The sequence below is a fragment of the Anastrepha obliqua genome, chromosome 1 (genome assembly GCF_027943255.1).
Source record: "Anastrepha obliqua isolate idAnaObli1 chromosome 1, idAnaObli1_1.0, whole genome shotgun sequence".
Classification (NCBI taxonomy): Eukaryota; Metazoa; Arthropoda; class Insecta; order Diptera; family Tephritidae; genus Anastrepha; species Anastrepha obliqua.
Window position 1 is genome coordinate 76,105,931 of NC_072892.1, and position 106,099 is coordinate 76,212,029.

At 36.1% G+C, this 106,099-nt stretch overlaps 5 protein-coding genes across 6 annotated transcripts; 2 read left to right on the plus strand and 3 right to left on the minus strand.

Moving 5' to 3' along the window:
• The first annotated feature begins 26,417 nt into the window (after nucleotides 1–26,417).
• On the plus strand, nucleotides 26,418–27,038 carry LOC129235438 (uncharacterized). Its single transcript, XM_054869275.1, has 3 exons — nucleotides 26,418–26,575; nucleotides 26,653–26,830; nucleotides 26,889–27,038. Coding segments are annotated over exons 1-3 (330 nt in total). The 5' UTR covers nucleotides 26,418–26,573.
• A 2,512-nt stretch (nucleotides 27,039–29,550) lies between these two features.
• On the minus strand, nucleotides 29,551–34,973 carry LOC129235447 (coiled-coil domain-containing protein lobo-like). The gene is made up of 3 exons (XM_054869287.1): nucleotides 34,466–34,973; nucleotides 34,272–34,400; nucleotides 29,551–29,604 (listed from the first exon to the last, which is right to left on the minus strand). The coding sequence occupies exons 1-3, from the start codon at nucleotides 34,892–34,894 to the stop codon at nucleotides 29,551–29,553; spliced, it is 612 nt and encodes a 203-aa protein (XP_054725262.1). The 5' UTR covers nucleotides 34,895–34,973.
• A 6,794-nt stretch (nucleotides 34,974–41,767) lies between these two features.
• Nucleotides 41,768–60,794, plus strand: LOC129248862 (protein O-mannosyl-transferase 2). Of its 2 annotated transcripts, none has more exons than XM_054888476.1 (13): nucleotides 41,768–41,989; nucleotides 45,500–45,583; nucleotides 45,653–45,737; nucleotides 52,720–52,824; nucleotides 52,882–52,990; nucleotides 53,060–53,334; nucleotides 53,424–53,723; nucleotides 54,981–55,181; nucleotides 55,314–55,554; nucleotides 55,888–56,036; nucleotides 58,197–58,395; nucleotides 59,581–59,730; nucleotides 60,550–60,794. In XM_054888476.1, exons 1-13 carry the CDS (start codon nucleotides 41,892–41,894, stop codon nucleotides 60,741–60,743), a joined length of 2,190 nt encoding a protein of 729 aa, XP_054744451.1. In that variant the 5' UTR covers nucleotides 41,768–41,891; the 3' UTR covers nucleotides 60,744–60,794. The 2 variants fall into 2 exon arrangements, with proteins under 2 accessions (XP_054744451.1, XP_054744455.1); XM_054888480.1 differs by having other exon boundaries at nucleotides 41,768–41,962.
• Nucleotides 60,795–64,917: 4,123 nt separating this feature from the next.
• LOC129252411 (uncharacterized) lies at nucleotides 64,918–67,006 on the minus strand (the record flags this gene model as incomplete). Its single annotated transcript, XM_054890925.1, has 3 exons — nucleotides 64,918–65,708; nucleotides 65,815–65,910; nucleotides 66,946–67,006. Coding segments are annotated over 3 exons (636 nt in total), but the record flags the coding sequence as incomplete, so codon positions are not given.
• A 6,312-nt stretch (nucleotides 67,007–73,318) lies between these two features.
• On the minus strand, nucleotides 73,319–105,102 carry LOC129249853 (methanethiol oxidase). The gene is made up of 6 exons (XM_054889525.1): nucleotides 105,037–105,102; nucleotides 98,941–99,104; nucleotides 91,752–92,224; nucleotides 80,279–80,771; nucleotides 76,591–76,716; nucleotides 73,319–73,828 (listed from the first exon to the last, which is right to left on the minus strand). Exons 1-6 carry the CDS (start codon nucleotides 105,047–105,049, stop codon nucleotides 73,631–73,633), a joined length of 1,467 nt encoding a protein of 488 aa, XP_054745500.1. The 5' UTR covers nucleotides 105,050–105,102; the 3' UTR covers nucleotides 73,319–73,630.
• Nucleotides 105,103–106,099: the final 997 nt, after the last annotated feature.

Here is a 106,099-nt window from a genome sequence, read left to right on the forward strand (position 1 = left end):
TGTTATTGATCAATATAAGTAACACGGTTATGAAATTACTTGGAAATATCGCTACGATCAGAGTAAGAGTCGAATTGAATGGATTTTAATTTATAATGTCAATAAAAAAGCTGTTAAATAAACAATACATTAGCTTCAAGATAATTTTTATTCCTACTAACACATAAGTATATATTTCCCAACATCCTAACCACTATTAATTCGTACGCCTACGATTTTTTTTCTCAAATACATAAATATTATATTTCAAACTCATTGTGAGCCTCTTTATAAATATTTTATATTCCTGAGAATGTATACTACATAGTTGAAAGGTCAGTCAATTTTCGCGCGTTACTACTTTAAAAACCTCTACACAGAAAGCCATTAAAGCCATTATTCATTCATAGGACTGACATAAACTTAATTACTTCAAATTCGATTAATGGTTTCCTTTTCTACCGTTTTCAGACTCATATGCAAATTTTATGTTATTTTTGGTTATATTTTGCTTTGCATATATGTATAGAGTTCGCATCGACAATGGTACGTGGTAAGCCTACTAGTATAAGTACTCGCAATATAATGGTAAAAAAATGTAATTCCGGTAAAACACACTCAGAAATTGTGTTGGGATTATGTTTATTAAAATTAGCAATATCATATGTTATTAAAAGTTGAGGGATGGCTTTCCATAGCTACCACGATAAATTTGCTTATATGGCTAAGTGCGATGACTGAATTTGAAAATTATGACACGAATGTAGTGACTAAATATATTATATAAGATTTTTGATTCCTAGTATTTTTTATAAATTATTATTAAGAATTAATAGCAACATTTAACGTTAAAAATGCTTCTGTTTTGCATAAGTTGGAAAAAATTCAGACGCTTATTTTACTTAAATGCAAACACAGAAAAGTAACAATATTTACTTATAAAACCCTCTATTAACGCAAGTTTTGAGTTAAAGCTATTTTTACTCAATAATACTACGAATTTTAAACGTTTGTAATACCGTGCAAAATAAATGTGCGGGACGAAATGTCAAAGGAACGATAGTGAGAAAAGAATAAAGCGAAACGAAAAAATCCAGTCAACCAACAACGAGCTTCGATAGAACTTTGTGGTTTTTAAAAGAGTTAAATTAACCTTTGGCCTTCGATATATCATTATTTTCGAAAATAGTGAAAATTCGGACTAAAAAATCGCAATAAAATAATATTTTCATATTATCACGCGATTTTCATTCCAAATTTTAGCCTGTGGCGCATTTTTAATTAAAAATTTTTATATATAATATACATGTTACACAAACCAAAAAAATATTTTTACAAATACTGAAAATTTGAAATAAAAAATCTCCAAATTTTAACCTGCGGCGTTTTTTTTTTGAAAATGTACATATATACATGTTACACAATAAAAAAAATTATAAAAAGGAGCTTTTTTAATTTTAAATAATATATATATTTTTACAAATACTGAAAATTTGGAATAAAAATCGCGTGATGTTTAGTCCAAATTTTTGCATGCGGCGCTTTTTTGTTTGAAATATACATATTATACATGTTACAAAAAAAAATTTTTTTAAATGACGCTTTTTTAATTTTAAATACATATTTTTACAAGTACTGAATATTATATTTTTCGCCTGTATACATATATACGTGTTGCAAAAACAAAAAAAAATTTATAAAATAAGTGTTAATTAAAATAACAATTTTTTTTTTTATTTACGATAATACAACATTTTTATAAATAGGTAGTATGAATTATAAAACCTAAGTTAAATGCTTTCTACGAGGGCGGATCAATAAGTCCGTGACTTTTTGTATTTCTGACCTCTTTACTGAAAAAGAAATACTGCTCCTGTCAACAGACATCCGTCAGACATCCGTCAGTTGACTCCTGTCAAAATTTGAACGTGCTGCGTCAGTTAGTTTGTGTTTGTCATTTCTCTTCAACGATATTTTAGTACAAGATGTAAATACGGTCGTAAAAACCTAATTTTTAAGCTTTTCCTTAAGGTTCTATAGGGACCCCGGGTAGGTTGGAACTTTCATCGTTATAATGGTGTGACCTTGCTCTTTCTGGGCGATGCCACGCCACCTCCTCCTCCGCCCCCAATCCAAATATATCGGGGTAGTAATGGAAAGTTTAGCCTAAGTTGAAATAAGTATGGTTTCACTGAAACCAAAACGCGTAATCGTGGTCGCTCTCTTATTAAGGAGAAACGACGAAATTCAGTTAAAAATTTGTCTGACAGAACTGGAAATCAAGTGGCCCGCCAGTAGACCAGACAAAATCTATAAAAACTGTGATTGTAAGTTTTAAGTTTCACTGCATTTTTTGTTTAGGTCAAACAGAAGCCTTTAAATACGGTTTTGTCCAAAGACGAAGGTGTTAATATTGACGAAAAATATGCGAAACTAGATTTTAATGACGAATCGAAATTTTATGTTTGCACAAGTGATACCAGTTTAAGAGTCATGCGGGATAAACGAAGATTACTATAGGCACTGTATGCGGCGGAAAGTAAAATTAAAGCACAGGACAACATAAATTTGTTGGAAACTAACTTACCTCAAGCAGTGCAAATGCTTCGTATGAATGAATTTATTTTCCATGAAGACCGTGCCTAGGCCTATATTGCCAAAATCACGAAAAACTGCTTTCTGACAAATATTATTGATATTTTGGACTGGCCCTCGTCAAGTCCCGACCTTTGCCTCATCGAATCATTATGGGCACTCATAAAGAAACGGCTAATAAATCTAGGGAACTGTTTTGGAATTAAGAGCAAACATTGAAGAATTTTGGAAATCCATTGCATCAATAAAGTGCAGGGTGCAGATGCAGCTGTCTATACTAAAGGTGATGTCACTAATATAAGTTTATATTAGCCTTAGAAATTAATAATTGCCACTTTCCGTGTTGAGCTTTTTAAATAGTATCATTTAAAAATTAATAATAAAGAACCAATAAGCTATGTAAAGTTCGAATGTACCAGAAAAAAACTTTTGAAAAATAAATAAAAAATTATACCCAGGTCACGTACGCAATCAAAACTTTCTTATACATACTATACACTGTTGAACTGTTATAGAATCGATTATATTCGTACAGAAAAATCCTTTACTATAAATATTGCTATTGGCTTTTATGTAGCTATTGTGCTTGGTACAGGAACAATTTATCTTATATACATTTCTTTCTGGCATTCAATTAGTGCTGTAAAGGTTCTATTGAATACACTTATAAAGAAGATGCTTACAATGAGTTTGAAATACAAATATTGAATGAAACCGTACAGGTACGAATTAATATTGGTTAGGGCCAGTATGTTAATATATTCATTTAAACTGCTCTTTCATTGACATGATGGGAATTATATTTTATTATGTTATTTGGAATATTCGAAACCTTAAAACAAGTGATAGCGATCACTTAGGAGCGTTAATGTTTAATGTCTTTATAGATACCTTTCTTGTGAAAGATTGAAAATGCAGTACAATATAGGTATTCCTGACTTAATTTTTTAAAGCAGTGAGATTACGTGAATTTCACATTTGTATTTTTAAGGCTTATAACAAATTTAATACTACTAGTTGTACTGCAGAAAAGAATTGACTTGTGTCTTGTTAAATGGTAAATTTGAACTCAAAGCATCTGGTGAACTAAACTACACACTTATACTCTGTTTTAATTGCTGCTGGTATGGGTGGATTACTGAAAATTGAAAATGGGAAAACTTATAGAATCGGACGATTTTGTGTTGTTCATTCTTAATGTTATTTTAATAACGTCATTTAAATTTTCATAAAAAACCTGAGTAATTTTGATAACAAATTTTACGTATTCCTCTGGGCACCAAAATTAATTTTTGTTTAAATACCTGAAACTTTATGGAGAATTTTTGAAATATAAGCATTCTTTCTCTGTACATTATTCCAAATACCACGTACATATAAATGTACATATATGACACTAAAAATTAGTACTTATATATGTATACTAAAACGTAGGTTTGTATTTAGAAATATTTCTTCCACATGTATTATTACATGTATTAGAAAAATTGTATCGGATTTTACACTTATTAAATGTAATTAGTTAATCATAAATCGTATCAATTCGCATAGAAGCTTTCATTTCATCTATAAATAGGTATTCCTCTTTTGTATTTATGAATTAATGTACTAACCAGTGTTGACGCGATCGAAAAAGAGAAATTATCAAACTTTGGAAAACAGTAACCAAAAAATAACCAAATTTTCTGTCAGGAAATAGCATTTTATTTATATTCTTACATACATATATACTTATAAATATAGGGACGCAACTATTTTCAACAAAAAATAAACATTAATTTAAACATAATTACTGCGCATGTACCTTCTACTCAAATATGAACGAGACGTTATCAATAAAACGGTCCGCGGATGACATGTGGAAAAAATAAATTTTTCGTTTTTTGGTAGGACTGTTATAAGCTTACATGGCAAATTTCAGCGTGATATGTCACATAGTTTGTTTTCTGTGCTACTGTAAACAAGTCAAGCTCGAGTGTGTTCTTCGAATTTAACGATGGAAATTCAAGTTGAACAAAGAATTTGTTTGAAATTTTGTTATTCCAACAAAATTTCGGCTTCAGACACCTTAAAAATGTTGCAGACAACCTATGGGGACTCTGCTCTATCGCGTGCACGTGTTTTCCAATGGTACAAATCGTTCAAAGAGGGCCGCACATCGGTTGAAAACTTGCCTCATAAACGTCGTCCAGCAACATCAGTAAACGACGAAAACATCGGAAAAGTAAAGGAAATTGTGCTTGAAAATCGCACAAATCGCAAAATCGGTTAACGCTGAATATTATTTAGACGTTTTAAAGCGTTTGCGCGAGAACATTCGTCTTAAAAGGTAGGAATTGTGGGACAACAAGTCATGGTTCTTGCATCACGATAATGCACCAGCTCACACATCACGTCTTGTTCGCGATTATTTGAACAAAAATAATGTTAATATCGTTCCGCAAGCACCGTATTCGCCTGATATGGCTCCATGTGACTTTTTCCTGTTTCCCAAGCTCAAGTTGCCGCTCCGTGGAAAACATTTTGAGACAATTGAAGTCATAAAAGAGAATTCGAAGAACACACTCGAGCTTGACTTGTTTACAGTAGCACAGAAAACAAACTATGTGACATATCACGCTGAAATTTGCCATGTAAGCTTATAACAGTCCTACCAAAAAACGAAAAATTTATTTTTTCCACATGTCATCCGCGGACCGTTTTATTGATAACGTCTCGTTCATATTTAAGCAGAAGGTACATTAGAGCGGGCTATTTTTTTTTTACTTTGTTTAGGCGGCTTACTCTCTTCTAAACAAAACAGTCCACACAAGCATAGCTCTAAATTGGTTTTCGAGCCTGCCTATTTTTAATTTGGAAGTAATTTATTCACATATAATTTATATACATTGGTAAAAAAAAGTAGTTTAAAACGCTATTCGAAATGGAAAAATATACAAAAATTTTAATATTTTCGTATATTTTACTTATTAACACTTTATATTATTGTAAATAGCTAAATATTTATGTTAGAGCGGCAATCAATAGAACTGCAAGCGGGCCGGTTGAAACAGATTTGGTTGAAAGCATACGCTTTCCAACGGGGGGGGGTATGTATGCAGCAGGAACCGTCATAAGTCCTAGTTTTAAGTCAGGCATAAATAATTAATTTTCGCGTTGGTTTACAGCATAGTTTCCGTTTTGACTTATTTATGCCATTTAAGTTGAATTTAGACCTTTAGTGTATTATGAGATTTATAGTAGAATTTTATGGTATATAATTTATATACACTGGTAAAAGAAAATAGTAATTTAAAAGGCTATTGAAAAATTAAAAAAATTTACAAAAGTTTAAATTTTTCATATGTTTTACCTTCATGTTCGGGCATTCCTAAGGTATTTTAATTATTTTAATACATTTTATATAATTGTAAGCAGCTAAATATTATTAGAATAGACTGCAAAACATAAATAAATTTAAATTTAGGGAAAGTATTCTCTTAACCTATGAAAAATTGTTTTTTCGTCCCTGGATTCAGATTTTGAGAGAATTCAAAACTCGGAGCATGAAGTTGTTTTCTACTTTTTTAAGCCTGAGAAAATTTATAGTTTGAATTTTTCTGCCACAATGTAATATTATAGTAAAAAATATAGAGAATTATAGTAATAGTATAAGTTTTTATAACTTGAAATTAAATAATTGCAGTACATAGTTTTTGTTATTTATTTAAATGTAGGGAAGAAAGGGGTTTCTTCCTTCAAGAGTATTCGAATTAAGTAAACTTTACAATTTTCCGCTCTCTAGCGAAAGGTTTTAATAATAATTTTAATAACAAACATTAAAAAGTTGTTTTTTGTATATTGTATTGTATATTTTATATTGATTTTTAATCCGATCCAAAAATTTAACAAGAAAACCTGAAATAAATTTTATTGGGAATTAATAACTAAAATTCAAAATAAGGAGGCTCGAAATCCATTTTAGAGCTATGCTTCACTGGTGGTTTTTGTGCAGAATTGTCAGTTGAATTCAATTCAGTCGCCGAAGAACAGTAGTTTATATTTTTTAAGATCAAATTGACCCGCCCCGGGCATACATGTCTTAAATGAATTTCATCAACAATTGTTAAGTTGAAACAAGTTGCATTATTTTATGCATTTCGTAGAAAAAATTTCAATCCAAATACGAAATTATAACAAGCAACCATTTTCCATTGGTCTATATTTCACCCTTTTAGTTACTTTTTAAGAGTTCCTTTCAAGGCATTATGTTTTGAAAACTTTTTATCTCTGCAAAGTATTATAGTCTTAATATTTGTAAGAAGCGAAAGCTTTCGCTCTGCACCCATCCATTCACTTGTGACAACCATAGGATACCAAAACGAATCTATAGAAGGTAGCTTCGCTATAGTAGCAGATTTGAATTTTTTTATTGCGATTTGCTGATTTGAATATTAAAGTTTTTGTTTTTTGTTGTTGCATTATTTGTTTGTATATGTTATTGTAGAAATGTTGCCAATCAAACTACCAAATTGTAAAAACAAAATACATGTTAATGTTGTTTGGATACAAAATTTGCAATGCTGTCGATGTATATCATGAATTGTTCACAGAACAAAAATATTGAAAAAATGTGAAATGAAATCCTTGATTTCATACTCAATTACACATTTTTGTGAAGTTTCACCAAATAGTAATTTGTTTGGAATTACATGTTTGTAATCAAAAGTGCAACACTGGTACTAACTCGAAATATGCGAATTAGTAAAAAAGTACATTTCCTTATGAAAAAGAGTTGTCTCTTGTAAAGTATAAACTCAAGACAGCAGTTTTGTAATAAAAAAAAATTAAATATATATATTATATTTTAACTCAACTTCCATACAGTATTTATAAATATAAGATAAACCGAATTGATAGTTTATTATAAATTGTAAATGAAATCTATGGAATTATCTTATAAAATTATCACCATTTTGTATTACATTCATTTGGCGAACAAAAAGAAATAACACAAATTTTAAACTTAGATAACAACTTTTAAAAACCAAATAAAAACTAGAAGAAAATTAAAAAAAAATTGTTTTTATTATAAGGAAAATAAAAGAATAAAGCGTGAGATTTTACGCACAATTGTATAAAAAAATTTAAATACAAGATAAAGAGCCTTTCGCGTTTACCTTTGAAGATTATGGATGCTACATTTTACCTGTATTTCTGCAATTATGCTTACTCCTGCTTCCAATTGAAGCATTTAGTGCAATTATTTGCATTGCGTTGACACTTCGTCAATACAAATTCGGTAAACATATGTTTCATTTGAGTCCTGTGTTATCCAACTCGTTGCTAATAGTTACAAATTGAACTATTTCACTCGTGTGTAAAATAATTTCAGTATGGGTTTGTATACAAACGCAAACTTTTGTTCAAGGAAATTTGTTGTTAGATAGTAACTCTTCTTTACACTTTACTCTTTTTTTAAATCTGTGTCCCGTGAAAACCCTCGACAAAAATAATTATCATATGTATTACATACATATTTAATATGTACAGTGGTGAGAAACTCAGTTAATTTTAATCAGCTGACATATGTAATGGCGCATTGTCATAGTGAAGTTAACGTCGGCTATCAATAAGATAAAACACACTTTACTTTAGCTATAGTCAAGCTGTAGTGGACTTTTGCTTGCAAAGCCGACTTTAAACATAAAATTGCCAAAAGCCAAAACCATTAACCAAATCGATAAAATTAAATAAAATGTTTTATTTTGTACATTTTCTTGATCTGTGTTTTGTCTAGTTGACAGTTAGGCAATGTTTTATTAGACAAATTTTTCTCGGTACCATTCGATGCATTCACTGTATCCTAAACGCGGGTGATTTTAATCAATAAACAGAAATATTGAATTTCAGTACAAATATTCTGCATTAACTGTTGACTTATTCTTAATACAGAAGGGTGAATGTCACTTAAAATTTGTACTTACTGTTTGCTAACGTAAAAACAATCGTCCTTTGGAAAGTTATTAACTTATAATAAAATCATTCATTAAAATATGCTCATAAGTTGTATTAGCGCACAACTTGGATTCTTTTTTGGGAGGAGCTTTATAAAAAATCCTCTTAAAGTTCTACAATAAAATTATTAATTGACAAAAAACAAATGTCAAATGACAATGAACAAATAAATGTATGCGTGTGACAACAAAAAAGGGATAATTTTACTCATCGTTTGCTTTCAAGAAATTTTTCTAAAATTCTTTCCACCATGCCAATTTGAGTCAATACAGGGTTTGATTGAAAAGTAATGAGCCTTATTTTTTTAAACAGTTTTATTAAACCTTTTGGCTTATACAACTAATATTCTTCAGAATAGGACCCTCGAGCGTCAATACACCGCTGGTAGCGGTCCTTCCACTGCAGGAAACATTTTTTAAACTCATCCGCCGGAATCGCGTTCAATTCGGCTGTCACAGTTTTTAAGATCGCCTCGATGGGGTCGAAACGCCTCCCCTTCAGCTTTCTTTTTAGGCGCGGGAACAAGAAGAAGTCCGGAGGGGACAGGTCTAAGCTGTAGGGAGGGTTGGGAAGCACCGGAACATCCATCTTGGCCAATGCAGAGGTGCAGAAGAAGGTGTCCCTTGAACGACTTGTGCCACCGTTTTATCTGGGCACTGGACAGAGATTGGTCCCCGTAAGCCTCCTTGAGTAGCCCAATGGTTTCGGTACTCGTTTTGTTTAGCTTTACGCAAAATTTGATCGAGTAACGTTGCTCCAACGATCGCTGCATTTTCGCCACTGCAAAATCCTAACACACTTTTAAAACAGCTTTCACGCGCGGAGCGATGTTGACTGCACCGCTGTTGCCAGCGAACTGGGACCGGTTTCTAGTGGAAGGGGAAGGTTCAACGATCATTTTCCCCCACCAGCCGATTCGCTTGATCGCTTGGCAGACGCTCCGCGCGGTAAGGCTCATTACTTTTCAATCAAACCCTGTAGATGTGAAGATGGGCTGTCTAATTCAACCGCTCTTATGACTCTCGCCACTTGATTAAAGAAAATTGCTTTTGCCAATAACTTAACTATATATGTATGTTCTAAAAAACGTAATTGGTTTTATTCAATAAAATGCATGGCCAAAATTCTTTACAATTAATTAAGGAATGTGATCATAAAATGTCTGCTTTATTCGTATAAATAAATAAATGATAAAATCGTATCCCTTTTGGGAACAACATCAAGACGCACGCCACAAATAGGAGGAGGAGCTCGGCCCAACACCCAATAAGGGTGTACGCGCCAATTACATATATACGGGTGAACGATATGAACTGTTACCAACTTCACACTGCTTATATCTGTTAAACAGCTCATGACATCAACGTCAAAATTATTCTAATGGCAGTTCAATATATTGTTTATAAGCCATCAAAAGCATTTGCGTCTCAGTTTTGTTGAATTTTTTTTTCTGTGATGGAAGTCAAACGTAATAGTGTGATAGCGTTATATTTGGCTGGAAAATCACAACCAGCCATTGTTCGTGAGCTCAGGCATCTCAAAGTGAATAAAATGTTTGTGTATCGTATTATAAAACGTTACAATGATACTGGTAGCATTGGAAAACGCTGTGGAGGTGGACCAAAAAAAACCGCAACAACGCCAGAAATGGTTCGGAAGTGAAGGCTCGACTTGAACGAAATCCACGTCGAAGTGGAAGAAAAATGGTCAAAGAACTGAAAATATGGCAAGACAGCATTCGACTTATATTGAAAAATGAGCTCAAGGTCAAGGCTTACAAGTTCCAAAAAGCACACGATCTTTCACCCCAGCAAAAAAAAGGTCGGTTCGAAAGAGCAAAGGAGTTGTTGCGCTTGCACGAACGTGGCGAATTTCTTAACATTGTGTTTTCTGATGAAATAATTTCCCAATTGAGCAGTTCATAAACACTCAAAACGATCATGTTTACTTGACCGAACGCTCAGATGAGAATTTAAGCCTACGTATGGCCACTCGAAGCAGTTTCCCATCGTAAGTAATGGTTTGGGCCGCAGTGACCGCTGATGGACGCTCACTAATCGTTTTTATCGAGCCTGGTGTCAAAGTGTATGCGACTTATTATCGGGAAAATGTTTTAGAAGCTGCTTTAGAGACGTGGACACGCAAAAATTTCGGTCGTCGACCATGGACGTTCCAACAGGACTCGGCACTGTCTCATGAAGCTCGTGTGAACCAAGAATGGTTAAAAAATCATGTTCCACACTTCATTTCGTCCACACAATGGCTTTCGAATTCGCCAGTCGCAAATCCGATGGACTTTCCATCTGGTCCATTTTGGAGAGCAAGGTGAGGACTAAAAAATATGCAAGTATGGATGCGCTGAAAAAAGCGATTATACGAGAATGGGCCAAAATACCTCAAGATCACATTCGTGCAGCATGCAACTCATGTTTTGACCGTTTCAAGGCTATAGTCAAGGAGGCAAAAGGTGGTCATATCGAACTAAAGTGAATATATGTTCAAATTGTAATCATTTTTGAACAATTTTGCCTTTGAAATCAATAAAAACTAATTTAACACAAAAAAGTTATGGTGTTTTAAATAGGTAACACTTCACATCGTTCACCCTGTATATAATCGTATAAATTAATGAAATTTTATCTTAATTTTGTTTGACATTTTCATACACTTTTTCTTTCATTCTTGCAAGTTGTTGGGAAGAGCTGCTCTAATAGTTAATAATTTATATACTTTGCATGTACTTATATATTCAGCTTTGTATTTTTTGGCAGAGTTTAATGGTTTTGAAGTTTTAACTTTTTCAAAATCTCCTTAGTCATTACAATGAAAATAGTGAAATTTTTTTAAATTCAAATTATCATTAAGACTCCAGGTATTATCGGGAAAAAGATTTTCAGAGCCAAAGTTTGAGGGTGTTTTAAAAGTCTGATTTTTAGAATGCGAATAAATGAATCTAAGAATAGTATATCGATTGTATATATGATTTTATGAAAAATGACACCAAAATTTCTATGCAAGTTTTAGCCGAGTGGGTAACATTTGAAAAACCGATTGTGACAGTCTGTGCGCCAATCCTAAAACAGCTCAAGACAACATGACGTTTGGAGTCAAAACAGATTCCAGTGCTTACGCTCTAGGTGCAGTTTTACTCCAGGGCGAGAGGAATGAGGATACTGCCGCAGAACGAAATTATTCCACAACTGAACGGAACCCTTGGCTATAATATGGGCTTGTTCCAAGTTCCGGCCATATATTAAGGGAGCTGGAACTATACTAATGAAATTATACTAGCCATGAAAATGATTGATTACAATGAAGCACGATGAGCTTTGCAAATACAGCAATATAACTTCAAAGTTGATCTGACGTTGGCAAAGGCATTGATAGGCATTGGTCTACCTTCGCAGTTGTGCAGAAGTAGCGTATTGTCTGGCAATCCAGCAGCAGCTCAGGTCTGTGAAACACCCATAATCTAATCCAGTTGAATATATAAATCGAAACCTTAAAGCACAATTGGCAATTTTTGTATTTAACGACCACACTTCGTGGAGCATCTACCTTCCAGTGAACAGCACCAAATGCAAGTTTTTCTCCAACATATCTTACTTTTGGAAGAGAAATGTGCACTCTTGCCCATATTCAACATGATGGTAGTTCGATAATGGACAACGAACATTTTACTTCACAAACTCCACCTTACCCTCGAATCATCACTAATAATTTAAAGTCAGAAAATAAATTGTTAAAGTTATCAGAATAAAAGTTCCGTTCCGATAAGCACGTGATAGAGTGATAAACACGGGCATCTCCAAAACAATGCTGTGCTGAAAGTACTGGTGCAGAAGTATTGATGAAAACTGAGGTTCGTTCGAAATTGCGAAACGAGAAAACATAAAAATTTCGTTAGGCATCTATCAAGTGACTCCTATCACATTGTAAATATAAGAGTTATTAGTGCCTAAGCACGATCCGTACCCAGAGGCACGACCCGTACTCCCGATCAACAAACACAAAAGAAAAATTGCAAATAAGAGTTCTTTTGGTTCGTCTGTCTGCGAGGGTTTGCCGTCCATTTCACCACACCATAATTTTAATACAATACAATGGTTGCCATACTATCATGCATGAATATCAGTCTCTAATTTCTGCATTGAAACTTGTGCTTCTACTGTAGCTCATAAACGCCAACACTCCATTTTATATACAAAAAGTAAATAGAATTGTGTATCCACGTGAATATACAATAAAAACGGGTGTTTTAAAAACCGAACTTCTACAATTTTCATTTTCAAATACATATAGGAATTGGCAAGTATTTAGGTGAAGTTATTTTGTAAACAAAGAGCAAAATAATATCTACCTAAATCTATACCAATTTGTCGAAATCTGACTATGCTCTTCCACAAATTTACTTTCTTTTGAATTTATCTTTTCTCTGTAAATTTTAATAAATAACGTTTTTATAACCACCGTTGTGTGGTGTTTTTATGAAAAACATTAAAATCTCTTTTTAGTATTATATTAACAACCAATAAGATCGTATGGTTTTTTCGCTGGAGTCGTCGGATTAGGACTGCGGTGTTAGGCAGGAGGCTGACTTCTTCGTTAACGTGTCTCTGCTTGCGCGACGTCCAGGAAGACTGCTGAGCATATGTTTTTCTCTTCGAACGAATTCTCTATTTCATTTGTAATTCTGTGCACCTGGTCTATGGTGGAGGTTTGCAACGGAATCCAAAATAGTGTGAAGGTATCAGATTACGAGATTCAATGATTGGTTTTAAAGGATTTAGAATAAGATTTTCTAGTAGTTTTGAAATTAGTGGCAACAAGAAAATTGGCCGATATGAAAAAACAATATGTGGATCCTTTCCTGGTTTGGCAATCATAATAATCTCCGCAGACTCGGAACATATTGGAAGGTGTTGGATAGATGCTTTGCAAATGTTACTGTTTATCCTTTTCACTTCTCGCCCAGGTGTCATTTGCCTTTTTCACTGGCGAAAAGTGACGGTTTGGTCTTTTTAAATACTTTGTACATTTCCAAAGAGAGTAGTCGTTTTTTTTATCAGGTGTTAATATCGATTCATTGACTCAATTTTTAAATTATTTATTTCTCGTCTTAATTCCTGAGTAGCTTTGTTAGGAGTGGTTTTATTATAAAGGGTGTTTTTTTTAGAGGTTAGGTTTTCAAGTTGGCACTACTTTTTTCGTAGATGGTCTTTTTGACAGCTGCCACTTGATTTATGCTCAGTTTGGTTTGCCATTTCATAATGAACAGACTTACACCTGAACAACGTTTGCAAATCGTGCAAATTTATTACGAAAATAATGGTTCGCTTCGCGCGGTTCGAAAATAATGGTTTTTGTTCAGCGATGAAGCTCACTTTTGGTTGAATGGGTATGTCAATAAGCAAAATTGTCGCATTTGGAGTGAACATAATCCACAAGCCATTGCTGAGACGCCGTTACATCCGCAAAAAGTTACTGTTTGGTGTGCTCTATGGGCAGAGGGAATCATTGCTCCATATTTCTTTAAAAATGAAGCCGGCCATAATGTTACAGTCAATGGAGAGCGCTATAGAGCCATGATTAATGACTTTTTCGTGCCTGAATTGGACGATGTTGATGTGGACGACCTTTGGTTCCATACAGCCAACGCAACAATCGATTTATTGAAAGAAACTTTTGGTGAGCGCATTATCTCGCGCCGTGGACCTGTGGCGTGGCCTCCAAGATCGTGCGATAAAACACCGCTGGACTATTTCTTGTGGGGCTATTTGAAGTCGCTTGTCTACGCAGATAAGCCCGAGACGATTGACGTCTTGGAAGAGAATATTCGGCGCGTTATTGCTGACATACGGCCCCAATTGCTGCAAAAAGTGGTCGAAAATTGGACCTCTCGGCTGGAATTTATTCGAGCCAGCCGCGGCGGCCACTTGCCCGAAGTCATTTTTAAAACATAATGGCAAACCCTTATCTTTATAATAAAGCTAAATTCTTGGCCATAAAATTAAATTATATGCGTTTTATTTCATCTTAAAAACCTAACCTCTAAAAAAACACCCTTGTATTGCCTTGAATTTATAAGTTGTGTGTTTATTGTAAAGGGTTGGTGGTTGGTCTTTTTCGACAATTGCTTCGTTGATTGTTAGATATATTGGGGAATTATCTGAGTTCAGATCGAAACAGTCGATCAAGTGTGGAGTTTTGTTAACATCTGTTAGCCAATAGATTGTTCTGCTTTGGTGCTTTTTTAAACCGTCCGCAACCATTATTTAATTCTGAGACTTGATTTGTTGTTCAAGTTTACTCAACGGTTTTTGAAGATTTTTATAGAACTCCTGCTACTTATTTAATTGCCAAGTAACTGAGCTAGAATTTCATAATTACTTGATAATAAATTTAATTAGATATTTGGTTTATTGCTCTTTGTATTTTCTTTTGCTACTTTAGCGAATGATAATTTCTTTGCTTTCATAGTGTTAGCTCCATTGCTTTGGGTAACATCATTTGTAGTGTCAGTGTTTTCAGCACGGTTATTTTGTAATGTTGGTTTAAAATTCTTCTTATCGCGCATTATTGGCAATTCTTTACAACAACACATCCCCGATACTTTGCAGGGTGGTCCTGACAGCAATTGCAAAATTCTAGTTTTTGCTTTGGCGGTTTTTTGCAATGTAATGTACTATGCTTTCCGCTACACTTTTTTACACATCTTGGCTCTTTACCGCAATAGCTTTTCGTATGCACAAATGATTGGCAAATTTTATACTGTCTGATTAGGTTTGAGGATTTGACGGGCATTACCGTAGCAAGTGAGTGAAGAATTTTCTGTGTTGTATATTTTTAACGCCTTCTTTGGAATCAAATGTGACCAGAAACATATTTAATCGCTCTTCAGTATTCCATTTAAATTTTGTTAAAGGCGTTTATGGGGTCAAGTTCTTGATTCTTTAAATCAAGCGATAATTGACTTGCGGTCATAGGAATGAATAAGGTTCTTTATCATTACTTTGATTGGTCGTGTTAACGTTTTTATTACTGGCATATAGTCTTCACTTGGATTTACGTTAAATTTGTAAATTTCTTTATTTAATAAATTAACAGTAAACTGATTTAGTTTAGCTTTTGATACATTTTTGCATTTGTTATCATAATTGAAGGAGGGCGAGGTGCATATTTTTGATTATTACCTTTCGTGTTTTGTTTGGTCGTTTATTTTTTTAGAATCCAGTTGGTGTCTACCGCTAGTTTTTCTTCATCTGTCTCATAGTGTATTTTTTTGGTATCGTTTTCAACCTGTTTAGAGGCCTTTTTATTTTCTTCTTTGAGAAATTATCTCAATATCTCACAGTTACTGGAGGAGATTTTCCCAATTTAAAGGTCGTGGTCGCCAACAATGCGTATTTTATGTATTACTAAATGTCTTCTACATCATCTTCAGTTAGTCACTCGCCCTTTTTTGTAAAAATAAAACCTAAAGAAGGATCGAACATCGATTTTTAAGGATTTTGAAGAGCCCAATTAATAAACAAGCAATTGCTTTTTATTAAACCAATATTTTTATTAATAAAAAGGCAATTTATGGTAGATATGTAAGTGTCAATCACATTAACTTCAGCTCAGAACATATACTATTATTTGTAAAAATAATAAATAAAAAAATTACTTTTACATAGTAGAATAATTTTATATTGCAATGCAAAAACAATTAAATACAGTGATCGGCGTCACTGAATAATTTCCCCCTAGGCACACTCGATCAGGCCCGTAGCTACGTACGGGCGTGGACGGGCCTTGCCCGGAAAAAACCGATCTTTGAAAAAAATTTGGCATAAAAATCACTCAAAACTTTGCATATTAAATGGTTGAAGTTTTCAGTGCTAGTGATGTGATTGGATAGCATTGGAGAATCGGCACACCTGTGTTTGTTGATATTACTTTGAGTTCGAGTTATTTCTATCGATATGGAAATTTGGTATTACAATTTTGACAAATGTTCCCTAACTGCATAAGCGTGCTCCACACATTCATCAAATTCTTCGGATAATGGGAATTTCGCCTGCCCACCAATGAACGCACTTACTCAACGTTACGGATGATCAGCCATGACTGAAGATAGGCTATATCCTGTGTCTTGTTTTCGTCAATTAATTCACCCGAGAACAAGTTTTCCAAAAATTTTATTTCAAATCAATATATAAAAAAAATACTTTAATTAAGTAATCACTTTGATAATCAAATTTCTAATAATTGTAGTTATTGAATTATAATAACCCGGTGAGAGATCGGAATTGGATTTTGGCTGGGTACCATCTGGATTTTCCACTTCTTCACTTGATTCTAATAGACACCGGCCAGTCCCTAGTTCTACGATTCATGTCTACTTTAGAAAGATATTGTTAGGGATTTCCAAGCAGGCACTGACCGTGGATTCACTACCAGGACTTATTTAACAAGAAGACCTTTTTTGAATCCACGTTGAAAAACGGTCAAAAAACGGGAATTACTGGCATACTTTTTTTTAATTTCTACCCACACACTCAAAAGTTACTAGAGTGGCAGTGCTGTATAGCCATAAAGTTAGCACAACCAGGGGTTATTTAACAAAAACCAAATAGCTGTAATTTTTTCGATTGCACAATAAAAAAAACGTTAAAAAACGGAAATTGAATAGCTATATTAAATTTTGATTTTTAAAAGTGGTAGTTATAACCTGACGGAAATCTTATAAGGGTTATCGTAATTATTATAGAGAGAACCAACGCAGTATCTAGGGGAGACCGGGGATGGTTGGCTATAGGGGCAGGTAGACTAAGTAAATTTAACTCGTCATCATCACGTGATTTTCATCAACCAATCATGAGTATCGATGCCTCCCCATGACCCGCGAACTTGTGCGAAGTGAGCCGCGACAGTCGCAAGGCGTTCGTGAGTGAGATCACATGTTGTGTTTTTGTTCTCGGTAAGTAATTTTTTTAGCTCGTACAATTTTGTTCTTATGCCAAATAAAAACATAATAGTTCTACTATATATAACGCAGTATTGCTCCTATGTTAGTGCCAGAGTTTGCATATCAATCAAAATGCAAAATGGCGTCAGGGGCTGGTTGACAAATTTTGTTCGGGGCAGGTTGACTAATTAGTCAACTAACCCCAGTCGCTCCTACTTTCACGATCATCTCTCATGGAATTGCTCTATAGTCTTCTGTCACATTCTAATTTACTGTTGTATTTTTACAGACAATGAGGATTTACAAAAGAAAATCTGAATGGGGTAATTCTCCAAAAGATATCATAGAAACAGCTTGCCACGCGATTATCTTCGATAATGAAAGCATAAACGCCACGTCAAAGCAATACCAAATCCCGTACAAAACGTTGCATCGTTATGTAACTAAACTAAAAAATAAGTTAGAAAGTAATTCTAACCTCACGAGAGCTGATTTGACCCTGGACAAGGCCGAGTACATAAGAAATAGGCAGATATTTAGCGATGACGAAGAAAACAAACTGGCAGCTTATTGAAGACGGCTGCTGATATTTATTATGGATTGACACAGTATGAGACGCAAAAAAGAATAACAAAACTATGCCTGAATGTTGGAAAACAAAATTAATGGCTGGCGAAGATTGGCTTGGTAATTTTTTAAAACGTCATCCCTTGTTATCAATAAGATCGCCTCAAGCTACGAGCCTGTCTAGAGCTACGTCGTTCAACCAGAAAAACCTAAATGATTTTTTTGGTCATTTGAAAACAGTTTACGAACGATTAAATCTTATCCCAGGTGATATCTGGAATGTTGATGAGACGGGACTTACAACAGTTCACGTGCATAATAGAGTCATAACTCGCCGACGTATTAAAAACTTGGGGAAAATGACACCGGCTGAAAGAGGCACTTTAGTAACGATTGCAGTAGCTATATCAGCTCTCGGCAACATGGTTCCTCCTTTTTTTGTTTTTCCAAGGGTTCTCTTCAAGAACCATTTTCTTACTGCGGCTCCTGTAGGTTCAGAAGGTGCCGCTAACCCATCTGGCTGGATGAAAGAAGAAAATTTCATAAAAATTTGCATTTGCATGCAAAGCATTTTGTGAAACACGTCAAACCTAGTAAAGAAAAGCCTATTCTTCTTCTCTTGAATAACCACGACTCGCATTTATCTATAGAGGTGCTTGATTTTTTCAAAGACAATGGGGTTACTGTTTTGTCATTCCCCCCTCACTGTAGCCATAAGCTATAACCACTTGACAGAAGCTTTTACGGCCCTCTCAAGAAATATTTCAATAAAGCCAGCGACAACTGGCTAGCCAGTCACCCCGGAAAAACGATCACAATATACGATATTCCGGAATTGTTAAAAACTTCTCTTCCAATGGCGGCCACAATCGATAATATACAGTCTGGATTCAGGGTCACCGGAATTTCGCCGCTTAATGAAAACATATTTCCTGAGTCTGAATTTAGTGGAGCCTTTGTGACTGATAGGCCATTACCAGACGCGCAAGATGATGCAAGATCCTCAACCATTGTTAGTACGGTCACAGGCCCATCAAATTCGCAAAATAATGAAAACATTGATAGTACGACTGCTATTCCATCAACCTCCAAAACAAATTCATCGGTTACTGTACCTTCTATCCTTGATAAAGAACATAGAGCTAACCTAATAGGACTATGTTTAAGTTCGTGCGGTTTTTTTTCGAAATTTGAAACTTTATTGACGTAAAATGGTTACAATCCATCTGTTGTAAAACCGCACGAACTTATCGATAGACCTATTACGAAAACGTAAAAGCACTATATACACAGACAGTCCTGAGAAAGAAAATCTTTTAGAAAACAAAATGAAGAAATTACGAAAGAATACTTCAAAAATTATGAAAAAAGAAAAAAATTACTCTAAAACCAAAAGGAAAAAATAAGGCAACAGGCAAGGGCAAAGGTAAAGGAAAAGGGAAGAGCAAGAAAACTACGAAAGGCGATGATTATTCAGATTTAAGCGACGACTATGATGCAATTTGTTTGGAATGCACCAAATCCTATTCAGCCAGTATACCTGGTGAACAGTGGATTCAGTGCATTGCGTGTAAGTTATGGGTTCATTCTAAATGTGAAAAAGGTAATTTGCTATTTTACCCTCAACCATCCCCTGTCTCCCCTACTGTAGCAATTTTGTCAGTACACATTTTGTCGAGATTCACACCAATTTACTTAAGTTAAGCCTTGCCACGCAAAAACCTGCCGGGTATTTACGAAGAACATCCTACTTTAGACAAACATTTCAAGACCCTATTTAAGAAATTCAACTCAGGAAGTATCTATCTAGTGCCAGTGAAACGCAACCGAGATAAAGTTTGCCTGACTTGAAACTGGCTGTAGATTGATTAGCACAAGAAAGATATCCAGCTTTTGGTAAGTGAGTAAAAAATAGCAGGTAAAGTTCATGATATTTTATTTTATCTTTTTTGTTTCAACATAACTCAGTACATCGTGCAAGCTTAGTCGCTACTATTTAAAAAAATGCAAAAATGTTTTGGTAGAACTTGAGTTCTATTGAATTTCTCGAAAACAAGTGTGTGAAATATCTTGAAACTCACTATTGAAAAACTGTTTCTATGTTAAACATCGGTGGCATTGGCTGAAGTTGGTTGAAATATCTAAGCTACTTTTTTCTACAGTACATTTTTCATTAACATATTCAAATCAGAAAGTGAACGTAAGTATCATTTCGATTTTCTGTTGGGATTTTTGAAACAATTATCTTTTTCAGCTACGAGTATTATGGACATAAGGAATTATTTCGGGGGCAAACGTCCCCGTTTAGAAGAGACTTCCGACGAGCCGACGTGCAAAAGTACTATAGATGCTCAGACTAGCTCGCAATCTGAATCTCAAACAACATTAACAATATCAATAAATGAGATAAAAGATTTACCTAAAAGGGGAGAACCTATCAAGCAAATAGTTTTGACGCAGTACCCTTAAAGTAATAATCGTTCTTTTCTATCATCATATAATTCAAGAAGGACTTCAACTTGCAAATAAATTAGGACACCATTTCATCACAAATGATCCCAATGTCGAAACAGCTGCACAATTCCAACGGAATTCTTGTATGGCTCGTTACAAAGAATTATACAAAGAGGTAGCAAGAATTTGCGAACAACGGCTCATAACAGAGTTCATTGTTAAAAATGTAGATGCTGAACGATCAAGAGAAAGTCCAGTTCAAAATTATTCCAGCGATGATAGTGATTGTATACGCGTTCGAAACAAGCGAATGCGAGTAACTGATGACCAACTGACTAACCAACCTGATGATTACAGCAATAAAATTTATTTTCCTGTATTTATGATTATCACTTATTTTTTTTTTTTTTTTTTTTACCTTAAAAATTTAATAACCTATTCTTTTCGTTAACAGCTTAGCTATTAAACATAATTATTTTGAGTTTCATGCTTGGCATGGCGAGTGAAGTCGTGTTTTTTTAAATGCTTAAAAAAAGGGATCATAGGTGTGGAAAACAGCCCACTGTACTGCTAAAAGTGCATAGGTACGTTCCCAAACGCGACAAGTGAATAGCTTACAAGTTAACCTGATCACAAAAAGCTAAATATTTAGAAAACCATAGCTAAGGCTTTAAACTTTAATAACTGGTGGTGGTGGTTCAAAATAAGAAAACTACACAAACAAAAGTGCAATAAAAGTGTTGCTGAGACTGAGAGCATTGTGTTTTGTTTTCTCGTTATCCTCAGTGCAACTATGTATTGTGTGTCATCACTGTTCTCTTCTGCCAAAATACCGGGAGAATAGAGCGCTGAGACATTGTGCTATTATCCAATAGATGGCGCTCAACACACCACTTCCTGGAGGTGAAGAAAATTACGATATGAACGAAGCACTAATAAAATTTAAAGAAATGGAAAATTTATGTTTATCCCTAAAAGAAGAAAATTTTCAACTAAAAAATGAATTAACTATGCAAATAAAAATGAAAAGTAGTGACATAACTGCTGATAAACAACAAAATGAATTTTACACAGATGAAGAGGAGTTAGAAAAAGAAACTGCTTGGTTAGTCAATGGAACCAAAAAAGCCTACAAGAAAAGAAAAATTGAATCGCCTCCATAACTTGTTGTTACCGATCGGATCAAAAATAACAAAAAACACGAACTGAAACCGCCCCCAATTATACTCTCTGGCACGGAGTTATGTCAGCAAAATATCCAAACATTACTTAAAGACAGTGCAAAAGAAAATTATTCCCTACGTCTAAATGGCAAAGACCAAATAAAAGTAAATGTGTACGATACCACAGACTATAGATCAATTACAAGCAAACTCTCGCAGTCCAAACCAGCTTGGCATTAATACGAAAATAAGCAAACACGACAAATACGCGCAATAGCCAAAAACCTGTATCAGACATGCCAACCAGAAGAAATTGTTGAAGATCTTCAAAGGCAACGCCTGAAAGCTATAAGCGCATTAAAAAAATTGAAATGGAAGACTAAGCAACCGTTAAATATGTTCACTCTGTGCTTCGATGCTACAGAAGGCATAAAAAAGATTTACGAAATAAAACAAATTCTTAAAACAATCATAAAGATTGAACCGATCAAATCTTCAAAATTAATCCCACAGTGCAAAACCTGCCAAGGATACATGCACACGAAAAATTACTGCTGTAAACCGCCAAAATGCGTCAAATGCGCAGGTGACCATAGCACAATTGATTGCAGTAAAAAGGACAACGAGCTGCCTAAGTGCTGTAACTGTAGCCAAAATCACCCATCGAGCTATAGAGGTTGCCAAGTTGCTAAAGAATTGCAAAAACAACGTAACAAAAGAGTTGCCGGTAAAAAAGAGCCAGAAGTTAAAAAATTACAAAAACCAGTGCGTGATTCGCGTGTTGAGAACGGTAAAAAAGTCAACTGAACCGAAGAACAACGATATTTTGTTCCAAATATTGTTCAAACTAAACGAACAAACATCTTTTAATACACTCTTGCTTAGCCGCATTGTAAAACTTTAAAAGGCTGTAAATGTTGTATATGACGAATAAAAATCATATTAAAATTATGGCTTGGAACGCAAATGGTCTCTTGAAGCACAAATACGAGCTTGAACTTTTATTGAACAAAGATAATATTGATATATGTTTAATATCTGAAACGCACTTAACTTCCAAATCGTTTACGCTTTTTCAATACTACAGTACATACTGCTCTAATCATCCCCTTAATAATGCCAGAGGAGGTAGCGCAGTTATAATTAAGAAATTTTATATTATTATTATTATAATTAAGAAAACTATAGAACACCATGAAGAAGACAAAATCTGCTCATCAGAATTTCAAGCCTCATCAGTTTGCATCAATTTACTTGGAACGGATCTCTTTGTGACAGCGTTATAATAGCCCGCCAAGCCATAACATTCAAGTAGAAGAATACAAACAGCTTCTTAATAGACATAAGGGAAGGTTCGTCATTGGTGGCGATTTTAACGCCAAGCACATTAATTGGGGCTCGCGCTTAACAACTACCGAGGGTCGCGAACTCTGGAAAGCCGCTGAAGATCTAGGTTGTCGAGTAGTATCTACAGGTTATTATTATTATTATTAGAAGGCCATTACGCACTGCGACCAGAGTTGATCTATTGTGAAAGGCCTATTTTGTAACCCTAGAGTTTTAGGCTTTTTAGAAATTTTAGCACAGTTTTGGGTTTGTTGTTTCAAAGATTGCATGGAGATACTACGATACCACCAGGTGGTGAAGTCTTTGTCTGCCCAACGCAGGACATTCACAAAGCACATGTTCTGAGCTTTCTATGTCCATTTCGCAAAAGCGGCAGACATTGGTCTCGGATAGACCAATATTATTTAGATGGTACCTCAGGCTGCAGTGACCTGTAAGGTATCCAGTTAAAAGACGTAGATCTACTCTGTTTAGTGAGAGAAGTTTGTCAGATATTCCTTTGTTGGGACTTAGGAATAGTTTAGCTTGACGCTGACCGGCACAGTTTAGCCAGTGTGCGGCAAGTTTTCTTTCTTCCCATTTCCTAAGGAATTCATTTATGTGGCCTTTTGTTAGTCCACAGAAAGGCTCAGGACCAGTAAGTTGCATATTTGCTCCTTGTTTTGCAAGGTCATCAGCCATTTCATTTCCCACATGTCCTTCATGTCCCGGAATCCAACATAGTGTTACTGTGTTGAGGTTTCCTAACGTATTTAGAAGGTTTAGGCAATCATTTACCAATTTAGAGGTGATAGTTGTAGATAGAAGGGCTTTTAGAGCCGCTTGGCTATATGAAAGTATGTAGATGTGAGTACCTCTCATTTTCCTCCTAAGGCATTCTCTCACACATATTTCGATGGCATGTATTTCTGCCTGGAATATAGTAGGATCCCATCGGAATCGATTTTTTGAATTTGGGCCCATTGCTTCCTGCCCCTGTTCTACCATTTTCCAATTTGGACCCATCAGTAAACCATAGCTGGGAGCCAGGTTTGAAAGTGATAGAGTTAGTTCTCCAGTCTGTTCGTTCATTGATTATAACTTGGAAGTTCCTGAAGAGTATTGGTTTGGGTGATAGTATATCATCCCTATGAAGAATGGGACTGTGTAGGAAGTCTTCTAAGATCTTTAAATGTCCTTTCATATTCCCACTTTTAAGTTCAGATATACCTTTTAGTCTTAAGGCACTCGAGCGAGCTTCCCTTTCAATTAGAATTGGAAGCGGTGGTATGTTCAGGAGCACGCCCAATGCATGCGTGGGACACGTTTTCATAGCCCCTGTAATGCCAACACATAACAGGCGATGCAGTTTGCTTAATTCGTTTGCCGCCTTTCTTTGCTTGATCTTGGGCCACCATGCTAAAGATGCATAGGTGCCTATGGGTTTTACAACTGTGGTGAATATCCAGAAGGTCATTCTAGGGCTTAGTCCCCATGTCTTGCCAAAAAGCCTTGTACAGGCAAAGAATGCCCTTGTGGCTTTTGAAGTAACTCTCTCAATATGGGAGTTCCACGTAAGCGTTTTGTCAAGACTAACGCCAAGATAGTTCGCTTCTGTCGAGAGTTCAAGTGTTGTTCTATTAAGGGTCGGACATTTGAGATTTATGTTCCTTCTCCTAGTAAACGGTACAAGAGTTGTTTTGGATGGGTTGATGGAGAGCCCTTTTTCCGTGCACCATTTGTTTATTATTGTAAGGGCTTGCTGCATGCGATCCGAAATGGTTTCCTCATGCCAGCCTAATACATAAACTACTAGGTCAACAGAGTAACCCTGAGTGTGAAATCCTAGGTTATTCAGTTTGTGGAGAAGTTCATCTATGACTAGAGTCCACAGAAGAGGTGAGAGTACGCCACCTTGAGGGCCTACCTACAGGTAAACGAACATGCTGGCTAACTGATCCTGATAAATCCCCCGACCTGATCGACTTTTTTATCGTCAGACAAATTCCGAGCAATATGATATCAGTTGAAGATGGCTTGGATCTAAATTCAAATCACTCACCTATATTCATCACTATTAGTGGCGTAATAAAACAGAACGTAAAAAAATGTGAGCTTTCAAATATCTAAGTGTACGGACTGGGAGTTCTTCAAACACAAACTTGACACCTATGTAAATATAGATACATACATCAATTACCAACGCGTATGACATCGAAAAGGAAACAACAAATTTTACAATGCAAATACAGAAATCTACTTGGCTAAGCACTCCAGAATTGACCCCAAAATACATTCCCTATAAATATCCTCGCGAAATACTATGTCTTCTTAGCAAAAAGAGAAAAGTAAGAAAAAAAAATGGCAAACAACAAGATTTCCTCCTTTAAAACCTGAGCTAAAAAAACTGACCAAATTACTCAAAGACAAAATACAAGAACATAAAAATCGAGCGTTCAATACAAAAATACAAAACCTATCAGTAGTATGTAAATATTTCCCGGATTACAAGACAAGTCAAAAGTATTAAATTTTTAACTTAACTATTGCCAAAACACTATCATTTTGACAATTCTAACATCAAAATTTTAACATTTTAATATTTTTCAAATTTTAACATCGTTTTTTTAACTACGTTAACTTAAAATTTTGACGTTATTTTTATGAGTTGGATCGATTACTAATTTATATTTTTAATTTTTATATGAAATACGTCATTAAAAGAATTTTTAACATCGCCGATTTTACCGGCGATGTTAGATGCTTCAGTGAAATTTTTGATGTATAGTATAGAAGAAGTTGATGAAGAATTTAGAGTGGTCTACTGCCAATAGACCACCCTAAATATTGATTATAATAAAGATAATGCCACAATGGAAGTATTGCTGCAAATAAACGAAAAACAGCAGATGTTCTTTTCGTGAAAGCAAATATCATATTTCGTGTTGTATAAACAGGTTTTTGTTGGTTATGAAATATATTATAAAACGAATGCTTATTGACGAGAAAGAGGGTTTTAATAGAATTTATTGTAGTCGTAGACGGTGGGTGCGATGATAATTGGGATCGGGAGGCACATTTATTTTTCAGGGCAACTCGGTTAAGCCTCGCCTTTTATCGAAAATTGGCTCCATTCATTTAAATTTATTTATTTTTTATTTTCTGCATTTAATTTTATATAATAAAAAACACCATCGATAAAAATTAGCGCTACACAAAATTGTTCTTCTTTAAATAGTTGTCATTTTCGTCGCACTTATCGTACGGCAAAAGTAGAAAGTTGCCAATTTTAGTGCATTCTGGCATGGTGTACAGCACGTACGAGTATGTGGCGGCTTCGACTCATATACACATAATGGCCCCTATTATGAGTTGCATTCGATCTTCGATATTCGTTGGTTGTCGAAGATCGAAAATCGAATGTCAATTTGGTATTATGAGCGGTGCAGCCCTGTCGAAATTTTCGTTGAATACCGAATTTAGAGTCGAATGCAGTTTTGCTTTCGACTGTGTTGCGTATTGTGGGTAAACTTGTTAAAATGTAAGTTGTTTGCGATTATTTATGGTTTTATAGTAACCAAATAATAAATATATACTAATTTTGTTAATTTTATGCAGGTCGAAAGTCGTGAGTACCAAACAGCAACTAGAAAAACTAGTTGCATTAATGGAAGAGAATCCACAATTTGCAAAAGGGATTTGCAGCAAAGTACATGCAGCAAAAAAATGGGAAGAATTCACAACGGAGCTGAATTGCTTGGGACCACCAATTAGAACGGCAGTAAAATGGATTAAGGTTAATAATGGTTTTTTTTTTGTGTGATGTTTATATAAGTACATTTTTCCCTTGGCAGGTATGGGCTGACATGAAGTCAAAAGCGAAAAAAAAATGTCGCAAAACAAAGCTGAGCTCCGAGCAACAGGTGGGGGCCCTAACAAACTTCAGGGACTTTCAAATACTGAAGAAAGCATACTCGGTTTGCTGCAATTTGATGTCTGCATAAATCCGCCTGGGGTGGAATTTGCCCTGGATACAACTACCAGTGACCAGTTTACAGTTTTGTCCGCGTCAAATCCCAGCCCAGAGCTTCTGGTCCAAAACTATGAGGAAAGTGAAGCCGATTTAAATTTAAATGTTCACGAGGAGCCAGCAGGAAAAACCAGAACAAACAAAAAGTCTCAAAAAGCAGAGAGATTGAGGTTACTGGAGTTGCAGACTGATGGCCAAAAACAATTTTATGAACAAATGATATCTACATTGCACAAAATCAAGCAAAGTGCTGCAGAAACAATTAAAAGTAGCGATTTTAGAGATCAAAAAGAAATTGCTATCGAAATAATTTTTATACTTAGTGTTAAGGAAACTGAAGTGATATTTTTTGTTTTATATTAGTATAAGGAAAAGACTGTATATATTTAAAGTAGGTTAAACAAATGAATTAATGTTTTTTATTAAAGAAATGAGATTGATTTTGAACTAAATAGCAAATTGAAATACGTAGAACTGAAATACATATTTTTTTCGAATAACGAATAACTGAATAAAGAAAATTTATAACAAAAATAAAACAGAAACTGTGGCATAAAGGTTTCTATTTAATACTTTTTAGATTTTTTTATAATATTCTAAGAATTTCATTTCTTATGTTTTCTGCTTCTCCGTTATTTGACTCCACTTCAATATTTCCAGCATCATCGTTGGGTATTTACTATAAAAATGTGCTTTTCTTTGTTGCAGATCAGCCTCTGTGCTACTAAATTTTACCCATCTTTGGCAAATATAATTTTCCAGGACATCTATTATTTCTGATAGCACAACAGACACAGTGGGTTGAGCAAGTCCTATCATACCTTCATTACCAATACTCAATTGGTACGATCCCTGAGCACAAAATCGAAGAACTGTGGCTAGCTTTAAAATATTGGGAATCGATTTGGCTCGGGTGCACTGCTGCAACTGGTTTTCTGTACTGGACAGTAGGTTCATAAACGCCTCTTTAGATAATCTAAAGTTCTATAAAAATCTGTAAGGAAATTTCTGTAATATTAAGTACGTCAACACATTTTGAAAATTCTGAACTTACTCAGTGGAAGCCATTTCTAGGGGGTTGGAGGCGTCCCTCAACTGTTTTCTACTTCTAGCTAGTTCCACTAATCTTTCATCGTCCGATGAATCGTCGAACCACAACTCCGTTGTAATCATTTTCACATAAATTACTTTTTTTAACTTTTAAAAATAATGTTAGCAAAGAATTTCAACACAATCGGGTTTTCTTGGGTTTTATTTGATTTGCTGTATCAGCTGAGAAAAAATTATCTATTGTAAATGCGTCGAGCGATCGAAATTCACAATAGTCCTATTCTTCAACGAATGAGCACCATAATACCAAATGAAAATTCGTTCGATCAGCACTTTCGACTACAGTCGAAGATCGAATGTTGCTCATAATAGGGGCCAATATCTTTTGCTGTCAGTTAAATTCGTCGCCGCAAAGGATGGAACGAGCCCATTGTGACGAGCCTATTAGTTGATGCAATACAATGCAAAAAGTGTGAATCAAACGTAGTAAGCAAAATGCAACTCATTGTATTAATAAACGAAATTGTGAGTTTTATTTGACGGAGTATTACACATAAAAGGTGGATTAATACAGTGGCGACGTAATTTTCTTTTGTGCCCTTTCTCATTTCAGATCTATTACAATCCATGTCAAGGACGTCCAAAACCACCAACAACACCAGAAATCGTAAAATAAACACAGGATATTCAATTGGAAAATCATCGAGTGACTGAAAGAAATTTAGTAGAAGCCCTAGGCATCTTATCGGGCAGTGTAAGCAATATTTGGACCGAAGTATTGGGTGTTAGAAAGCTGTATGCAAAATGGGTGCCGCATTCGCTAACAATGGAACAAAAACTCATTCGAATGCGACTTTTTCAGCAACGTTTAAACCGTTTTTGAGAGGATAAAGTGCTGTTGTGCGTTGATTCATCACTACGGATGAGACTTGGGTCTATCACCATAACCTTAAATCAAAACAAGACGCTAATGAGTGGTGTGACCCTGGATTTTCGGCTCCGAAAGTAGTTCGTGTACAGAAATCGGCCAAGAAGGTCTTACTATCAGTTCGTTTGGGAAGCGTATTCACCAGATTTGACCACTAGTGACTTCCGTCTGTTTCCAGATCTATAAAAATGCATGCGTGGAAACCATTTTTCATCGAATGATGAGGTTATAACAGCTGTTGAAGTGTATTTTGCAGCTCTTCCATATTCTGACTTCAGGGATGAAATTCATAAATTGGAATCTCGCTGGAAAATAATAATGCATTGATGTTCAGGGAGACTACGTTGAATAATAAAGTGTATTTCAAACCATAAAATTTTTATATCGATCCACAAAACATATTGAACAGTCTAGGAAGTAAACGCATTTGATTGTGTATATTTATATAGACTAATACAAATAGGAATTTATGCTTTGCTGATTTCAAAGAAGATTAGTGGAGGCGAATTTAATTTTCCAACGGCTTATTATCAATTAGTGGTGACGAATTAAATTTAGTCAGCTGAAAATAGAGAAAGACATCATTATTCGATGTGAATAAAATTCACAACCATGAAGTATGAAGGGCTTGCGCATTCAAATTGGCATAAGCAACTAAATGATTACACAGGCCTGCGAAATTTAACTTTTTTCAGTTTCTAGAATGGCTGTACTTGTTTCTTGTAGTTTTTTATGCGCTGAAAACGAATCTGACCTTCAAAATGCTCCATCACGTCAGGATTTTTGGTAAATGAAGCCTAAAGGTCAAAAAATGGCCATTTTAGCCAATTTTGATAATTTTTTTTGGGATAGAAATTTTTTTTTTTCAATTTTCGACGAAAAGGTCGCATAGTACAACTCTTTAGCTTTAAAACCCATTTTTTAAAATTATTGTACGATTTTTTAAAAAAAAGTTATGACATTTTGAAATTAACAGTTTCAGTTACGTATACGTTGGGTATAACGTCTATTACAATAATTTAAAAAAAATGGGTTTTAAAGCTAAAGAGTTGTACTATACGACCTTTTCGTCGAAAATTGAAAAAAAAAATTTCTATCCCAAAAAAAATTATCAAAAATGGCTAAAATGGCCATTTTTTGACCTTTTAGGCTTCATTTACCAAAAATCCTGACGTGATGGAGCATTTTGAAAATCAGATTCGTTTTCAGCGCATAAAAAACTACAAGAAACAAGTACAGCCATTCTAGAAACTCACCCTCGCAGGACTGTGTTATTTTATCTCAGATCAAATTACTGATAGTACAAAGCTGTATAATGACAAAACACTTATACGCTCCGAGTGGGAGAAATGGTACCTATTGCTCTTTTATATCTTCAAAATGAAGACAGAGAAAGAGAAAAAAGTTGTTGCATTTGAACGGTCTACAATTACAGTTGCTAGGTAGGTAGATGTTTTTAAGGTATTGGTGGCCAAACTAAAAGAGGATTTCTCGCCAAAGCGTAATTGTACTTTTGAGAGACATCTCTTTCGGAAGTTGCCTCCTAAGTGCGGTTCAGACACCAGATGTCTAAATATGAGTTTAGCAAAACGACAATGGAAACAATTCAAGTTTGTATAAAAGACAAAATCATAGACTCATCGGATTTAGCTGATTTGAAGAAAGAAATATTGGAGAAAGCGCAAAGCCTAGAAGAGCTAGTAGGTTCACATCTGCCAGGTTCACGAGCAAGTTTGCAAGCAATCCGTGTCGATGTTTGCAAAGTCAGGTGATGAAACTGTAAACCGAATTTCAGCGAGAATGCGAGGGACAAGATAAGACGGTGGTGAGTGTAGTAGATGCGGTCAAAGAGGGCATGTAAAACCCAAAAGCGCAAACTTGTGGGGAACATATAGTTCTCCAAAAAAGGGACATTTCAGAAACATTTACATTAAGTATTTAATGTGAACAAGGCGCAAAGGTTTAAAAGCTTAATTATTTCAAAATTCTAAATAACATGATTATGGACGCAAAACTCAAATGCGGTGTTGGGAGTTATACTATACTAATGTTTATATAGGGTGGGCCATATAGCGTTTGCCTTTTGAAACACCTATTTTTTTCAGAATGTTAACACAAATGACATGTCAAATGTATTCATAACTTACTTAAAGGTTTGACATTTACGAAATGGGACGCTATACGCTTGAACAAAATTGGGAAATATTGAAAATCTATTTCCAAAGTGGTGAGTCTTCTTCTTCTTTTCTGATGAAGCTCATTTTCACATCGGTGGCTACGTCTATAAGCAAAATTGTCGGATTTGGGGCTTAGAAAATCCACACGTTACTGTAGAGAAGCAAATGCATCCACAACGAGTCACTGTTTGGTGCAGTTTTTGGTCTGGCGGCATCATCGGGCCATTTTTTTCGAAAATAAGCGAGGAGCCGCGGTTACAGTAAATGGCGAGCGTTAACGTGACATGCTCAACGAGTTGTTTCCAAAAATTGAAGAGGATGACATGGACGACATTTGGTTTCAACAGGACGGTGCAACTTGTCACACTGCCAAAGTTACACTCGAACTTTTGGCTACCGTTTTTGAAAACCGAATAATCAGCCGAAATTCCGATATCAATAGGCCGCCTCGGAGCTGTGATTTAAGCCCGTTGGATTATTTTTTGTGGGGAGCCGTTAAGGACAAATACTATGCGAACCATCCAGAGACGATTGATGCTTTAAAACACGAAATCGAAGTTGCCATTTATGAAATTGGAGCCCAAACAATCGAAAATGTGCTTAAAAATTGGCTTGATCGAATGGCCTACTGTAAAGCCAGTCGTGGCATTGATTTGAACGATATTATTTTTCATTCATAAATGACAATGTTCAATCTTCAAAATAAAAAAAAAAGTTTGAAAAAATATTGATTAGTTTTTTTTTTTTTATAGCCGATTCAAAAAGCAAACTTTACAAGGCCCACCCTATAGTTTCCTCATACCGACCAATCTCGTTGCTGCCTCAAATTGGTAAGCCATTCTCAATTGATTGACGCCAATTATCGACTCTAAAAATTTGTTACCTTCGCATCAATTTGGCTTTCGCAGTAAGCACTCAAACATCGATCAGGTGCACAGAATCAGAGCTGAAATAGAAAAGTCTTTTGAACAGAATAACGTGTGTTCAGCAATATATTGCTAGACGTAGTACAAGCTTTCGACAAGGTTTGGCATGTCGGTTTAAATAACAACTAAATACCTAACTTCCAAGTGATTTTGCGGCCTCCTAAAGTCGTGTATGAGCGAACGCTACTTTCGCGTTAAACAAGGAAACGAATACTTGAAGAAGTAAATGCTGGTGTGCCGCAAGGAAACATTCTTGGTCCGCTCTTATACCTTCTATATTCCAGAGATTTCCCGATACCCCCGAATAGCTTAATCGCCACTTTTGCCGATGACACTGCCATCCTAGCAATTGGAAAAAGTGCTGAAGAAGCTGCAGCCAAACTTCAAATTGCAACAAACGCTATGGAAGAATGGATGACTTGGCGCATAAAATTGAACAATGCCAAGTCAGTTCATGTAAACTTCACCAACCAAAAAAGTGAATCGGTATCCAATAATACTGCTAGATGCCGCAATACCACATGCATACACTGCAAAATACCTTGGCAGAACGCTCGGTGTTAAGCTTCTATGGAAGGAGCATATAAAAATTAAACGGCATGAAATCCATCTGAAGATAATAAAAATGAAATGGCTAATTGAACGAAGATCAAAGCTATCCATATATGTACATATAACAAAATATCTATACGAGTATATAAAGAAATTATAAAGCCTGTGTGGTTCACCTCTTCATTCGGTGGGTGTGGGAGCAATTCGAAGTTCAATTCATGTAGTTTCGTCATTGCTCAGAATCTACAACACGTTCTTGTTTTTGATCAACAGTGGGCAAACGCTGCCCCTAGTTACTTTGAAGAAAGCTGCCTCATAGTCAAATGTTCATGCAATATAAAACCAATACGTTCTTTTGATATCTTTACTATGTCAGTTAACTCACTCAACTTAACTTTGCGTTTAAACGATTTTGTGAATTTTTTGGATGATTTCTGGTGTTACCGTCTCATTTGAACGTCCACTGAGTTGTGCATCATCTGTGTCTCTACGACCACGTTTGAAGTCAGCTATTATATTATTGTTTCTGATAAAGCGGAGTCCCCATAACACTGTTCAAGCCATTGCTTCGCTTGAACGGTATTTTTTCCCATCAAGAAATAGGTAAAATTAAAACATGAAATTCTTTTTCATGCGTTGTTTTGAAAATAACAAAAGGAGCGTTATTCTTAGCACAACAACTTACGAACTCATATTATATCATGAGATTTTAACAGCTGCCTTTTCAAGGTTACTACTAACTGAGACTGAGGTGAATGCAATTAATAAATTAGATGGCACTAGCTATGTGCTAAGCCGGTACTTTTCAGCCCATGTGTTATATAATAGGGATATTAGGTATCAGGTAGAATAGTTTGTTTGTCTCCATGAGGACTCGATCGAATACATTGCTGGCTTGAAGATAAGAAGCCTGGTATTGGTGGAACATGTTTTAATGAGCCTACCCTCATGGGCAAATGAAGTGTCCAGAGTATGTAAATGCCAGCAGCGACATTTAGAAGCTTAGAAAATATTGAAAAGCCTTCTAGCAAACCTTTAAGAATTTTATGGTAAGTAAAATTGATCAACTACATGATTATTGAAAAAATCAAAATCATTCCCTTGCAGGTTGAGGTGTAAATGGACGCGGGCGTGAAACATCCTCAGCATCTTCTCGGACATCTTAAAAACTGTTAAACAACCAAAGACAGTTTTCCCCATACACTCTTCTCAATAAATTATAAGTTTCAGGTATGGGCTTTCCAAGTTTTATATAAACATTTTATATTAATAATGCGAACGAAGGCTACTCTGAACATACTAATTATTTTATTGAAGTGAGATGTACCGGTACTGGTATATTCCTCGTAGACATGGCACATTGACACTTAATAAATAATTAATAATCTAAACACCTTCGAAGTCATTGTTCATACTCGAATGTACAAGTAAATGTATGTACATATCATCGTAACATAAAGACGTGAATTGCATTAGATGAACTCGTACTTTGCCATTCTTAGGTCATGACGAACTATTCCGGCATGCAGGTTTCTTGAGGTAGTTATCAATTCAATAATAATACTATTACTTACGAATTTCGTTACGTCCTCAAGTGGTTCATATACAATAAAGTCAGCAACGAAACGAGCACATTCCTCTTCACTACCGATTAATGGAATATGAATAAATGCAGTTGGTCGTATAGTAGTGCAAACAAATTTCTGCAATTATATTACAAGATATGTGTACATGTATATGTACCTATATGCGTATGTATTATGATTACCTGAACGTTGCATTCATTTGGTAAGGCTAACACTAATGGCCGTCGTTTTGGATAAAATGTAGCGAATTGCTTTCTAAAATTCTCAGCATATAACAGCAAAAGTCGTTCCTTAGGAGACAATGTGTAATAGCTTGGCGGATAACATTGAGGTGAATTAGCGAACTCTGCGGCGGTTTCAGGGAAGGACAGATCTATGCGCCCTACATTAAACGCAGGCTCAATATCAGACCAGTCTTCATCTCCCTCATCTTCTTCTTCGATCATTTCTTCCTCTTCTAACAGCATTTCCTCTAACAGTTCCTGTTCAGCTAAAGCTTCTGCAATGTGTCTCTTCTCTATTTCTTTTAATTTCGCCTCATGCTTTTTTGGGTCAACACGAACAATATCAACCTTTTTCTTTCCAACGTTTCCCTTTTTTTTCGGCGGCATGGTTACGATTAATAACAAACAGACTAACAATAAAAATATATGTACGTTAGCAACTAACGACAATAACTCAAATAATGAATGCGTCATTTATCCGTTTTTTGAACTGTCAATACTAATAAATTGATATGTATGTATATTGAAACATAGCTAGCTTTTATTGAAGACAGTATAAATTGAAGGTAATATTGAATATGTTAACTGCAATTTGAAACCAGTTGAAAAGCATGTTAAGGTGCACACAATATGGGATATGTTAAACAAGTTTAGTACAGTGCGATTTACATTTTGGCGCGTTCAATCAACATAACCTCAAATTATTAGCTCTATACCTAACATAACAGCAAATAGAATTTAGGTACTAGCGTAGCGCCACCTACTGGCGGGTAGCAGAACGAATTTGTATACGAGTAGTTACAGAGGTTAAAGGTGTAACGTATCAAAGGCATTGCCACCTAGTAGTAGTTACTAAATAATAATTATTTTATAATGGTTAATATATATTTACTTGCAAGTTGACAAAATGCAACGAACTCCTACTTCAAGTAATGCACCTAAGAGAAGAGTTACCGAATTATCTCCGGATCTTTCACTGCAAGATGTAATGACAGCCATACGTGGAATTGAAACCAACCTTAATAAGCAATTAGAGCGATTAGCTTCTAAACAAGACATAAGAGATTTAACACGTTGAGTGCCATGTGAGTCCAGGTTGGTCTCACAGAGCGAAGAGACTTTCAGGCCTCGTGGTGACACTTGGTCTCACGGTATAATGTGTGAGATTTCGGTTTGTGCTGATGCAGCTGCTTCATAGAGGCTATTAGTAGTAGTGTATTCACGCCATACTAGAGCCATTGCATTGTTTATGCTGCTTGGCCTATGGGTATGAGACCAATGTGGTATCATATGGCCTACATTTTGTTGAACAATATTCTATTGTATTATGTAAAAAAAAAATCGTGGCCGGACGAACCCCATTTTTTTTTGTTTTCAGGCTGTGACGGTTCTTCGCTGTTTTCAGAAGCCTGCTGTGCCAGTTGCTATTGTCTGAGGTTCGCCTTTCGAGCCCATTCCTTTTCACGCAACATTTTTGTTATAGCTGCTGCAGCTACGCTAAAAGCAGTTCATTTTTCTGCTTTATCGCACATTTGCGCTTTGAGGTTCACTTCTCTTGGGAATTCACCGAACCCCTTGAAGAGATCATTTATTTCGTTTTCAAAATGTGGGTAAATTAATGGAAGGTGCCTTGCCGTCAGGTGCATAGGAGAGACAGGTCAAAAAGGGTCGTCTTCTAAATGAAAGTAGTGCACCGCTTTTTATTCCTAAAAGTTACATAAAAATCAGCCTATGCGTGCTTTCTACCAAATCATTTCGCAATATCCGGTATTAGATTATAGGCCAAGCGACCCTTTGTTGAATGCTCCCAGCGCTGTTGCCATTCCCTTCAGCCCTATGAAACCATCAGAAATCGTGCGGTAAGCGCTCGCGACTCTTAACGTGCCTAGTCTGGGTGTCGCTTTTATTTCCTTTATAAACGATTTTTTCACATCGGTCCATATCGGTCCTGCATACAATATAACAGACTATGGAGAGAAACTGACGTTTTTCTTCGCGTGGCCCTCCTATATTTGTAGAAGTCTTGATAGAGCACTATGTACTCTTTGCGCCTTTTCGCTAACTGCTACAAGATCATACGGGTGTCAAGGACAACTCCCAAATACTTTAAGTATTTATTTATGTGGCAATCGCCCACAGTGATGATCAACTCCTCGTGTGTCTTGCACTACGCCGTTTGTCACCTCATACTATTTAATGCCATTTTCCGTGTCGTGGATCGGGCTCCTTTTTTTAAATAGTCGCCAATAATTCGCACTAAGTAGCTAGGGACCTTAAATTCTGAGAGTCCACCCATTATGTATGCCCAGTTCGCCGAGTTAAACTCGATTTTTGTATCTACCGTTACAATCGCGCAGTATTTTTAGTAGGCTTTCGTCTCTTATTTGTGGCTTGGCGTGCGATATGTCGGACTTGTGGTTTCGCGTGCGATATCTATTGCCACGTTAATGATATCCACCGCCGACCAAGTTTTTCGTGCGTCTTCCTCGCTCACCGGTAGGATAAGTTGAGGGCCTTCTCTGATGTCACACACTCTTGAGCAGGGAATAGTGTATTGACTATAGCTTTCAAGAGCTTTGTGGTTGTGATGCCCTGGGTCCTTTGGCCGTCTTCATCACTAATCTGTATGCTTCACCCCAGGGGTCCGCGTCCGCACTGTCGCGTAGTTTTTTTGAAGCATTTCCTTCTACTTTCCTTTCCGCTGCTTTGCATATCTGGAGTTCCCGTAGCTGCGGCTCCAGGGTCAGTTGGTTGCCATCTCTATTTACCTTCCGCGCTTTCAGACATTTGACTCTAACTGCCGCTATGTCCTCATTCCATCAATATGCAGGCTCCCTTTTGATTCTGTTGTATCCGCATTTACCAACTCAGCGATTAGCTTCGTCCCATACCATGATGGATCAAACTTCAGTTTCCTCCATCCCCGTTATTGTGCCTCATGAATCGTCTCTAATAATGGCTTACTCGAGGCAATACTAAGGAGGAAGGCGTGATGACCACTATGCTTATATGCATCGCTTAGAGACCACTTTGTCCGACCTGCGTTTTCTCTATGCGCAAAAACTAACATCAAAGATTGATCTGCCTTTGCACTTTTCGTATGTGCACACCCCCAGTTCGTTAAGTGGTTTAATGGTCGAGTTCGGAAATGGAAAGCTCGTTAATGGTCAAGTGCTGCCAGACTTTCCAGTAGGACTTTTCCACCAGTTATTAGCGGCCGGAGTTTTCCGCTTGATTCTTTGACTATTACCGTCCTCAAGCGCTCAAACTCGATTACGCTCAGGTTGGGAGGGGTTTAGGAGTTGAATATGTAGATCGCGCCGTCTTTTTCTGAGGCCCGTTTCCTGCAAACATCCAAATTACTGCTTTACCAGTGTTATCTGAAGTTCAGCTATGCGCGTCCAGTTTTTTTTTTTGCTCTGATAGTAGGCTGCATCTAATTTTAATTTCGCACTTGTTTGCGAGGCCAAATCTTGGGCTTCAGCGTGTGGCCATCTTCCCCATACATTCTGCATAGTCTTGTTCTGTCTATTTCCGAGCATTGTGTGGCCATATGACTGTATTCCCACCCGATCTTAATTTTCTGCACTGCGCACGCAGCGCATAGCATACCTCAGTCCAGATTTTTAATTGCGTCGTGTACATTCAGTCTGTCCTTCCAAAACTCCAAAAGCGAGCCAATCCTGACACCTAGCTCTTTCATCTTTTCATGCAGCGCCGGTTTGTATAAGTGGGATATCGGGGTCTATGCTATGTCACCGGTGCTGCGCTGCTAGTGGTATCTTTGGCACTTGGCGTTTTGTCGGGTGATCGGGAGATTGCTGTTGCTCCTTCTAATTTTGTTTAACGGTTGTTTGTACCAACGTAGTGGAATCGAATAGATACACATATTTAATATAAGTATATACCAAAAAGCTTATGATAATAAGAGGAGTCGATTTGGTTATGTCTGTCTGTCCGTCCGCTCATCTGTACCTACAATAACTCTTGCAAATGTGGTGTTAATATATATCAAAGAATCTTGGTACCCTCATTATTCTTTGTCTATGGTAGGTACATATATAAAAAACTTGATATATTCCTTACTTAAATTGTTAGATCCGACATACATAAATTCTACTGACATCAGATAAAACCAAAACTCTGTTTCACACAGGGTGTACGATTGCTGAAATAAGACTTAGATTTAAAATTTCTCCCTAACCGCTAAACGTATGAGGGGAAGAGAAATCGCGTTATCTTCGCTATTTGTGAGTGTGGTTTACTATATGTACGATATAGTAGTGGGAGGGTAAAAATGTGTGTTCGAAATCGAAACGTATTTCAAGGCCAAGAATTCGTGTGCAATTGCTCGTCGTAAATTTTGTTCACGTTACGAATATTGTAACGTTTACGTGATGCCTCGAGTAAAGATTCAATTTGTTCATGGGTGCGAAGGTTCTGGGCAACAAGTGCGGTGGCAAACAGTCCACAGCCAGGGCCCAGCCGGACTTCGAAAACAAACGAAAATATTGAACGCGTGCCAACAAGTTTGCATTTTCGTACGGCAAACACCAGTTTTAGAGTGATGAAGCACATTTTCTTAAAGGAGGAACCCACTATTTAAAAATCAACAGCCACTTCACAGTCCCAAAGTGTCGATTTAGTGTGCACTGAGATATTTTCGAGGGCAAGCAATTTTTGCGCACAGTGCCTCTTATCGGCGCATGCTGAATGAGTATTTTCAGTACATATGAGGTGTGTGCAAAAACTAAAGTGAATTTTAACTTTTCTCAAAAAATATTTATTTATTCATCAATTTCCATTTTATCTCCTTCAAAGAAGTCCCCCTCAGTTATAATACTCTTGTGCCAGCGTTTTTCCCCAATCCTCGAAGCAGTTCTGATGTACAATTTTTGATATGCCCTTGAGCTCTCTCCCCAATTCGGTTTTTATCTCCTCAATCGTCGCAAAACGCCATCTTTTCATTCTCAATCTTCGTCTCATCAATCTTGGTAACAGGAAAAATTCGCAGGAATACGGTGGATGAGGCATGAAAATGGTGTTGTTTTTGGCCTAATAATCTCTCACAAGCAATGATGAGTGAGCAGGTGCATTATCATGATGCAAAAGCCATAAATTTTTTCTCTACAATTCCGGGCGTTTTTTCGTATTGTTTCACGCAAATGACGCATAACTTCAAGGTAATACTCCTTGTTTACCATACGACCTTGTGGTAAGAACTCCTGATGCACTACGCCATGGTAATCGAAGGAAACAGTGAGCAGAACCTTGACATTTGATCGAGCTTGGCGTGCGTTTTTTGGTCTTGGCTCTCCTGGATTTTTCCCTTGGGACGATTGGGCTTTGTTTTCGATGTTATAACCATATATCCATGATTCGTCAAATATCCACGTTTGGTCAAAATTCAGGAATTTTTTCTAGCAAAACTGATTGATGAGCCTACCGATATGCCGACATCCTCAGCATCTTCTCTAATTATGATTCGACGATTCTCCATAACAATTTTCTTCACTTTCTCAACATTTTCATCGGTTGTTGATGTGCTGGGGTGTGCAGAGCGAGCGTAGTCATTCACATCTTCTCGATCTTCTGTGAAAAGATTGTACCACTTGTAAACATTTTTTTGGCTCAGAGTACTCTCACGGAATGCTACTGTCAACATTTCAAGTGTTTTTAAGCAATTAATTCCATTTTTTTTACAAACTTTGGTGGAACTTCTTTGATCCATTTTTTGTTTCGATAACAGAAAATCGCCGAACACGCAAAACACTTGTCTCAGAAACAAACTAAATATCTTCAAGACGAGTGTATTAACATAAAAAAAATTGAAAGTCGAATGTACGTAGCCCGGGAAATTTGAAAAATCACCTTATTTGTTAAATCCACCTCGTACATATAGTTTCAACAAGATGGCACCACGCCGTACACGTCTAGAGGGCCATTGCGGTTATGTATGATTTATTCCCTAAACTATCGTATTAAGCCATTTCGGTGACATATCCTTACCACACAGGTCACCTAATTTTAGCCCTAGGGATTTTTTTCTATGGGGGTGCATCATGGGGGTGCTATGAAAAAAAAGGCAGTGAAATATCGTTCGCGAGGTTAATGACATCCTGATATCACTTCTCCAGCGAGTGGCTCGGAGAACAAAGGCCAGATTTTAAGACTGTATCCGATGTAACGGTCAACATTTAGAGGAAATAATTTTTAAAAACTAAAATCCGCACTTGTCTTCTATGTAATAGTTATTGAAATAAAGTTCTATCATTAGTAATTATTTAGTTTTTCAATTCCTACTTGTAGTTCTGCCCTCGGGCACTCCGTAAAAACTCAATAAAAGGTTAAGATATTTTTGCGAAATTCATCAAGGAACCATATTCTAATAAAAGTTGGCTTTTGTTTGAAATGGGCGAAACTGTTACTTAAAAACAAGATCATATCTCTGTTATAAAATAAGGGAAATTACTTAAATTTGGTCAAAGTTTAAAATTCTAAAAGAAAAATGGCATGAAAACTTACTAACTAAAAGGAAACTAACTCATCTGTTTGTGAATAAATTTTGTAATTTGAATGCTTACTATATATGAATATTAAAGATTTTTCTCTGCATAAAAATGAAGTCCTTAAGGTTAAAAATACAGTAAGAAGATTCATATAGAGGAAAAATTTTAATTATAGTGCATAACCGTAGAACCGCTAGATATAAGTAAGTATGTTGTAACATACGGTTAAATGTATGTTACGTTGTTACATATAAAACTTATTTTGTCATATTTAGTTTGTAAGATTGTTATTATAAATGGTACTAGCCTACGAACAGACTTTTAATAGTATCTGTAGGACTTACAGTTTATTGTAAATTATAATGTATTATTATACTAGTAATAAATAAATAAATTCAAATAAAATAAATTCAAATTAAAATTCGAGGCTGTCCGAATGTACATCTAAGTACTGCAATATGTTTTCAACAACTGTCCACAAAAAAGCTACCACGAATGCATACAACCCGAAATATTTAATTTTCATATATATTGTATATTATTATTCATCACATGTGCACGATTTGAATTTCCGAGCTGGTGCTTTTGTGCTAGTGTGGTGATTTTAAATTGTTTCTTTGATTAAGGTAGGGTGAAGAAGCCGTCTCTCTCAATTCTCTTTCATTTGTGATACTTTCTATACAACCAGTCTTCGCAGCCAGTTGTAAGTAAGCGAAGACAGTTGCTCAGAAACGAGTTGGAGTTTGAGACAAAAGGAAGCTGCTCTCCTATGACACGTATTAAATTAAAATTAATAAAGTTACTAAACAAAACGAAAGCAGTATTAGATCATTAAATATACATATTATTTAAAACAAGTGAAAATATAACCTAATATGTCTAGAATATCGGAAACAAAAGAAACCGTCGACCAAATTCAATTCAACTTAAAGAAAAGTGCTGAAAAGTCGAAAACTATAGTAAACGATCCATTGTAAGTGAGCTAGTGAGCACTGCTTTGTTTGCAAGTGTGTGTCTGTGTGTCTGTGCGCCGCTGCTACGCCAAAAAAAGAAAGAATTAGGAAACAAACTTTAATGAACTCAATTTAATGAACTTTTCAAAACTTTCTGCATTATGGCTAATGTCAAAGGTGTTAAGCAATGGAATACTTTTTGATTATTGTATAAATGTGGTTGGAATAATTTTTTGTTGGTTAAGACTAATTTCCTCAACTTTTTTTAATCACTTGCTTTAAATCATTTTATCGCAATCACAAAGTTGTTACAATCTTACAATCAGTATTTTAATGCGGTTTCGGATTGAAATCTAACTCTTCACTTACAATTTAAGCTAAAGTGCCAATTTTCGGTGTTAACAGGTTTCTAATTTATAAAACCAACATAAGCAAGAGCACAATGTATGCACGTTACTCGTACTCTGGAAGCAAAACCAAAAAACATGTCAAACAACAAAAAAAAACAATAAATAACTCACTATTTTCTAAGTGTTCATATGTTCTTCAAAAACGTTTAGCTAATGCCTGCGGTACATTAGAAGGTCTACAAAATCAAATGAATCAAATGTTTACTTGCCGGACATACATTCAATAATAATCTTTTTTTATTTCAACTGGTTCCTAAATAAGTTGTGAAAGGCATTTAGTTGCTCCTAATTTTTCGAAATTTCACCCCGGTTAAAATCCTCTTTTTTCGTTGGTGAAAATATTTTTAAGTTTTAATTTCAATTAGCTCTTGAGATAAATAACAGGTCATAGCGCATAACCTAAAAAATATTATAATAGTTATAATGAGCACATTGTGCACACTTCCTTTGATCCAACATAAATATTATTGAGGTCGGATAATAAACGCGTCCACTTCTTATATTTTAAAGCTAGATTTCCATCCATCCGACAGATATGACAAGCTATAACTCGAGAAAAGTTCATACATTTTTGCAAAACTCAGCAAGGGGCTTAATAAAGTTCGCTCAAGCTTAGTATATTGTTTACAACAGCAACAATACGTTTGGTCCTCATCAGATTTAAATCAGACATAAATTTAATTGGAATCGGAAAGATCTGATTATACTAAGGGTGTAGAAAAAATTTCATGAGAAATTTCGACTCATGAATATGGGATGGACATTAACATGGTTTTCTTGCCTGCCGGATATTTGCAAATACGAAATGAATACTATTCTATCTACCAAAGCTGTGTTGCCAATTTTTGACTTTCCAAAAACACAACCCTTTAAGAAAAAGGGCTCGAACGATCTAAAAACATGAATTATTTTTAATGCACAGGTATTTAACAAAAATAAAAAATAAACGTACTGCATAATGCATCATGCATAATTCAATAACAAAAAACTTATTCGTTTTTAACCATTCGGTAAAAAAGATTTGTCTCTACACATACATTTAAAAGCTACATTTTAAAATATTAAAATTACGACCCGTCACTGTAGAAAACCAACAATCAATTAAATGCATCTTAACCGACAAAATCAAAAACAGTACAAAGAACGCAAGTCCCGCCATAATTCGTATATATGTATACATAAGCCCCGCTATAATTCATATAACTATATGTGTGTATACATAAAGCCTTAGGAATTAGGTATTTATATAATAAAACCAAAGCCTTCTGTGCACAAATACTTACATGGGTGCAAATACTAATACCTATGTATATGTACAGGGAATGTCTGGCACTCGCCACGACAAAAATTCACGGTTCACCAAATATTTCTGTGTTCGTCAAGAAAAATGGATTTATGGATAGGACAGGGAAGTTGTAGTGGGCTCGTTTATAAATGAGCGAGCTTTGTTTCGAGAAATATGCGCTTGCGTTTTGTTGTATTAAAGATCATTTTGGAATGCTTGCCTGCAAAGCAAATACAGGGTCCGCCAAATAACTTTACGGAATTAAAAATGCTATAAAAAAGAAACTACTCAATATTTTTCCAAACTGTTTTCTTTATTTTGAAGTACAATCCTTCCGGTTAATGATGGAACACAACTTCATTCATATGGCTCTTGGCTTGGACTTTGTACGGCGTCATACCAAGGTCTTTACGCAAAATTCGTCTCAATGATGTCTCCGAAATGTCCAATTGTTGAGAACGACGGTGAACTGATGTTCCTCGTGATTCACGAACACTCTCGGCCACAGCAGCAATATTTTCGGGTGTACGCACGGTTTTCGGTCGGTCACGCGTTGGTTTGTCAATAAGCAACCCAGTTTCTCTTACTTTTTTCGCAAAGTAACGCATATACGCTTCATTCGGTGCTTTTCTTCTTCCCATTGCCGTACGTAATTTTCGTACACATTCTGCAACATTACCATGATTTTCAAAGTAATATCGCAATATTTCCCAGCGATCTTTGAGCGTATACACAACCATTTTCGTTCAGCGGAAGAATAAAACCAATTTTCTGTCAAATCAGATGACAGCTAACTGTTACCATTCTTCAAATAATACCTAGTTCAAATCCGTAACGATAGATGGCGGGCCCTGTATAAGCTATCTCGTTTTAACCAAAGCAATTAGTCTTGCTCATTTTGCACGTCACTGCAACAAACACACACATATAGTACATATGCCTACATATCACATGCATTTATATTTATATACATATAAGCATAAGGTAAGTAAGCAAACTTACATTAGGTTGTGCCATCACAATAAAGCGATGTTTGTTACAGTGACTTCAACACTACATAACTTCTAATAATAAATATAAAGTCTATTCTCTCTTTGGCCATACAATTTGCTTCACGTCATGCCTTGAAATTGATAAATTTATTTACTATCGATTTAATAATTTACATCACCAGGTATGTTATAATTGTCATAACAACAATTTTGCCTTTTTAGTCACATTCTTTATGTGGAGCAATGCATAAAGGTTACGGTTACGAATTTTGGTTTTAAAAGTATTCCATTTCTTCATTTAAGTTCAGAAAAAAGCACTGACCTACTTTCATTAACCCTTTATTGGCATTACATTAAAAAAAGCATTAAATCTAGTGCTTAAAGCATTAAATTGTCAACTATGGGCAGAAGGTTTCAAATACATACATAATTAATGTAGATATGAGAAATATTTTAGATAAAAAGCAAATGGTAATCTGTTTTTAAAAGTTTCTTCTAAATATCTATTTCTTGACACTCTCATGCATTTTTAAGTCGAAATTTTAGCAAAAGTGCCGTAAAGCGCTAGAGTGGTTGTACTCGTATACTTCAATCTTAATTCCCTTTGCTGGCGCTGCTCGTATGTACAAAATGTATCACAAATCTATTAAAAACTGGAAAACAGTGCTATATGAATGAAAAAATAAGCGTACGGTGCGTTTAATATCTCTTCGTTCGTTTTAATTTCTCTTTTATGGGTAGCAAAATGTAAGAATGTGAAAACTGATTCAAGAGTTTAACACTGCGGCCTTAAATTACTGAAGAAGCACTAATAATTCTTTCTTTTCCCATTCCTTCGTTTAGCCACAGATGGGTAACATTTAGTATCATTGTGATTCTAACTATTTGCACGCGATATTACAAAGTTACAGAACCTGATCATGTTTGGTAAGGTTGCAAGGCATATCATTGTATGAATCTATGCATTATATTAAAATTATTTGACATGCATTATAGCTGGGATGAAACACATTTTGGAAAAATGGGCAGCTGGTACATCAATAGAACTTTTTTCTTCGACGTTCATCCGCCTTTGGGAAAGGTATGTTTACTTTTAAAATGCTACTAAGCAAGCTTAGGTTAAGATAACTAAAAAAACATCCGTACATTCACCCCACGGTGTACAAGATACAGAAGGTGACGCCTCTCGAAAGCAGATACTTTATTTTTCGCAGTTTTGACAACCGACGACGTTAGCGCTGCGAAAAAAACAGACAAAAGCAAGAGAAGTTGCTTGTACGTGAATATTCCGTAAATGCCTTCGTCACGTTGTGATTTTTAATTTAAACAGACTAATAAAAATTAAGTACCTTGTGTAAAATTGTGGGAGCATGCATAATAAAAATACCTGTAAATGCATTTTACTCTTCTTTTTCACAAACAATTTTAATCCTCCTTTTCCTTGCATATCTGCAGCGCTGACGTTTCGATAAATAACAACTCACAATCTTGTATTCTATCATTCTTGCGTAGTTATCGTCTAGTTTGAGATTTTCGAACTCAAAGAGAAGACGAAAATGAAACGATTATCGTTCGAAACTGAAAAAAAGCTACAACCACTCACTTTGAGATATTGGTTAGGGAGATGGAGAGACATGCTGGTGTAGGAGTGTTTGGATCTGACCGAAAAAATGTAGAAGTTGGGAGGGAGGAAATTATGAGTAACAATTAATTACACTGTGGTACAAAAAAAAAAGTTGCAAAAAAACTTTGGATCGGACATGATGAGGGTTGTAGCTTATGAAAAACTGAAAATAATGGTATAGTTGAAATTTCCAATACACCCCCAAAATCTCATTTTATGGCCATAAAACCGTTTTTCAGTAGGTTGATATGAACAATCACTCCTAACTTCGCCAATTTCCATCCGATTTCGAATTTGCTTTTTTAGTTCGAAAGAACAAAAACAAGCCTTTTTGACAGTGTGTTAACATTTTTTCTGAAATGACAACTGACGAGACTGTAGACGGAAGTATTTGGAATTTTTTTATTTTTTCTCTATTTTTTCGACTTTGACATAATTTTTACGATATTATCCGATATTGAGGATTTTTTTTAGTACACTACTGTTATAGTAAATTTAATTTTGCGTCAAATGAGCTATATTTGACTGTAATTGAATTAAAATTAATAGAGTTGTGTGAGTTTTAAGATTTTATTTTTTTTTACTAATTTGGTATGTAGGTATAGCTTACGCTAAATGGGAATAAGGACGTGTTTTGATGCGTTATTATAGATACGTAATATTTATTGGAGTATATATGAATACATAAGAGTACACTGTACTGCATACAACAGAACTGGTTAGAACTTAAGAAAATATCTGACATATTATAGCACATTTTTTTCAATAGAAATATGGAAAAGCTCCCAAGTGTGCCAAAGTTCACACTGTACATTGATTAACAAAAGAAGTTTGTTATTATAATTTAACCTTATTAAAACGTCAAAGTTTTATTGTTTGTTTCATTGAAATTCAAAAGATATAAATCAAAACGTTGCCAGAAAAGTCAATTTTCTCAATATTCTCCGATGATATGGCATCATCAGCCTTATCATAAACCAGATGGTTGTTATTTTTGTAAAACGGACGTAAACGGTCATCATTATAAAACTCGAAAGCACATAAAGTATGCTGATGTTGCAACTGTTAAGAACCCCGTAGTCTTGGACGATATGATTGACTCAACTGCAGGTCATGAACTGAAGGAAGTTCAACTCATTGCTGATGATGATCAAACTGATAACAATAAACCTGATGATGAAGAGTACTTTCCGTCTGGTTCTAAGTTTTCAGAACGAGACATTGTATCAAATTCAGATTTTCAGGATCTTTCTCGTGATTTACATACTTCTATCGGGAAGACAATCTGAAACGCTCGCTTCTCGATTTAAACAATGGAATTTAGTTGATGACGACTTCAGATGAATGATGATGATCGAATTTCTTACAGAGAAGTATTCAAAACTGATGAAGAAATGACAAATGTACCGTACCATACTAAACTCCAAAGGGCCGTTTCCAATGCATTTTTAAGTTTGGAACTAGTGCCGTTGTGTACTGCACCGTACCATACCGTACAGTGCTGCACTGCACAATACTCCAATAAATATTATGCGTTTATAATGACACTTGTTATAATTTTCATGCTTCGAAACGCATACCAAATCTCGTAGTAAAAAAAGAAAAAATCTTAAAACCCACACAACTCTATTAATTTTAATTCAATTACAGTCAAATATAGCTCATTCGACGCAAAATTAAATTTACTATAACAGTAGTGTACTAAAAAAAATCCTCAATATCGGATAATATCGTAAAAATTATGTCAAAGTCGAAAAAATAGAGAAAAAATAAAAAAATTCCAAATACTTCCGTCTACAGTCTCGTCAGTTGTCATTTCAGAAAAAATGTTAACACACTGTCAAAAAGGCTTGTTTTTGTTCTTTCGAACTAAAAAAGCAAATTCGAAATCGGATGGAAATTGGCGAAGTTAGGAGTGATTGTTCATATCAACCTACTGAAAAACGGTTTTATGGCCATAAAATGAGATTTTGGGGGTGTATTGGAAATTTCAACTATACCATTATTTTCAGTTTTTCAAAGGCTACAACCCTCACCATGTCCGATCCAAAGTTTTTTTGCAACTTTTTTTTTTGTACCACAGTGTTATTATGGTCCACCTACATAAACGCCTATCGAACGGTACGTGGAATGGTAGAAAGTAAGCATTCTATTTTTTTCTTTCAAGATATGGACTGATTTCAAAAACCGGACAAAGAAGAATATTGAAAAAAAAAACACGGAGCCGTACTGCCACCGGTGGTGGCGCATTCCGTCACTCTCCTCTTTCCGAAATTGAGTAGGCTTTAGACAACCTTGTTTTCACTTTAAGGTCAGTAGCTCCTAGTGGCAGATTTTTGGGCGACAGCGGCCTCAATCACGTCAAGAAATTCATTGATTGCAGAAAGGCACTCTTTACTTATTTTAGAATCGCCGATTCGTAATAAATTAAGCCCATGAAATATTCAATGTTCTGTAAAGCACAACCAATACCGCCGGTAGAGACGCCCACCACACAGCCAACGAGCATTAAGCGCACATTTTAAGAACGGTGGCAGAATCTGAAGTGCAAGCTGAAGCTGCAAAAAAATGGAAGAAATATCAATGCCGCAGGTGGATGTAATAAACAGAATGACTGCTGCAGTAACCCCAGCCTGCAATTTAGGAAAAAAACTTGGAATATTTCCAAACCTAGCTATTATGTTCCTAACTTCTTGCGGTACTGAAGTGCTATTTTCCTTCTTTTTTTAGAGTAAATAATTATTAGATTGAAAGGTGAACTCATATTTTCTTTAGTTTTTTTTTTATATTTTATTAAGTATATATGTACTTCTTAAATATTGGGTAGTCGAAAAAGTCTTTTCGTATTTTGTCAATAGATGTCGTTGGAGTCATCTATCTCCAGTGCTACCAATCACATTGTGTCATATCATATGGTGTTAGAAAGGTGACATTTTAAGCTTCATTTAACAAAAAAAAATTAAATTCGGAGAAGTTGAAAAAATATTATAGCTGGTCAAAAATGAGTGAAAATAATGAAAAAATTCGCTATATTTTGAAATTTTTGTATAAAAAAGGGAAGAATGCCGCTCAAGCCACCAATGAAATTTGTAAAGTTTACGGAGACGATGCTGTATTAGTTCGTGTAGCACAACAATAGTTCGCAGGCTTCCGTTCTGGAAATTTCGATGTAAAAGATGCACCTCGCTCCGGTCGACCTATCGTTGAAAAAGTCGATGAAATTATAGAAAAGATTGACCAGGACCGTCACATAAGCTGCCATGACATCGCCAAGGCACTAAATATTCATCATCAAACGGTTTTGAACCATTTAAAAAAGGCTGGTTACAAAAAGAAGCTCGATGTTTGGGTACCACATGAATTGTCTGCGAAAAATTTAATGGACCGAATTAACATCTGCGATTCTTTGCTGAAACGAAATGAAATCGAACCATTTCTGAAGCGAATGGTAATAGGAGACGAAAAAGAGACGACAATAATGTGCGAGAAAGATCATGGTGCAAGGGTGTTGAAGCTCAACAAATGGTCGCAAAGCCAGGATTGACGCCTCGAAAGGTTATGCTGTGTGTTTGGTGGGATTGGTTTGATTGATTGATTCTACACTTTACTGTCCACAACTGATGAGATTGAAGCAAGCAATCGAATAAAACGACCAGACCTGATCAGCAGAAAGGGCGTCGTCTTCCATCAGGACAACGCTGGGCCACACACATCTTTGATGACTCGGCAAAAACTGGGAGGCTTGGCTAGGAAGTTTTGATGCATCCAACATATAGCCCTGACCTTGCATCATCGGACTACCATTTGTTTCGGTCAATGCAGAACTCCCTTAATGGAGTAAAGTTGGCTTCAAGGAAGCCAGTGAAAATTACTTGTCGCAGTTTTTCGCCGAGAAACCACAAAAGTTTTACACTGATGGAATAATGTCTCTAGAAGAAAAATGGCAAAAGGTGGTAAAATCGGTTGTCATGGCCCGATAACGCTCTTGATTGACGGTCAATGGTTGGTGTTGACCATTTTCAAAGAAGAACGGCCCAATGACCATATCAGCGCAAATGCCACACCAGACTGTAACTTTTTGGTCGTGGAGAGGTACCTCTTCAATAATTTGAGGGTTTTCAGTGGCGTAGAAACGGCAATTTTGCTTATTTACGGTTCCGTTCAAGGACAAATGGGCCTCATCACTCATAATGATTTGATGCCAAAAATCCTCATCAGTTTGGGCCATTCGGACGACAAAATTGGCATATTCCAAGCGACGAGGCTTATCGGCCGGCAACAGTTGTTGATTTAGTTGTATTTTGTACGGGAATATCCCCAAATCCAAACGAATGATACGTCGTAGAGTGGTCCGAGGGATGTCCAACTGAGCAGAACGACGATTACCTGACGTTCGCGGCGATGACTCGATACTGGCTCGTACGGCCGCGATATTTTCGTTAGATCGTCTTGGCCGCTTTTTATTTGGACGTCGGGTATTAGCCACAGTGCCGGAAGACAAAAATCTTTTGTGCATTTGCTTGATTGCGTTCTTTGACGGCGCACTTTTCACTTTATTTTTTTTTCTCCACGCACGTTGCGTTTTTACAATCGAGAAGGAATTTTGAATGTACAGCTGAACAATTTCAGCGCGTTCTATTGGGGTGTACTGTTTCATGGTATAAATCTCCTTCGACCGACGCTTCCAACGCGGTATGTCATTAGCTGATCTGAAATTACAGTAAAAAGTTATAGGGTTACTCAATGGGTCAGTTTAATATGGCCAACCCTGTATTTGGTTTAATAAAGTTCATTATAAATATAAAAAAAATGAGTTGAAGTTTGATTAGAAATACGAAAAGAATTCTTCGGCTACCCAATATAAAGAGTCAAGCGATATTTTTTTTAATGTTTATGTAAATATTTTATTAGATTGAAGACGTAGATGAATTTGGCATGTAGCGTACCTGAAATCTATATATAAAAATATTTAATATATTAATAAAATTGCATATATTAACACATTATTTGCTATCCTCATTCTAATAACGGCAGCAGTACTCGTATTCGAAATTTTACTGTTTCTGAGCTATTCAATGGAGTTTGATGTTTGGAGTATAGACAAACGTTATGAACAGCATATATTTATAAGTTGTGTTGCTTTTTTCGGTGAATAATTTAGCCCTCTCGAGTCAATTATGTATTATGGTTTTTCAACCCACCGAAGCACCTTTCAACTACAATATGAGCTTCCGAGTTCTTTATGTTGGCTGCACTTCTGACCGCTGCCATCAAATATGGCAATTGGTAACCAGAATCACTTATACACATTTCATTTATCTCCAACAGTTTAATAACTTTTACATGTTTAAAATTTGCATAGTGGCCATGTGTGACTCACATTCTAAACAATTGTGTCACGATTAGCCCCTGGATGCTTGGCGGCGACAAAAGTAATGACCACATTGTGATCGCATATCTGTAGGAAACCTAATTTATATAAGTATATGTAAGCCTGTGAATATAATAAGTAATTAACCTACCGCCATTACATTTAAACTGTAAAAACATTGACGGTTGAGGTCGAAATAGTAATATAGTTGTCACCACTTGTAGGCTTAGTACGAATGTGTGTTCCATCCAGGTATTCCGTATATTCGCCATTTCATTTCTTTCGATTCGTTGGCGTCTATTAGCGCGATAGCAGCATACATTTTTTAAATTTTAAAATACGAGTCTTCTTTTTTTCCATACCATATCAGAAAAATCCTTTTAGACCTCACGAATTCGGTGGTTCTTGTGATTAAATTTATTGCCGTTTTCACGAATATTGAGTTTTATGTATTATTTCATAAAAATCTATTATATAGGTATGTATTTATGTGTTTACCTCCTTCCATTTGCATATGTTGTTTTAAAATGAATCGGTTAATATAACACAAGAATATACGTTTAGCTCTATTGCGCTTCCAACTCCGAAACAGAAATCATATAACCACTTATGCCCACCACTGTACATTAGGATCGGGAGAGAAATCCCAGGCATGAGACCCCAAATGATAGAAAGGTTTTCTCTAATAGCGGTTGCCCCTCGGTAGGCAATGGAAAAACCTCCGGGTGTATTTCTGCCATGAAAAAGCTCCTCATAAAAATTATTTGTAAGTCGGAGGCGGCGCAAAACTGTAGGTCACTTCGTTTTGTGGGAAGACATCGACACGCGCACCCAATAAAGGGTGTAGTGCCAATTATATGTAGATGTAATGAAGCGATCCCAAGAAAATACCAAAAATTAATATCCATGTATCATATATAGTAACATAAGTATGTACAAATAAGAATATTGAAAATAAATTTACCATATTCACCACTTTGAGTAATATTGAGCATTATTAAGTATTAGATAATATTCAATTCTATCAATTTCTTAATGTATTTAAAACCTGCATTTACAACTCTATAGATGCTTATAGGGCTCTCTGGGTACTTGACTGGATACAATGGCACTTATCCTTTTGAGAAACCGGGCGATAAATACAACGGTACCCGCTATGAGGGAATGCGCTATGTAAGTCAGTTTTTTAATGGCTTCTGATTTTGTTCACCATTTACATTGAATTTTCAGTTTTGTACTACCCTAGGAGCACTAATAATGCCCATGGCTTTCGACACTGTATATGATATGACACACTCCTACGAAGCAGCCCTGATCTCCGCACTTTACTTAATATTTGGTGAGTAAATTTCTGAAGAATTGATATATGCGTAAACTCGAATTTTGTGTATTTGTATGTCGAAAACAGATGTTGGCCTTTTAACATTAAATCAATATATATTGCTCGATCCCATTTTGCTCTTCTTCATGACTGCGTCAATTTGGGGAATGGCCAAGGTATCAAATGCTACTGCAGCTGGAGCATCTTACACAGGCCGCTGGTGGTTCTGGTTAGTTTTTACGGGTACTATGTTAGCTTGTACGACAAGTACAAAGTTTGTAGGACTTTTTGCAGTGATGCTTGTCGGTTTGCATACAATCCATGAACTTTGGATAATATTTGGAGATTTAAAAAAACCAATTGTAAGGCTTATAGAAATCAATAATAATACTTTTACACACATGCTTATGTAGGTATGTATAATCACTTTTTTCTTTACATGCTAATGCAGTTGGAAACTATCATACAAATAGTCTGTCGTGCGCTGGCCCTAATTCTGTGGCCAATATTGTTGTATATGCTCTTCTTCTACATTCATTTGGCAGTACTGAACCGGAGTGGAAATGGTGATGGTTTCTACAGCTCTGCTTTTCAGTCACGTTTAATTGGTAATTCGTTGCACAATGCTAGCATGCCACGTGATGTGGCCTATGGTGCAATTGTAACTATAAAAAATCATAAAACTGGGGGAGGATACCTTCATTCTCACTTACATTTATACCCAAAAGGCCTGGGAGCGCGACAACAACAGGTATTATTAACTGACAGATTATATGCAATAGTTAAACAATAATAAAAACATTTTTACATATTTATAAAAACATTGTTTATCTGCAGTTTCGCCCGTGAAGTGGGTTTCTTTTAGCATTAAGCATAATGCAACTTGAGACAATTTGTTAAATTAATTACATTTTTTAACTGAAATCTTTATTACACGCTAAGCGAAAGGAACTCACTCCGTACTGGTCTTCTTTGATCTATGCAAATCTATTTTGATGCGAAACCTAGACATATGCAAGTAATAAAACTTTAATGAAATTTTTTACTTGTGGATGACGACCAAACGATCACACCCCTACTCACCTACAGAGAGACCCCGCTCCAGTCTGCCACGACCATTCTGTCGCTAAACATTTTGTTGATAAACTTGAGAAGGTCGGCACCTACCCCAGTTTGTCCATAAACTTGTGGTAGGGTTGTGAAGGTTCAGAAGGGAGCCACAGGGACATGAGCTCGCGGTCGCACAATTAGATCCTCTTGTTCAGCTCCAGCTTAGCTTCCAGCTGATCCATCTCCAGCTTAGCTTCCTTCCATTCCTCTCCCTCCAGGGCACAAACTATTCATTTGTATGTTCCATAATGCCACCTGGCACAGCATGGGGCAGATACAGGATTCTCCCTTACTACCATCATAAAAACCGCAGAGATGTGCGGACGCTACCCTCTCCCATTCCTCCTTTTAAGGAGAGTCATCTTTTCCAAGAATGATAGAGCATTCATGTTTTGCGACTTCGCTAAAAGACTTTGACATAACTTCATAAATCTCGGACCTATTTTCGCAGAAAACATTCTCTTCTTTTCAGAGTTTCCGCTACCCTTCCTCCATCTCTCTGAGAACTTTCTGGCCCACTCAGCCATCAGATCAATAATTATTAAAGGACAAAAAATAAAAGCTCCCAGCGATATCTGGGGAATTATGGGTAAAGCTTCAACGATTGATCCAGGATATTTTGAGTTATGGCGTTATGTACATACAAAAATAGATAGATAGAGCTTGAAAAATAACAAGTTTCAATAAAACGCTTTAAAGACGAGTAGAAGCAACGGATGTTCAAGTACCCATCCCATACCTTTAAAAGTTGTGAAAAATATTATTGAGATATACCAAATGCATTAATTTAATAAAATACAATCAAATACAAAAAAAAAATCAAAGTTTAACTACGTACATATATACCGCATAAGTTTTGTACCCTAATATCTAACTACGGTGTTCTTGTGGCCTACAGATCACAACCTATACACATAAGGACGACAATAATAAATGGATTATAAAGCCATACAACAAAAATGCATTTGTCGATATAAAATATGTTAAGCATGGAGATCTTATTAGGCTGGAGCACGTTGCTTCTAAGAGAAATTTACACTCACACGATGAGCAAGCTCCGGTTACAAAACGTCATCTACAAGTAACAGGCTATGGCGAGGTAATGCTGAATTTTTAGTTAATCCAAACGAAGTAAAGATAAGTTGTATAAGTTATACGTGTACACTGAATCGTCAAACATTATTATGAACCACAGTTGGCAAATTCATTCGAATAATTATTATCGCTTCAGGACGGTCAGGGTGATGCTAATGATATTTGGAGAGTTCTTTTGGTAGATAACAAGCAAAATACGAGTGTTAAAACCGTTACAACAAAGTTTTTGCTAGTGCATTACATGCAAAATTGTGCTTTAACCGCAAGTGGAAAACAACTTCCGAAATGGGGATTTGAGCAACAGGAAGTTTCTTGCAATCCCAATATAAGGGACAAGAATGCTATTTGGAATGTCGAAGATAACCTAAACAAGAAACGTAAGTTCTGGGTAAGATTATTTGTAATATAAACCAGCATCAATAATAAAATTTTTCCTTTATAAAAGAAAACTTTAAACTTTCATAATATTAATATTTATATTCCGCATTATATAGCATCCGACCCGCAAAATAATACTAAAACCCCTTTATTAATCAGGTGGCATATACATATGTATATATGTATGAAGTGAAGCGCTTTCAACTCGAACCGGTTATATAAACTCAATTAATTTGCCAAATTTTCTAGTGATCTTTTGCGAGTCAGATGTAAAGCAATACAGGCCATAATATAAATTAGTATACAAAATTTGTGTCTTCACATAATTTCAGTGCCCAGCGTAAATCTCGATATGTATGCGCCGGGATTTATTGCCCGCTTTATGGAATCACACGCGGTCATGTTTCAAGGAAACGCCGGACTTAAACCAAAGGAAGGGGAACAGACTAGCAAGCCATGGCAATGGCCAATTAACTATCGGGTATGGATTAATTCATTGATATAACTTTGGCGTCATTTATTTGGTGAACCTTAGTTAACAATCTTTTAAAATAATGTTACTTATTAAATTCAGTTGCAGAAGTGTTAGTTTTCATTAACCTTGTAACGATTTGTTACCTATGTACGTACCTAAAAACTAGAAGGAAGTGAATTTTGTACCCCTATCCCGCCATCCCTAAAACAAGATTATGAGTTTATGTATAAGTATATAAGTCGGTCACAATAGCAGACGTCGTAGCCGAATAAAGTGGTTCGTGGCTACCATTCGGAAGCGTAACCACGGGCACGAAACACCAATTAGTAGAAAAAGTGTTTTCTAATGGCAGTCGCTCCTCGGCCTGTGAGTGTATTTCTGCCATGAAAAAGCTCCTCAGAATAAACCATCTTCCGTTCGGAGGCGACATAAAACTGCAGGACATTCCATTTGAAGAAAACATCAAGACGCTCACCGCAAACAGGAGGAGATGCTCTGCATATCCAATAAAGGATGTAAGGACAATTATATACATATATATATTAATATATACGTTAACTTTCCAGAATAAGGAATTACAAGTTAAATTAAAAAATAATTATATATATATATATGTATATAATTGGTACGTACACCCTTTTTAAGTGTTTGGCCGAGCTCCTCCTCCTATTTGTGGTGTGCGTCTTGATGTTGTTCCAAAAATGGAGGGACCTACAGTTTCAAGCCGACTCCGAACGGCAGATATTTTTATGGTTAGTTTTTTCATGGCAGGAATACACTCGGAGGCTTGCCATTGCCTGCCGAGGGGCGACCGCTATTAGAAAAATGTGTTTTTTTTTTGTTTTTGTTTCATTTTGGTGTTTCACCGAGATTTGGACCCACGTTCTCTCTGTGAATTCCAAATGGTAGTCACGCACCAACCTATTCGGCTACGGCGGCCGATTAATTACTAATTATAAAAAACCATTTGAATAACTATTACAAAGAAGACAAGTGAGGATTTTAATTTCTTATTAAGTACTTTCTCAATATTGAATGCATAACTGTCGAACTGACGTGCATTCTTGTGTAGACGAGTCCAATGTTCTTATTTTTCGATGTCTAGCTGGGCTCCGGTCGTTGGCTGTTTGGGCTGAGAGTTACAGCTTGTATTTTCAGATGGACGGACGGAAATTAAATATTAATATGTACTAATTTTCTGTAATTTTTATCGGATCTTGCGTTAAGCTACTAATTGCAGTTGACAAATAATGATGATAATCACGGCGGTCAGGTAATTTATCAGTTAGACTAGTCGAACATAGATAGCCTGACCAAACCAATCCGTAGCACACTTTTCCAAGAAAAATCAATAAAAACAAAAAAAAAATGTTTCAGTAAATTTTGGAAAATGGATTTCACCTTAACATTGCTGCTAGCCCCACTGACAAATTTTTGCAATGTATACTCGTAGATAATTCATGCGTTATTCCAGGCGTTTGATATTGCATATTCCTTTTCCTATATTCCGTGAAAAACACTCCATCATGGTGTTTAGAATTGCGTTTGCTTTGTAAGGAGATGTGCCCACTACTTTTCACATAGAATGGTCAAATACTCACACTCTACAAGTAGATAGCTTGGATATACATATGGGCATACATATGAATACTGATGTACTGCAACAAATATGAAAGAAACTAATGAATTTCTAAAAAAGTAGATATATCTCAAGGATATTTCGCACAGTGTTAGCACACAGCACTGGAAAAGAATTATTTTATCTCTTAAAGTGGTAAACTGTGGCTTCTAAGTTATTTTGCCTCCTGTTGGAAAAATTCTGTCAAATTCTATGTGATGAATTTCGTTGTTTTCTAAGAAAGGCAAAAATAGTAAAATATTTGACAAGAAATCAAATTCCTATTGGCTTTCGAGCCATAAAAAGAAAATTATTTTGTGTTTTAGAAAATAAACCTAACATCTGAAACTCCACCTGTATTAGGCATAACTAGACCATTATTTTGGGAAGAAATACATTATATTAAACAGGTTTAGTATATAATTCATTTATATCTCTGTGTATATAGTAAGTATATAAAATGTATGTTTTTTTCCTTTACTAATGACACTGACTACGTTTTGTGTACACTCGTAAACATTGCACTATAATATCAATAACTAATACAGGGACAATTCTTCTCTGGAAACTCTTACCGCATATATCTGTTGGGGAATCCTATAATTTGGTGGAGCAACCTAATTTTCCTTGGCGCTTTTTTGATCGTTTCTTTGGTAGCAGTTATCAAGCAACGTCGTCTCGAAGGTCAATTGCAAAAACAAGAGGTGTCCGTATTACAAACAAATAGAGCAAAAATTACAACCACGGGTAATTATCGTATACTCTAAATTTATCTTACTATATACTTATATATACTTGTGTGGGATGGGCCATCTGAGGTTTGCAACTTGAACTACAGTTTGTTTTTAATGTGTCAACTTAAATTCATTGGTACTAAGACAGAAAGTTATGTTAACATTTGCGTTTCTCGAAAATGGCCGATTTGCGTGCGAACGAGGTGGAGAAATATTAAAAGTTGGTAAATACTAAAGCAAAATGGTGAATCACCTTCTGAAATCGCGAGAATACTGCGTTATATATTCGGTAGAAGAGAAGCGCCTTCCACGCAGTTTGTGAAACGTGTGTGAAACTGAAACTAATAACAAGAATCCAACTCATGCAGTCATGAAAACGCTTCTAATAAAATTATCTTCGAGCCGGAGAACATTCGTTTAATTTCCTTAGTTTTTTTAATAATGAATTTATGGCGTATCCTTATACGAAGGCTTATCTCTGTTGTGCGGCTGAACTTTGAATCAGCTAGGAGACGCTGGATTCAAGAAATTTTTTATTACGATTTTACTATATTTGCGCTTTCTCTGATTTGACTTACATATATTCAGAATACAAATTGCCTATACGAGAAGAAATATGTTTGGAGGAAATGTACCCGCTAGGTGGTGCTGGGCTCAACATATTTCGCAGTTTACTGTCAAGGACCTTATATATGTAGGCGTACCACAAAACAGAGAAAGGTATGACGTTTTGCTTATGCTATTGGAAGATGTTAATTGGTTTTAATAATTACACATGACTTTCCTATTAACTGTTTTGAAAAACCTACATCTTTTAGATATTTTAAGCGTATGATCCTACATATATCAATCATGGATGCTGTGCCAAATTAGTTTCATAGAAGCTAAGTTATTGTACGAGTATCTATGGAATGTAAGAGTACTTTTGAATCATCGATGAAAATATAAATTCTTAACAAAGAGCCAATATGAATTTTATTTATCCCGATAAAACGGCAAAAAAACGTCATTTACCTTAATTCTTCTTATATCTGATTTCTTTTCAAAATAAAACATATTCAGTAGAACACTTGAAGCAGCTCATCAATCATTAACTATCTGTTTCCTAGTTTGTAAAATAAGTGTTGCAACAAGTATGACTGTTTCTTCCACAATCTTTGTATCTTCTGCTATTTTATGTAAGACTTTTTTTTTATAGATAGTAGAGATTCAAAACGAATATCATTAAATGCAGCAACCTGGTTCTTCATCGGATGGACGACACATTATATTCCCTTTTGGACAATGGGTCGTGTTCTTTATTTCCATCACTACTTTCCAGCCTTAATATACAACTCAATGTTGACAGGTAAGACAGAGTTCACTAAAACGCTGCTTTCATATATTCCATATTTTATTTTTTTGCTAGACTTGCTAGTCAGAATTTGAAGGGATTTTTCCCTTGGTAAGCTGTAAGCAGATTTTCTGTTGAAATTCAAATTTCATTACAAAAATAATATTAAAAATGAGTAACACCAAATCACCTGGTTTTAAACATTTGCCCATATTTCATCATAGTAGCACTACATTTGAGCTCACATCATTTTGCTTCATCTTTTTGAAGCATTTGCGATATTTTCCTTGTTAAACATATGTACATATATTAGTAAAATATTGAACAAAGTACCAGTAAACATTGCATAAAAAAACCTTATAAATCGAAGTTCCTAATCGCAAAAAATGAACAAATCAGCTGCGCCGATAATTTCACCTTTTATATATTAATATAATTATCCGACTTAATTCGGAATTACTTTAGGAATTAAATGTAACTAACAGCTTAAATCTATTGTGAATAAATAATAATGAAACTTTTAAAGAGAAGAACAAGAAAGACTGGTTTGTACTAAGACATTTCGAAATTATATTAACTGTTTTTATATTTCGGAGCAGTTTGAGAAATTGCAATTTCAAATTTTTTTCTAATAAAAAAATTATTTGTTAGCATCAGGGCAGCTTACGGGTAATAGCTTGCTTGCGATCCATCTTTTGCTGACAAAACTATCCAAAAAAGCAAATGACCTGTTCATTAATCCGCGTAACAACCGTCTCTCATAGAATTCTATAATTGAAATAATATATTCTGAAGAGTCTTTTTAGTATATTAATTGGTTTCATTAATTTACAGGAGTGATGTTTCAATATTTAGTAAGTCACTTACCAAAGTGGCTTCAACACACACTGCTTGGTGGTATAATTTCTATACTGGCCTACAGCTTTATAAAGTTCTCACCACTTGCCTACGGAATGAGCGGATCATTAGCCAACGAGCCTAATTCTACAATGTATGGACTAAGATGGCTTTCAACTTGGGAATTTTGATTAATATACTTAGTATGAATTCATATAAATACTTTATTGTTAAGCTTTTGATCTCTCTAATCAATTTAATAATAGCTTAATAAAATTGCTTCGTTGAATTCTTAAAATATCTGCTCGCACAATTGTTTACATAACAGGCCGTGTAAAAAGTCCTGTAGATCCACGAACTTGGCTATATTTTGCATTTACTTACAGTTACACCATTTTATTTGTGTATCCGGCAGTTAAATTTAAGGCGAATCCATACAAGGTGATATCAGTAGTGCAAAAACAAAATATGCAATTTTTTTGCACATAAGTATTTTGTTAAACCTTTTTTCATCAGTTAAATTAGGATTTTTTGTCCATGTAATGCGCCTTATGAATTACATTTAAAACAAGTGATATTGAAGTTTATTAATTAACTTCCGAATTATCTCACCATTAAGGAGTCCCGGTGGTCTAGAGCTCGAAAATTTAAAACGATATTTCACTTTTTTAGGCTTTTATTTAACTCCTTTTACATAATAATTAAAAAATTAGGGGCGATAGCCATTGGTGTTGTGAACAACATAAACTCGATTTTTTGACCACCGGGTCCCCTTAGCAGATATTTTGTTTTAAACTTTGCAAGAAACTCTTCAAAGTAAACAGAATTTTTTTGAAGTGAAAACTTCTTTAGAATCGTTGGGAGTGATTTGAGAAAAAGTGAAACGAAAAAAGCGACACTCTTGGCTACGAAGCGTTATATTATATGTTGATATAAACGTAGCGACGAACTAAATAACTTTTAGGCCAACGCCGACAGCATGGCGCGGTAGCCGAGCGACTAGCAATGTGAGCTTCCGATCCAAAATCCTTGGTTCGAATCACAAGAAAAAAATTTTTTTTATACAGTTATTTTATTTTATTTTATGATATGTTTATGAGGAGCTTTTTTTCATGGCAGAAATACACTCGGTGTTTTGCCATTGCCTGCTGAGGGGTGAGCGCTATTAGAAAAATAGTTTTCCTTAATTTTGGTGTTTTCACCGAGATTCGAACTGACGTTCTCTATGTGAATTCTGAATAGTAGTCACGCACCAACCCATTCGGCTACGGCGTTTGTTTAATTTTACTGATGCAAAAATGAGGGAAAATATTTGAATAAAGTTTGCTTACTGTTTACACATTTTCCAAAGGTGACGGAGAACCAAAAAAAAAAAGTCGATTTTCAAACAAATACGAGTGCATATGTGTAATTGTGTTAGAGTTTCGGTCACGCCCCAGCAAAACCTGCGTGCATATGTGTTTGTAACATTCAAAAAAATGTAATTGTGTTAGAGTTTCGGTCACGCAGGTTTTGCTGGGGACGCTCATAATAGCAACCGCGTGTGTATTTTTATATTCGTAAATATTTTCATTTTTAAATATTTACCGCAATTATGCCGAAAAATAATGCAGAAAAGTGTCGTGAATATCGACAGAAAAAAAAATCAATAAATAGCATCACGGAATTCATTCACGAAAATTTAATAAAGTATACACCAGAAGTATCGCGGATACTTAGAAAAGATTACGATAAAGTTCCAATGATTTTAAGTGGCGATTTTAACGTAAATTTTGCATGTGGACACAGCGGTTCCTTCAATTGGCTTTCTCAATACAACATTCAATTTAAAAATGTGTAACAATCGCACTGAATCGACAACACGATCAAAAACAACAATTGACGCGGTATTTCAAAGATATGTTGACAACATCGAAACCAAAGCATTTGTATCATATTTTAGCTATCATAAGCCACTCGTATCATTTGTTGAAATTGAAAACATTGAGGATGAATAATAATAAAATGAAGAAAATAAAATATGAACTTTATAGCAATATTATAATGAACCTATAATTATCCCGCCCCTAATGCTGCTTTCGTCTCATTCTCTCTCAGTTTGTTTTACGGAAGGTTTCACTTCTATCGCGTCTAACCGCTAGACTGGTATTTTTTTTATTAAAAAGGTGAAAAACCACTTTGTCCCTTGTTGTTGTTGTAGCATGAATATTCCCATATATATGTACGGGGAATGCTGCTAGATTGGGAACGAACATTTTGTTCCTCAAAATATTATTATTTATTTAAAAAAGTAAATAAATTACAAATTTAAATTTAATTTCTAACCCTAGGAGCCGAAGGCCTTCGGCTAGAGCGTTCCTCAAAATAGTCGCTTCCAATTGAATAAAATGGGTCACATGGTGTAAAGACATTTAAATTACTATTTGCAATTTTCAACCACTGTCAATTGTTTGATTTGTGAACTATGAAGAGGAAGAAGTACGCCGAGATTCTGGCTGAGTCCGTTTTTCAAAGAGGGTCTGGAAAACTAAAACTATCAATGAAGCTGTCAATGTGAGCGTAAAAAACTACGAATTGGCTGTCAAATATACAAAGTGACAGATGTTGGCAATATGTTACTTAACACTTTGTTGACCCGTCATGAGTTAACTCGTGTTTTTACGCCCAAACGTACACAAACTAACTCGTGTACTTTCAAATAAAAATTATATAAAAGATACGTCCAAAATTTCAATTCAGTTCATTATGTACAAATAAATTTACATTGTTTTATCTTCTCATTGAATTACGAAATAATAGCCGTCAACACTGTGTTAAAATATTCCATGACTTATTATCAAATTAATTCAATTTGCTGTCTTTGCGATTTCATTGAAAGCAATAAAAAATTTAGTGTCAAGTAAAATATAGCGTTTGCACTTTTGCAAATTTCACAGTTGCTATAAAATTAATAATTGAGTGTATAATGTTGAGTAAGTTCCTGAATTGTTAATGGATTATTCGTATAGTACCTGTCCTTTTCGAATCCAAATAAAAAAAGCGTAACTTCGTCAAATCACAGCTCCCAGCTGGTCAATTGTTATCACCGAGACGTCTGATAACACGATTACCGAATTCGGCTCGCAAAATATCGATTGTAACATGGCCCCGTCTTGCTGAAGCCAAAGATTGCCCAAGATCAAATACCTCAGTAGCAAGTCCAATCCGCTGCATTGTCAATTATGGCCTGGCACGGGCGGGACATACTTTCCACTAGTTTTTCTGCATATTCTATCGGAAATGACCTCCAAGTTTTCTGAATTTGTCGAGAAAGTTGATCCAAATTACATGGCTTGCGTCTGCGAAGCCGCATTGTCATCAGAGCCCAATGAGATGGCCAATCTCAAGTGACAACTCCGTTTCGCGCCTTCCACTCGCTACACGCTCGACTCCGATGTTTCGGATCGTTGTCCTCTTGAAGGATCTAGCTTTCATTCTTCTTGATATACCATTGCTTAGCAGATGGTAAATATATTTTATTCATTTTCTCGGCGCTTAAATTCTCGGTAAATAAGCACAAAGTACCGAAACCTTTGTTTAAGAAGCACCCCCAAATATAGACCTTGATGGGGGTGTTTAACAGTCCGTTAAAGCGTCCTACTGGTGGAGGTTGTGCAGGCGTGTTTTATGCTGGGAAATGTATAGAACCCGAAAAAATTGTAATCGTGGGTTCCATTTGAACACGGAAAAAATGGTGCCAAACTAAAATGTCAAACAACAGCGCACTTCAGTGAATATAATTTTATCCATTCAGTAAAATGTATTTTATTTTAAGTTTCTCATAAATATTTAGTTCAAAATAAGGTTAAGTTAGGTTTAAAGAAAAATATGTACAATGCAAAATAGTATAACGCGTCTGTCCTCGCCGGCGATTTTTTCGAACTGTAGCGTTTATTCAGTTACGTTTTTATGTTGTTTTCTTGTTATCAGGTTTGCCATCGGGTCGTCCGTCTAGTCTGGTTGCCACATCAGCAAATAATCCTTAAGGCTTTTGTGAAGTTAGCTGAATTTTCAAATTAAAATGTATTCGTTGACATGTGCAGTTGTGTTAATGGAGGAGGAAAGTGAGAGAAGCAAACGGAGTCTCAGAATTAAGCGAAAAATATGTAGAGATGCAAGCAACCCTCTCGATAGATTCTTTGCAATAAACGCCCTATTTGGCTACACAACATTGACTTTGGAAATATAATATATTTGCAATATTTCACACCATTATTCAAGCGTAAAATGATTCATTCTGCAGCAGTTTCTAGCGGAAAAAGTTGGTACTGTCAAAATAACATATGATTAAAAAAACACTCTTTGGACCACCTTGCAATTAAAAAATTAGGTTAATTTCACTTATTGGGTTTTTTATTTAACAAACAAGTACACAACGAAATATACATACTTAAACAATTAAATTAGTAACATAGATTTCAAGATCTACATATATTCACTTAGAATGTAAACGTTACTTTATAGGTTATTGTTAGACTTAAGTATCAGGCATGGCTTGATCTACATCACTTATACTATTTCACAGATTTTTATAAATTGTATATTATATATCACCTATGCCAGCATTCTTATTTAAGTTAGTTATTCTTCTTATAACAAAAAACTATTCCTGCTGTAGCCAATTTTCTTTAACGTGTTTTATTGCCATCGGTTTCCGTTCGCTTTCAATATAAGGTCCTGAAGAAATGTAAATTCTGAATCGGTATTAATATTTGTGGATGCTGCAGCGTCTTGAACATCTTCATATATATTTTCATACATATAATCAGGATCCAGAGCAGACGTTAACGCAAAAGGTTTGTGCGAATTAGAATAATCGGTTTCATCATAATCTTCACTTGACTCTTCGATATTTTCATCTAAATCTGAATCTTCGATTTCATGTTGACGATTAAAGACTTTAAGCAACTCGTCGATTTTTTCAGCTGGAATATTCGACACCATTCTCACGGCAATTTTTCGTCGAGAACGTTTTAAATATTTAGTTGTCTTGTTTTCATCGTCATTCAATTCAAATTTCTTATCATTCATAATTAAATATTTGGGGTTTGCTTCAATAACGCGATTAAAGGGGCCCATTGTATCTAGCCAGTTTTTTTTCGACTTCAATTGTTCAACTGTAAATCGTAGTGTAAATTAGTTATATAAACTCAAAAATTGAGAAATCGAAAGCAATTAAAATACAAGTAACGAGTATGCTTTAATTATTTTAACGTAACATACCTTTACGCTGTGAAAGTCCCAACTTCTGTTGGAAGACACTCCATTCGTCTCTGAGATGTTTAGTTTCCTCTGCCTTTGGTTTAATATAATAACCGACTGCATATCGAAAAATCCACGTGGATATAATGCAAAACATTAAAACATTATTCATATTTAAAAATGTGAGCTTCCGATTATTCAATAATATTCTTGTTTGAGTTTTGATACTCAGAACGCAACTGATATCCTTCCACTTTCCACACGTCCTTTTATATGAATTCGTATATCGTATGCCAAACTAATGCTGAAAACAGTGAAAAACGTACGCAGTCTCTTACCGCAGCCCCTAACAAGCACAAAAACTCATTCCGTGAGAACAACTGCGTTCTTTTAATTACATATTTACACAATACATCGGTTTGTGTGTGTATGTGTTTGGTTGTATCTACACAATGTTGCCATTGATATTTTTGCATACACACTTTTTGACACATCCGCGTTATCAGTTCCAATTTTTCATTGTTTAATAAACCAAAGCTAAAAACCAACAAATGCAAATAGTTCATTTATCTATAATTAACATTATTCAACAGTGTTTTTAAGTTATTTTAATAAAAATTATAATTTTTCTAAGTTTATTTTGTAAATGATTTCGAAATGTACTGCTTGGCAACACTGTGTGGTGAGAGAGCAATCAGCTGACAGGGTAGTACGAGAATTTTTAAATATCGTGAAATAAAATCTACGATACTACGATACGGAAGGAAGCAATTTTTCATTTACATGGAGTTCTCATTAGTTTGATCGTAATAGCTGACAGGGGACGTCGTTCACTGTTTTCAGCATAAAACATTGCCATGACATCGGTCATTAGCGGAAGCGCCAAGGCATCAACTACTGCAGTCCGCTGACAGTGATACTGTAAACACTTTGACGACGACACTTCACAATGTGGCGACTGAAAAATTTCCTTGCCAGGAAATGCCGTCTTTTAAGCGGCAGAGACATAACAAAAAACTTGGAGTGATTTTTTTTAGTGTAAAAACTGTTGATACTGTAAAACTGAAACTGTAAAAAGTTGATATTTTTTTAAATCGTCGATTGTTATTCCATTTACAATTTTACACTTTTACACTTACATTTTACATTTACCATTTTTTAGTGGCAGCACTACATTTGCTCTTGTCGCCCGCCAAATTAGAAACAGATTTAATTAGGCGGCCTCAACGATTGTAGTTCTGTAGTCTATGTACATACATACATGTCGGGCCGTCGGCTAAATAATTGCGGTCATAAGAAAGTGTCTATTGTAATATTTCAGAGGTAGCATTGGGCGCGATATTAGCGTTCTTCAAAATATGCGACAGTTTACTAACAATTAAAGGCTACGACTACCGGCTGTTGGGTACTAAACATACATTTGTACATAACATACATTTGTTGGTTTGCAAACATGCAAAGATACATACATATGTACATACATACGGTATATGAGAATGTACTTGCATGCATACATATGTACACATACATATACTCTGCCAGCATTAAGAAACGAATACGTAGCTGTTAAAGTTAACATTTTTATTATTGACGTTTTGGTGGTTAGTGCTGCTATTGTAATTCCTCACGTTTGTTTTAGGCTGTTAATCCTAACACCTGCTCTCGAATATATATACATATGTATGTATATACTAGCTTTAACCCGCGGCCCCGCTCGCGTAGGAGTAGTTTTGAGGGATTTAGGATATGTATATAGAATAATTACAAGCAATAATTTCATAGAAAATAATTTTTTATTAATAACCATAATATTACAATACCCGGCATCCGTTGCTATGCCTCGTTGAATAAAATCAAAACAACCAATCAGAAAAATATTAAGCAAAATTATTATCTCAAACCGTTTTTGACCTTTGCATTTGGGCCACAAACCGATGTATTGTGTAAATATGTAACTAAACGAACGCAGTTTTTTTCTATGGGATAAGTTTTGCTCAATTTTGTGTATCCTACGGGCCATGAGAACCCAAGGGAGTTTATATTATTTTCTTGCTTTGTACACCCACAAGTGCAATGAAGAACTGTTAGCAAAGTAGCCCGGTAGGAATCGTGTATGGCATCCCGGTAGGAAAGGTATAACCATAAACGATTTAATTTAGGCGACAGATACCTGTAACCGGCCATATTTTCCCTGATTTTGATTAAAATTATTTAAAATGAAGAGTCAATATATTTTTTTCAAAATTGGCATACAGTTTATTTGTACTTTAAAATAATATATTTTTTTTATTTTTATTTGAATCATTTAAAATAGCGGATGTATACTCAATTCTTCCAGGAAGGTCGCAGCCGAGCTTCTCAATCGGCGGGTACTGTAGCATCGGCGTCAGTGTCCTGAATACAAAAAACCCAACATTTTTTTGTTTATTAATGTCATAATTTCTATATTAATTTAAAAAAAAATGAAAAAAAAATTCGCAGAATAAAATTCTTCGAAACATAGAAAAAAATTTCATAAAAAAGATGTGTGCAAAATTTCAGGGAGATCGGTCAATAACTTTTCGAGTTATCGTGTACGCCAATTCGAAAAATATAGTTTTGAGAAAAATGCTTTGAAATCACAGCTGTTGTGTTGCACGAATTTTTCAAGTGGCACATTCGATGTGAAATTCTGGCCAGCTTGGTAAAAGTATAATATCCTAACTGTCATTATTGTATTTTCTTTGTCATTTTTAACAGTAAATTACCGTCAATAACGAAATTAACAAGAACTAATTTATAGAAAATTCCGCTTACGGGGGTGATCAGAAAGCGATAAATTCTGGAAAAATTTCGCGATAATAAATAATGACAATTCACGAGTATTGCGATCTTAATTTAAAGATTTATATAAGTGCGAGCATTTTAAAGATGCGTCATAAAAGTTCGATATCGTAATTTGTGTTTGTCCTACCAGGCATCAGATGATAAATAACAATTTAAAAAAAGTTCCTTGCATATATAGTAAATACTTACTTCTTATATAAATATTATAAATATGTATGTATGTATTACTATATTTACTAAAGCGTCCTGCAATGTCAGCCCACTTTAACTCAATATAAATTCGTGCATCACTGTAGTTGTAAAAAATAAGAAAAAATACAAAAAGTTGTAACCCTATGCGGTTGATGCCATCCCATTGACGGTATTCGCTAGTCGTCGTAAACGTCCGTGCCACCAGTTTGACAGAGGAATTGAGTTTTCAATACTTATAACGCTATTAAACACAATAAATCAGTTTAAACGAATTCAGTGTTTTCTGATATCCATACATATATTTATTTTAAGTCACTAAGGGAGAAATAACTCCGAAAAGTTAACTTTGATCCGACGGTGCTCCCATCAGAGAAATTTGCCTATCGCAAAGGGTTAAAGCACACAAACGCTCTAAGAAATTTGTTCTTTATATACAGGGTTTGATTGAAACGTAATGAGCGCGGAGCGTCTGCCAAGCGATCAACCGAATCGGCTGGTGAGGGAAAATGATCGTTGGACCTTCCCTTTCCACCAGAAACCAGGTCTCAGTTCGCGGGCAACAGGGGTGCAGTCAACATCGCTACGCGCGTGAAAGCTGTTTTCAAAGTGTGTTAGGATTTTGCAGTGGCGAAAATGCAGCGATCGTTGGAGTAACGTTACTCGATCAAATTTTGCGTAAAGCTAAACAAAACGAGTACCGAAACCATTGGGCTACTCAAAGAGGCTTACGGGGACCAATCTCTGTCCAGTGCCCAGGTAAAACGGTGGCACAAGTCGTTCAAGGAAGGCCGGGAGGATGTCGAAGACGAACAGCGATCTGGAAGGCCTTCGACGACGCCTTCCTCTGCACCTCTGCATTGGCCAAGATGGGGGTTCCGGTGTTTCCCCACCCTCCCTACAGCCCAGACCTGTCCCTTCCGGACTTCTTCTTGTTCCCGCGCCTGAAAAGAAAGCTAAAGGGGAGGCGTTCCGACTCCATCGAGGCGATCCAAAAAACTGTGACAACCGAATTGAACGCGATTCCGGCGGATGAGTTTAAAAAATTTTTCCTGCAGTGGAAGGACCGCTACCAGCGGTGTATTGACGCTCAAGGGTCCTATTTTGAAGAATATTAGTTGTCAAGGGGGATTTTTTATAAGCTATAGGAAAGTTTTTCAAAAAAACACACGTAATTTTCAGAAAAATGCATGAAATTTTTATTTAAACTATCGATACAGTCCATATAATTTAATGTTTGAAGATTATTTCATGCAAATGTTGACCGCGACTGCGCTTCAAAGGGTCCATCCGCTTAGTCCAATTTTGGCATACTCTTTCCAATGTTTCGGCCGGTATCTCACATATAAATGCTTTAATGTTGTCTTCCAATGCGTTAATTGAAGCAGGCTTGTCTGAATAGACATGAGCTTTAACATAGCCCCACAAAAAATAATCTAAAGGCGTTATATCGCACGATCTTGGTGGCCAATTGATCATTTCACGGTAGCGCTCACCATTCACAGTTACGTTACGATTCGCAGCATCTTTGAAGAAGTATGGTCCAATGATACCTCCAGTCCATAAACCGCACCAAACTGTGACTGGATACCTTTTCTGGATACATTGGTAGCTCTTGCAAATATTCTGGCTGATCTTCGCTCCAAAATCGACAATTCTGCTTATTTACGTACCCATTGATCCAAAAATAAGCTTCGTCGCTGATCAAAATTTTTCGACTTTAAACTTTCTTAACAGAACGAACATTTTTAAAATAAAATTCAATGATTTGCAAGCGTTGTTCGTTTGTAAGACGATTCATGGTTCAATTATAGACCAAACTGAAGATGTTTGACAGTGAAACAAAACAAGAAACGTGCGTCAGCTGTTTAAACCAACTGTTTAAAAAGATAATAGCTAAAAAATCACCCGTTATAAGCCAAAAGGTTTAATAAAACTGCTTAAAAAAATAAGGCTAATTACTTTTCAATCAAACCCTGTACAGTGGTCACGCAATTTGTTCGTAACACCTGCGTAGTACGTAAAAACGTTAGCTTTGCGCAAAATATTTGCTGTGACAATACATTTTTTTTTTTGAGTCAATTAAAGAATGATGAATTGCCGAAAACAAAACTCCCGTTATTTCAACTCACACATGCTGCAAAACATGTATTCGTACACTTTCAGTTCATGATATTGTTGCTACAAAAGCAACAGTAAAAATCGTTTGTGTTTTTACTAATAATATTGCTGAAAACGAAATAATATAGGTTTTTTTTTTAATTCTTCTTGTTGATTCAGTTTCAGTTACGCGTAATATCTCGACTGAAAATGAACTTCGTCCCGAAGTGTGGATTTACCATTAGAAATACGAAAATTGTTATTAAATTTTACTTAGAAAACAAGTCTCTGCCCGAGATCGGCAAAACTATTGGCAAATCGCATTCTACGGTGCAAACTGTTATTGCTAATTACCTTAATGCTGGTAAATTCGAAGCTAATCACCACCAAGCCGGAAGACGAAAAATATTGACTTCACGTGCGAAACGCAACATAGTAGCATCAGTCGCGCAAAATCCCAAATCTAGAGCCTTTGCTGAAAAATGTAAGCCTATAAACACTCCGTAATTGTCTGCAAAACGCTGGTTATCAAAGCAGAGTGACACGCCGCAAGCACCACATTTCAGATATTAACAGAAAGAAGAGATTGGACTTCGCCAACTGCTATATAAATGAGCCAGATTCTTTTTCGGAAAGCGCCATATTCAGTGATGAGTCGAGTTTTAATGTTTCCGAATCAGATAGACCTCCAAAAGAAAATACAGAACATAATGAAAAAATCGTATCCCTATCGTTAAGCATGGATTAAGAAATGCAATGGTTTGCGGGTGCATAGTTTCATCTAGAGTAGGAAAAATGGTTTTTATTGATGACAATGGACAAACATCTGTATTTAAATATTTTGAAGAATAATTTGCACGATAGTGTCGTTAAACCTGGACTGAATGCTATAGAGTTCTTGTTCCAACAAGGCAATGACCCAAAGCACTCATCTTATCTCGGTAAGAATGGCTTACATATTTACCTCTGTAAGCAAACATCAAAGGCGTCATTAATGGCTATGTACAAATAATATTTTTGAATAAAATTGTGCCTTATTTCGTTATTGCCTTCAGTTCTCTAATTCCAGAAATTAAATTGAAAGTTTTTATTCTTTAAATATTGAATAAGTAAGTGCGTAAGGCGAAAGTGAACACAAGTGCGAAAGTGAAACGATAAAGTGTGTCGAAGAAATTTATTTACTTTAGTCTTCTCGCTTTCCATTTTGTCTTTGAGCAAGTTGACTTCAGAAACCAATGCTTTGTTTTCATCAACCTTAACTTTTTCAGATAGAATAGATCGTTTTTCGTAGCTAAATTTTGTAAATTTTCTTCTAGCAAATATTTCACAAACCGCATTAAATCCACTACATCCAAGTTTCCAACCGACCTCTTTTCTGCATCCGGTGAGGTTTCTAGCAGCATTCTTTTGGATCACCGTTTCTTTCGTTCTTAAAGTTCAATCGAGTGGTCTTGTTATGGTTACATTTGTGGCTGTTGTTGTTTTTGTTGTTGTTTTAACAGTAATAAAAGCCCCGTCAATGTAGGGTAAATCACCGGGCGTCCTCGTCTGACTAATCCAAAGGTAGGCCCAGGAAACATACTGTTTCGACGGGTTAGGTCCAGAGGGAGAGGGGTGAGTAGGTTTTAGAGGGCATGTGAAAAGCTGGTTAGTGTCGTGCGGGGTATCTTCACATGCCGGACAATTTGGGCCGAACGAAAAATCCCACTTTGACCTATTTAGGGTGATCCAATCGAATCCAAATGTATGACCGACCCCCACTAACTTTGGACGGCCGATCCACCCATGCCAGTGGCACACCCCCTGGAACTTCCATGGGGGGTTCCCCATACAATAATTTCAAAATATCATCATTTTTGGCCTTTACATGAGAAAAGAAACTAAAAACTCGACCCAAATTGGGGGACATCAGAATTCGTTTTAGAGGTATGGTTCCTTCGGCAAAGTTTCTTATTTTGATCCCTAGAATATGATTTTCACAGAGCAATGGGCGATTTTTTTGCCTCCCCACAAATCGACCCGGCCTAATATATACGGAATTAGATTGGTCGAAAGGTCTAGTTTATTTAAAAAAAATATGATATAGAATCAAATATGTGGATAATGAGGGCTAGAAGTGACATGGTAATTTTCAATAACAACAGATTTGACACAGGAAAAAAACTTGCTCAATGTGTAATTTAGGCAAGCTTGAAAACATAGTACATTTTCTGGCACGCTGAGAATACAGAAAAGTCTTTTTCGGAAAATTTACCTTAAATGATTTACAACTGATTGAGATTCTCAATGGGGAAAATGAATATTGGGATAAACTTTTGCGTTTCATTAAATATGCCTTTAGATACCGAGATTACTTAAAAAAAGAGTTTAACTGGTCGACTAAATCGACAGACGGCTCATGCCATTGTAGTTAAATTATTGTAAAGATTTATTTTTTTCTTAATATTACAATAAGTAAATTTCCAATTTTGTATATTTTACTTTTATTTGCAATAAATACTACTACGAGTACTACTAAATATTAGCCTGTGCCTGTGCCATTATTGAATAAATATCCTATTCTTTACGAATATATAAAAATTTTATTTGTTTGTATACATTGTGTAGGTTATAGTTTTTTCTTTTTTTTCAATTTGTTATATTACATTTCAACTATTCTTTCAATTGGTATTCGTCTAATTCAAATCTATGAATGTACATTGGTTCATGCAGTTTTTAAATATTATTTGTCTTCCTTAGCCAACCAAATGTCAGAAGTACAATCGCCGCCCGGGTAACGCATTTCATGAGGAAGTGTTGGCCCAAACGGCTCCTTACCAAAGTCAACAAGGAAGTCCTCATTGAGTTTTAAACCTCCATTAACAACGTCAACGTCAATTAGTATAATGTGTCCGCCTTTTTCAACCATTTTCGGGTAAAACTATATAAAAGAAAAAACATATATTGGTATTAGTATCTTATTGTAACTCATAGTAAGTTTTTGATAATCTTTTTTTAAATAAAACATTCACTGACGTATACGTGTATGTCTTAACGATTATGTAAACTTATATACTAAATAAGCAGAAATTACTAACACGAAAAAACCATTTCACTTGTGTAGAACATTGAATATCATTCGAAAATTGAATCTCATTTTCTCTCTCTCCATTGGAGTCATCCTGTAAATTTCCTTCTTCTTAACTTGGATTTTGAATAAACTGGAAATGCCATTAAGCTGAACTAGCGTTTTTTGTTAAACATATTTTTATTAAACTTTAGCTTAATTAGCGCATTTTCACACATTTCTCATTTAATCGGTCCTGATTCTCCGAATAATTGCGGATATATTCTTAGACCAGGGAACATGCCAGAAAAAGTCTACGAAAGTTCCATGCGGCCGCTATTTTGCGGTTATATAAACAAAGAAGGCGAAAGCTGGTAAACTCAATGTACCCAAATTGATCAGCACTTAAAATCTGTTGCCCTGTATTTTAACCGGATGCTCACAAATACTGAGACTTTGGTTACCGTAAGCTTAAGGAGTATGAACTAGAGATTCATATGGTGTGGTGAGACTCCACTGAAGTTCCTTCTATGCGCAACGCTGATTTAAGTAAGAAAGGCATTGTAGTTGGAATCTCTGCCCGCCAACACTTAGCGCAAAGTTTCGCTGATGGAGTTAAAATTAAAGCAGTGTGCATACCATCATTTGATGGCTCCCCCCGTAAATAGTTTGCATTCAACTATGCATTTGCGGCTTTGGTTAATTAGCGGGGTTTGCGGGTGGCATACAAACTAGGAGAACTGCGCCAAGCTGTTAAGACAGAGTATGTTCTCTTAGGAGGGGGTTATATTCAGATTAATATAATTAAGTATTAAAGGCGATGAAAATATGCCAACTCTAAGCAATTAGCAGAGATCCATGTTGCTAGATTTCTGAACATGAAATCACTGACTGAGGATATGTCCAGGGTATTATTGGGTGTCGTTTATGTGGTAAATTAATCCTCACGAACGTTACCGATAATGAAGTTACCTGTCGACAAGTGGGATGCCTTTATCGTCGTCATTTAGGTTTCTGAACTCTCCGCTCGCACATAACGTGAATGTTGCATGCATAGCTTTCCCACCGACCTATCACCTTTAAATGACTTGCTAGCGTTTTTAGAAAAACAATCGCACTGCCTTTCGACAGAATTGACAGGTAGTAGGGTAATGAAGTGTCGCATTCTTCATCAAAACAGAAGACCATACCTCGTTCCCCTAAAGTCCAACATCGCCATGATTGGTGATGGGAACTGTCAATACTGCCAAGAACCACACAATGTTATGCATTGTCCGGCGATGCTACCTTTGAAACCGATCCACGTTTTAAAGCTATACAGTACTTGATTTTATGCTTGAAGTATTTGCAATCCGAGCACTCATCCAAGCTTGACTCCTTCGGTAACTGTCGTTAGTGCCATCACAGATATCATACTATTTTTTGGCCCCACAAATCTCAACAACTTCTGCCATCCGACATCTACAAGGGGGGAATTCTTCTGTGACTATGCCAAACAATATATCCAAACCGCTGCCATCATAATTATGGCTACCAACCAAATATTTTAATTTTACACTGCTTCCTGATGGAAAATAATAATTTTCAAGCGAGGCAATGGTGTGAAAAGTGTTATGGGAAACAACAATAAAACGATGGTTTGCTGACTTCGTAGAGACACCGATGATGCACAAGGCAGTGGGCGTCCAAAAGAGGCGGCGTCACCAGAAAACATCAAAAAAATCCACAAAATCGTTTTGAATGATCGAAAAGTGAATTTGCTTAAGTTAGCTAACATCGTAAGGAGATCAAAAGAACATGTTGGCTGGCTTTATATTGCAAAGCTCACTTCAAAGTGGGTGCCGCATTTGCGCACTGCGAAAATAATACACCTATTTAGGAGCATTTACATTTTTTTTAACGGAACTCTAAGTTTAAATTTTGTGGGTCACGCTTCCATTAGACAGACTGTACTGTGAATGGGCTCCCTCTTAACGACTTGCGTCGCATTGAATCTTCATTCAAGATTTGTTTTTCAATATTATCATCCGCTTTTGACGATATGTAATCGCTATCACAGCGAATGTGCGCCAGATTCTCGTGGCACCGCAAGATAGAGACTTTAAGCTTACACTTTGACGTGAATCTCCATGAGAGGAGGTAAGTGCTTACCGAATTTCTGCTGTCATATATGGCATGGCACGCAGTCATCATAATGCGATAAGTGCTATTCAGCAGTTTGCGTACGACAATTTCTACAAAATTAACCAAGCAATATGGGTGTCTAAACGCGAAAATCCATTATTTCGCCAGTCTACGTGGATGATTTTCTCGCTAGTTATTTGGAGGTGCTATCAATTTAGCAACCACTATAGACCCCTTATTCACAGCTGGAGGTTTTAAGTTGCGAAAGTCAAATTCTAATAATGACGCAGTGTTGATTCGAATCATCGAAATCAGCTTAGCGCCTACGGAATACACTATTGATCTATCCAATGCCTCAGTTTTAGGTTTGCGATGGAGTCAGGTCGACGGCATCTTGTTATTTAACGCAGAACTCAAGCAGCCCCGCAGTATATACACAAAGGTGGCGAAGCTTAGGTTAAGCGACTTAAAACAGGATACATATGTGAATATGCAATATATTAAATAATTACCATCTTATCCCACGGAGAATACAGCGATGATGAAATATATAACCTTTTGCCATCCAAAGAAAGTTGCATCATTTGTGGACCTCCTTCTAATCGTTTTCCTTTGACGAAGCGAGGTTTTGGACGTTCCTGAAAAGTATAATATTGTTTACTTGGTGTTGAGATTAAACATTGAACAACCTTTATGTAATCCACTCTGTTTATATTAAAATATTCACTTCCGTTTTGCATACATAATTCTCGATTCTAAATAAACAGATAATTCTAATAGGTTATGGGCTCTTTGTCGCGCAAATAAAATTGAAATCATGTTAACATCAGTAAGAGGAAAGTGGCTAAATAGTGTTTGCGTACGGATTTACCTTTAGTGGTTAGATATTCAAGGAAAAATTAAAATGTCGCGAAAATTTCGACATATCGTACCTTGTTATTAAAAATTGCTGGAAAATAGTCGAAAATGGGCTTCCGCAAACTCCTAATGAGAAAGAGAAGGACTACGACGAACGTGCATTAGCAGAAATGATTGGATTCAACAATTTTTCGCACATTATTACAGCTGTGTCTGCGCAAATGGCATGGAAGGCACTACTCGCGGCGTATGAGGACACTGGTATTACACGCAAAGTAGAATTGCTTAAGTAAGCATTCGGCTGCGGCGGCCGCCTTTAATACTAGCTTATAGAAAATTCAAAGAAGAAATTAACAATCGATAGCATTAAAACACGTCTGCTACAAGATGTTAAATTTGATAGCAAATGTTCGGAAAACGCACTCTACTTGAAAGAAAAAATGAAATTAAAACAATTTCGGTGCTATTCGTGCAAGCAATTGGGCCATTTCGCAAGACAGTGCCCTAATAAATTTATGAAAAGAGGCAACAATACCAACAAAAACAAGAAAGTACTCTTCGCATCTCTCTTTTCAAATGGCATTCGTGAAATAGACTGGTGTGTTGATTCTGGTGCAAGATCGCACAATTGTGAAAGAAATTCCGGTACAAAACAAACATATTTTAATTACGAGCAATAAAACCATTTCTGTGAAATCCAAAGGTGAACAAAAACGAAGTTTTCGAAGAATTTGTGAAATTAAAAAAAGGTGGCAGAAAATCAGTGCGGTCGCCAGGTAAAAGTTTTTCGTTCGGTCAATGGGACTGAATACTTCAATGCAAAGTTTCAACAATATTTGTTAAGGAGTGGTCTAGTGCATCAAACTACTTCTCCTTACACTCCTGAACATAATGGTGTGGCAGAAAGACTTAATCGTACCGTCGTTGAAAAAGGGCGTTGTATATTAATAGATTCGGCACTAAAAACTAAATTTTGGGCTGAAGTCGCAAACACCGCTGCGTACTTACTAACACGCGAAAAGTCCAGAAAAAATGTGGACGAATAAAACACCAATTCTAGAGCATCTTAGGGTATTCGGTAGTAAAGCCATGGTACACGTGCCGCGTGAAAAGCGTAGAAAATTAGACGCCAAACCGGTTGAGTGCATCATGCTTGGATAATGCAGGGCTTCGAAAGCGTATCGCTTATTTAATCCTAGAACTCAAAAAATATAAGCCAACAAATTGTTTTTGTCGAAACGCAAAATGCTAATTCGGAACAAAAAGATTGTTCATTCAAACTTTCGATAGTATGAGAAATAAATAACGTTCTCGATTGAGGTGAGGAACAATGTACTGAATTTTCGAACGTAAAGCTGGAGCATGTTACTCCTGAGCGGCAGATCGAAAGGGATTGCAACAATTCGTCAAATATTCAGAAAACAGAACAAAACTATTCGTCTGACCATGAAAAACAAATACATCGTCTACTGATTATGAAAGATTAAGTGCGGAACTCGAAGCAGTAGGCCCGAACGTGCGTAAAAAGGGAGATTACAATTTTTGTGTAATAGACTTCATTTCTGACAAATTTCAAACTCTTGAAGAAGCAATTAGCATTGCATATGCAGACGAATGGAAAAATGTCGTTAATGAACAAATAAGTTCTCTATGCAAAAATAAAACATGGTGTTTGACAGAGCTACATCCTGGCCATAAGGCAATCAAATCTATGTGGGTATTTAAGACGCAAGTTGACGCTAATGGTAAACTCATCCGATGAAAAGCCAGATTAGTGGTGAAAGGGTTTTGTCAGAAAAAAGGCGTAAACTATGAAGAAACGTTTGCCCCTGTAGTCATACCTCTTTACGCTTATTGCTCGCGTTATCGGCCAGACATAATTTGTTCGTCCACCAAATGGATGCAGTTACTGTTTTTCTTAACGCCGAGCCGAAAGACGAAATATATATTACTCAGCCAGAAGGGTTCGACGATAATTCGGGTCACGTGTGTAAACTGCAAAAGTCCTTATATGGATTAAAGCAATCAAGCCGATTGTGGCACGATAACTTCAATAAAGTCCTCATTAGCATTGGTTTAACGCGCAGTGAAGTGGATCCATGTGTATATTATCAGGCAACGACCTGTTGTTTGTGGCAGTTTATGTTGAAGACGTATTGTTATTCTCAAGTAATACGGAAAGCTTTGACGAACTAAAAGCGCAAGCGTCATCGCAATAGAAGATTAAAGATATTGGTGAAGTTTCATCTGTTCTTGGCATACGCGTAATAGGGAATAAATTGAAAGGCATAATATCTGTCGATCAATCACAATATATTGAGGATATGCTGAAGCGTTTTAGCATGGCTGACTGCAATCCTGTGTCGACTCCAAAAGATCTAAATCAAAAGTTAAGCTCTAATATGTGTCCGACTGACGAAGGCGAAAAACGAGAGATGGCAAAAGTATCATATATGCAAGCGATTAAGTGTTTACTGTTTGCTTCGCAAATTACGCGTCCTGACAATGTTTCGCTATAAATTTATTAAGTCGTTTTCTGCCAACCCTGGTAAAGCACATTGGACCGCAATGAAGCGTGTAATGCGTTACTTAAAGGGTACAATGCATTATGGTCTTACTTTCGACAAAGAAGAGAGTGACATAGCGGGCTTTTGCGACGCAGACTGGAGAAACGACTTTGACGAAAGGGATTCCACCACAGGTTACATATTCCAATACCAAGGAAATCCTATTTCTTGGTTTACCCGCCAGCAACGAACAGTTGCGCTCTCATCAACAGAAGCAGAGTTCATGTCCTTGACTGCAGCAATTCAAGAAGCGACATGGCTCCAATGATTACAACATGAGCTGACCAAACATGTAAACATAAAGAGCAAATTCATTCGTCCAAACCTAAAGAGTGGTAATGATAAAGTTTTCTTATGTAGCAACCACCGAGATACTGGCAGATATTTTGACAAAAGGCGTTTCTAAAGCTAAACATATATTTCTTTCATGAAAAGCTTGGCTTGTCAAATATTAACTATCATTAGTTGGTTTCTTTAAATTTTTCTCATATCATAATTAATGATATTGTAACCTTAACTAGTAATGTTTTTGCTATAAGTGCAATATTTGAAATTTGATCTACTTTATATTAAAATGTTGTTCAAGAAGAGTATTGAGATTAAACATTGAACAACCTTTATGTAATCCACTTAAATGCAATCTGCTTATTTCAAAATATTCTCTTTCGTTTTTGTATACATAATTCTTGATTCTAATAAACAGATGGTTCTAATGAACAGATAATTCTAATAATATGCGACTGCACATATTTTGTACAACTTCTGTAATACCTACCTTGAGCTCTTTATCCTCAATTACTTCCACATTGTCCAAATCACTGCAAATAGATCCTCCTAAAAACAACTGACCTGTTAGTTTAGGGTTTTCTGGGTCAGTAACATCGTACTGGCGCACATCTCCGTGCAGCCAAAAATTCACATAGAGGTATTTATCGTCCAAGGAAAGAAGTATATCGGAAAGCATACCATGTAAATATTGTGGTTCATCACCATTAACTGAAATAAGTTTTCCAGGTACGTCAATAATTTTTTTAGCGACAAACTCATCAGAGTCCACCTTCTTTTTAAAATAAAATATATTTGCATACAAGCAAGCGCCTACAAATCCTTCCGCACGCTTTGGATTATGCATAAAACGAACTTCAAGCGGAGTGGTGCCATCTGAACCCAAATCAATAGTTTGATATAACGTATGCGATGACCATTTATAAAAATTCAGACGACAGCCATATTGGTTCATATCATCCAAGTCTTCAGATCGCCAGCCACTAAAAATGTAGTAAACAAATTAGAGCAGCAACCTCATTAAGGTGTTTGTGGGTGACAGTAATCGATTAATGTGTATACTCGTAGTACATGCGTTACATATCACTTCTTCAATGTAAAAGTCACAATGTCTAACGGTCTAAAAAAAAAAAAATACTTCCATAGTTTACTTCTCTTCCGAGGAGCCAGTTAAGTTGTCTGAAGCAGTTTTTAGTCTCACTTCGTTTTTTTCTTTCAGCTTTCGTAGATAAATATTTGACCTTAGTGTCTATTTGCTCGTCAGTATTACATATCCTAAGGGGGGCGTTATGCATTTTTCTATTGCTATAGATAACTTAGGCCGTCTTGTCATTATTTATTTCGATTGTCCACTTTTTAAATCAGTAAATTAATTTTTTTTTGGCAAATGAAAACAAAGCTTATAAACTAATTCGGATTTCTTCTTTTTATGTATGTATTCCCCTCGTGTAGATATGTGTATTATTTGAGAAATACGGCGAATAACGTGGGGATCTACTTGCCCCCAATGAGTTCATACGTCACCTACGTTGTTCTGAGATAAATATAAAAAAATCCGGTAAAAAAACAAGGGTATTATTTACATACGTTGTGCTATTTTATGCTATTTGATATTTTTGCGGATACCCACTATCTTCATCAGTATCCCGAAAGCAGTTGTGGAACCTGTAACTGTGAAAATTTAAACCTTCAATAACTTTATAATTTATAATAAGGAGCTCAAGAGACGCGGTATTAAATAATAAAGGCAAGCATTTTATGGATTTCTGGCAATTTGACCTACATAAGTGCAGTTGGTAACTCTGTAAACGATAAAAGTATATTTGCAGTTTCCCAAGAAGGTTTGAAATACACTGAAAGGTTCGAAGTTGAATCCAAAGTATGGTCTGACCATATGCCAATTAAATTAATATTAAAAATAAATGAATTTGAAAACATCTACTTATTGGCGAAGGTATTGCTTAAAGAAAAAGATGAGATAAATTATCAATTACACCTAAAGCAATATCTAAATAAGTTTAAAAATGGAGGATAAATAATGGATCTTGAGAAGCTTGCCAACATAATGAAAATGTCAGTGCCACAGTCACCTGCCTTTTAAAAATGCATGGTTCAATTTCAAATGTTTTTTTCTTTCAAATATCTGAATGACTTCAGAAAGTCTAACATTGCACATGATAATCAAAAATATATACAGCCAAATCGTCTTTATAGAAACGCATGTGAAAAAGCAAAGAAACAATATTATTGAAAAACAAATCAACACAACTGCTAAAGCAAAAGATGGAGGAGTTTATCAAAGGCTATAAGATTTTAGCGAAGGATTCATTTATATTTGGTACAAATATCACTGCGAACGATTTTAAACACTATTTTCAAAGCTTTTTTTTTTTTTTGTCGGGACAACTAGCAAGTGCAGCTCTCAGACATTAATTAAGTCCATTGTACTACATTTAGATTCCCTTTTAATTTTCTTTAAATCTACCTGATCTCCGAAGAAATCTGAGCTGATTCGAGAGAAGGCAGGGCAGACGCACAGCAAGTGGTCCACCGTCTCATCCTCCTCTTCACAAGCTAGCCAGAGCACACCGTCTGAGATGCCCAACCTTTCCATGTGCTTCGCCCACGGAAAGTGGCCCGTCATCAATCCAACCAGCCGTCTGCACTCCCCTCTGCTTAATGACAGAAGGGTTTGCGACAGTCTATCGGACATGACAGGTAACATCAGTTTACTAAACCAGCTGAAAAGCTTACTAAACCAACCGCAATTAACAAGAGACATTTATTACGCATCTGCGCTATGTAAAGATAAAGATCTCGATAAAGATATAACTTTTGTGGAAGTCGACAAATAAAAACCATTGAAAATGCTAAAATAAATAAAGCGGCAGGGGAAGATAGAATACCTTATGAACTAAAGTTTGCTTCGCCAGAATTTCTGTTGGAGTTAGCAAAGGCCGGAAGACCGGAAGAATCGATGAGATTTTTGAAAAAACAATAATTTTTCCAATTTTTAAAAAGGGAGACGTAAATGCAGCCAGTAACTAACGGGGAATATATAATATTTTATGAATTCTATCGCAAAGGTATTAATGGGATTGATTAACGCAAGACTTGCGAATTGGGTAAAAAACAACGTGTTCACAGAGTTTCAAGCCCGCTTTAGAAGAAATTATTAAACTGTAGATAACATTTATAATCTTGCGTCTGTTGTACATTTAAAGTTTCATGAAAATCAAAAAGTCTACGCATTTAGTTGATTTCAAGGCGGCGTTTGCCAGGGCGCCGAGGAGACCGTCAGATGGGAATATCTAGCAAGATATCGAGCTTGATAGAAAATATCTACGAGAATACTAGATCTGCAGCTTGGACGGGAAAAGAAGTATCCGACTATTTTGAAACCTGCACTGGTGTGAAACAAGGATGGTTGTCGCCATTATTTGCACGACTATTGGTTGAGAGCATGAATATATGTTACATATTCTCCTTTATACCGATGATATTGTTCTCCTGCGGATAACCCTAAGGTCATGATTAATAACCTGGAGAAATACTGCGCTGCATGGAATATGGAAGTAAACCCAAATAAATTGGAGATGATGGTCCTTAAAAGATGTGGATGACTTTCCCAGGCAGAAAAGTGGTGGTACTAAGGTGAAGAAATTAAATTGGTGGCAGAATATAAAAGTCTTGGTGTCATTCTCACACCCAAAATGGCATTCGGCACGCACTTAGAAGCCAGAAATACTTATACTAGTATTAATTGCACATGGAACGATTTTTTAGCGAAGCCATTTATTTCATTAAAATCAAAATGGAAGCTGTTCCAATCGGTATGCAGAGCAATACCAAGTTACGCAGCGCAAGTTTGGGGTTATGCCTTATTTGATGAAGTAAATAAACTTCAACGTACTTGATTAAAAAAATCCTCAAACTACCCGAGTTCACTCTGAACTATGCAATAACACCAGAAACTAATTTAGAAGATATCCACATTTATTCTTTAGGACTACACATGAAATATGTATGTCTGGGAAACCATTTATAAATACAATTGCAACATACTCCCACACAAACGAACACAAGCCATCAGGTAAAAATGTGTTTTGGATTAACCAGCTGAATGACATGGGAATGGAGTTCGGTCTGAAGTTTGAAGAAAACATCACCGCTACAGACTGGCAAGATCGCTGTGAGCAGCTTCTTACCAAAATGAAAATAAAAGATCTCTACATGGCAAGGCAAAAAGCAGAGTCAAGCACGACGCGAATTTACAAACATTTATAAACTCAAAAGAGGAATCATATATTAATGAAAGTATGCGACTATCTGACAATTTTCAGAGCAAGATGTAGTTTACTAAAGCCTAATGCAATCACGTATGGAAATACCCAGAAAATTTGCACCCTCTGCAATTTAAATCAGGAAGAAGATATGCAGCACTTCTTAGGAAAATGTCCGGTACTGAAGGAGATCAGAACAAGATACCTAAACGCAGCGAAACTAAATGAAGCAGAAATAATATTTATATACCTAGATATACTTAATGGCCACAATTGGAAAAGACCAACTTGCATTACATACTCAGCTTTACGCTATAGAGAATTTCTTAACGCAGAGTTTAATTATTAATTGTTTTTTGAGCTGTGACAGACAACATTGTTATTGCCACAAATTTATTATTTCTTTCTTTATCTATTTGTATATTTAAATAAATTATTGTATGAATTATTGAAATGTTAAATTCAATATTTGTAAATAAATAAAGAACTACGACTACAACTTTATGATTTTTTTATAATTTGAAAATTGATTTTTTTTTATAAATAAATTCGTATTTTCAAGATGAACTTATGTAGCAGTAGACATGCATTTTTTGTGTGTACTATATAGGTATCACAAGCATTCAAATTTTCATGAAGCAATAATTAAAGGTGATGAGAGATGTCTAACTTTCACCCTGTGTCTGCATTTTGAGCTTAATAAATCCGTGATATCCTCTTCAGACCAAATAAAAAAACTACAAACATAGAAATGAAAACATTTACTAAGAAGTTAACAAACAATACTGTTTTTTCCATTCTGCTTTATGGAATTAAGGTATAACAAACTCTTTCAGTAGTTTTAAATTTGTGGAAAACTTATAGTTTTTGTTTTGTTAACAATTGTATTTATAAATAGTTAACTATAAAAACAACAAGTCTTAAGCTAGATTGAGAGATGGTCATTTTTGAATAAGTATATACGTGGACCGCCGTAGCCGAATGTGTTCTTGCGTGATTACCATTAGGAATTCACAGAGATAACGTAGGTTTTAATCTAGGTGAAACACCACAATTAAGAAAAACATTTTTCTAATAGCGGTCGCTCTCGGCAGGCAATGGCAAACCTCCAAGTGTATTTCTGCCATGGAAAAGCTCCTCATAAAAATATATGCCGTTCGGAGTCGTCTTGAAACTGTAGGTTCACCCATTTGTGGAACAACATCAAGACGCACACTAGAAATAGGAGAAGGAGCTCGGCCAAACACTCAAAAAGGGTATACCCGCCAATTATATATTGTATATATATATGATACAATATTTTAAATAGCTTATAAGTTTAATAATGTCTGTAGAGAAGATCTCTAGGTTTTGTGTTGTTTAGTAATTTCCTGTGATTTATAAAACGTACACAGTCATCTAGGGATGTGTTTGATGCTTTGAGCTGAGGAATTGCAGTATTTACAGATTATACACTTTTTATTTCTGTACGGTTTTGGTTATCACAATTGTTTGTCAAACTACGAGCTTTTGGATTTAGGATTATCCTTCCGGAAAAAAATCAAGACAAATTTGGGAAAAATTATTAGATTAAAGCTTTATAACCAGGTAACCAGCCATAAATACAAGGTGAAGTCCAAAATAAACAGGACTGAACTAAAATAGGAACGACAGGTGCTTTGTTCTCATAACTTCGAATTTATTTATTCAAAATAGTCCGCTCTGACCTCGATACACTGTGCGCGATCTAAAAGCTTTTCGAAAGAGGGTTTCAGGTTATTGACCGGAATGTCCTTCAGGACGTCGGTACAAGCCTTTTGGATGGCCTCGACGGACGCAAACCGTTTCCCTTTCATGGCCAAATGCAATGTTTCGAATAGGTAGAAATCTCAGGGAGCCATGTTAGGCGAATACGGTGAGTAATTGATGGTCAAAATGCGATTTCTAGTCAAAAAGTGGGGGTCGAAGAGATGGTGCATTATCATGCAATAAGCGCCAACTTCCTCCTTCGCGGCATTCAGGGCGAATTCGAGAATGCGGTGCAACAAACGCTTCAAAACGCCAAGATAGAAAATTGTATTAACGGTTTGGTCCGTTGGCACGAACTCCTTGTGGACAACTCCCTTGGAATCGTAAAAACAAATGAGCATCGATTTGATTTATAACTTCTCCAAAAGCGATTTTTTGTTTCAGGTTCATGTTGGAAACACCACTTTCATGACCAGTTACAATGTTGTAAAGGAAGTTTTTGTCTTTTCTCGCCACTTTAATGAGGTCTTTCGAATGTTGAATTCTGAGCAATTCCTCAGTTAACTTGTGCAGAATGAAACGTGCACAGACCTTTCGTAAGTCCAAATTATCAGTTAAAATGCGATAAATTGATGTTTTGGTGATATTCAACTCCAATTCCATGAATTTCAACGATGATTTCATTTCATATTTGATGAATTTAGGAACAACTTCGATGGAGTTTTCGGCGATTACATACGGGCCGTTCATTGTCATTTATATCCTCACAACCATCTCCGAAACATGTAAACCACTCATGAGCTCTGGCACGAAATAGACAATCATCGCTATCAAGTTTTTTCATCAATTCAAATATTTTGGTAACCGTTTTAACGATTTTAAAACAAAATTTGATATTAGCTCTTTGTTCGAAACTCATTTTCGTACCGATGACACAAATATACTGACACTATGACGCAATAACTTCGCTACCACTGAATCCAATGTCACTAACCTTTCACGGGTTAATACCCCTTTTTTCGTAATCCCAAATTGCGTCGATTAAGTAGCATCCAAAATCAGATGTCAAAATTTACACAGCATTTTATTATTGAATCATGGATGTTTTATTGTTATGCTTGCTGGCACTCGCCTTAGCTTTCAATCTCTTTTTGATAATCATTTTAATCAACGTTCATTTTTATTTTGATAATCATTTTTATGCCGTTTAGGGATCGGTGTCAAGACTAATAAAACAGAACGTTACGACAACTGATGGTACCATTAAACTACAATAACATCGTAACACTTACAGTGGATTGACTTCAACGTTTTCGTAAACAAAAAGTTAGATTACAGTCTTCTTATATTTACGTTTTCGTTTCAAACCATTATCATTATTTAAATACCTTCGAGATTTGAAAAATATATGTCTAATTACACTGGATCACAAATTTCAGCTTTTTTTCTGCACCAGAGACGCCGTTATGAAATTCCTATGTAAAATCACCGTCTGATTCCGAAAATCAAGGTTATTTTTTATTCTATGGTAACGTTTTTGAGATATTTACGAATTACCGTTATTTCAAAAAAAAAAAAATTCGGCTCACTTAATCATATATATCTCGAAAACGAATTGAGCGATTCCAAAACCGTTGAAAGCTTTTAAAAGGTAATAAAATTTGCTATAAACTGTGTGTAAAACACTTTTTGCTAGGCCCTGCAGATTTAAAGATAACGAGCTATCATAACGGATTTTTTTAATTTTTTTTGTAAAAATATAAAAAAATTTGTACTTTGAGAGAAAGGATCTCGAAAACTTTTTACTTTTTCGTATATTTTTTATTTTCACTCTAAGCTCCGTTTTATTACAAAAAAAATAAACTTTGATTAAACAAAATCGATGAACTAATACAAAAGTTACAAGCATTCAAGTAAATATATCCATTTAATACTTAACACGTTCCCTGTCCCAATACAAAAATGCAAAATTGACCGTCAAGTCCAACAAGGTTTTTTCTGTAGTCATAGGATAGCTTTAGTAATAATAATAACTAAAAAAAAAACGGATGTAGGGTATTTCTACCTGAAACACATATGGTCCATTTTTGCTTCTGCATGTTCATGAAACACATGTGGTTCAGGGAATTTTTTCTATGCTGACACACATATGGCTCAGGAACGTATCAGTGCTTATCAGGCGCACGTTTCCTGAACCATATGTGGCTCAGCGGACAGGGAACGTGTTAAGTACCCTACTGGTAATATGTGTTAGTATTCGCAGATCAGTTAGTTTCAGGTAGATTTTCGAAGGGTTATTAGATACAAAAAATTCTTAGTGTCGTTATCTCAAGCACAGACACATTTCAAGCAAGATCATATGTTTAAGGCAGGTAGTGTTTTCTATGTATAACTAGGGAACCTTTTTGTATAGGTAGGTGATCTATGTAAGTATAAATAATAGTACATGTGCCTCGTTCCTTCATAATTTCTGCAAGGATCGCCGGATACTGTTCATTTTTTAATTGCAGTTTATAATCCGTCATTTGCTTAAAAATATAATATGAATAAAAGGGCGCGAGAATTTGAGTGTAAAAATGATCCAGATATGTTCTGTTTCATCTGCGGGGAGTTTATCGTTAAAAGGATGCGACGTGTGTTTTCAAATCCTTTGAAATTTGCATACCATAAGTGTTATGGAATTGAGCCTAGAAACAATGAAAAACCATGGACACCGAATACTGTGTGCACCACATGTCGAGTCGAATTGATATTTTCGGAAACCGGAACCAAAAGGTACATCATAAAAATTAGGAGTTTGCTCTCTTTTAATGCATATCTGACAAGTTTCTTAAACTATCTATTTAGACGACATATGAAATTTATTACACCAATGAAGTGGAGGGAACCAACTTGCCATTCAACGGACTGCTATATTTGTACTACAAAAGTATTTGGGGTTGGAAAGTCAAGAAAAGTAACCTATGCGAGCGTATCTACAGTGTCATTACCAGAACTAAATTCAACGGAAGCTAGATTGCCAGCATCAAATTTAACTTTAGTTCCGGCTCCAGTTTCATTGTCAACAGCAGTATCTGATTACGCGGCATCATGTTGTACTGAATTGCAAACGGAAAACGAAAGAAACCCTTTGTCACAAGCACAACTCAATGATTGGATAAGGGATTTGGAATTGTCAAAAGAAAAGGCCGAACTACACGCCTCTCGTATGCAACAATTTAAATTTGTTTCATCCGATGTTAAGGTAACATATTATAGGACTCGTCACGAACAATTCTCCCAGTACTATACGAAGAAGGACAGTATTTGTTATTGCAAAAACATTGCTGGTCTATTTAAACAGTTTGGTGAACCATATGATTCAAAAGAGTGGCGATTGTTCATAGACGCCAATAAATTAAGTTTAAAGGCCGTATTATTGCATATTGGCAACCAAAAGCCATCTATCCCGATCGCGCATGCAGTAAATACGAAGGAAACATATGAGACAATGCAAAAATTGCTTAAATTAATTAAATACGAAGAACATGATTGGAAAATATGTGCCGATCTAAAAGTCGTTGGAATGCTATGTGGTCTACAATCTGGATACACAAAATACTGTTGCTTTCTATGCAAATGGGATAGCCGGGCACGTCAAGACCACTACATCATAAAGGATTGGCCAGAACGAATCGAGTTTCAAGTTGGGGTGGATAACATAAAATACTCACCACTTATAAAGAAGGAAAAAATAATTCTACCTCCGCTCCACATCAAGCTCGGCCTTATCAAAAACTTTGTCAAGGCTTTGGACAAAGAAGGCGAAGCTTTTCATTATTTGAAAACAATCTTTCCACAGATTTCAGAAGCAAAAATAAAGGAAGGGATTTTTGTGGGGCCGCAAATAAGGAAAATAACGGCCAATACCCATTTCAAAGAATTATTGTCACCAGTGGAGGCAGCGGCGTGGGACTCTTTTGAAAAGGTCGTTACTTCTTTTTTAGGCAAACACAAAAGTCCTAACTTCGAGCTGATAGTAAACGATTTAATCAAAAACTATGCGGAAATGGGTAAATAAAAAACACATATAAGACCATTTTCTCAGTTAACTTTAAAACTAAACAAAAAGTTTGAAAGCAAATTTTTAAATTTACATGAGAACATATAGCCCTTAATCTGAATTTATTGCCCTGCTCCGAACAAACAAGAACCACCAAAATTTGTTCTGAATTGGAAGATTAATCCAGCCTAAGAAAATTATATGCTAATGTGTCACTTATGTATTTATCTAATTCCCTTTTTAATTTTCTTTCAGGAGTAAATATGTCTTTAAAAATTCATTTTCTGCACTCCCATTTAAATTTTTTCCCGCAAAATCTTGGCGACGAAAGTGATGAGCATGGCGAAAGGTTTCACCAGCAAATGCAAATGATTGAAAGTAGGTATCAAGGATTCTGGGATGTCGCTATGATGGGTGACTACTGTTGGTTTCTCATAAGAGAAACCGATCCTTATATAAATAAGCGTCAAAACAAGACACATAACTTTTTCAATTATAAAATAAGATCATAGAGTTAAGACAGAATACATACAGTACATATGCTATTATTTGTAGGATACTTAAGTTTTACTATATGGATATATTTACTTGAATGCTTGTAACTTTTGTATTAGTTCATCGATTTTGTTTAATCAAAGTTTATTTTTTTTGTAATAAAACAGAGCTTAGAGTGAAAACAAAAAATACACGAAAAAGTAAAAAGTTTTCGAGATCCTTTCTCTCAAAGTACAAATTTTTTTATATTTTTACAAAAAAAATTAAAAAAATCCGTTATGATAGCTCGTTATCTTTAAATCTGCAGGGCCTAGCAAAAAGTGTTTTACACACAGTTTATAGCAAATTTTATTACCTTTTAAAAGCTTTCAACGGTTTTGGAATCGCTCAATTCGTTTTCGAGATATATATGATTAAGTGAGCCGAATTTTTTTTTTTTTTGAAATAACGGTAATTCGTAAATATCTCAAAAACGTTACCATAGAATAAAAAATAACCTTGATTTTCGGAATCAGACGGTGATTTTACATAGGAATTTCATAACGGCGTCTCTGGTGCATTTTGGCTGTAAACCAGTGTTATTAATTACGAAATTTCCTCTTTTTCTTCTTGTCTCGTTCGTAAGAATAAACTTTTTCGCTCCGCTCTTTTTAAGTCGTGCGAATTGCAGGTATTTGTTTTTATTTTTACAATTGGTTACAACTACCCACTTAATGTATTTTTTAACACATGTCTCTCTCTCGACTGCATCCGAGTACTTCGATATTAGGCTCATTTGGGTTCCTGGTCAGAGTTACATAGTGGACCACTTGACGAGCGAGCTAGTTAGACGGGAAGCTCTCGAGACGGTTTCCCGCGAAATGAGGTGATTGAGGTTCATTTGAAAACCTGTAGTTTGCTTTTAGAAAGGTGGAATTCATGTCAATGCAGCGAGCGTTAGAGTAGTGCACAAACTTTCAAAGTAACGAGGTCCTTCTGACTTTCGAATTTTGTGGGTATCCTTACCGCACTTGTCCATTAGTTCTTTCTGCAGCACTTATTTAGAGGATGAGGTGGAATCATCTCAGCCCCTTTTCCCTACTTTCACTGAAATTCAGACATCTGGCTCCCACTTTTTTGCTACACCTGTGGATATAGCAGGTTTAGATAACGCACACATTATGAATTCCATCAAATTTTTGTTGTCCAAGTGGGTTCTTGTATGAGCAACCATTTAACTTAACTTAACCAAAAAGTTATTGTACAAAATACGATAATGAAAAATTCATTAAGAGGTGCTTACAATTGCAAAGATACTACTTTTCAAAATTACCACATTTTAACTTTAAAAGAAAACTGTGAGTATCTAAGTACGTGTAAAATGGTATGTATTAAGTATGCAAACATCAAGCTTAATGTAAAAAGCAACAACATACCGTCTAAATTTTTTTGGAGCCCCCCATTCTGTTGACACCATGACATCAAAATATGGTTGATACCAAAAATCATATCCACATAACGCTTTTCGATCTCCTTTCGTCCAAGTCCCTAGGCAGTTGAAATTCTTTGCTTCAAATAGAATAAAATCGCCCTTGGCGTTACCCTCAGCATCGCCAAGTGTAGATATCATGATCTTGCCGTCAGCCAGACAATGTGTAGTGTGTGGAGCAGTAACATTATGGCTTTTAAGTACGTTACCGTCTATAATTTTCGATATAAAGGGCTTACGTGGATCAGTTGTCACATCCAAAATATAAATGAAATCGGAATTTATTGAAGGCAATATTAATTTGTCACGTTTTGGAATTTCTTTAGCATTCTCATCAATATAATAACAGCTGGAGCAGGCATTCCAGCCCGAGTGATGTAATTCATTACCCATGCGGTTGGTCAAAGTTCTATGGATCACCTAAGAATACATACATTTTTTAGTTAATCATTAATTATTTACATAAAATACGAAAATTGAAGCTGGAACTAAGATCAAAATCCATATCAAAATACCTGCATTAAAAAAGTGCTTCAACTGATCGGATATAATTAGAAAAAATTAGGGAAGCGCAAAAAAATGAAATTTGGTTTAAATATAGATATATAATATAAGAAAAGTCACATTCATCGCATTCAAGGCTGGTAATAACAATTACGTTGCTGGTTACAAGTGCATTTCCAAACTTTCTACGAATGTATAATCGCTTGAATATATATGTAAGTATTATCAAGCAAATGTTATATTTTGCCGTAAAGCGTTACATATCCAATAATTGTTATGATTTTATGGCTGGTAGGTCAACCAGAGAAAGGAGATAGACTTGGCTTCCAAGCGCTGTCGTTCACTCCGGTTTTCTAACTACACAAAAAATGTTCGACATCGGAAAGCTGCAATCGAAACAGACAATCAGGAGATTCGCCACTCGACTCTCACTCCTGTTCTCGAAGAGTACACCCCAACAATCCAGCGTGGACGAGCAATGGAGCAACATTTCTCGTTCTCTACGTTTCGCCGCTGAAGAAGAAATCGGATTTCGGCGAGTCCGAAAAAACAATTGGTACGACGAGGAACGTCATGCTGCCGCAGAAAGAAATTATGCTACCGACGTATTATCAGAATGAAAAACGAGAGACCGAAATATGTGAGTGTGAGGAGCTTGAGATGCTGGCCCACAGGAAAAATGCCCGAATATTCTACCAGAAAGTTGGGCGGCTTACAGAAGGTTTCAAGAACGGGGCGATTTTTTGTAAGAACAAAGACGGTGATCTGGTGAGTGACAAGAAGGAGCATACTTAAATTATAAAGAGAACACTTCTCAAACCTGTTAAATAGTGAGAACAGCGCATGTCACAGAGAATGTGAAGATCCCGATATCCCAATCTCACTGGACTGTCATTCCAGTACCCGACCATAACGAGGTGAGTATAGCGATAACGCGGCTAAAGAACAACGAAGCCGCAGGAGCCGACGGATTGCCAACTGAGCTATTCAAACACGGCGGCGAGGAGCCATGCAAAATATGGTCAGATAAAAACATACTCGCCGATTGGAATTTAAGTGTGCTCTGCCCAATCCACAAGAAGGGCAATTCTGCAATCTGTGCCAAATACTGCAGGATTAGTCTTCTAAATATCACGTATAAAGTCCTAGCGAGCGTCAACCATCAACCAACTGATTGGCTTTAGACCTGGAAAATCGACAAGATATTCATAATACGCCAAGTCTTGGAAAAGATTCATTATCGGCATTCGACAGTACGAAAAGAAGTTGCCTATATGCCGCAAAGTCTGAATTATCCCCGCAAAACTAAATACAAAATGACGTTGCCGTTTGATACCTAACGAGGTTTCAGACAGGGTGACTCGCTGTCGTGTGACTTCTTTAACTTGATGTTGGAGAGCATCGTACGAGCCGCAGAACTTAATCGCTCAGACACAGTTTTTTATAAAAGCGTACAATTGACGATAGTGATATCATCGGCCTTAACAATCGCGCTGTTAGTTCCGTCTTTACCAAACTGGAACTAACAGCAAAGAGAATGGGTCTGGTAGTGAACAAGGATAAAAAGTACCTCCTATCATCAAACAAACAGTCGGCGCACTCGTATATTGGCATCCACGCCACTGTTGACAGGTACAAAATAATTCGTTTATTTAGGACCCAACATTAACACCGATAACAATGTCAGCCTTGAAATCCAACGTTGAATCTATCTTGCCAACAAGTACTACCTTGGACTAAGTAGACTATTGAGTCCTCTCTCGACGAACAAAACTCACACTTTATAAGTCTCTCATTATGCCCGTCATATCGTATGGCGCAGAAGTTTGGACGATGACAACATCCGATGAGGCATCCCTTGTAATGTTTGAAAAAAAGGTTCCGCGGAAGACGTTTGGACCTTTGCACATTGGTGACGGCGTATATCGCAGGCAATGGAACGATGAGCTGTAAGAGCTTTACGACGTCATAGACATAGAGCAGAGAATAAAAATCCAGTGGCTACGTCGGCTGGGTCGAGAAGTCCGAATGAAAACAACGCTGCAGCTCTGAAAGTATTTGATACGGTACCAACTGGTGGTAGCAGAGGAAGAGGAAGACTTTCTCTACCTTGAAAAGATCAGGTGGAGAAGGTATTTCCAAATGGCACGGGTTAGCACGTAAAAGAAACGACTGGCGCGTTTTGTTAAACTCGGCCAAAATCGGGTAAGTGGTGATCGCATCAATCAGGAAGAAGAAGCATTGTATTCCGTCTTCTCGCTGATAATTTCTGATCTGATAATTTGGCTTTGTCCTGTGCAATCTCTTCGTTCCTTCAATAAATAGGAGCTCGTCGAAATGATAAGCGCTTTCTCCTCAACGCTTCTTAACAGGCTACTTTAATGCTACGTATTAGGAGCTTTTCCATGTTTGTGGCTCTCTCTGATAGTGTAATATCAGCCACCATAAATTTTAATAATTCTTAATCAAGAATGCGAAGTAGGCACTCTACTTCACCTCTGGAGCAAATAGCGCTCCTCTCTTCTTTTTTGCATTAACTACTATATGATTGGGCTCATTGCATTTTTCCAGCTTCATGTAAAGTGGCCAAACTCGAGGTGTTTATAGCATTTTATCCCTAGGATTTTGACGCGTTTTCGGTTAACTGCCCATTCTACTCTGTCTTTACTTGCCGCTAATAATTTGTTAGCTGCAGGGACTGGCAACAGTGGAGTAAACCATCCGTTATGACGTAAGCAAATTCCTTCAAATTCTCTAAGAGCCTAATAACGGTTTAATGATGGCCAAACCTTTGCATTCTATACATCGTGGGTTTAAGCAAAGAAGTGAAATAAGTGAGAAGTGGGAGAAAGGAAGAGAGTGTGTTGTGTTTGATTGACAAGCGTTCTACATACAGAGAAAAAAAACAAAGTGTGCTTTAATAATAACCGCGAGTTTTTCTTCTTTTTAGCCCATTGTAAAAATCTGGTCCTTTCGGTTTACCGATAAGAAAAGCTGAAATATAAGAAACACACAAAAGTAAAAAAAAAAAATGCATGCATACACACCCATTATAGAGGATAGCCAATTATTTCTTCTTTTATAATAAATATTATTTCATTTAAATTTCCTTCCGGTGCACCGCAAATCAATTAAAGCAAGCAGTTGTTCTTTATTCTATTCAGCATTTCTACAGTATATATTTATACAAAAACAAACTACAATTCATAAACAAAAACTTTTTAACTTGCAGATAAATACATACTTATGTACAAGGTGGCGCAAAAATAATCATCCATTTTTGTTTTTGAATAACTTTATTAAATAAAAACAAATTATAATGAATAATGGAAATCTTTATTAGGACCGTTAAAATATGGTCCTTAAGAACTGCGGTTGTCTGAGGGTTGTTGACACAGGTTCGCGACTTTAAGTAGATCCAAAGAAAGAAGTCTGGGCTGGTTAAATCAGGCAATCTTGCTGGTCATGCCAAATCGCCAAAACGGCGGATTACGCGATCAGGAAGCGCTTCCTTCCCAATATCCATAGTCCGTGATGTACGTGCGGTTGCACCGTCTTGTTGAACTCACATGATCATCAAGCCCCGCTCATCCAATTCCGCCAGTAAGAAGTCGTTTATCATGGCCGTGTAGCTTTCGCCAGTAACATTGGCCGTATTGCCGATGACTGCAGCCCAATAACTCCTCCTTCGTGAACGCTGCACCAAACAGTGGCTTTGAGTGGATGTAATGGCTCTTCTTGCATCACACGCGGATTTTCAGTGTCCCAAAAACGAAGATTTTGCTTATTGATGTGACCGCTTAAGTAGAAATTCGCCTCACGGCTCATAATGATTCTCGCCACAAAATCGCCCTCTTCGTTGTTTATAATGATGATGGGTTGACAGTAATTCACACGCGACTGACGATCAGCAGGCATCAACTTATGCACTGTTTGCACTTGGTACAGGGATATGTGTAAGTATTTCACTAAAATTAGCTGTAGGTGCCGTCTGGTGGTGCCTAATTGCGTGGCCCGTCGTCTGGTTGATGTTTCTTAATTCTCAGCAATATCAGTAGCGACAGTCACGATATTATCGGCCGAACAATCAGCAAGGTCTCGTCTGAGTCGAGCAACTAAGCGCCGGAATGTTTCCTTTTGCGATACGATTAAGATGTTGATATTCACTGTGGTGTTGGAACCACCGACTGATTATTGGTCAAAAAAACATCGACTCAAATATTCTACTCTCTTGCGTATTATAGCAAGTAATTGTTTGTAAACTGCAGCTGTCTAGCTGGAAAGTGTTAAATATATACAATAGACGTGCAACGCCATTTGCAAAATTATAACATCTACCAATAAGGTGTGCCAACTTATATGTACATATGTAGATTGGGGCCACGGATAAACGAACGAAGTGTGATGACGTCCACGTGTACATAAATACGGGATGTCTAATAAAAGCGTAATCGTCATAACTAAGAAACTATTTGACTAATGCGATTCTAGCAAACCACATTGCATGGGCTTATGATATTTATTATACGCAATAAATGAGTTTACATCTTTGAGTCATACTTTGTGTTAAAACCGTTTGTTTTCATAACTACTTGAAAGTTCATATTTGTTTACCTTTGAGTCTTTGCTTAACTATTGCCAAAACATTTTCAACAACATTTCATCCCATTTAGCAGTTTCCACTTGTTAGACACACACACAACTGTTTGTTATAATCAATTCGTTCATTCCTTTTCCTCATCTGTAAACGTAAAATCGTGTATTTGATTCTCGGAAAAAGACTACACCACTCCACACATCTTTGGCGTTAATGCTTAGTATCGTTGTCTTTTGTAAAATTAAAGGTTGGATAGTTGTTCGTTCATCCTTTTTTGAAGAATTAGCCCAAAACATGAACTTTAATTGGATGCTTAATAGTTCGATGAAGTTGTCGATTATCAGAAGTACACCAAGGCCGACGCATGCAACTATTCGTCCAAAAGGAAGATTCATCCATGAATATTACGTTTGCCCACTTCCGTTCATTGTTAACGTTTTCCAATCGTATCTTTGGATACATTAACACCACTTTTTCCTTAAAACTATTTCAGCTTCACGTAACGATAAGTTGGGGCTTTGTCTAAAACAAATCAATGATCCTGTAATCTTGCTTTGGATATGTGTTTTCTTTTGGACCTCGTTCGGGGATGTGACTACCTTTTCAATTTCGGTATACCATTGCACCCATTTATTTATGACCGTTTCCGACTTCATCAAATATTTTGTTGCGGATGCTCTTAACATTTCTGGGCTTTTATGGTAAGTACTTATAAAGGGTGGTTAGGTTTTAAGGACCGGTGTGGATTTTGAATAAAATAAAATTTTTTTGGGAAATTATTCTCATTTCTCTTTATTATGATAATATTGGTATGGCTCAATTACGTATGGAACAAAATATTGGCCAAATGTCGGCCGCGACCTCGGCGGCACCCCTCCATCCGATGGTCCAAATTTTCGATGACGCTGAAGCATAATTGAGGTGCTATGCCGTTATTGTGCCGAATTAGCTCATCATTTAGCTCTTGAATTGTTGCTGGCTTATCGACGTACACCTTTTCTTTCAAATAACCCCACATTCAACATCGGCCCTTGAAATTTAGGGTAGATTCACACTATGGTGCCGATCACGGTTCGTTCTCGGTCTAGTCTCGGTTCGGTAAAATCTTTCGACATCTACATTCGTGTTCTTACATCGGTCCAGTCGCGATTCATCGTTAGTTGCGAGAACGCAACGTTATTCACACTATCAGTACAAGTCGCGGCCAGTTCGATCACGGTCCAGCAAAATATTCTTCGAACTTGATCGATGCTGGAGTGTGACTGTACCGAAACTTGAACAGCACGGATAGTGTGAATACAGTCATTGTTTTTCGTTTGTGAATATTTTACCGGACCGAGACTGGACCGAGAGCGGACCGTGATCGGCATCATAGTGTGAATCCGGCCTTAACCACCCTTTACATAGGAGCACTGCTTCAACTCGTTTTTCATAAGGGAACTTATTTAGTAAAAAAAACGAGCGCTTACTGGGAAAACATTAAACACAATAAAATTTAAACCTTGTCTCGAATATACACAGAATAATTATACTACGCTGCTGGGGAATGTAAAACCCGAATTTTCGGTTTTCGGTTTAGAAGGAAACAAAAAAAGATTAACACTCGTATAAAAAATGTATTGAAACAGATGGTGAACGAAACTGATTTTTATAAACAACGATTTCTTTGGAATATCCCTAGCTTGAGTTTGGCGGCCGAAAAGTTTTGTGCTAGCATTTTGTCAGGTTTTTCAAAAACTAGAACCTAAAGAAAAAAATACTTTTGAAAATAAGTATGCTACTCGTTTCTATAACACAGGAGATTTATTTAAAAAAAAGTATATCAAAGTCGGCTCGGTACTTTTTGAGATTACCAGCGACTTACATTTTTGAAATAAGAAATTTTATAACATATGAGTATAAATCAAAAAGCATGTCAAAAAAGTTTAAAATTTTGAGCCATGTACTTGTATAAATGGATCACTTTTTAACTTTACTGGACAATAACTAAACCGAAAAATGAATTTGAAAATATTAATTAATATAAGTTACAAACCTGACAATAACTTGGACTGTCGGGATCAACATCCACAGTTGATAAATAGTCACCATGAGGCTCATCTAAATTAGGTTGCACAGTAACAGTGTATAGCAGCTTTTCGCGGACTCCCGTTTTCATAGCATCAATAGGGCTCCCGTAACCGGGCCCATGGCAACAAACTAAAATTAAAGAAAATCAAAAAAGGCTTTCAAACTACTAAATATATGCAGGTACATATGTACGTATTATCACACATATTGAGCAATACATTTACATGTGCACGTTAACAGATATGAGTAATTACGATATTTTTAGCGTTTTCTTTTCTAAAAAAATGTCACCCATTATATGCCGACAGTGAACATGTTGTGTATTTCATATGAAAATGGACGAAGAAAAATTCAAAACCTCCACGAATTATCTATTTATATTAGAATAAAATATATATGTAAATGTTTTTACGAACTTGCGCGCACAGATAAGCTTAAATTAGCTTAACAACGCTCGCTCTCACTTGTTGGCTGTTTATGGCTGTGGCAGCTGATATTGAAGTAGAATTAATGACAACAACAATAACAAAGAAAGAGCAACCATTAAAAAAATAAATGGACAGTGATGCAGAAATTAATTTAATGTTTTACGTATAATAGCATTATACACTAAAAGAAAAAATTAAAAAAAGGAGGTGGCGCATGCATCCTATCAAGGTGAATTGGGCAAAAAATGGATACCTGGACATACCACAAAATTAAAAAATTAAGTACGGAATAGTTTTTTCGCCACACAAGAATGACTCGGCAATTGTTTGACTGTTGTTGTTAAACATAATGACGTCATTCCTAACGAAATATGAGGGTAAAAATCATGCTGAAGAGCGTCTGCCAATAACCCTGCTGTAAGTTTTGTACATTTTATATTTATATCTAAATTTATACTATATTTACAATACTTGTCAGATACTTGGCCCACGGGATACTATTGCACAAACTGCACAAAGTCGGAAAAACCAAAAACTACTCAAGAGCAATACAAGGTTGTAAGTGCTATCGACGGGAAGCACATTGCATTATAAGAAGTTTTTTACTAATGTTCTGTTAGCAGATTGATATGCTAAATATTCATTTATAGTATAAGTACAATACTCCTTTGCCCCCAAAGCAACAATCATCCCACACACTTTTGTTGAAGATTGCACATCTTCTATACTATAAAGGTGAATGTCTGTACGTTGTCCGCGCATCAATACGAAACGACAACACCAAATGACGTAAACATTTTTATACATTCATATTTTCACCCAATAAAGGTTATAGGCATGTTTTTATGATGGAACTTCCTTCCCACAGCCCCCAGGCCGCGCCACCACTCTCATTCGTCACTAATAATCCAATATTTGCTTAAATTTTATCTAAAAAATATTAGTATTTCTTATTTCCCACTATTTATAGCACACTCTAGACTTCATAATCCGCATAAGCTGTTCCACTATGACCCAAATGCAAAGTTCAAAACGATTTGAGATGGAAAATTTATAAAAATAATTTTGCTTGATATTTTTCTGATTGGTTGTTTTATTTTATTCAACGAGGCATAGCAACGAATGCCGGGTATTGTAATATTATGGTTATTAATGAAAAATTATTTTCTATGAAATTATTGTTTGTAATTCTTTTATATACATATCCTAAATCCCTCAAAACTACTCCTACGCGAGTGGGGCCGCGGGTTAAAGCTAGTTTTCTCTAAAAAAAAACTTAATAACATAAAAAATTTAATAACAGTATTAACACAACAAGGGAACAGCTTGCGTTTAATTGTAGATTATCAAGAGCACGTGGTGTTATTCAAAACGCATTTGGAATTTTGACTGCGCGATCGGGAGTATTAAGGTCAACAATGGAGTTTAATCCAGTGAATGCGGAGAAAGTTGTCTTAGCTTGCTTAGTCTTCCATAATTTTATATCGTTAAACGACTCGCAAAGGGGCAATACCAAGATAACGACACAGATGCAGAAGAATACAGAAATAAACTTAATTCGAATGGGGGCCACTGCGATCCGCTCGAAATTTTATACGCAGGGGCCTGAATAGTGCATATGCCCTCAGAGAATACTTAACTAACTATTTTGTTATCGAAGGCGAAAAAGCCTTTCAAGAAAATATTGAATAAATTACATTGAAAGTCCTTTAGTTGTTATACATATTTCACTTTAATTTACAGTACATTCCATACCAGAGCAACTTAAGGCAACTTAACTGAATTTTCATCCGGAAATTCTCAATATTATAGCTTCTCCAGCTCCTTAACTAGGTAGAGAGCAGTCCGCGCGCTCCTGTACCTTAAACCTTAAACTCATTTATCTCGAAACGTTTATTTTTCGGCCTGGTGTTGTAAAAAAAAAACAACTATTCCCCGAATCGTCTGAAATTTTAATATGTTGATCACAACATCAATGGCTATCGTCTGTACTAGAATCATATTATTATTTTAATTATTTCGTATTTTTTGATTAAAAAACAGATTTTTAGAGTGTCATATATATATTTGTGGTGTGCGTCGTGATGTGGTTCCACAAATGGAGGGACCTACAGTTTCAAGCCAACTATGAACGGCAGATATTTTTTATGAGGAGCTTTTTTATGGCAGAAATACACTCGGAGATTTGCCATTCCCTGCCGAGGGGCGATCTTTCACCAAGAATCGAACCTACGTTCTCTCTGAATTTCGCATGGTAATCACGCACCAACGCGGGCCAGAGAGCTAAAAAAGGAAGAGAGACTTATTATCCGAAAGAAGAAACGAGAGGCCATATTTGAGTGCAAGGAGCTTGAATACCGGCCAACAGGAACAACGCCCGAAAATTCTACCAGAAAGTTCGGCGGTTTACAGAAGGTTTTAAGAACGAAGACGGCGATCTGGTGACTAACATCCAGAACATACTTAAATTATAGAGGGAACACTTCTCAAACCTGTTAAACAGTGAGAACAGCGCATGTCACAGAGAATGTGAAGATCCCGATGCCCCAATCGTCGACGACGGAATTGTCGTTCCCCTACCCGACCATGACGAGGTGAGCATAGCGATAACGCGTTTAAAGAACAACAAAGCCGCGGGCGCCGTCGGACTGCCGGCTGATCTATTCAAACATGTCGACGAAGAGCTGCTAAGGTGCATGCATCAGCTTCTATGCAAAATATGGTCGGATGAAAACATGCCTTCCGATTGGAATTTAAGTGTGCTCTACCCAATCCATAAGAAGGGCGGTCCTGTAATCTGTGCCAATTACCGCGGGATTAGTATTCTAAATATCCCCTATAAGGTTCTAGCGAGCGTATTGTGTGAAAGGCTGAAGCCCACCATCAACCAACTGATTGGACCTTATCAGTGTGGTTTTATATCATCGCCCAAATATTGACAATACCCCAAATCTTGGAAAAGACCCATGAAAGGAGAACCGACCCACACCATTTTTTCGTCGACTTCAAAGCTGCATTCGACAGTACGGAAAGGAGTTACCTGTATGCCGCTATGTCTGAATTTGGTATCCCCGCAAAACTAATACGGCTATGCAAGATGACGTTCCTCAACACCAACAGCGCCGTCAGAATTGGGAAGGACCTCTCCGAGCCGTTCAATACCAAACGAGGTTTCAGACAGGGTGACTCGCTGTCGTGTGACTTCTTTAACCTGATGTTGGAGAGCATCGTACGAGCCGCAGAACTTAATCGCTCAAGCACAATATTTTATAAGAGCGTACAATTTTTAGCGTATGCCAATGATATCAATATCATCGGCCTTAACAGCCACGCTGTTAGTTCTCCCTTCTCCAAAACGGATAAACAGGCAAAGCGAATGGGTCCGGTGGTGAACGAGGGCAAAACGAAGTACCTCCTGTCTTCACACAAAGTCGGCGCACTCGCGTATCGGCACCCACGTCTCTGTTGATAGTTATGATTTCGAGGTCGTAAAAGACTTCGTTTATTTAGAAACCAATATTAACACCGATTGTTATCAGCCTTGAAATCCTACGTAGAATCTCTTTTGCCTACTTTGGACTAAGTACGCAATTGAGTAGTAAAGTCCTCTCTCGATGAATAAAACTAACACTCTACAATGCTCTCATCATTCCCGTCCTAACGTATGGCGCAGAAGCTTGGACGATGACAACATCCGATGAAGCGACGCTTGGAGTGTTTGAGAGAAAGATTCTGCGTAAGATTTGTGGACCTTTGCACGTTGGCAACGCGAATATCGCAGGCGATGGAACGATGAGCTGTATGAGCTTTACGACGACATAGACATAGCGCAGCGAATAAAGATCCAGCGGCTACGTTGGCTGGGTTATGTCGTCCGAATGGATACAAACGCTCCGGCTGTAAAAGTATTCGATGCGTTACCAGCTGGTGGTAGCAGAGGAAGAGGGCGGCCTCCTCTGCGTTGGAAAGATCAGGTGGAGAAGGACTTGACTTCACTTGGTGTGTCCAACTGGCGGCGATTAGCACGAGAGAGAAACGACTGGCGCGCTTTGTTAAACTCGGCCAAAATCGCGTAAGCGGTTATCGCGCCAATTAAAAAGAAGTCAACGCATTCGGCTACGGTGGCCGCCGTATTGCATTATACAGTAGTATCACCTGACTTATGCGGCAGTCTCATTAAAAAAAAAAGAAATAATTCTCTACTTGCTAATGAACAAAATATATAAATTTAATTTGGTATTAAGAAAAAACAAATTATTCCTGGTCTTCCGCCAGAGTTGCAATTACTATTTCCGTGCACCGTTGCAGAACCAATGCTTGTCTCTCGTTCTCATTTTGGCAATAGCTGAACAACTCCTTATTCCAAATCAAATTATGTCTGCACTAACATCTTTTTTCCGGCGGGACGAAAAGTTTTAATTGTTTCAACAAAAAGACAATCCAACTCGTCAACTTGTGTGACAGTGATGGTGTGGACACTTCAGATATTGATAGGCCCGGCGGATGTCGACAGTCCTGCAGATTTTGATGCTGTTGGCGAATCTTTTGGTGAACTCTCATCGGGTCGCTGTGAGTCACTACTACGTGTCACTTTAAAATCACGTGCATCGGAGTCCGTCGACCCTTCTGTTAAACATGATGGCAAACTTTGCTGTAATCTGTAGAAAATTAATACTATTTAGTTGTAGTAGGCGTAAATGAAATAATAATGCAATAAACTTACGGGTATTGGCTTACCTGTGACCTTAGAAACTGCAGTCACTCGAACAGGGCCCACTGCCTACCAGTCGTAACACCACTTCCAGGAACATTCTGCGAACTTCGCATTTCTTTACCAAAACGCTCCCGAAAGTTTCCCCATTGCTTTACAACAAGACTTTCCGCATACATCAAAAATAATCAAACAGTTGAATGGCACAATAACACTTGGTTCACTAAATTAATCGCAATTTCTTTCCAAGTGTTTTTTTTTTTCTTTTCCGGCTTTTTGAAATCTATACGTATTTTGCCATAAAGACACGGATAATTTTCCACTAAGTCGATTAATTTTTCGTCGTTCATTTCTAATATTCAATTTTATTATTTGTAACGCAAATATTAAAACAAATGTCAAATATTTCACAGCTGCTATGGTTACAGGGAAACAACAAAATTCAATAGGTACAAACGGCTACGGCTATGACTACGGGGCAATGATGTGACACCTATAATCGTTTACAGTGATTCCCATATGTTTTATGAGAACAGCTGATTTCTATGGTTACGGTTATAGCTAAAGTATTGCACCACTAATTGAAGCTTAAAACAATTCGAGAAAATAAAACGATAATTTGGCAGCCCTGGCGCAGGGCGGAATAAATGCGACATTATTCCAAAGAAAGAAAACACCACTAACGTTCACAGGGGTAAGTTTTGCGCCAATATTTACATATGTAAATATGTGTGTATGTACAAATATACGAGTATACTACGAATTCGCGTATTTCTTCAGTACTTTGTTATAAATGACTTTCAAAATTACAAATTTATTATGAATATTTAGTAACTTCGACTAAAAAGAACATGATTTAATTTGTTTTATATATTATGTATGTATGTAGATCTCTGAACAGTTATCAAAAACGTTTACCAACCTTTCTCAGCCATAGTTTTTAATAAACACACAATCGCCCGCACTCAACCAAGATCTGTAGGCAACTGTGCTTTGAAGTATAAATTCTTGCTATAAGCGTATAGATACGTATGTATGCACATGTGTGCACTCGAGATATTTGAAAACTTGAATTCGCGGTAAGACGTTCCCAAACTTTTTGTAAACTAATACAGTCGACATCTTTTTATGGGAACTCCCCTTATCCGTCCTTTTAGTTAAAGCTATCCGGTACAATATTCACTCACCTTAATTCAGTATCTTATGTTTAAGCTTCGCAAAGCCCGAGCAAGGCAATCTTCAAATCATAGGGATTTTAGGTACAAGTGCACACACATACATATGTATAGGTATGTGGCCTAAATAAGTAGTGTAACGCTGAAATTGATTCGGTTAGATGGAGTGAAATTACACCTTCATCATACACATTCCAATTAAATTTATTCACAGCCTAATAATATCGATTCTTAGTATAATACAAAATATACTGCAATTTTTACCATCACAAAAAAAAATAGCAAGTTAGAAATGCTAAGTTCGCACGCATTGTAGTGAAACCCATTTTTGGAATCAAACAAACTCGTAGTCAATGAGCTTGTAGCAGCAGAGGACAGACGGAAATTTGGTTTTAACATATTCAAGCTTGAGTTAATTCCATATTAAATCGTTATCGAGATGCACGCATAGAGCGGGCGTAGAACAGTTCATTTTTCAAAATTTACTTCTGTATTTTGCAGTAATTGATCATACCTTTGATTTTAATAGCTTAACCAGCTTAATTTGCAAAACTTAAATTAGTGAGCAATAAATTTTATATTTAAAATCTGAGAAAACATGTAGGGAACCGCTGTCTTGTTTTGATAATCAAATCACGAGCATTTGTTAAATGGGTGTTTTGTGCATTCACACATACACATGTACGCGCACAAGCGTGCACGTACCCTGTAGGGAAAACAATGCTCATTGATTGTGGGTGAATTTTTGAAGGTTTAGATCTTATGAAATATCTGCCTTTTAACATAAAATACGGGTTCAATTCATTAAAG

What these genes read in the sequence shown, in the direction of transcription:
- LOC129235438 (XM_054869275.1), top strand. An exon ending in CGGCAGTAAAATGGATTAAG is followed by an intron (nt 26,831 to 26,888) that starts GTTAATAATGGT and finishes TTCCCTTGGCAG; the next exon opens with GTATGGGCTGACATGAAGTC.
- LOC129249853 (XM_054889525.1), bottom strand. An exon ending in ACAGTCCAAGTTATTGTCAG is followed by an intron (nt 92,225 to 98,940) that starts GTTTGTAACTTA and finishes ATGTATTCTTAG; the next exon opens with GTGATCCATAGAACTTTGAC. An exon ending in TTGAGGATAAAGAGCTCAAG is followed by an intron (nt 76,717 to 80,278) that starts GTAGGTATTACA and finishes TATACTTTTCAG; the next exon opens with GAACGTCCAAAACCTCGCTT.
- LOC129235447 (XM_054869287.1), bottom strand. Translation starts at nt 34,894, where the DNA reads ATGCCGCCGAAAAAAAAGGGAAACGTTGGAAAGAAAAAGGTTGATATT. An exon ending in CAAATGAATGCAACGTTCAG is followed by an intron (nt 34,401 to 34,465) that starts GTAATCATAATA and finishes ATATAATTGCAG; the next exon opens with AAATTTGTTTGCACTACTAT. An exon ending in TTGAGGACGTAACGAAATTC is followed by an intron (nt 29,605 to 34,271) that starts GTAAGTAATAGT and finishes CTCTATTTTCAG; the next exon opens with CTGACTAAATTTAATTCGTC.
- LOC129248862 (XM_054888476.1), top strand. Translation starts at nt 41,892, where the DNA reads ATGTCTAGAATATCGGAAACAAAAGAAACCGTCGACCAAATTCAATTC. An exon ending in AGCAAAAATTACAACCACGG is followed by an intron (nt 58,396 to 59,580) that starts GTAATTATCGTA and finishes TTTTTTTTATAG; the next exon opens with ATAGTAGAGATTCAAAACGA. An exon ending in ATACAACTCAATGTTGACAG is followed by an intron (nt 59,731 to 60,549) that starts GTAAGACAGAGT and finishes ATTAATTTACAG; the next exon opens with GAGTGATGTTTCAATATTTA.